A 121,896-nucleotide genomic window follows, 5' to 3' on the forward strand; every position below is an offset into this window, starting at 1 on the left:
TAGTTTGGATATTATTATATCTTCTGATACATGGCGAGGCTTGATTTGATTTGTTGTAAAATTGATAACAGAATCAGAATTAAAATACCGTATTACAGTATGATAGCACCAGAACCATTACCATAAGAGGAAAATAAATGTTGTTGTTTAAATGCTAAAATAACAGTTTTATTTTTTCACACTTCCTTTTCAATAAAAATAAACTAATTACAGTGAATTCGCAGCTGCATAAACAGATGGATGCTGATCAGTTTGCAACTGATGGGACTGCATGTTGCTCTCGAACAGATAAACAATAATTGCTAAATAGATTCGATAGAACTCTTTCAACGAACACATCTGGAATAGATTTTTAATTGAAGATTTGGAGACAGAAAGATCCTCTGACATATGAAAATCTGATATATTTTGAATTAGGAAAAATTCAATTGCTTTCAAACCATTTTAATGGAAGAAGCCATTACAATACTTAATAGTTTGTCCACCGACCCTCATATTGAATATCTAGCCAGAGCACTTTCATTTAGCATGTTGCATATTTATTCATGGGAGATAAGCAGTACTTAAAGAAGAGATTTGCCCATTATGATCATTCAAAAGGATTCTTAACCTATTTTAATCTTTACATCCACATCAATGCTGCATATTAATACAGATTTTATTCCTTTGGGAAATATAGTCGTATCAGTCATAAATCAGTTTTTTGAGGGACAGCCCAGATGTGAACGTTAAGGGCAGGATGTTCCTCTCAGCCGCAGTAACTGGTGGCCACTGATGGTAAACCCCCTGTCACCTGCTTGATCTACTGCCAATAGCCAGAAGCTAAAATAATGCATTGATTTTTCAGCCCGTGTCTTTGCATTTGGAACAGCAGAAACACAGGCCCATCAGCAATGACAAGGAAATGGTAGAGTCCAAGCTGGGGATAAGTAAAGGACAGGAATAGTAAGGAGCAAAATATATCTGACTTCCATCCCCTTGCTGTCACCTATGCATTTTGAACACATAACAACGACAACTTGCATTTATATAGCGCCATTAACATAGTAAAATGTCCCAAGGTGCTTCACAGGAGCGATTACCAGGCAAAATTTAACACCGAGCCACATAAGGAGATATTAGGACAGGTGACCAAAAGCTTGGTCAAAGAGGTAGGCTTTAAGGAGTGACTTAACGGAGGAGAGGTAGCGAGGTGGAGATGTTTAGGGAGGGGTTTTCAGAGCTTACGGCCTAGGCAGCTGGAGTTCTATCCAAGGAGAGGAGTGTTTTCTTGATTAAATTGACAGTGCAGCATAAAGGCCACACTGGCATTAAAAACAGTTACAAGTTGTGACTGTGCACCCCTTCTTTTCTCTGTGGCTGCAGCAAGTTGCCGTACCAGGTAAAATTCCCTCAAAAATGAAGTGATGTAGGAGGAAGGTATTTTTTGGTTGCTGTGTGTTAGCAACATCACAAACACAGTGAAGAGATTTCCTCTGCTCACTGTTTCTACTGAAATCGTAAATGCAATCTTTTTCACAAGAAGTAATAAGCTTAGGAAATCTCCCCATTATGTTTCCCGTGTCACTAACACAAATTAATGGATACATTGTAATATTCAGTGACACCTCCAGGGTTTCAATTTTACCATCTTGGAGGTTTTCCTTATGATTTCTCACCTCCCTCATCAGCTTAAATAAATTGGGCAGAGTTCGTGGCCTACTGGTTGGAGCAGATTTGATGGGACAAATGGCCATTTCTCATTGCAAGCTTTCTTTTAAGTGATAGGTAATGAGCAAATCAAGCCAGTTGAACTTGCATGATTAATACATCTGTCAGTGACTTTAGTGGCATGTTGTAATTCGAGCACAGTCTGAATAGCAAAGTACCAGATGCATTTATTAGTTACTTGGAAACGAATAATTACAAATCTGTTTGAACATATGAGAATAGAAGTTACTGCTGGTGATATCGGTGGATAAATACTTAGCGTGTTCATATTACATTTATCTGTCCACCGTTTTGATGAGGATGTTAACCTGTTTATTTTAAAATAGCGTCCAGTAAAACAGTGGACATGAAAGATTTGCATTTTTGTAGCGTCCTTCATGACCGCAGGACAGCCAATGAAGTACTTTTGAAGTATAATCACTGTTGTAATGTAGGAAAGGTGGCAGCCAATTTACTCACAGTAAGCTCTCACAAACAGCAATGTGATAATGACCAGATAATCTGTTTTAGTGATAAATATTGGCCAGGACACTGGGGAGAACTCCCCTGCTCTTCTTTGAAATAGTGCTATGGAATCTTTTATGTCCACCTGAGAGGGCAGACGGGCCCTCGGTTTAATGTCTCATCAGAAAGACATCACCTCCGACAGTGCAGCACTCCCATAGTACTTCACTGGAGTGTCAGCCTAGATTTTGTGCTCTGGTCTCTGGAGTGAGACTTGAACCCACAATCTTCTGTCTCAGAAACAAGTGTGCTACCAACTGAGCCACGGCTGAAACAAGTTAAACATTTGATTGTTAATATTTCTAAAATCATTTGTAGGTTATAATTGCTAAGTCATGAGGACTAATTAATACAATTAAGGTCATATGTAGGAAGTGTTTGCTCACCTCCCCAACAATGGCCGACTGGTCCCCTCCCCAACGATCTCTGGCTGCTCACCTTCCCGCCACCCCCTCCATCCCGCGATCACCCACCTCCATATAACCCACAAAGACCCCGATCTCTCCCCGACCCACCCCCCCATCCAACCCCCAAAGATCCCGACCTCCCCCATACAAGCACCAAAGACTCTGATCATCTCCCCGGCTGCTTTCCCGCCTGACAGCCTGTCAATCTGGCTGGCTGCCGGGCGCAAAACCTAGAATTAAAATTCTTATCCTTCAATTAAGATGCAATCGCAGATTCCGACCCGCCAACTTCACTTCTGGGTTTCGCGTCCAATAAATTCCTCCCCCCCCCCCCCAACCCCGCTCTCTTCCTGGCTCCAAGTTAATATCCAGGCCTTGATGTCCCAATATCGAGTTAAACTATAGTGAAAGAAAGAAGAATGAAAGAACTTCCATTCATGTAGTGCCTTTCACAACCTCAGGACCTCCCAAGGCGCTTCACCTAGAATGATACCCGGACTTCAAGGGTTAAGTTACGAGGAGAGATTACAGAAATTGGGGTTGTATTCTCTGGAGTTTCAAAGGTTAAGGGGTGATCTGATCGAAGTTTATAAGATATTAAGGGGAACGGATAGGGTGGATAGAGAGAAACTATTTCCGCTGGTTGGGGATTTTAGGAGTAGGGGGCAGTCTAAAAATTAGAGCCAGACCTTTCAGGAGCGAGATTAGAAAACATTTCTACACACAAAGGGTGGTAGAAGTTTGGAACTCTCTTCCGCAAAGGGCAATTGATACTAGCTCAATTGCTAAATTTAAATCTGAGATAGATAGCTTTTTGGCAACCAAAGGTATTAAGGGATATGGGCCAAAGGCAGGTAAATGGAGTTAGAACACAGATCAGCCATGATCTTATCAAATGGCGGAGCAGGCACGAGGGGCTGAATGGCCTACTCCTGTTCCTATGTTCCTATGTTCCACTGCCAATGAAATACTTATCAAAGTGTAGTCACTGTCGTAATGTAGGAAACACGACAGCCAATTTGTGCTCAACCATGTCCCACAAGCAGAAATGAAATAAATGACCAGATCATCTGGTGTTAGTTGAGGGATAAATGTTGGCCAGGACACCGGGAGAACTTCCTTGCTTTTCGAATGGTGCTGTGGGATCTTTTACATCCAGCTGAGAGGGCAAACTTGGTTTAATGTCTCATTCAAAAGATGGCATCTCCGACAATGCAGCACTCCTTCAGTACTGCACTGAAGTGCCAGCCTGGATTATGTGCTCAAGTCTCTGGAGTCGGGCTTGAACACACAACTTTCTGACTCAGAAGTAAGAGGGCTGACACTGAGCCATGACTGACACCTATAGTTAAACTACAGTGTAACCCGGAACTGTAACAGTAGACCACTTATTTCATATAATGGACACTACGATCTCACTCATGTGCCATGTGGGTTCTCTTGTCTTTTCCAAAGATGGACTGAAAAGTCAAGGCCAATTGCAAACAAATAAATGAGTTTATTTTACATAAAATATATGAGTTAACAGTTTTTCACCCAGATACATCTATTTCCTACTGCTCCTCCTATCATAAAAAAGCAAAATACATGACTTTGCCATTTTCTAGACTGAACCCACTAGCTATCCCTAAACTAACTGGCTCCTGACTTTCTCTATTACAGGTCATAGATGTTCATACCTAGAGCTGGAGTCTCTCAATCTCCATAACTGACTAGAGAAAGAGAGAGAGAGAGAAAGAGAGCTCTTCATGTCTCTCATTGTCTCAGACTGCTTTCTCCAGAGAGAAAGAAAGAGAGAGAGAAAGGGGGTGAGAGAGAGAGAGAGAGAGAGAGAGAAAGATTGTCCTCTGACACCTCCCTTGCTCTGTGTGACAAGTAGTGGTTTTCCAAGTTGTCAATAAAGTTACTGCCTTGAATTAAAAACTTGGTGTGGAAGCTCGTGGAAGGAGTATTATCTGTTTAGCCAAGATCCCTGCTGGGGAACATTGAATAAAAGCCATCGAGTATCGAGGTGTGATCTGCTAATGGAAAGTACTCAACAGCTCCCTATTATATCAAAGCTAATGCAACATGCAAATTCAAAAAAAGTTGATTGATGTGTCATTTTGCTTCAGAATAGCTCATTAAAATTCTAAACAGCATGTGTGTCTCTGGGAGTTAACCCTTTGTAAGCTGAATCTGACCTTATACCAGTAACAGAACATGAATTAAAGTAAAATTCCTTTCAACCCATATAGGTAAAAATCCCAGAACATTACCCCAAGCATTTTTTCAGGATATCACCAATCAGTTAAATTGCAGGCAATTCAGCAGCCAATTTATACAACGTCCCATAAACAACAAATGACATGAATTATCAAACAATCTGTTTTGCTGATGTTGGCCAGGACACCAGGCGAACTCCCTGCTCCTCTTTGAATAGTGCTATAGAGTCATTTACATTCACCTGAACAGGCTGATGAGACCTCAGTTTAACATCTCATCTAAAAGGTGGCACATCCAACCGTGCAGCACTCCCACAGTACTGCGATAGAAGTGTCAGCCTCAATTATGTGCTCAAGTCCTGGAGTGAGCTCGAACCAACAACCTTCTGATTCAGAGGCAACAGTGAGTGCTGCCAATGAGCCAAACTGACACAAGGGAAGGAATTTTTGTTGCAGAAAAGAAATTAATACCCTTATACTGTAGAGATGGGAGGGCAGCATCCATTTTTCTCAATTGATGGCATTGTTCAACACTGAGAAAATCATGTTAATAACTCAATTGAGAAAGAGGAAAATATGCCCAGATATATTGTTCTGTCTCCCCACTGTCCATTTCTGTTTTTATTTACCTGCTTGTTTTAGAAATGATGTGGAGATGCCGATGATGGACTGGGGTGTACAAATGTAAGGAATCTTACAACACCAGGTTATAGTCCAACAGTTGGATAAAACTGTTGGACTATAACCTGGTGTTGTAAGATTCCTTACATTTGTTTTAGAAAGGTGCTGACATCAACCACTTTTGATGATGTGCAGCAGATCATAATGCAGGGAGCTTTACTTCTGCAGTTGGGAGTACTCGATGCTGAAATCATGGGGTAAATTTGAGGGCGTATTTTCCACTGTTCATCGCTGTTAGCAAAAAAGTTGGTCATTGTATAATTTGGGTCGGTGGCTGAAATAGAACAATGTTGCTTATAGCAACTTTGTTATTCCTTGCTTTGATGAACATTAAAAAAACTGTTCATGAACTTGTCTGTCATGTTTTATTAAGCTGAGTCTAGTTATTCAATATTATATACCATTGGGTCCTCTGTGTATCCTTAATTTATTCTTTTCTATCCTGTTCTATGTTACTTTTATAAAATGTCTCATTAAATACTTCCACAAGCATGAAGCACATCAGGTGCTTTGAAGGTTTCACACATTTTCTCACCCTGTTGTGGACAGAAACATCAATATGCTGTGATTTTCAAAGGGCTTGCAAATTTAAAGCCTTAAAGTCATAAGGTTAAAAAGGTTAAATTATGCTCACAGAGCTACTAACTAGCTTTTGAATCCAGCACTAATTATAATGTTTGCTTTTGAAGATAGATCAAAGGCTAAGTTGCAGTAACCTATTTGTAATGAACACTCAAATATTCCGCAGTTATATAATTACCAGCCAATTTTGAGCATAAACAAACAGAAATCCATCTAAAGCAATGGTAATGTTACTGAAAATGCTTGAATTTCTTGATGGTCATCAGTGTAAACAAGGATATTTTGAAGTTTGAGGAACTTTGCCTCATTGTAACAAAGGATAATTTTCGTTCTCTATTTTACAAAAAAAATCAAGAAAATGTTACAGGCTCTGTTCCTGTCACTCTAAATAAATTATCCTGATCTCTCTAGCATTTTGAGGCTTTTTCCATTTATTGGATTACCAAGTTGAAGGATGACAATATCTAGCAAGAGTATTAGGAAGATGTAGTAGTTAGATTCCATGCTTTGCCCCTACTAATTATCTCAAACCTGCTCTCTGAGGAGTATCCATTAATACATGACATTCCTCCACCTCCTTCCCCTTCTTTAAGACCTTGTTAAAAACCTCTTTCTTTGGCCAAGCTTTTGGTCACCCCTCCTAATCTTTCCTTCTTTGGCTTCATTTTCCCTTAAACTGTGGGACATTTTTCTATGTTAAAGGTACAGTATAAATACCAGTTGTTGTTTGTGAGACTAAAAAATTAACCTTCCCTACCATTTTCTTACCTTTGCAACTACCAACCAATCCCCTTGTGTCTTTCTTAATGATTTCAACTTGATTAGTGATAAATTTTGGCATTTTAAATTCTGACAACCACTCATTCCTGAATTACAACATTCAAATCTTTTACAATAATAGTACAACAAGGATAAGATGTTTGAAGATTTAGCATATTTTTAAGAAAGTAAGTCAGCGATATTTTTGGGTATGAATATAACCATACGCTGAGGGTTTTTACTGCACTATATTTATTGATGAACATATATTTACAAAATTATTTATTGAAAGGAAGAAAACCTGTACACTTTAATTCATAAGTCTGAAAAGAATAAGCAGTTAAGCGCATGGGAGAAATATTTTATGTATTATATCAACGAAGGAACAAGGCCTACAGAACCTCTTCACCTATTTATTTCTCATAGAGTTATATCTGTCCAGATTCCTTATCAAATCATTTTCAATTCAGCAAACCACAATGTAGTACCCTTTATACAGATTAGCCTTCTGCCTAGGGAAATCATTCCACAGTTAACCATTGCTTTAATTAAAATGTTCAGCCATTTTGATCAGCAAATAAAGTTCTGCTCTCTGAGGTGTTTTTTTGTTTACATAGTAAAAACATTAGCTGCTGTTACAAGAAAATGGAAGTTCTATCAATCACCATCTCACATTGTGTACACTTATGCCTTATTTTCAAATTAATTCTGAACTTACAGGTAAGAAGTGACCCAAAAATTGTATGCAGATCCAAAGAATGCTGGTAGCCATCTTAAGTTGTGTTTTTGCTGGAAAATATTTATGATAACTGGTTCAACCGTATCATTGTGATGGTCATTAGGAGAACCAAGAGCCAATAGCAGCCATCATGGATTGTATCTCATCAAAACCACTTTTTAGAAAAATGTGACTTTGATGTTAGGAAGTCTAATGTAAAATCTGGTGGTGAATAACTGAGTTCCAATTTATTGCAAGCAGAAGAAAATCAAGGTGCCACCATCTTGATTTAGAAGAATATGCCAAGAGCAGACAAGATGTTCATTTTTTTTCTGGTAGAAAGCCATATTTAAAATGTACTCATGATTGTACAAGAGGTTTTAAAACTCTTAAAATTAAAATAGAATCTTAAAATATTGGTCAAAGTTCCACCCATTCATAGTCAGTCCATGCCATTAAAATTCAGCAATATTCAACTGGATAGTTGCAAATTTATTGAAGCCACAAGCAAATGTAGCATGACAGGCCATTAGGGGCTGCTTTTATCAGTTACTCCCCATCTGCATATTCTGTGGAAAGGAGAGCAAATGCCTTAAGGGCTTTTCAAAATGTTTACACACTTACCCAGAATACTGACTCAAGGCAGTAGTAGGTTTTGCATATCCCAATTTATTAGAAATGAAATGTGTAGGTGTTGAGTCAAGCTTATCCTTGTCTCAGTACAGATATAACAGGAATTCAGGTCCAAGTCAATGATGTAGCCATTAGAAAGAACACTGTTCAACAGCAATAGTATCATCAGTGTTTTATTTGTTAAATATACCAGGCGGCATTTTAGATATTCAATTTCTACTCTGCAGAGTTGAGAGTGGGCCTTGATCAACACCACTCTACACCACTTTCACTTTACAACCTTCCGGACTCAACCTTGATTTCAATAACTTCAGATCATAACCACTGCTCCCATTTTTTCGGACAGCAGGTCCTGGGAATGGTTCTACTGTTGCCATTTACGGCTCCTCTAGACCCATCTTTTGTTTCTTCACTTGTCCCATTACCACCCCCCTCCCCCCCTTTACCTTGCACCATCATCCCTTTTGTCATTTAATCACTCCTGCCCCCCCCCCCAACCCTATCACAGACCTTCCTTTTTGTTCTTTCCTCCCCTCCCCTCCCCTTCCACCCCCCACCCCCCTCACCTTTGCCTGGCTCTGTACTTGCTTAAAAACTGTTAAATCTTTAAGTTCTTCCAGTTCTGACGAAAGGTCATCGACCGGAGAAACATTTTGAAAATTGATCTTCATTAACGTTAAAAGAAACCTCGTTAACTCTGTTTCTTTCTCCACAAATGCTGCTGGAATGGCTGAATATTTCCAGCATTTTCTGTTTTTATTTCAGATTTCCAGCATCTGCAGTATTTTGCTTTTGACCACTATACTTATGATGCTTCTGCTGCCTATTGCTCTGCCCAAACAGCATATGTTCCTCAGCTTCTCTATAAATAGCATGCACTTTATGCTTTAAATTAAGCGTATGGCTGCATTCTAAAAGCTGATGATACAGAGCAGCAGACTTCAAAAACAGTTCTTTCAGTGCCAATGTCAGTGGAGAATAGGGAGAGGCAAAGATCGGAATCAAGCACAATCAGGACTTTGATTGAGACCTTGGCAGAATCAATAATCCAAATATAAAACTATGGGATCAACAGTTACAAACTTCAGTAAGAAATCTTGAGATCACTTCAGGAAACTTCAATACAGCATTTTTAGGCTCTGTCTTTAATTTGCTTTTTTACTCTCTTAACATGGAATTTTAATCAATTCACACGTTTCACGTATGACATTAATATGATTGGGCACACATTGAAATAGTTCTGCCAAATCAACTTGGGGAAAGTGAATACAGTTTTTACATTCCATCTTCCCAACACTAAAAAAAGATTAAAGATAAATGATTGCTGATCATAAGATGGGTTCAAATGAAGAAGGGTGCCTCAGTCCATTTGATTTTATCATTCAAGAATACCAACCCTAATGTTTGTCCATTACAGCAATTAATATTTTTTGGAAGCAATGAAAAGCATTTTCTGCTGCATTAAGAAGTGTATCTTTATAGGGTGACTTAACCTAATTTCTGTATCAAAGAACGACTATTAAGCAAAAGATAAAGAGATGTAAAAAAAAGATAACATACAGACAGATAAATAGTCAGGAAACAACAGAGAAAGATTCAATAAGAAGATAGAAGAACAGAGGGAAGTAAAGAAGGTAGGAGATAGGACAATGACAGAGTATAATTTGCTGAGGTAAACTGATCATACAAAAACCGTGTGACAGGTTTACAAGGTAACTTAATCTTTATAGTCCTGGTTTATCTGAGATAATGGGGTCAATTTTAGGATGGCCGAGCGGGTGCGTTCGTGGCGGGGGTGGGGTTGCTAAAATCAGGGAATCACGGAGTGGGTCCGGAGCCCGGCTCCAACCTGCCCACTTCCGGGTTCCCCAATGACGCGCTTAAATGCGGGCGCAGCCCCCGCATGCGGGACTCCCACCGGCAATTAAAGCCGGCGGGATCCACTTAAATCAATTAATTTGATAGTTCAGGTCATTTGCAGACCTGATTGACATGATATTTTAGGTGGGGTGGGATTTTCATCTCAACAGAGTGTGTTTCCCATGCTGGGGGAAACACTCCCAGTTGAAACAGATGTGTTGCAGCCATCAGCCAGTGGGAGCTGCAAAGGTCCATTTGATAGGTAGGGGGGAGGAGGCCACTCTGTCACTTTGGACAAAGTTTGGCCTGCACCCCCTCCTCCTAACAGTAAAATTCACCAACTTGGATCCTCAGCCCTGGTGTGCAGACACATTTACCTACCTTGCGGACCCCCTCAAACGTACATCTTCCAGATGGGGCCGCCATAGCTGCTGTCATGACCTCATTGGAGGACGAACAGCATCACCAGCCTCAGCGGCCACGCCGTGCACCTCAGACATGTGGAGCTCCACAGAACAGTGCTGTGACACATCCACCTGCACGGCAGGAGGGAGGGTAACCGCAGAGAGAGATGCGTTGCAGAAGGCACTACCCTCGCCACAGAGTCTACAGACCGAGGCTCAGTTTCCTGGACCTCTCTGAGGAGCAGTGCACACAGAGGCTCAGAGTCACTCGACATGTAGTCGTGGACATCTGCAGCCTCCTTGATGCCGAGCTGCTCCCGGCTGGCCTGAGCACCACCTTCTTATCTGTCGCTGTCAAAGTCACCACTGCCCTAAACTTCTTCTCCTTTGGATCCTTCTAGGGTGCCACCAGGGACATCGCCGGCGTCTCTCGGTCGTCTGCACAAAAGAGCCCTGCAAATACACCTACACCCACTCTGCAGTGAATCAATGGGTGGCATCAGGTGTGGGTCTTCATGATGATCCTCAGGAAAGGGAATTATTGCACAAACCAGACAAGATTTGCAAAGTGGCAGTAGTGGTGATAACAAATTTTAATGTGCTTTGTAAAACAAACAAAAGTAAATCAAAAACATGACATTCTGTCATACAACCTTGTGCACCCCTTTGTGCTCACAAAACCTTAGCCTTATGTTTATGGGAACCCTTACGTGGTGCTACCCCTGTGGCTTCAGCAGAGGTAGTGTCAGGTTGCTCTTGTCCATGCCCTGACCGATGAGATGCTTTGCGCGGACGCCCTCTGGGTTTCGGTGCCCATGAGGGCCCCTCCAAAGACTGCTCTACCTGCACCTGTGCAGGGGCAGACTCGACCACCTGGAGAGGAGGCAGCATTGTGGGTACTGGTTGAGAGGGGGGCAACGGGTGACACGTGGGAGCGTTTGAGTTGCGTCCCCACTTCCACGTCCCCTATTGCCATCATTCCTCTCCTGGGCCAGTCCCACATCACTCCTTGCACCCTGCTGGACGACAGTTTGGAGGACTTACGTGAAGCCTTGGAAGGCCAGTTGTAACATATCTGTCAGCCTGTTTAAGGCGGCAGAATGTTGCTCACCCTGAATCCGAACGGCCGTTGTCAGGACCTGAATGGACTCATTGTTGAGCCGTGCTTGAAGCTCGATGGAGGCTAGCCTTCCCTCCAATCACAGACATTCCTGCACTTACCTCAGAGATGCCTTCACGTCCCTGTGACAGTATTCCACTCATGCAGGAGTTGGACTCTTCCATCCTCTGCGCGATTGTGGAGAGTGCGCGTGGCAACTGTTCCAGTACCTCGGCAATGTGCAGATGCCCCTCGATGACTCTCCTTTTCATGGCTGGTCCCCAGGGTTCAGCATCTGGGTCCAGCTGAGCAGAGCCTGGAGAAGAGTGCTCCCACCAACACGGACTCTCCACGGCTGCCCCTGCCAACAGGGTCTGCTCGTGCTCACATGTGTGTGGTGACTCACCATGTGCAACCCCAACTAACTGAGGACAGGGAGCCACCGAGGTGTGTGTATCTGTGCTGGTGGATGGCTGGCTCAGATGTGACGACGCCCCCTCAGAGCAGGCAGGTCCTCTGAGGAATCACCCTCCGCAGTCACGGCGCTCGCAGATGGCCCTGGCAAGAGAACAGAAAGCAATATTAAGCAGGTGGACGGATTTTGAGGTGCTGCAGATGCCAAGTGATGTTAAGATCATTCGCTATCACGAGTGCTGAGTGTTAGATTTCTGTCACCAGCCGCTTGTACGCTCCCAGTCTCGGCGTCCGCCAGGCACTGCAGTGTATGGCTTAATTCTAGTGCCTGCTGCTCTGCGTCCAGGTGAGGACCACCTGGTGTGGCGGGCCCCCTCCGGTCCTTGCCCTCTCCCAGGCATTCTGGCATCTCTTCTCCTATCAAGGCAAAACACAGAGAGGTGTGATTGAGTGATGGTTGCATAGTCACCTGCTGCGTGCATTGGTGTGGGTGGGGATGACTGTGAGGGAGATGCATGGGAGGGTGCGTGTGAGACATAGCCATGAGATTGTATGAGGATTGGGTTGCGTGGTGGTGTTTGAATGGGAACTGGGGCGGTGAGTACGTGCAGGCAAGGTGAGGATGATGGTTGAGTGGATGTGAGGAGTGATGTAAGAGCATTATGGTGGCAGTGCAGAAGGAGTTATGTGGTGGTGGAGGTGATGTGGAAGACAGAGTGTGGGAGAATGCGTAAGTATACTCACTTTGGCTGACCTGGTTAGGTCATTAAGTGCTTCCTGCACTGGACCCAGGTTCAGGCGACATTGCTGCTGATGACCTCCTCTGCCGCCTCGAGTCAGGCCTTCTTGGTGGCAGAGGCAGGCCACTTCCTCCCGTCCGATGGGAAAAACGTTTCCCTCCTCCTCCTGACCCCATCGAGCAGCACCTGGAGTGAGGAGTCTGAGAACCTTGGAGCAGCCTTGTCTCCGGCCTGCTCCATGCTGACAATATGGTTCTTTGCTGCAAGAGGAGCATTGGAGGACTGCCCCTTTAAATAGGGCTCCTCCTGCTGACAGCCTGTGATGCGGGTGCACAGTGCTTAAGTACCTTCAATTAGGCTGCGATCGCATGCGGAGCACACCGATTTCACAGGGCACGTTACCCACGCGCCCAGTCGACCCCCCCTGGCAACCCTCCTAATATCGGGCCCATAGAAAATAGGAGCAGGAGTAGGCCATTCAACCATTCAATATGATCATGGCTGATCCCCTATCTCAATACCATATTCCCACTCTTTCCTCATACCCCCTGATGCCTTTTGTGTCTAGAAATCTATCTAGTTCCTTGTTAAATATATTCAGTGACTTGGCCTCCACAGCCTTCTGTGGTAGAGAATTCCACAGGTTCACTACGCTCTGAGTGAAGAAATTTCTCCTCATCTCAGTCCTAAATGTCCTACCCCGTATCCTGAGACTGTGACCCCTCGTTCTGGAAATGGTTGTTTCAACATTTTGTACCACAGTCTGACACAATGCAGGTTTGTGCTGTTCATTCCCCACACAATGTATTCCTAGTCTTGGCCATATCATCAGGAGGAAACCTGGTGCTTCTCTACAGCGAGGGTAGATATATTAAGGTCATTTGCTCATTGAATGCCGGATGGTTCACACCATGCTCACATTTAAGAGTGGAAGAAACTATAAAACTCACTTTACAAATGGGGCTTATTCATTTTCAAGTTCAAGAGATCTATACTATTAAATATAGTATGTGGAAGTGTTACTATGGTCACTGCTAGGCTGAACTTTCCTCTTTTGTTCCTCCTCGCCTATAAATATTCTGCATGTTCCTTCTTTTCCTGCAACTGCGCAGTGCGCTCATCCAAATGTCTTTTAACTAATTTTTTCGAAGACTTCCTTACCTCCCTTCGTCTTGTCTTCCTCCTGCACTCTATGGGTGTGAAAAATTCACCTCACCCCCCCACTTCATAATTTACCCCATTTTCTCTCTTACTCTGTTCGCCAGGATGGTGTTTTGTACTGTGATCTTTCTCGATAATAAAACAAAAAATCTGGAAACAATTTTTTTTACTTAATGCCATTTTCACAAAAGGTTATCTAATCGCAGTACACATGGAATTTCTTTTTGGAGCTGATATTAAAAAAAGAGGAGGTTAGAAGTGGATGCTGCATGAATTCTCACATATCTCACGGAGCTTCTCTGATCTCCGATCTCCTTGGCTTTCCTTTCTGTTGTACTGTATAAGATTAAAGATTGAAGCTGGCTGCAATTGAAAGCACAAAGCAGCCACACATTACCACAATGTAATAGATCACTAGATTTTTGGACACTAAGGGTATCAAGGGACATGGGGATAGGGCAGGAAAGCGGAGTTGAGGTAGAAGATCAGCCATGATCTTATTGAATAGCGGAGTGAGCTCGAGGGGCCCTATGACCTACTCCTGCTCCTATTTCTTATGTCCTTAAAGTTTTAATCTAACTTTCTAATGTGCTTACAATTTCTTGCATTAAAGACTAATGAAAAGTGAATCTTTATCTGCTGCCGTTCATTATGTTGCTTAAGTTAATTGAGAGAAACAGTGGAGAGTCAAGCAAAGAGCTTTCAGAAATTTAGCTTTTAATCAATTAATTGCGGCTGTAAGTTAGTAATCATGCTTACTGCAGATAATGTATTTTAATTTCTTTATACACTTAAGCAGTGGCGCAGTCCAGCAGCAGTGGTTTCTTTACATGCCCTCCTCCCCCCAACCTCCTGCCCCCCAACCCCGGCCCCCCGCCCAAATAGTTCTCATGAGAGCCCACAAAATAATTAAATAAGGCTGATGCTGGCAATTTCTCTTGGGTCAATGGCACAACGGTCAAAAAGGCACGAAGCCCACCCTGCCAAATCAACACCACCGATTTTAAAAATTTTAACCCCCGCCCCTCTCCCGCCGTCCTGGGGGGTTAAAATTCCCCTCTTAGAGTTGTCAGGGAAAGAAAACCTTCATCCAATCAGTCTTAACGTAACTTCAACCTCATCCATACTCTTCAACCCCTCCTACCACCACCAAATAAATCTTCAAGATGAAACTATGGGCACGAATTTATCCCGGAGCCGGGAAGGGGGCTGGGGGGTGGAATTCCAGACAGGAAACCTGGAAGTACGGGTTTCCCGGACGTCTGTACGATTTTGACGTAAGGACGTCGGTTTTTTTTGTTGGTTTCCCGCCCGACAGGCCGGCCTGATTGACAGGCTGATCTCAGTCAGCCGGGAGAACAGCCAGGATGAGGACTGGTTTTCAGGTTAGATGTGGGGGAGGTTGGGGGTCACAGTGGGGGGGGGGGGGTCAGTCATCGGGGGGGCTTTCAGTCATCAGGGGGCTCAGTCATGGGGGGTCAGTCATCGGAGGGCTCAAACATGGGGGAGGGCAAGCAGCGGGGGGGTCAGTCATCAGGGGAGTCAGCCATCAGTGGGGGGTCAATCATCAGGGAGGTTGGTCATCAGAGCCGTCAGTCATGGGCGGTTGGGACCGGGGGGTCATCACGGGGTCGGAGATCATGGGGGGGTCGGAGATTGTGGGGGGGGTCAGAGATCATGGTGGGGAGTCAGAGATCGTGGTGGGGGGATGTCAGAGATCATGGGGTGGGGGGGCGGTCACTGAAGGTAGGCTTGTTGGGCCTGGAGAAAGCACTCCTGCTCCTCCGGGCCCACAAGCTGTGCTATAAAGGCACTTACCTGCAGTTTCGGGCCTTCTTGCCTGCTCTCACATGGCGTGAAGAAGGCCCAGGAATCCTGGCCCCCGGGGGCTAAAATAAAAAAAAGCTTTGAAAATGGAGGCCTGCAGCCCGACCCGCCTCCTGAGAGCGGGTTGGTTGCCCACCCCTCGTCCCGCCCCCATGAAAACCGGAAATGGGCGGGTTGGGGTGGGTTTTAGATTTTTGCAATTGTTACTGCTCCCCCGCCCCCAGACCACCCATTTTTCCAGGCTAAAATCATGGCCTATGTGTCTAACAGGCTAACCTCCAGCACCCAATAGCATATATTTACATAGAATTTACATATTTGCACTACAGACAAAAATTGTGTTGATCAAGCTTTGTTTAAACCAATGTTATGCAACTAATGTTTCATTAATGTACTGTTTCTGAATGTGTGCTCTTCCAGCTGCAGTGTAATCCCCAAGAACTCCGTGCCCAGTCAAATTATTTACAGAGTGCTCACCTCTTGTAATATTCATTAAACACATTATAATAACAAACATTGGCACCTTTGATTAGAAGTTTTGCTTTGAAGTTTCAATCAGTTGTGTTTATTTTCAGTGACTAAGCAACTTGGGTGATGCTACGGCACAGCTCATTGGAACGCCAACATGTGGAATACGACTTTGTGACCATACACGGGTTCATGCCTGTGGCTGCTGTTTTGCAGAGATGCTGATCTCCACTGCGCTGCTGTTGGGTGTGGAATCCAAGTGGTTTCTGCTTGGGGGGGGGGTGGGGAATAACAAGCTGGGTGGGGCAAGCGGTGAGTCATCTCTGGGCTGCTGTCCCATATCGCCCTGTGTTTGGCTGATAGGTAACATTGGTGTGGACTGATGACAATTTTCGTTTCTAGCCTTTTGGCTGAATTTGGCTTTTTTCCAGAAGAGACTGCAAAAGCAGGAAGGAGTAAATGCTTTCAAAGGGCACGCATGCACAGACAGACATGCACACAGACGCACATGCATGCAAATGACACACACACTCCTATACACACACACAGTTGAAACCTTTCTCTCAACTTCTCAAAAACTTGAATTAAAGGATAATCTGTGAGTGAATGGAAGTTCAGTTGCTCAGAGTGCATCACCCTGCCTAGCCAGTGTCTACGGGGTCCGCAATACCACTCTTGAGATTGAGAACACCATGATTTTTTTTAATACATTCATGGGATGTGGGCATCCACTGGCAAGGCCAGCATTTATTGCCCATCCCTAATTGCCCTTGAGAAGGAGGTGGTGAGCTGCCTTCTTGAACCACTGCAGTCCGTGTGGTGAAGGTTCTCCCACAGTCCTCACCAATCTAGTTGTCGCAGATGCATCTGTCCATGACAGTATTGGTAGGAGTGACCACCACACAGTCCTTGTGGAGACAAAGTCCCGTCTTCACACTGAGGACACCATCCAAAGTGTTGTGTGGCACTACCAAAGTGCTGAATGGGATAGATTCAGAACAGAACTAGCAGCTCAAAACTGGGCATCCATGAGGCACTGTGGGCCATCAGCAGCAGCAGAATTGTATTCCAAAACAATCTGTAACCTCATGACCCGGCATATTCCTCACTCTAACATTACCAACAAGCCAGGGGATCAACCCTGGTTCAATGAGGAGTGTAAAAGAGCATGCCAGGAGCAGCACCAGGCGTACCTAAAAATGAGATGCCAACCTGGTGAAGCTACAACACAGGACTACATGCATGCTAAACAGTGGAAGCAACATTCCAAAGACAGAGCTTAGCGATTCCAGAACCAACGGATCAGATCAAAGCTCTGCAGTCCTGCCACATCCAGTCATGAATGGTGGCAGACAATTAAACAACTAAAGGGAGGAGAAGGCTCCGTAAACATCCTCATCCTCAATGATGGCAGAGTCCAGCACGTGAGTGCAAAAGACAAGGCTGAAGCGTTTGCAACAATCTGCAGCTAGAAGTGCCGAGTAGAGGATCCATCTCAGCCTCCTCCTGATATCCCCACCATCACAGAAGCCAGTATTAAGCCAATTCGATTCACTCCACGTGATATCAAGAAACGGCTGAGTGCACTGGATACAGCAAAGGCTATGGGCCCCGACAACATCCTGGCTGTAGTGCTGAAGACTTGTGCTCCAGAACTAGCTGCGCCTCTAGCCAAGCTGATCCAGTACAGCTACAACACTGGCATCCACCTGGACAATGTGGAAAATTGCCCAGGTATGTCCTGTCCACAAAAAACAGGACAAATTCAATCCGGCCAATTACAGCCCCATCAGTCCACTCTCAATCATCAGCAAAGTGATGGAAGACGTCGTCGACAGTGCTATCAAGCGGCACTTACTCACCAATAACCTGCTCACCGATGCTCAGTTTGGGTTCCGCCAGGACTACTCGGCTCCAGACCTCATTACAGTCTTGGTCCAAACATAGACAAGAGCTGAGATGAGTCACTCGCCGCAGAATGCCTAGTCTCTGACCTGCTCTTGTAGACACAGTATTTTTGTGGCTGGTCCAGTTAAGTTTCTGGTCAATGGTGACCCCCAGGATGTTGATGGTGGGGGATTCAGCAATGGTAATGCCATTGAATGTCAAGCAGAGCTGGTTAGACTCTCTTTTGTTGAAGATGGTCATGCCTGGCACTTGTCTGGCATGAATGTTACTTGCCACTTATCAGCCCAAGCCTGGATGTTGTCCAGGTCTTGCTGCATGTGGACACGGGCTGCTTCATTATCTGAGGGGTTGCGAATGGAACTGAACACTGTGCAATCATCAGCGAACATCCCCACATCTGACCTTATGATGGAGGGAAGATCATTGATGAAGCAGCTGTGGATGGTTGGGCCGAGGACACTACCCCGAGGAACTCCTGCAGTGATGTGCTGGGGCTGAGATGATTGGCTCCCAACAACCACTAACATCTTCCTTTGTGCTAGGTATGACTCTAGCCACTGGAGAGTTTTCCCCCTGATTCCCATTGACTTCAATTTTACTAGGGCTCCTTGGTGCCACACTCGGTCAAATAATTTGTTAAAAATGGACATGATAGCAACAATGGTCCAGTAAGAGCCAGTAACATTACAATATCAAATTCACACAAGTGACATCCTTCATAGCAACTGTTCAGCAAGTGGAAGTAAACTGATCGTGGCATATAGGAAAGGATACAGTTCAAAATAGTTTAATTCTAAAACTGTATTTATTCTTAAATTTCTATTTTCTTAAGCCCTGCATAGAAGTTCATAATCTGATCTTTTTCCCCTAAATTAGAGATTGACTAACTCAGCAGCGATCAGAGGAATCAAACCCGGGTCTATCCCAATGTCTATGGTAATTTTACCTACTGAGCCATTGGGAGGACCCTCCATAGAAACCAAAAGAGCCATTTTGGCCTCACAGCAAAAGTCAGCATGAATGAAATCAGTGATAAGATCAGCGCTCAAGACTCCTGTGCTGATTGCAACATGTCCAGAGTTAAATTATCATCAATCAGACAGTAAGGTTGGTGAAATGCACCACACAAGAATGAGTGACAAAAGCACAAAGCTGATCAGATCTTTAATTAGTTAGAAAAATCTGCCACGGACAATAAGTTCTTCCATTCGGGGCAACGGACTCCAGCAAATGGGAAAACTGCAAAAACTCTACAGTTAACACATTTCTTCATTGTGAATAATTAATTTCCACAAAATGCTTTTCATATTTTATGGAGATGAAAACACCTTGTGTTCTTTGTTAATGGAACTGTTTGCTCATTGAAGATTAGAAGCTCCCTGATGGCTTGGTGGGTCAATATACCAGTGGGTGGGGAGGCCCCAGGTCCCAGGCTTTCACCCTGTTCTTTGACCTCCACTAAGGCACTAAAATTGGCCTCAGTCCTCCCTTATCTAGGAAAGGATAAAAAAAAACAGCCAGGGTCACTGTTCCTGATCACTATCCAGTGATCCCTGTAGGGAAATGTATGTATGTGTGTGTGTGGATATCGGATGAAGGGAGGATCAGACTTGATTGTGATCACCCCCTTCCCCATAGTCAAATGGTTTGCCAACTCTCACTGCCTATGCTCTCAGGTGAAGAATGGTCATTTGGATAGGTTACTGGAGGCTCACGGAACTTAACCATAGGCCAGCGTGCCAGTGGCTTAAGAAGGGAGGGGAGTGATGAGGATGTTCAAGGCATAAAGGCTCCTAACATGAGTCACACCTTGAATACTCAGACTGGAATCAAATCACAAGGCAATAAAGTGTTCATGGAGCTCCTTGACAAATGAACGAAGACGGTTGTGCACTCTCCCTCTTAATGTTCCCCCTTCAAACTGGCACCTTAAGTTCATTTACACTCTTAATGAACACTACTCTGTTCCTCCAATGTCTCTAAACAAAGTAAAACAAATAAAAAGAAAAATAGGACAGGTCCCTTATAACAAATAACATGCGCACAGTGCAGTTTACTAAACCAGTTTGATAGCTGTTTATCTAATTTATATACGGTACAAACAGAAAATATCATAAAGATGCTGAATTTAACTCTGGATGTATCTAGTTCCCTCCAATATCCCACAGGTCTAATGCATCCATTATATCTGCCCCTCCCCTATTTTAGTTATCAAGTCCTCACCCTCTTTAGGCCCCTTATGCTTTTTCCCCCATTGGGTGGGGGGAGAGGAGAAAAATTAATTACTACCGGTGTAATTCATTTTTCTGTTCTCATTTTTTCATTCCATTGTCCTTTGTTGGTCTCCAAGACACAAATATATTATGTGAAATAAATCAATCTGTATTGGAATATAACAAAAATTTAAATTATGTACAGAGATACATAATGTTCTCATATGGCAAGCCACTGGTTCTAATTAGATGATCGGTAAAACCATTTATCAAAAGTCTGTATGAGAAATTACACTTAGATTTAAAAAAAAGACTGATCAAGTTTCAGAATCTTCTCAAGGCATTCTATGTAATGTAGTGTGAAGTGCAGGTGAACACAGCAGTCATTTTGCACACAGCAAGATCATGAAGAAGCAGTAATCTGTTTTTGGTGGTGTTGGATGAGAGAAGAAAGTTGACACCGGGAACACCTAGCTCTTCTTCGAATAGTTCGATAGGATATATAATGTCTACCTGGGGGAGGCAGACATGGTTTAATGACACTGAGGAGCACCACACCTTCGACATGGCAGCACTCCCTCAGTACTGCACTGCAGTGTTAGCCTAGATCATGTGCTGATGTCCTGGATTGTGTCTGAGAGGTGAGAATGCTACCAACAGAGCCCAATTAATTAATAAGAAATTCAGAAATGTATACACAAATCCATTGTGGATGGAAAATCTTGGCAGTACGCTCACGATTTTCTGATGTGCACCGGCGGTGGGCTAGTATAGCTGCCAACCACTTGCTTTTCGAGCGAGCGGTCAGCTTATTTGTCTCTAGTCACGTAGCCCACCCGCGTTTCCCTCCTGCCAGGCCTTCAGTGAACCTTAGGAACCGAGCCTACGCAGGATGCACACGGCTCCGGCGCTGTTCCGATCTCGCTGGCAAATCTGTGTGGTTTCTGGGACGGTTCTGGGGCATAGTGAATTGTGGGCATTGTTGTCGCCATAATCGGGTGGGATTGATGAAAGCAGCATCGATGGAATGAAACCAGGAGCAGTGGTCTCCTATTCTGCCCCACGTCACCTGCCTCTGACATCTGCTCCTTGGACCAGTATCCCTTGGACTTCTGAGGCTTCAGGATCCTGCAGGTAATCTTTGCTGGTTAGTCAATTTTTGACCCCACAGTGCCAATAGTATTTACGCTGCCCACCTTTTGTCTGTGCCATTTCTAGACTTGCCAGTGGGAAACCAACTGTTTGTTTCTAATAGTGCTCTTAGCACTATATCTGCTGAGTAAAAAAAACTTCACAGGTATATCATAAATGGCTATGAACACTTTAAAAAGTGAACAGCAGGCTTCCCAGCTGCAAAGAGCAGCCAGTGAGCCTTGGGGGTACTGTGGCAAGAGGCCATGAAGGGAGAAGGTTGAGGGGGGGTGGGGGGGGAGAGAAAGGGGAAAAGGGGAAGGGAGGTGAGTGGTAACAGTGAGGGGAAAGGATGAGAATGGGAGAAAGAGTGAAGGGAGACAAAGACCAAGAGAGTGAAATTCAAACTCTAAGTGAGATGGGGTGCGTGAGAAGCATAGGCACATCAGGACAGAGAAATACAGACACAGAGGAAGAAGGACACAAAGTGGCAAAGAGAAATATAGAGGAACTTTCAGCCACAATGATAGACACAGAATTATAGATACCCACAGAGATAGCAAGAAACAAGAAACTGCTGTATGACTGCCCTTGACATCAAGGCTGCATTTGACCGAGTGTGGCACCAAGGAACCCTTGTAAAACTGAGGTCAGTGGGGATCAGGGGGAAACTCTCCAGTGGCTGGAGTTATACATGACACAAAGGAAGATGGTTGTGATTGTTGGAGGCCAATCACCTCAGCCCCAGGACAGTGCCGCTGAAGTTCCTCAGAGCAGTGCCCTAGGCCCAACTATCTTCAGCTGCTTCATCAATGATCTTCCCTCCATCATAAGGTCAGAAGTTGGACTGTTCGCTGATGATTGCACAATTGCAATCCATTTGCAATTCCTCAGATAATGAAGCAGTCCATGCCTGCATGCAGCAAGACCTGGACATCATCCAGGCTTGGGCTGATAAGTGGCAAGTAACACTCACACCACACAAGTGCCAGGCAATGACTGTCTCCAACAAAAGGGAGTCCAATCACTTCCCCTTGACATTCAACGGCATTACCATCGCCGAATGCCCCACCCCATCAACATCCTGGGGGTCACCACTGACCAGAAACTCAACTGGATCAGCCACATAAATGCCGTGGCTACTAGAGCAGGTCAGAGGCTGGGTATTTTGCGGCAAGTGGTTCACCTCCTGACTCCCCAAAACCTCTCCACCACCAACAAGGCTCAAATTAGGAGTGAGATGGAATACTTTCCACTTGCCTCATTGGGTGTAGCTGCAACAACACTCAAGAAGCTCAATGCCATCCAGGACAAAGCAGTCTACTTGATCGGCACCTCATCCATTTGCCTAAACGTCCATCCCCTCCACCACCGACGCACTGTGGCTGCAGTTGGACAGATGTGACACAAATAAGCGAAATCCTATTAGGAATATATAGGGTGGGCGCCTTGACTTAATCCTTTGGAAGGATCATTTAGGATTTTGTGTCTGCACAGCAAATGGTCCGGTATCAGATTTTTAAATTTAACAGATATATGGGTTACATTTTGTAATCTGCTATTATGTACATTAGATTTCCCAGAGATGTTGGTTATAAATCAGATGCTGCATCTTCATAGGAACTGAATAGTACCTTTTTGATCATTTTGCTATTTTTTGATCAGCCGTGCATCTGACACGCAGAAACCCATCACTCTGCAATACCATTTCCAAACCAATCTACTGAGAAATCTGCATAGCTCCTGTTACTCGATATGAAACATACACTCTCTCCCCAAGAGACATATCTTATTTATTTAAGCCCAGAGAACTTAGCAAGGGCCAAGCTTAGGGATTTCTAAGTATGCACAAGAGTACTGTTGGAGTTTAATCAGGTAAAACTGTATAGTCTAACAGTATTGAATGCTGATAAGCTTCAACCTAAACATACTTGTGATGTCTTTTCACATTGTCACAGCTTTCATCATACAAATCATCTATATATGGATGATCCTTTGTTCTGACAAAATAAACTGCAGGATTTGATGAGGAGTATGCTAATATCACACAGCAAAATTTCACCCCAACTTTTGATTTGTTCGAGGGATCTACGATGTAGATTTATTTCTTCTGGGGACCTCCTGAATTCTTTTCATCTTGCTGAGCAAGATTTGCAAATTAACTCTCTTAATTCCATAGAATTAGTCTACTGACCTGGGTACTCTTGGGTTCCAGGGACAGCTGACTAGTGTACTGGTTGGCAGAGCTTCTTGTGGATTTCGACATGTAAAAACACATCAAAGATAACATCTTCCTAGTCTGGGCTTTAAATTGGCTGAGAAAAGAACTTTTCAAGTTAGTTTTTCTGTAATTATTCCTTGAATGCAAAATATTCTCACAACAATTACTTGCTCTCTCAATCAGATTACTATAGCATGCTCTGATTAGCATCAGATAGCTTACCTTGTTTTATAAACTGCATGTTTTGTTTTTAAAAATAGCAAAATTTACTCTATTATTTTCAATGGAATATTACATTTGTGATAGCTGCAGGATTACCAGTTACACACGCCAACAGTCTTAACTACGGTAAAATGTGACATTGGACTACATTTGATTTAAGCTCAGACATCACCTTTACATCCGCAGGGCAACCACAAGATACGGTTCAGTTTATTTGTTTTAATGTTCCGTGTTCTAATTTACTAGCGATAGGGACAGGAATCGCAGTTTACTGCTCTAAAACAGTTTAATCTTGTGGAGTAACTTGGATTGTGAGATCTTTTCTTTGCAATTTTACCGCTGCCCAATTGCTCAGATTCCACACAGATTGAATCATGCTCTTGTTTCCCTTCATACAACAACACTGAGCTAAACCCAGCCCATGACGAATATCCAGGGATGTTGGTTGCCAAGCATAGCAGTATCAATGATGTCATAAGCAATGACACTCCTATAGCTGAGTATTGTGACATCATATAGGTAACCTAGCAACAAAGCCTGACATTTTACCCACTTCGGAACATAGGAACAGGAGTAGGCCATTCAGCCCTTCGCCCCTGTTCCACCATGGCTGATCTGTATCTTATCACAGCAAGAGGAGGAACTCTGACCTTATAATCCATGGTGCTATAAGGTGCAGTGCTGCTCCTCATGTACATATAACCATTACACAGCCCATCAATTTATAGATCGATTGTGAACAGTTATATTTATCTTCAACCTTTTGGAGACCTGTGCCATTTCTTCAACAAGGAATTGCAAGGTCAATCTTCAGTCAGCACGGCTCTTCCTGTGACAGTCAAAGTAGGACATGTCTCAGTTGCTGCACAACCTTGCACTGTGGCTGAGGTGAGATACAGTGAAGCTCATGGCCAGACCAACTTTCTGATCAAGCAGGTCGGTTACATACTCAAACAATACTTCAGATGCTTGGACTCCTGTAGCAGCTCCCCCTCACCCACACTCCTATAGTGGCACTGAACAGTGGCCAAAATAGTTGCTACCTAACATTGCCATTGACAGAAACATCACCAACAATGAATGTTATTCAGGGATGCTGGTTGTTCGGCATAACAATATCAGTGATGTCATAAAGCAATGACACTCCTATGACAGTGTGACTGAGCATTGTTACATCACTTAAGTCACCTAGTAGCATTAATAAGATCCATCACATGATCAAACTTGGATAAACACCCTTTCTTTTCTCTTCCACTGTCTTCCTTTGTCTCCCAAGCCACACACCAACCGTCATGAGGGCAGGTGAGCGAGCTGCTCGCGGTGGACCACCAATGATGAGCAGGCACTAATACAACTGGAAGTCAAGAAAGAGCCAAGTCATCTACCCAACTGGTTCAGTAATGTCCTTCAGGGAAGGGAATCTGCCACTCCTACCTGAATCCAAATCCACATATGTGGTTGACTCTTAATGCCCTCGGGGCAACAAGAGATGGGTAATAATACTGCCTTACCAGTGTTACCAACATCCCAGGAGCAAAAATAACCCACTAAAATATCAAACAACAAAGCAACTGACTTTCCTGTCAGGCTGGGAATTGCTCAGTGCTGTTGCAGGAAGGGAAACATGAGCACAATTCAATCAGCGTGGAGCTGGGACAGATTTTCCTGTTCTTGCTCCTGGGTGTATTGGTGCAGTGCAGAGAGAAAATTGGATGGGGAGAATTGTATGCCCATTAAGAAGCCCACCCAACTTTCCATCCATCGAAAATGGATGAAAATCGGGCAGGTATCATTACCATTTCCCTTATGCACTGCTTTCAGGAGATCTAATACACACAGATGCAACAAATTAATATTATGGGGCAGATAATCTAACACCTTATTCCAAAGGAATGATCCATGATCCATGCTTCTGTACAAAAAATGCATGTTGTCCGACAAGTTGGGCTGAATGGCCTGTTTCTAAATTCTATGTAATTAGGGCCTTTGAGGTTTTTTTTATGTAACCTACTGAACTTACAAACACATTGGAATGTAGCAATTTCATTCGAGCAGCAGTGTCATACCTCCTATCAGGCAATAGTTATATAAAAATATTTGCTCACAGGACATTAATAGTAGAGACAATTTTTGGTGGAGAAGCACAAAGAAGATTTTTTTTTCTAGAATGAGATGACAGTGATCCTCTGCCTCTCCCCAGCAACACAGACTCCACATATATTGAGTCAAGCTCCTATTTCCTTTCCTGTCACAGTATTGAGTGAAACAGTATTCAGGAATGTTGGTTGCTAGGCACAGAATCAGTACTGTCAGAAAGCAGTGACATTTCCTATGACACTGTGGCTGAATACTGTGACTTCATAAAGGATCTGGACAGAGTAGATAGAGAGAAACTGTTCCCATTGGCAGAGGGGTCAAGAACCAGAGCACATAGATTTAAGGTGATGGGCAAAAGAACCAAAGGCGACATGAGGGAAAACATTTTTACACAGCGAGTGGTTGTGATCTGGAATGCACTGCCTGAGGGGGTGGTGGAGACAAATTCAATCGTGATGTTCAAACGGGAATTGGATAAGTACTTGAAGGGAAAAAATTTGCAGGGCTATAGGGATAGGGCGGGGGAGTGGGACTAGCTGGATTGATCTTGCAGAGAGCTGGCACGGACTCGACAGCCCGAAAGGCCTCTTTCCGTGCTGTAACCATTCTATGATTCTATGATTCTATTCTATGTAACCTAGCAACATTGGGGGAAACAAGTGATTGTTATAGGGGAAGCAAGGGGGAGTGGTAAAAGCTTCCTACTCACACCTGGAACACCTACAATGACCACTGCGTACCAGATTATACAGTTGCCAACTTGGATCCCTCCAGCTCAGTATTCAGGCCAGTACCAATTGTTAACATTCATGCAAGTGAATTGAACTCTTCCAGCTACATCCATAACCTACATCATTAGTGCAGCTCCCAGCATGAGAGGAACATAAAAAAATTGTATTTCATTATCTGCTCCCAGGTTTTTTGATTAGGAGGCCAATTCTGCTTTGCTGGATGCCAGGAGAGCAGTGGGAGAACAGGCTCTCTTGCCATTTCCTACTAGGCTGCAATTCTGTAGTCTGCTGCATTTTGTGTGCTAGGTACTTTGTTGCATCTTGGCATCATTAAGACCCCTGTTTTGATGCAAAAATATTTAGATAAATGCCCACCACAATTTTGCAGGAATTGCCTGGGTTTGCTCTTTTTCCATTCTGAAGCAAGGATACCTGCAGCTAAGTTGCAACGTAGGGGTGGCACGGCCAGTAATTGGCAAGATCACTGCCCTCAACTGTTACGCTGATGGATCATTCCCAACTAGCACTGGAATATCCGCTAATGTGCTGCTCACATGGTAAATATGAGACTTATGTCAGCATGGCTAGCACTTTCATCCCTTTTCCCACTGAACAACATAGCACAGCTCCCCTTTGTTATTACACTTTCCCAAAATACAAGAAATTATGGATGTCCAACCCAATCTGAAGCCCATCCTGGATGTCAGTAAGTGGCCATGTTTGTGCTACAATGGTATGATGTCTGAAACCCTCGAAAAATGCAAGTGTGGCAAGGCTTTCAGCTGTAAGTTGCAGCTTAAATGTGTACCCTGCCTGAAGTACATAAGGCACAACAAGAGACTTGTGAAGTTGTGTGAAGACATGGCATGGGTGAACAGTAAATGTGGAACAGGTTGAGGGGCAACATTTTGTGGCATTAAGTCTTTGGCCATTTACCTGGTACATGATACTGTCGGGTAACCTTGCATTGCCAGGTTCCTTAAAATATGCTGTCTTTTCCTGCATCTGTTCCTGCGTCCAGCAGATATAGTGTTCAGGCAGGATTTAATTTCTTTGCCAGGCAGAGTACAATGCCATCTTGTGAGGTGGGTGCCCTGGAGTGCCAACAAGCAAACCCTCTTTGCATCGACCTCATATCGCCACACACCAAACAGGGTTGGGGGCTGTGCTACACTGCCACTTGCCCACCGCCTCTGTTTTGTGCCTCAACATTGAGCTCCTCCTGTTCACTTGTATTTTCCTGCCACTACTATACGCTCTCCACACAGCCTTTGAAAAATCTGATACATATTTTAAAACTATTTTTAGTCTTTCCTAAAGTTTGGAGACTCACCACCTACTCTCATTCCACGCAGCCTTTAAGTGGGCATATCCCTTTAAATTTTCCCAATAGCCATTAAGAACCATTGAGTCACAATCCATCAGTGTGCCCCCAGTGCCTGAGTCAATGTGTGCGGGGAGCAAATTCTAATAATTAAAATGACTCGAACTTGAACAGGTCAGCTCAGTATGCTAATGGCACAAGGAGCCACTCAAGGAGCAGCAATTCTGCTACTACTGCAGTGAGACCGCAGAATTGGTCCTGTGCGTCAAATATAGCCGAGAAACACTGAACCTTTTACAAAAAACTCAGAGAGCTAATGTGCAAAATGTGCAAAACATGCACGCTGAGAACGAGGTTAAAACGAGACAGGTTTTATATATACATACACCACAATTTTGCACTTCCACCAAAAACTGTACCAGAAACAAGGTACTGCCAGCGCAAGGCTAGCACAATGAATGCACGGCATGCAATTTTCTGAAGCACCAACAGTAATTTGATGTTCTCGATTGGTCCCTCCGTCAGAAGAGACTACACAATGCAGCCACTTTATCTCACACATTTGCCCATAAATCATCCTGACACGACGGGCTTGATTTCCACACCTGAGGCAGACAAAAATGTTATGATTGATAAAGGCTTTCTTCACCCTCCCTCTCCTTCAGCCTCCATTTAACACTGCTGAATTCCCTAAAACTCTAGCAGGCAGCATAAAACATGTAAAGCTGGAAAGTTAACACTTCCAGTGGCTTTTTCAGGGTTTTTTAAAATTGTTGCAAAGCTATTAAGTGACATTTTCATTCTTCCGTGTTTGTTTTTTGGTATGAGGGGGTTAAATATTCTCCTGAAGCTTGAGGGTAAAGCACTGGTGACTGTCACGAATCCACACACAGATCGTCTTTGCATCTATCTGCCTTTGTTTTTTTCGCTCTTCTCTTCTGTCATGAAGGTGCTGACTCAGGGACTGCAACCCTCCAGTAACTTGCCTAACAGAGACATATGGTTGTTCGCAGCTATTTAACTGAGGGGAAATGTCACAGCTGAACCTGATCTTGTCCTCACCTAATGTCCACCTGCGTGTACTTTCCAGCACAAATAACTGGAAGGGCATTAATTGTGGCAAGCTTGGCATATGTTTTCCATTCCCTCAGCCAGAGGGATTGTTGTCAATTGAAGAGCATCAACTACTGCCCGAACTGATCAGCTAACTCAGTACATGCCAGTGAATGAACACAAGTACAACACCATATTGTGCATTTCCCTGGATTACTACCTGAGCCACGCGCAAATTGGCATAGGGACAAACGGATCAGAGAGTTAAATGCATGGCTCAAAGTGTGGTGTGGGAGAGGAGTTTTGAGTCATGGGGCACTAGCACCTGTACTGGGGAAAGAGGGAGCTGTTCCGTTGGGACGAGCTCCACTTAAACCGGGCTGGGGCCAGCGTCCTGGCGAATCGAATAACCAGGGCTGTAGATAGGGCTTTAAACTAAAAAGGGGGGGGGGGGGAGGGGAGGGGGTCAGGTGAGGGGAAATTTAGAAATCTAATGAGAAAAGTTAGAGCAGTGTAGTGATTTGGATAAAGATAAGCAGAGTGTGGCAGGAAAGGACAGAGAGTTTACCAATAATAGTGCATCAGCAAGTAAGGTCAAAGCAGGACAAAATGGTAAAAAGGCAAAACTAAAGGCTGTTTATCTGAATGCACAGAGCATTCGTAACAGGATAGATGAATTAGTTGCACAAATTGACATAAATGGATTTGATCTAATAACAATTACAGAGACATGGTTGCAAAATGACCAAGGTTGGGAACTAAATATTCCAGGGTACATGATGTTTAGAAAAGAGAGGCAGAATGGAAAGGGAGGGGGTGTAGCCCTAATAATAAAGGATGACATAAGGACAGTGCCAACCCGCCTATTTCCGGTTTTCAATGGGCCGGGACAAGGGGTGGGCAACCAATCCGCTCCCAGGAGGCGGGTTGGTGACTGAAACCTTTCAAGGAGGCTGTGGGCCACCATTTTTGCAGGTTTTACAATTTCAGCCCCTGGGGGCCAGGATTCTCGGGCCTTCTCCTTCAAGCCATGTGAAAGGAGGTGACAAGGCTCTAAACTGCTGGTAAGTGCCTTTCTGGCACAGCTTGTGGGCCCGGAGGAGTAGGAGTGCTTCCCCCAGGCCCAACAAGCCTACCTGCAGCGACCCCCCCCCCCCAATGATCTCAGACCCCCACGATGACCTCCGACCCCCCCTAACAATCATGGACCCCTGCGATGACCCCCGGTCCTGATACCACCCCCCTGTGACTGACCCCCGATCCCTCCCCCCATGACTGACTCCCCCGCGCCGTGACCTCCATGCCCACCAATGCCCCCATGCCCCCCGTGCCCCCCATGCCCCCCCCCGTCCATACAATCAAAGACTTACCTGAAGACTTACCTGAACACATCCTCTCCCTGGCTGCTCTCCCGTCTGACCTGTCAATCAGGCCGGTCAGTCGGATGGCAAACCCTCAAAACAAGAAAGGCATCCTTACGTCAAAATCATAAGGACGTCTGGTAAACCCTTACTTCCAGGTTTCCCGTCTGCAATTTGAGCCCCCGCCCCCTTCCCAGCTCACGGTCAAAATCATGCCCAAAGAGTCTGCAAAGGGATATAGACAGGTTAAGTGAGTGGGCAAGAAGGTGGCAGATGGAGTATAATGTGGGGAAATGTGAGGTTATTCACTTTGGTACGAAGAATAGAAAAACAGAATATTTTTTAAATGGTGAGAAACTAATAAATGTTGGTGTTCAAAGAGACTGGGTGTCCTCGAACAAGAAACATAAAAAGTTAGCATGCAGGTACAGCAAGCAATTAGGAAAGCAAATGGCATGTTGGCCTTTATTGCAAGGGGATTGGAGTACCAGAGTAAGGAAGTCTTACTACAATTGTACAGGGCTTTGGTGAGACCTCACCTGGAGTACTGCGTACAGTTTTGGTCTCTTTATCTAAGGAAGGATATACTTGCCTTAGAGGCGGTGCAATGAAGGTTCACTAGATTAATTCCTGGGATGAGAGGGTTGTAGAATGGGCCTATACTCTCTGGAGTTTAGAAGAATGAGGGGAGATCTCATTGAAACATGTAAGATTCTGAGGGGGCTTGACAGGGTAGATGCTGAGAAGTTGTTTCCCCTGGCTGGGGAGTCTAGAACTAGGGGGCATAGTCGCAGGATAAAGGGTCAGCCATTTAAGACTGAGATGAGGAGGAATTTCTTCACCCAGAGGGTTGTGAATCTTTGGAATTCTCTGCCCCAGAGGGCTGTGGATGCTGTGTCATTGAGTATATTCAATTGTAAACAATTTTACAAAACCAAGTTATAGTCCAGCAATTTTATTTTAAATTCACAAGCTTTCGGAGGCTTCCTCCTTCGTCAGGTGAACGATGTCACATCGTTCACCTGACGAAGGAGGAAGCCTCCGAAAGCTTGTGAATTTAAAATAAAATTGCTGGACTATAACTTGGTGTTGTAAAATTGTTTACAATTGTCAACCCCAGTCCATCACCGGCATCTCCACATCATGAGTATATTCAAGGCTGAGATAGGTAGATTTTCTAGGGGAATCAAGGGATTTTGGGATTGGGCAGGAAAGTGCAGTTGAGGTCAAAGATCAGTCATGATCTGATTGAATGGCGAAGCAGGCTCAAGGGGCTGTATGGTCTACTCCTGCTACTATTTCTTATGTTCTTATTTACCCAGTGACCCAAAGGGGGCCTCTTTACTTAATCTTTTACTCACACGTGGTACATTTTGCAAGTTAATTTACACTTGAGTTGGCTGTGGGCTTGCCGAACAGCTAAGTACTGGTCTTTCATAATTTAAATCTGGTTTTTTCCTCAAGCACCACAATGATCCTTTTTTTTATATATATATTCATTCTCAGGATATGGACATGGCTGGCAAGGCCAGCATTAATTGCCCATCTCAAGTTGTCCTTGAGCAAGTGATGGTGGACCTTCTTCTTGAACCGCTGCAGTCCATGTGGTGAAGGCACTCCTACAGTGCCATTAGGTAGGGAGATCCAGGTATTTGACCCAGCGATGATGAAGGAACGGCGATACACGTCCAAGTCGGGATGGTATGTGACTTGGAGGGGAACATGCAGGTGGTGGTGTTCCCGTGCACCTGCTTCCTTTGTCCTTCTAGGTGGCAGAGGTCTTGAGTTTGGGAGATGCTGCTGAAGAAGCCTTAGCAGCTTGCTGCAGTGCATCCTGTAGATAACACACACTGCAGGCACGGTACGTCAGTGGTGGAGGGAATGGATGTTTAAGGCGGTGGATGGGGTGCCAATCAAGCTGACCGCTTTGTCCTGGATAGTGTCGAGCTTCTGAAGTGTTGTTGCAGCTGCACCCATAAATTTATTCCTGATAATCAATTCTAGTATTGATGTGAAAATAATGAGTCTGTTGTTGTCTGGATCTATTTGTCATCCTTTCTTGAACATGAGCATCACACTATTAGCATATTTCACAAACTGCTCCCAGTTTCCAAGAATAACCACCGTCCAAAGAAAGTCATAGAAAGCATCACCGAAACCTTGGCAAGGAACTAGCACAAACTGCTCTTCATAGGTCCCAAAAAAAATCAATAACAAAGAGCCAACACAAGCTGACATTCAAACTCTGTAAGAAACAAACAGAGCTGCCCACAAACTGCCAGTCAATTGGAGCATATATTTTTTTTAATTAAAGAAGGGTAGGAGGAAGGGAGAAGCCAGAGAAGGAAAAATAAATAAATAGCACAGTCTGTAAAGTGTAGGAAATCAGTATAGGCAAGGGAACTGGAAATACATCCCACCACTACAAAACTCTTAAAAAAAACAAGGAGAAAAACAGAGAAAAACATAACTCCCACTCCCACAAGTCAGGTGATTTAAAAAAATGTTGACCTCAGATGTGTTATCTATAGAAAAAGATTTGTGTCCCTGTCCATTATCTTTTTGTATCGGCCATTTTGAGAGAGCTGACTGGTTGATAAGAAGCATGTGGTACGATCGGTCATGTGGTTAGTGGGCACCCTACACTGTTTGTGACGAAGTGAAGTAGCTGCTACAGGTGTATCCCGACGACACTGAGAACTGAAGTAACTGTTCCTCTCCCCATTCCCTATACTGCGGATTAATAACAATTGCAAACTATTTACAATAGATTCTCCAAATTATGATGGGAAATTACCAATAATTTTACCTTACTGCTGATTTCTCTATAGATAACTGTAGAAAACAAAATGTCACTTCCAGCTGCATCTAAAATATTCCTGGCAGGAGTGCACGCTCCCCCTTTTGACCCGGGTCTGACAGGAGCAGGCGACTCTTGGGAAGACTCAGTGTGGAGGGCCACCTTGCAGAAGGAGATGCAAGGAGCAGGACCACCTCACAGTGGGACTCTTAGGAAATGGGACTGTCTCACAGCAGCAAAAGGGATCTTGTCAACACACACCTCGTTCAACCCAGGTGCTGACTGTCCACGCACAGCAACTGTCTGGGAGTGTCGTTCAATGGCACTGCTTTCATGATCCGTGCTTTAAGTGTCTGCCAACTTTTTGCGTGGCAACATCTGGAGGGGACAGGGACTGATGAATTTCTCCACTCTCTGCTTCCTTTAGACATAAATTAATAGTTGGAGCATCGGCCATGCAATTTTTTTTGTCCCCAAGCAATGCCACAAAAGGTTAATTAGTTTATCAATGTGATTATGGAGACAATGTAGAAACAATTGAATAACCACCAACCCAAGATTTGCACTGGAGAGTCATTTTGAGGTATATAGTAAAAGGCTTAGATTTTAACACACTGGGAATCAAACCCTGGGTGGCTGTGTGAAAGTTAGGAATGCAAACGAATTAATCCTATAGGAGCCCTGGTGAGACCTCAGTCCTGACACTAGCAGGACTAAAATTGCAGTTGTTGATTGGTCACTGGTGACCAACTGGTCAGGTTCAGCTTCATCTAATCAATAAAACTTCGCCTGCACATCCTGACAGTGCTTCGGTCACTTATTTTCAATTATGCTCTGCATAGTTGTATGAATCAATATTATAAGAGCAATGAACCACATCCCAAGGGCCTGCACTTGCCAGCTCTGCCAGTCCCCACATTATTTTGGCACTGCAACATTTCCTGCAAATGATGACAGGAACCACTATTTCAGGTAGACCCAGGCATGCTCATGTCAACACCGCACCCTGCCCCCTTCCCCCTCTAGTGCCACCAGGTTGTCCCATTATAGATTAGCATTTGCCTATATTATCCAGCACCAGGCAGCCCCCTGCTGCCAATGTAGAACAAATAGGCACAACCAAAACAGAAGTAAAGATACACTAAAAATAATAAAGGACCAGACATTAGCAACATTCTTGGATAAATTAATAGGAGTGATGGGGATTTAATGTTAAAAACAACACAAATTTGCAATATATGCTGGAAGGAAGAGAGTTTATCAAAAAAAGATACAGTCAATTTTCATCATAACATTAAAAACGGAGATAAGTTTAATTGTGAAAATTGCAGAAGAATCAGTCTAATCAGGTATGCAAGTGAAATTCTGCTGATTCTCAAAAGGCGTGGCAGGATGCACTTCAGAAAAACCTTAAATATTAACTCACCAACATCCTGAAGACATTTTACCAATAAAGAATTGCATTAGTATAGGCCCTTATCATATCGCTCAGAAATACATCTCAAAGCTCTTCATGTACAATAAATTACTTTTGTTGAAGTGCACTGACTGTTGCTACAGAGGCAAATGCAGCATCCATTTTGCACACAAGATCTCACAAATGGCAATCAGTGGATCTGTATTTAAAGCTATTGGTTGAGGAAGGAATGTCACCCAGGACATTGGGAAAAACAAATTCTTGCAATGTACCATTAGATCTTTAACATCCAACTGAACTAACAAAATAGGATGTGTGATCCAAAATGACTGCACCTCCAACAATGCAATGAAGTGTCGCCAATTATGTGGTCATGTCCTGGATTGGGATTGAGCCTGGAACTTTGTGACTCAGAAGCATGTGCAATATCTACAGGGTCAAGCTGACACGCAAAGTTTAGTGGCAGTCATTGGAGAGCTCACTAATTGCTATATGGGAGCATATAGGGATTTAGACTGTGGTTTTAAGAAACATGATTAGGCTTTTAAAAGCAATATGTGTCACACTATTTAAGTCAATAAATAAAAAGTTCGATTATCAAAAACAGGACCAGGGAGATAAAAACAAAATGCTTTATTCTAATCAACGACAACAACAACTTGCATTTATTTGGCGCCTTTGACGTAGTAAAATGTCCCAAGGCGCTTCATAAGAGCATTATCAAACAAATAACATTTGAGCTTCAATGTAACCTTTGACGGTTATCACTTATATAATTTTCTTACATCATATAAAAGGAAAAAAATTGTAGGGCTATGGGGATAGGGAGGGGCAGTGGGACTATCTGGATTGCTCTTGCATAGAGCCAGCATGAACTCGATGGGTCGAATGGCCTCCTTCCATGCTGTAACCTTTCTATGATTCTATGATTCATAGAGAACCTGTTGCTAATCTTTGAACATTTTCTGCCTGTTCTTTTAATTTGCTTTATGCTGATATCAAATATGCAATAAGACTGGTAAATATTCGTTAATATTAAACATACTTCCGAAGTAAATTTAAGGTGACTGGTTGCAAAAAGCTGATGGAATAGAAACATCTTGTTACCTTCAAAGAAACCATCAGCCACTGCATAAGCTCCAGTTGACATTAAGATATATTAATTATGAATATTGTAGTAAACCCCTGTTGTTTTTTCTTTACTTAATGAATTCTATACAGTCAAAATGACTGCAACTGAAAACATATTGGCCCAGAATTTGCTGGAGTGGGGCTTCTCGCAGCCGGTCCTGTTAGTTAGACTTTCTCCCTCAACCTTCAGCTCAAAAATTTGTTGCACCACAAATTGCTGGAAGTGTGAACAGATAGTGATGCAGTGAGGGCAATGGGACATCTGGGACCTTAGTGAACGACGGGACCAACAGTCTATTTCCTTAACCGATGAGATTTAAGGATATAGAAAGAAACAGGAATGACAGAGAACAAACTAGGGTGAATTAGAGTCAAATTGGATACAGAAAAATAAATAAATAGAGGGCAAGAAAGATTGGATTAAGAAAGAGAGAAAAAAGACAGAAAGGAAAAGTAAGAAAAACATTTTAAAATTTTAAATTTTAAAAATCTCTAAGAACAATTTACTACCTGTAGGAATGAGACTCCACGGTTTCAATTATTCCCTTTCTGGCATTGCTGAACCATAAATCTCATCATTAAAAGGGTCCTAATGCTGTTAAGTACCAGCCCTAACTTTCTGTGGAGAGTTTAATTCGGATTTACTGAGCAAATGCAGCAATTTCTTGAAACTCACAGGGAGGTTGAGGGCGAGCTGCCGTTTTCACAAGGCTAACAGAGTAAATCATCCAGCAATTTTTGGCGATTTGCAACTCATGGGGTATTTCGCCACAAACTGCTGGACGATTTACACATTAACAATGGTGAGCACATTAAACTCGCCATTATTTTGGTAGCAAAATTTGGGCCATTCTTATCTGTGCTGACTTACATCTATTAATTTTGCGCAATAGCCGAGCTATTTCGTTTTCTTGTTATTATGTACTGGATACACCCATCCATTTTGTAAAGTGAAGGACGTTCTCTTCCATTAGATAGTCCCAATAAATATTAGGGCATCAACTGATGATATTAACCTGTTACAGTTTCAGATATTTTATAGAATTGGTTTCTCTCCACAGTTGCACAGCGGCTCTTATAAATAGACTTTATCCACTACAATCGGGAAGCTGGATCTTTTCAGTGATCTGCCTCTAAGGAGTTCTGAGGCCTGAGGAGCAATAGTTACCCAACTCGCAGCAATCTTCTTACTGGATTAAACAGTCTCATGCTGCACCCCACTGTCACTTTGGAATGACGGAAATTAAATTCAGACTGGGTTTTACAGGCTTAAACAATTAATATTTATTTATAATGAAATATTGATTTGAAGCACTATGGTTCAGCAGATACTAGGAGTTGGCCTGTAAATTGCTCCAAGCTGTGAACCAGCAGTGGTCTCCACTCATTAGATTTAAATTCACCCACTAAGTTACCGCATTCTTTTTGGCGGCAACTCCCTTGAACTGCGACTTCAAAAAACATCAGCGTTCTTTCCCGGGCTGTGTGAGTGGTGAAAGGATCGCTGAGGCCCCTCAACCAATCAGCTTGAAGCAAGCCATGCTGTGAGAACCAGGAAGTGCAGTTCATTCACAAACCGCGCAAACTAAAAACCTGGATGTGTCTGATAAAGTATTATAAAAGACTTACCACGCTGTTAAAACCTAAAAAACTCAGCATACCTATTTTGTGGCGAGAGTAGTTTGTTTCCAGCTGGGCAGGAGATCAAGTTGGCACTGGTCCATTGATTGCAGTTGGCGATATCCCTTTAAGGCGAAGCTGTCACATCGCCGGAGAACCAGGAAGACCAAGTTTCAGATTTCTGTGTGGTCGTTGGAACTTGCTCTTCCTTTTCACCCTTAATAATGGTGGGCACTGTTAGGCTCACCAATATTTTAAAAGCAATTTCTGGCCCAATGTTTTTTAAAAGCAAATTCCATCTATTTTTGTCCTCTCATACCATTTTTGGTTTCAGTGTATTGATTTAAATTGGTAATGTAATGTAACGTAACCTCCAGACTTGGAACAGGATGAAGGACTTTGTCTGACCAGATACCTGGGCTCATAAGATATTGCTGAACTGAACAACCTCCCTCTTTTAACCTATTCATTTTTTTGAAGTCAGATTTTCAACCAAATGTAGTGATGTTACATTCAAATATTAAAGTTGACAATATAATATAGAATACGTGATGAATAACACAAGTTACAACATGTGGAACTCAACAGGATTCACATAACCCAATTGGCAGGAAGCTGCTTTTATGCCTGATTTGCATCTAAATCATAATATTCTAAGGTGTAATAGAACATTCACAAAGGACAATCATTTTGTTCATATTGATTACAAGAAACTTCTGCTATTTACATAGATGCAACCATTGGCAATTTAAAACAGCAACTTATCTGCTCATTAGAAATGAAACAAAGCAAAGTTTGAATTTTGTAACAGGTGCCAAAGGCAAATGAAAAATGGAAAGACCAATTTCATTCTCTTTGCTAGTTCTTGAAAACTCACAAAAAGTCTAACTTCAATAATAATTATTTAGGAGCTTAATAAAATTCATGACTGAGGTTCTCATTTTACAAACTTCAAAATGTATTTCTAAATGATTTAATAGGCTACACTCGTTAATGCAGTCCAACTTTGGGACAATACATCAAGATTGCTAGCTTTTAAATTATTTTTATTACTGTATTTTGATTCATGTAATTTAATCTTCAAGTCATACCTCCTCAAGAACAGCTGCTATTCTTTTTTAACTGATTCATTAATGTGTCAGATTTATTACTGCTAGACCACTAGTGGCAATGCCTTAATGCCAGTCAAAGGCCTTCCTCTTCTAGGGTGTGTTCAATCCCTCTTGTTAGTCTTATTTGCATAAATGTTCAAACAATTTACATGAGTAGACTTACTAATTTGAATCAAATCCATTTGACAACAAAATGGAGTTTATACTAATGGAAACTTTTACTCAGTTAGCAATTCTTTCTGCACCATTGAACTACACAGTTGGATAAAAGGAATGGATTGAGTGTCACGTGGATGTTCCCATTAAGGTGATTCTAGTGTACATCATGATTATCTGCAAAAAAAGTGAACAAAGTCAAACCCCACTTCAATGTGTACTAAAATGCACAGAAACCATGATGAATGGTTTGAAGTTAAGGAATCCTTAAGGTTTAATCCTCCCAAAAGAATTAAGGAAAAATGAGTGCCAGAGCTGCTTCCAGCTATCTTTTCTGAAGTTAATGATCCCTTTAAGTAGTGCAGGAAATGGTTGCCTCCTGACCAGTACCACCCACGGGTTGAGGAAGTAGTGGTGGCACCGATGATTCACATGAAAATGGAGTTAAGGTCTTAACTGTGTCATTTGACCCCTATTTACAAATATTAATTAGGTCCCCACCTGTTTCTGGATTAGAACGGACGGACTTCAAGCATTTAAATAGCAGGACTTTTTTTTGGTTGCAAGTTTTGTCCCACTATCACCCCGGTTACAGGCGAAAACAAGATGGCAGCAAGTCAAGAATTTATAGCTCCAATTATCCAATTCATGCTTGCTGGCAGTGGAGCCGTGCAAAATTACTCTGATTGTATAAACACTATTTTATCAATCTGAATTATACAGAGTTTTAAAAGCCTATAAAAACTATCAAAGTATTGTGTAAAAACAATTGTACTACACACTTTTCTAAGTCTTAGTTCATCTTGCATCAAATAAACATGCCAATGATTAAAGATGTTTAAACAGACTGGAATTGATTCAAGCAATTTGAATTAGCCAGTCTGATCTTGGCACTTGATACTTTCCAATCTGTAACACAATGGCCTCACTTTCATGAACAGTGCTGTTGTGCAATGTACAGTCATCACTAATTTTGTCACAAGAATGAGTCTCCTTTACATGAAGAACTAAAAATAAAAGACACAGCAATTCCTGAAGCACGCAGTGAGCGTGGGGAAGGAAATAGCACCTTTTTAAAGAAAAAAACTTATTGCCTCCAAATTTTCAGAGAGTTTAACTAAAAAAAAGTACATGTAAGCAAGAATTTCTGGCCTACAATGCAAAAAGTCCTGATGCTCCAGAATCTTCAAACAGGCTTTCACTTGTTCTATTCTTTCAATGGAGTGAAAGCATGTGTAAGAAGTTGCTGGTTGGGCAATGATGTGTCTACAGGTTAATCAAATATTTGCTTAGGTAACAACTTAACTCCTGGTATTGAACTGCACAACTGGATAAAGGGAATGTGTTAGCACTCCACTGAATAAAACAAAGTAGTACATATTATACTGGCTTTGGTATTTATCTCATTTTTTTTTAACTGATTTTTAAAGCAGTATCTGGACACAAGTTTATTAGCAGCAGAATCACTCTGATAATAAAGTGAATCTATCACCCGCAACCTCCGACATTTCTATATGTTGAAAAAAAAATACAAAAAGCAAAGATATTCAGCTGAGCTAGTGTTGCAGCTGCGACCCTATAATCCCAAGAGCGTTAACCAATTTCCCTCAAAGTGTGCGGTATAACAACAGACAGCAGGAGTACACTGCCAGGTTTGTTATGATACTTGGCCCTAAATGACCACCCATTGCAACAGGGCTGGCCATTTCAAGTTGGACCTAGCATTGTTTCCCACTTAGTTGCAAAACCACCATCGACAGGGCGGAGCTGCCGGCGATCCATACTTACTCCATTTATTTTAATGGAAGTCACAACTTTGAACTGGTCTGGGAGCTGATCTGGAGCTACTTAACTCTAGAAACTTACAAGTTTCCGTAAGTTGGAAACTGCTGCGTACTGAGTATGGTAAGAATACCATACTCTCCTAGTATCTTGCAGAATACTTTCTCAGAAGATTAAGTGGGTGAGGTAAAGACCATGGAAGAGTGGATTGTATATGGCCTGTGGAAGGAACTGGATTAAGATGGAGAGTTAACTGCCCTTTTACTGCTCACTCTTTCATAAATTCTTATATCGCTACAATTTGTTCCCCTTTCCATGTCATAATAGCTCTACAAAGCATTTGTTTACTTGATCATTCTGCAACGACAGCGAAGGCAAAACTACTTTGGATTAGGGAGGGCTGTTAAATGTGTAAAAGTGCCCCTCTCCACTGAATTGGTGGAACTGTCCCACGAGAAAGCACAAGCTCACAGTCTCTTAACTCTTTACTACAAGAAGAATTCTCAAAGTTTCATGCCTTCAGCTACCTGGAAAAGGGAACATCTTCCCTTGCATTTCTTATGCTATGTACTGAGTTTCACATAAAACTCAGCGCATTAGTAAACAAGGATAATAATAATTAAGGCCAGAAAAATATGGGCATAATCACATAATTTGAATCTGAAAATATTTAATGCCCCATAATACTTTGTACTAAAAATGCAAATTGACTTATACAATAAGACAGACTTGCATGACCTCAGAACATCCCAAAGTGCTTTACAACCAATGAAGTACTTTTGAAGTGTAGTCACTGTTGTAATGTAGGAAACGCAGCAGCCAATTTGCACATAGTAAGGTCCCACAAACAGCAATGTGATAATGACCAGATAGTCTATTTTAATGATGTTGGTTGAGGGATAAATATTGGCCAGGACACCGGGGAGAACTCCCCTATTCTTCTATGAATAGTGCTATGGAATCTTCTACATCCACCTGGGACAGGACCTCGGTTTGATGTCTCACCCAAAAGACCTGCAACAGTGCAGCACTCCCTCAGTACTGCACTGGAGTGTCAGTGTGGATTTTGTGCTCAAGTCTCTGGAGTGGGAACTTGAACCCACAACCTTCTGACTCAAAGGCAAGAGTGCTACCAGCTGAGCCACAGCTGACACAATTAGCATAAATGAGTTGCCATGATAATATGTTATGCATTACTTAGCATTAAACAGCTCATCCTCTGACTCTGTGTGAGGAACACAACGGGAGATCCACTGGTGTGTATATAGATTGTGAACCCAGTACGTGTCCATCACACTTCAGATATCACATTTCAGACTTCAAAGTGTCAAACGTGTTAAAAAAATCCAGTCATTTCCTCCTGTTTTTCTTTTTTCTGACCTTGACAACCTAACTTCTCCCCTAGGGCAGGAGCTAGGGATTTACAAAAAGCTTCCAATCAACTGAATTAGCCTCTAGTTAACTTCAGAACCTACTTAGACCAGATCTCCACAAGGAGTACCTGAGCAGTGGTCTTTAAGGGACAGATCAGGTTAAACACAGCTCGATCCTTACAACTACACACCACAACCGTACTCCAGACCCTAGACTACTACTGACCAATGCCACAGATGATCAGTTAATACATCCATATATACACCCACACATGATCTTAAAAGTCCAAAGTGTATCTCATGAGCAAAATGTGTATTGCATGTATTTGGTGATTCACTACATCTGAACTTACTGTGAAGTTAACATATGTAAAATAAAACATCCAAGTTTTGTTGATGTTCGTTGCCAGGAATGACGGAAAGAATGGAAAAAAAGCAGTGAGTCTATTTAATTTCTTAAATTGTATTTAAAGAAACGCAGGGAAAGATTTAACTATCACCTGAACCCACTCTTATATAAAAGAAAATTAACTGACACAGATGGCATGCAACATTGAGTAATAATGTGAAGTCATCCCACCAAAGAAAATCTCACAGGAAATGAACAGCGCTCGAGAATCCAATAAATGTATGATAGCACTTGGTGGGGATTTGTTTGTACTTTACACACTGTAATATGAAGGAACACCTAAGAGCAAACTAATGAAAGGGGGAGGGGACGTGACATCAGATAACAGGTCCATGTAGATGGTGCTGTCCTTTTGGGCAAATAAATGGACATGGAAATAGCGCATTGGTCAGCTTCAGAACAATGGAAAAAGCCCTGGGGAGATGGAATTGCAGGATCCAGCACTTTAGTGGAGCTGCAGCACGAGGATTATTAGGTTATTTTTAAACATGTGCTACAAAAAAAAACATGGTTTAAGCTGGAATGTGGGCTGTTGAGCCTGCTCATGTATATTTTTTCCATTTTCGGGGATGCTTTATATTAATTATACCGATTGCAGTTGGTAAAATCTGTATCCACTTAAATGAGACAATAATTAGAGATTCAGTCTGCAGTTCTGTATGACCAAGGGGGTTTGGAGCTGGTTTTAATTTCACGATTCAGCAATGCTATTGCAAAATGAAATCAGACTGTTAATGAACTTACAAGGGCTTTCAAAACCAGACTGATATGGAAGCTGTGCCCGTGGTTTCAAGATAGAGGAGGCCAGGGAGGTTCTGTACAGTCACTTCTCCTACATTCTGGTTCATATTCTGCTAGAGAAGAGACAAACTTTAAGCATCTTCTACATTCCTCCTTTCACCTTGTGTGAGTAATCTGTTTGCTTTTCCTCCACCTTGAATGTCAATTTTAAAGTGCCCAGCGCTCAGTAATAGTGATGATATATATGTGCAAAACATCAGTTAGGTCACATTTAAAGTACTCTATGCAGTTTTATGTAACCCATTTTAGAAAGGGCATTAAAGCCATTTAGAGTGTACAGTATAGGTTCACCAGGATGATGCCAAGGATGGGAAACTAGTTATAAAGAGAGACTTGAGATACTGGGACGATTTCCTCTGGAGCGGAGAAGGCTAACAGGAGATTTAATAGAATGTTTTTTTTAAGTTATGAAGGATAGAGTGACTAGGGAAAGACTATTTCCTCTGGTTGGGGAGTTAGTGATGGGGGGTCATCAATTTAAAATTGTCATTAAGAGAGTAAGGAGACAGATTACAGAAAGTTGTTTACACAGAGGGTTGTTAGAGCATGGAATGCTTTGCCACAGGGAGTGTTGAGGGTGAGGCCATTTAATCTTTTAAGGGAAAATTGGATAAATATTTGAAGCAGAGAAAGATATAGGGCTATGGAAAGAAAGCAAAGCAGTGGGATTACTCTAGCAAAGACCTAGCACAGTCACAATGGGCTGAATGACCTCCATCTGCACTGTAAACTTGTATGTTTCTATGGTTTTAACTTTTCCTTGAATAGTGCCATGGAATCTTCAACGTTCACCTGAATAAGTAATCAGGGCTTTGGTTTAATGTGTCATCGGAAAGATGGTAAATAAACTGAACAAATCCTTTGGCTCACCCTTTCAGATTGCAGCGCTGTTTCTACACCAAAATCAAAACTGTAGGAAGATCACAATTTGTTTATTCTAATCACATCATGAAGCGGAAAACAGCGTTAGACATTAACAGTTTTCTAATGGAATACTTAATTAACAAATAGGGCAAGATTTTAAAACTTGTTTGATAGAGCCGCTGAATTCTGGATGCTCTATTTATAGCTCCCTAAGTATATCAATCTATAAGAGCAGCCTTTGACTGTATGGGGTCCTGCAGATTCCATGCATCCAATTGCCTTTGTCATGCTTGGGGCTGAATGTATAATTGTGTCCAAATTGTCAAAATCTCACAATTACAGATTTTTCAGCCAACTAGTAATTATTCTATTATTATCCATATAAATCCTTGAACACAAATCGTATTACACGCCATGTATACCAGTTAATTTTAATTCTTGTTAACAGTGTATGATTGGGCGAGATAATGTCATGGATTCTATCAGCGCTACGATACAGCCAAAGCTGTCATCACCCTGTATTCTTTCATTCTTACCTGTCCCCTACCCAGTTTGTTCCCCAATCAGAATCATGTGCTGAAACCCCTAGGATATTAGTTATTGTATTAGGGACTGGGTGTACTCATTTTTCACAAATCTGTTATCACCATTGTCACAAAACTGACAAAAAAAGCAGCAGCGCAGGAGCGAAACGGTGCAACAATTAAAATATTGATTGGTTATTCAACAGTCATTGCTGCAAACTCACTTTCTACTAGTTTTAAAAAGTGCAGGAAACACCAGTGATTCAGACGAGTTCAAACCCAGCTGTGTGTACACCCAAGTACCGAATGTGGTCTCATTTGAAAAGTGGACGTGAATCTTCTGTTGGCACAACACCAAATAGAAAATGGAGGTCTACCAGCTACCCTTGAGTTTCAGTACAGGTCTAGTGCTATATGTTTTGGAATCTCTACCAGACTGAACTCAGTCCCTCAGTGCCTCAAATTTAAAATTCTCATCCTCACGTTTAAATCCCTTCATGGCCACACTCCTCATTCTCTGTAACCCCCTCCAGCCCCAAACTCTCCATTCCTCTGGTGCTGGTGTATATCCACCCCCTCCCCCCTCCCCCCTCCCTTAGCTCCATTATTGGCAGCTTCCCTTCAGCCGCCTAGGCCCTACAGTCTTGAATTCCCTCTTTAAAGCCTTCTGTCTTTCCACTTCCCTCTCCTCCTTTAAGACCATCCTTAAAACCCAAGTTTTTGGTTACCTGTCTTATCTCTTTCTTTCTTATCTCTTTCGCTCTCTCTTTCTTTGTCTATTTTTTGATTACACTTCTGTGTATCTCTTTGAGATGTTTTTCTGCATTGCGGGAGTTATATAAATGCAGGTTGTTGATATTACTTATATAAGGTACATATCCACTAGTGACAAACCATTATAATTCCACAAGCACCAAGAGAGGATTTAATCAAATCACATCACGACTAAAATTAGTTCACCACAGAAGCTGCCTCATAACTGCTTACTTAGTATTTGTCAGTAATTATTCAGAAGGTTGTAGGTTCAAGCCCCACTTCAGGACTTGAGCACATAATCTTGTCTGACATTTTAGTGTAATACTGAGGGAGTGCTGCATTGTTAGAGGTGCCATCTTTCAGATGTGACATATGCTGAATTCAGTTGAGACTGCTTCATTGAATCCAGTTAGAAATCAGGTCATTTTAGAATGTGCCATAGATAGGAATGAGTTGAACCGTGCAATCATAGTGAATAAAATGGATGTGTGCTGGTGACTAGTTGATGAACCATATTTGTACCATGACGTGACCAAAATTGCACCATTTTATTATATTGAAAAATGGCTTGATTCAAGTATTTTTCAGTCCATGTGTACTTTATTGATTAGTCCTGCCATAGTGCTAATAATCTGCAATGGGACCAAATATTCTTCTGTGTGCAGGGGACAGCATTTTCGATCGTCCACCGTTAGTTTATCATCATCGGAGTAGTATGTATCTGCAGGTGGAACTACAGCACTGAAGATAGTTGTATGATTATCTTAAACTATTATGATAGCGGGGCAGAGATGTAATCCCTGGTGGTCTTACACTGAATATGCATCCACTTCCTTTACAGAAAACTAAAGGCTGATATTTCTCTCTTAGCTAATTTTAGTAATAAAAAAGTAGACGTTAGTAAAAATTGTTGTAATGTGGATAAAGTGTATTAATTGACTGCTTGTCCATACTTAGTGCTGGCCTTAACATTCCTGCCCCTCCAAAAATAGATTGACAAACACCAGCAAACAGTGAGTAAAAAAAGCTGAAACATGCTTGTTAAAGTCATTAGTAATGAGCTTGTGCATCATTCCCCAGCTGCACAGTCAAATCAAAAAATGGCTCACTCCAACTCAGAGGTGGAATTAGTGAGAGCAAAGAAAGAAATTAGACTTTTTCTGCCCAGAGCCACTGGAGGGCATATCATTGTGAAGCAGGAAGAGAGGGAGACCAGAAGAGCAGAGGGCGTAGGAAATATATCAGAGGCAGCTCCCTGGTCATAGTGGAGGAACAATGCCTGAGAAGACTCAGGCTAACCAGGGAGATTGTGACTCTTGGATCACCAGTTCAGAAAGTCCTAAATGAATAGTCAACTAGCTGTAGTGTCCGACCAGTGTCAGTGAAGGTCATCATTTATGCCACTAGGACTTTTTAGGCACCCAAGGATCACATTTCCCAATCAGAGATTGTTTACATATTTGGAGCTATTTTCCCCAATTTTTGATGAAGGAGGAAAATTAAACCTTCAATGAAAGGTCTAAATCTGAAGGTCCCACCAATCTACTGATGAACACATGTCTGATTCATGGTGATTGGGCTGCAGTATAAGAACATAAGAACATAAGAAATAGAAGCAGGAGTAGGCCAATCGGCCCCTCGAGCCTGCTCCGCCATTCAATCAGATCATGGCTGATCTGATCCTAATCTCAAATCTAAATTCATGTCCAATTTCCTGCCCGCTCCCCGTAACCCCTAATTCCCTTTACTTCTAGGAAACTGTCGATTTCTGTTTTAAATTTATTTAATGATGTAGCTTCCACAGCTTCCTGGGGCAGCAAATTCCACAGACCTACTACCCTCTGAGTGAAGAAGTTTCTCCTCATCTCAGTTTTGAAAGAGCAGCCTCTTATTCTAAGATTATGCCCCCTAGTTCTAGTTTCACCCATCCTTGGGAACATCCTTACCGCATCCACCCAATCAAGCCCCTTCACAATCTTATATGTTTCAATAAGATCGCCTCTCATTCTTCTGAACTCCAATGAGTAGAGTCCCAATCTACTCAACCTCTCCTCATATGTCTGCCCCCTCATTCCCGGGATTAACCGAGTGAACCTTCTTTGTACTGCCTCGAGAGCAAGTATGTGGCAGATTCCTTGCTGTTGCATTGCTACTTTCATCTCATCCTTTGGTTTTATAAGACTGGAATTTTGAGCTTTCTGAAACCGAAAAAACCTGACTGTTAAGCTCTAGTCTGTACTGTGAAGTGTCTGTACTATGAGGTGTCTGTACTATGAGGTGTCTACTGTGGGATGTTTGTATTATGGGGTGTCTGTACTATGGGCGGTTTGTACCATGGGGTGTCTGTACTGTGGGGTGTCAGTACTGGGGGATGTCTGTACTATGGGGTGTCTGTACAGTGGGATGTTTGTACTGTGGGGTGTCAGTAGTGTGGGATGCTTGTACTATGGGATGTTTGTACTATGGGATGTCTGTACTATGGGGTGTCTGCACTGTGAGGTGTCTGTACTGTGGAAGGTTTGTACTATGGGGTGTCTGTGCAGTGGGGTGTTTGTACCATTGGGTGTCTGTACTGTGGGGTGTCTGCACTGTGAGGTGTCTGTACTGTGGGAGGTTTGTACTATGGGGTGTCTGTACAGTGGGATGTCTGTACTGTGGCATGTCTGTACTGTGGCATGTCTGTACTGTGGCATGTCTGTACTGTGGCATGTCTGTACTGTGGCATGTCTGTACTGTGGGGTGTCAGTAGTGTGGGATACCTGTACTATGGGATGTTTGTACTGTGGGATGTCTGTACTGTGGGGTGTCAGTAGTGTGGGATGCTTGTACTATGGGATGTTTGTACTATGGGGTGTCTGTACTATGAGATGCTTGTACTATGGGATGTCTGTACTGTGGGATGTCTGTACTGTAGGATGTCTGTACTGTGGGGTGGTTGTACTATGGGGAGTTTGATTTCAGAACAACTGTAGGTTCTTAACATACCAAAATTTGCAACTAAAGTTTGATGCTCTTTTTTACTACAGGGGAGGTGCAGTGCTGGTTCCTGTCAGCCACTGCAGAATTACTGGAGTTGGGCCAATTATACTGGCTGCTCACATCAGCACCTGCAAGTTTGTAAGACAGCACTGTAACATGCACAATAGAGACTTATACAATGTTCGAATATAAAAACATTTAGGAAACATTTAGTGATCTTGGCCTTGGGGACAAAGAGGGTTTGACATACGCACATGGAGATCCTCACTAACATTTGGTGAATCATTACATCTCTGCAAAACATACCCTTGTAGGTGGTCTCAATTGAAAGTGTTTGCATGGATGATATTAGGGAGTTTGTACTACACTCTAAGTAGCAGTGTAAAACTGCTCTCAAACGTATGGTATAATAATGGAGTATGAATGGGGCTACCTGCTACAGCTCTACAGAATGGCAGTAAGTGAAGTTGCAGACAGCTTTGTATGTATGGGTAGCATGACTTCTCCCTTTCCTCCCATTCTAGCTATTGAGGATCCACATCGATAACCATTAATACCTAATACTTATTATCTAATTTAACCTATCCTAAGGTGCCCATAATGTTCTGTACATATTCATTTTCACTACTGAACAGCCTTGTGCTACAGTTCCCTCAATGGTTTAGTGGGCAGATATTATCACCTGGTGCAGTACTGAGCTACACAGACCAAGGAGGTGCCAGGTTTAATCCTTGGTCTGTCCTGAGTTGGCTGATCTGAGCTGGAATGGCAGTATGGATACTACAGTTAGTCTCGGCACCCCTTAGCGAAGGTGTGAAGCCATCAGCCAGGTTTCCCAGTCCTAATCACTATCCTGTGAGCCCCTTCTGGAAAAGTGCATGTATGTGTTTGTGGACAGGAATGGGTTTGCCTCTGATGCCCCTCCTCCATGGCGCCCGAGCTGCTGACACCTACTGTGCAGACTCAAACATTAAAAATGGCCACTTCGGTAAGGTGCTGGGCAGTGGTTGATCCCTGTAGAATTATAACCAAGCACAAATCTGTGCTTTCAGGAGAGGGGGGACAAAAATTGGAAGAAAAAAGACCGTATGCTATCTGTTTCAGTTTTATCTGCATCAATTTGCCTCAATAGCACATCAGATATGGTTATAGTAATGCCAAAATGTTTAAGATCATTACACCTAGTGGCAAAGGGACTGAAAAATAACATCCTCAAAGCAGCATGTTAAATCAAGACTCTGTTGTTGGCTCTGCTGCAACTTATACTGTATATTCACAGTGGACTTCATCTGTTTGCCACCATCTTGAATATCACCAAACATGAAACTATCAAGCTCCCTCAATGGCTCAGTTCACGTATGCAGTTCTTGGTGTAGCACTCAGCCATATGGAGCAGTCAGGCCTCAGGTTCAATCCCTGATCTCAATTAGTTGATCTCAACCAGGAAGATGATGGAGATGGGACAGAGAAGGTTGCGAGGAGATTTGATAGAGGTATTCAAAATCATGAAGCGTCTAGACAGAGTAGATAGAGAGAAACTGTTCCCATTGGCAGAAGGGTCAAGAACCAGAGGACATAGATTTAAGGTGATTGGCAAAAGAACCAAAGGTGACATGAGGAAAAGCTTTTTTAAGCAGCGAGTGGTTAGGATCTGGAATGCTCTGCCCAAGGGGGTGGTGGAGGCAGATTCAATCATGGCCTTGAAAGGGAACTGGATAAATACTTGAAAGGAAAAAATTTGCAGGGTTACACGGATAGGGCGGGGGAGTGGGACTAGCTGGATTGCTCTTGAATAGAGCCGGCGCGGAATCGATGGACCGAATGGCCTCCTTCTGTGCTGTAACCTTTCTATGCTGCGGTTGACATCAGCGACTCTGAGTTAAGGCATGGTGGGGGGGAAAGAAAGCAGGCAGGGTTCTCCTAATTAGTATCTAGTGAATCTTCCTGAAAAGCACGTGTAAGCAAACGTCAGGTTAGGAGAGAGTCGAGAGTTGCTATGCCTCCTGCAGTCAAACTGTCCAATGATCCTTACTGCCTGGGCTCATGCATGATGAATAGCCATTTGGGTGAGGTATGCAGGTACCCGCTTCAGGATAGGAGAGGAGAAAACTGGGGGGAGAAAATGATGCCATTACAGTAATTAGTCCCAGGAAACTGCAAAGGGTAACATCTCCTCTCTGGTTTTAAAGTAATACCAGAGGTGGAATTGCATGTTAAATTCTGAGAGGACTGCAGGAAAGGGAACTCTTCAATAACACAACTACATTTCAGGTTAGCAGTTAAAAACATAAATGCATCAAATCTCACGATTTTGCATCAGAAACGTCATAGAACCCCCAGCAGAAAAAAAACAGTACTTGGCCCAACATCAAAATAGTGCAGACAGTACCATCTTCCTTCCAAACTTACAGGAAGCCCTGTGTAGCAGTGAACAGACTCTCTCATGAATGATGGCACAGGCAAGGGAAGTGACTCACACGTACCATTTTTTTCTTCAGAGGAGTTCAGTGGAACAAAGCAGTGTGCCAATTTTTTTTGCGGTTTAGATAAATTGAATAGAAAAAACAGACATTAATAGCTTTATATACCGCTGGCCCGACACATGTCCTTCAACCTAAACAATGCCAGATTCTCACCTCTTTCACAGAACCTTATTACACTGCCCCAGTACAATCGACTGCTGTTTTAAAAAATGAATAGCCATTTTGCAGCAAAGAAGGACAGAATCCCACTAATAGTAATTCCAGTGTTATTTCAAAGGCTTGAAAAGAACTATGACTAAAGCTGCTTGCTTTTAACAGTGAGCACTGAACTAATCCAGGGAACAGCTGGACTCCCGAGTCTATCACTTTATTAATCATTTAGTCAGCTTGAAACCTCAATGCGTTATTCCTTTGTGCACCCTGGCTCAATTATTAGAATGCTTATCGGGTTTTTAAAAAATATATAATTCGTGTAAGAGGAACTTAAGCAGTTCTGCTCTTGACATTAGTTTTCTCCGCATCAAGCAGTCCCTTTAGAGAAAGGTCTTCAGTCGGACGTCACAGCCAATCACCCGGCAGTCCAGTCTCTGTGGTGTGTTAGAAAAAAAGAGAGATGATGAGGCAGAACTGGGAGGCACCAGAGCCCAGAGCTGACTCACTTTAGGATCAGTCTGCTTCTAACTTACAGCAGTGGTTCTGTCTGCTCTGCTGTACAGCAGGCGCTGGACTGAAGAGTTCGCTTCAAGTAGCCAGCTACCAGTTAGTAAGGGGAAGGTTTAGAACAAAAATGGATTTAGAATCTGGGGAGCTGAGTGAAGGAGATCTTTCCCCAGGTAAGAAGTTTTTAAATAAAATTTGAAAAAGGACTTTATATATTTTTTATGAAACTATCATCGTGATACCCAGGGCAGTACCTGTTGCATGGCTTTTAATGAGATCACAAGAAAGGTTCGTTTAATAAGCATTCTGTCTTATTCTGTTCTTTGCTTCATTAAGTAAAATGTATATCACTGATGTTCCTAACGTAACAGAAGAATACTCAGAAAAATGCACCCAGCTCCTTCAGAGGAAGCTTTCAGCATAAAACTCCGCTTCCTGTGCAGTCTATTATTTGTGTTTTTCATTTCTTAACTTGTGATTAGCATTTTACGCTGTCCTGAGCGAGTATCTTTCAGACAAGCCAAACATAGATTTTGCACAAATTCATTGTAAGAGGAATCAGACAATATGTGTTGGAGGACTTTTTTTAATATCTACTTTTAAAATTAATTTCTTAAATTGGAAAAACTCCAATTTCTCCAGGAACTGAAAAAAAACTTATTTCCTTTTCACTGCTATTGAGTTCTCTTAACCAAAGGATAAAAGACAAAACCTGTTTAACATTTGCAATAAACTGTTCTTCTTGTGTCTTTGTGTTACAGGCCAAGTTTGGCCTAATAATGTTTTTTAATTCTTTAAAGGGAATCTCAATTCACAACACAGTTTTAGAATAAAGCATCTGTATTGTCAAGCACGTTGGTCTGCACATTGCTGAACAGCAATAAGGAAGTGATAGCTGTGTCCACTTTCTGGGGGAGGGCAAGTAACCAGGAAATACACACGGCCAATATTCAAGTTGTTTTTTTAGGAAGTAGCAAATGTTGGGACCCGTTCCACTCTGCTTTAATGGCCATCTGAAAATGTGCTGATTCCTTTTGGCAAATATCAGGATTTCCTGCCTTTGTAGTAATGAGTAACAGTGTTCAGCAATTAACACCTGCTGTCCTGGGCAGTTGTGACCCCTAGTTAACAATCTCACTCACTTCTATTTGTTGTCATCTTGTCTCTGATTCATGGTAAAATTGCTAATGTAATGTGCTGTGATTTTTGCAATCACAGTCCACAGTAAAAAAAACTTACCAGATTTATACCAGCTGGAAATCATTGACATCGCACTAGCTGGTGTAAACAGACTGAGGTGAGTCAAGTGTCACTTTCTGGCACACAGAAAATTGCGATGGCAGCCCAACTCAAGCTTGTGATTTTACACTGCTGTCAAGGAAGAGAAAGCTCTGCACACTTGCCTCTCTCTTTTACTTTTTAATTGCCTGCTGGTCGCTCAGGACTCTTGCTGTTTAATGTGGAGACCCATTTGGTAAATGCAATGTAAATTCAGGGGGCCAGTTCCCTCTATTAATTTTAATTAAACCAGTTCCTTGAGACTAATGTCAGATTCGTAGGCCCGCATTATCATTGATCTATGATACTGTCCATTCCCTGAACTTTGAGGCTTGTACACTGTGAAGTGAAGACATACATGCCACAATCAGCTGCACTCCTGCAATGTAAAGTTCCTTAAAAGTGAGCCGACATGCGGATCTGGATGTGTGGCCATGCCTTCAACTGCCTAAGCTCTGGAATTCCGTCCCTAAACCTCTCTGCCTCTCCACCTCTCTCTCTCGTTTAAGTCGCTCCTTAAAACCTACCTCTTGTCACCTGTCCTAATATCTCTTTATGTGGTTCGATGTCAAATTTTTGTGTGATAACGCTCCTGTGAAGTGCCTTGGGACGTTTTTATTCTATTTAAAGGTGTTATATAAATGCAAGCTGTTGTTGACGACATGAATTGGTGCAAATGCTACAAGAGCAATTTCAGCTTAGATAATTGACGTCACCTTGGTGTAAGTGGGCTGCACTTTCTTCTATCCTGTTTATATTGGCCCGGATTTTGTGCTGAGCGGCGAACGAACGTCGCCCGCCGCTCGTTAGATTTAAACTTACCCACAAACTATCCATGGGCTTTTGGGTGCCAACTTACTGAAAAAAGTGCAGCATCCCCTCCTGGGCATCTGTGAGCAGTGTAAGCAGGGCAAGGAACTGTCTGTCCCCATAACCAATTAGATTGAAGCATCCTTAACAAGCCGCACAGAGTGAGAACCAGGAAGCGCATTTTTGAAATGTCCAACAACTATTAAAATCTGAAGGAAGGAGACTCCACATTTTAAAAGTTAATTTTCAGTGCCAAAGAGGTTGTTTGGCAGTCATTAAGACATACCACACCATTAAAAATTAGCTTAGACCTAAAAAACGAATTGTACCTTTTTCTGGAGAGATTTGTTAGCTGGGCAGGAGAGCAACTTTGCACCAAAGGTGAATCAGCCAGCGAGCTGTCCTTCCTGCACATCTTTTGGAGGAGCAGAGCATCTCCGAGAGCAACTTCGGGGTTTCCGCACTTGACTGCGCACGTGCGCTCGCCAGAAGTTGCTCTTCCATTTGCCCTGAAATAATGGTAAGTCCTGTTAGCCTCGCCTTTATTTTAAGGGCAAATTCTGAACCATTATATTAAAGCTCTGGGAGGCAGCATTGTAATATAAAGAGGTGGTGTCCATTCCTTATGAGATGTAAAACAGCACCTCGTGAAGTGGTTTCTTTCCCTGCCTCAAGAAGGGAAGGTGCCACAAGTAGAAAGGGTAAACCACCACATCACTGGATGCCACCATTTCATGCCAGCTGCTGCGGCTCCTTCCCCTCCTCGGTACAAAAAAAAGACTTGCATTTATATAGAGCTTTTCAAGACCTCAGGACGCCGCAAAGCACTTTACAGCCAATGAGGTACCTTTGACGTGTAGTCACTGTTGTAATGTAGGAAACACGACAGCCAATTTGCGCACAGCATGATCTCACAATCAGCAATGTGATAATGACCAGATCATCTGCTTTAATGATGTTGGTTGAGGAATAAATATTAGCCAAGTCACTGGGGAGAACTCCCCTGCTCTTCTTCAAATAGTGCCATGGGATCTTTTACATCCACCTGAGAGGGCAGACAGGGCCTCAGTTTAACGTCTCATCCAAAAGACGGCACTTCTAACTCCCTCAGTACTGCAATGAAGTGTCAGCCTGGATTTTGTGTGCAAGTCCCTGGAGAGGTGGCTTGAACCCACAATCTTGTGACACAGAGGCGAGAGTGTTACCACTGAGCCACAGCTGACAGCTGATACAAACCAGCAATTTGGACAGCACAACTTCAGAACAACCACAAGTGCAAAATATTTGCATTTCTTCCGATGTATAAATGGGATGAATTCAGAAATACTTGCCCCTCTACCACTGGAAATTGTTCTACAATATGAATAGGCAGTTGGATACATTTTCCTCCAGTTGCTAATCTGACTGGAAAAAAAGTTGGTGCGAGTATAAAGAACGTAAGAACATAAGAAATAGGAGCAGGAGTAGGCCATCCGGCCCCTCGAGCCTGCTGTGCCGTTCAACAAGATCATGGCTGATCATGCGTCATACCTCATCACCATTTTCCTGCATCATCCCCATATTCCCTAAAACAGGGAAATGCAATGATTAGAAAATATGAATCAATGGGAACAATCAGACCACAATACAGACGAGCACTGCAGGCTCCAATGTGTTTTACTGCATCACATCACAAGTAATTTATTGCTGAGATCCCAGCACTGTCCTGTGGTACTTTAGATTTGTGGAATTGTTTGAACAAAAAATAAATTCCAGCAATGATGCATGGTGCCTGTAAACCGCGTGCTTTATCTCTTAGAGTCTCCTGGGGATTTAATTGGTCATAAATAAACTGCCCTGTTTCAGTGGAAACATCTGGAGCCATTGTTCGTAGCTGAATTGGGTTTAAGTAAGCTTAGTGCAGCGTAAATATTTTGTACATTATTAACTCTGACTGCATAAAAAAGTGTTGGAGAACATTTTTGGGGGGAGATCCGTTCATCATTTTCATTATGGCAAGAACACAAGCAAGTGAAGCAATGATCAAGATCACAAGTTAAATACAGATGAGCAAGTTCGTGCAGCCCATCCATCCAGAAGGACTCTGTACGTTCCCCATTGCAGTATCTAATTTTTTCTTAAATGACTCCGAGGTTTTCAATATGATTTATGTCATTGCAATGTGTGTGTGCCATCTTTGCTATGTTGGTAGCATCCTTGCCCCCTAGGCTATGGCATTGAGTCCCACATCAAGACTTGAGTTCAGAATCTAGACTGACATTCCAGGGAATGTTAAATTGTCAGCGGTGCAGTCCTTTTGGTGTACGTTAAACTCAGGTCCTGTTCAGGTGGAGAATTAAAGCTGCTTTTGTATTTCACCCAAGCAACTCAAGGGTAGATTTGCCATTGAAAATGGTCTTCCTTTCTGCAAGTTTGGCAAGTTTACTTTGGCGTTGCTGTCAGCCGTGTGCGACTCATCTGCTACTGGCACAAGAATGCCCTTAGGTGCAATATATAAGCAGCTAAAGATCCCAATTCAAAGAAGCTCTTTGAGATGTTTCAATATTGGTCCAGAACAGCCAGCTTGTTCTCTTACTGAGCTGCTCTGTGTCCATCGAGATGCACCAATGTAGGTGCCTCAGTGATGGAGGAGTGCAATATTGGCTCCATCTAAAAGCTGTACTTCAACATAACCCAGAAACAATGCATTTCACAACATTATGACATATAGTCAAATTGCACTATCTACTTACAGGCATGAAATCTGACCCACAACCCCTCTTAAGCTATTAAATATAAGTGTATCCAGTTGAAAGTACCACACTCACTGGGTACCACTGATTACTCCAAGTCAGTGCCACCGTGCATGCACAGGTATATACTTATGATGTTTGTGCAGCGGGATTCTGAGTTTCACCACTGTCATATTGGGATGTACACTATGATATAGGAGAATATAATAGAAAGAATAAAGCCAATGTGACAATATCCCACCCAGGCACAAATGAGATACAACTATTTTTTTTATTACCTGATGAATTTCCATGTTGATCCAGGGAAGAGGCAAAATGTTCTGCTAAGTGTTAGGATTGCATCAGGATCAAGTGCTCCCTTATCAAGTACATTATAGTTAGGTCTCCTACTTTGCCCCACCAATGTGCCTTACCATGAATCTCAGAAGAGTACTCCACTCCCTACTGCACTAATGAGTTTTTCCATTTCCAATAATAGTCATCTTTATGGTCTGTCTGAGCAAAGTTGCCAATTTGAAGCTGAATTATTAAGTGTTCTTGTGGACCAATGCCTACTAGGAACTGGGTTGATATTTTCCAAGCTCGTTCAATAAAAGAACCGTACAGGTGTCAAAGAGAAGAGAGTTTCATCTCTTCAATTTGCTTGAATATAATGTAATAGACATGAAAGGACAGTGTGCAAGTCTACTATGCCACCCAGTTATCCCAGGATGCATTATTTAAGTAGTGCATAATAGCATAAGTATGTTCTGTCTAGATATAGTAACATAGCCACAGTGTGCAGGCGGGAGTAGACCATTGGTCTATCTACCCAACCCATCCTACATCACACAAGATTACCTTGATGTATTTCTAAATCTAATCTTATTTGCTGACAGGAATTTGCTGATTCCTTTAATATAGTTTCTTGTTCCAACGTCCCGTTGCTGATAGTCTGTTTCACACATCTATCAGCCTTTAACTGTTGTCCTTAATTTGAAATGCTGATCATTTCTTATTAGTCCAGCATCTCTATATTCCTTGCTTGCTTCTGACATGTTTGAAGTTGCTGTTCTACTTTATAGTTGAAGGTGTTCTTGTGTTCTTTTTTTAGTAACTCATCAATTTGTTCATATTTCACAGTCTATCTTTATAGGTCTCCCCGTCCTGTTCCTTTCCTGAGCATTTAAAAACTGCCCTACTTATCCTATTTACTGGGATATAGGTACCACCTTGGTTTACTTGAAGACTGTCCCATTTGTACAGTTCTCCCTTGTCCCAGCAGTAATCACAATGTTCCAGGAAGGTGAATCCGATATTCATACACCATTTCTCAAGCTATGCCTTTCTATCTCTCCACAATATTTCAGCATTTGGCGTGGGGGGGTAATGCTGAGATTTCTATTTTGGAAATCCTCATCTTTCACCTGAAACTGCCCTTGCAGAACCTCCACCTCGTTCCTTCCTACATTGTTGCTTTACTTATGAACCTTGACGTCTAGCTACTCTCCCTCCCTTTGCAGAATGTTGCAAGGAAGCTATCTGTCCCCTTAACTAAAGAGTTCCTTATAACTATTTTTGCTATTTTCACTCTGTTCCTTCTAGATAACCACTTGCTGCCTGGTGTCTGATTTCCCTCTCATGTAATCCCACTTTTTGTCCACCTCCAGCACTGATGATCTATTGGACAGGTCCACATTTTGTGTAAATGGTGCATTTCACCAGATTCTACCCTATTCATGCAATGGATTATTGATGAAAGTATTTTAAGCAATTAGTTTAAAATTCTAAAACCGTTGGTTAAAATGAACTTACCTCGTAAAAAGACGAGTTGCTAACTCATATGTAGAGTTACTTCAGGTGAGTCTATTTCTCTGCAGTCAAGTTAAGTTGGTGCTTATGGTGTGTAGAAATTCTGGAGTCTACCATGAAGTGTAGGCCTTAAGCCTGGGGATTAATTCTTGCTGGCAATTAGTTGTAGCATAATGTGAGGTTTTTGTGTCATATATGTATTTTTGAACTAAAGAAGGGAAAAGGAAGCTATAGAAAACAAAATTTAAACAGGAAATAATTATTATACACAACTTGGTATGGTAAGGAGACATGCAGCCCATGGAGATCCCTGATCTATGCTGATTAAGTTGATCTCTGGATCAGAAAAGGGAAACAATCAATCTGGGCTCCTGCTCCCAAGCACTATCCAGTGACTCCTGTTGGAAAATATACTTTTGGGCATTGAGTGAGGACAGTATTTGGCTCAGCTGTGACATTATCCACAGCCAAACAGTCTGCTGTCACTCATTGAATAGGGTCATGTATGAAGAATCACTACTTAGGGCAAGGTATTCCTCTCTCACACCCTGAAGCACATTGTCACCCCCAGTAAAGTGCCCACCTCTCCTACAATTCCCTGCTTGAATCCCTTCAATCTTGTTTCCACCCTGCCCACAGCATCAAGACCGCCTTGGTCAAAGTTACTAATGAATTGCATGTTATCCCTCTGTTTTTCCTCACTCTCTCCACAGCATTTAGCATGGTCGACCATTCTATTCTCCTCTACTCTCTCCCCTCAGCAGTCTACCTCCACGGCAATGCCCTCATTTGATTCCATTCCCACCTGTCCTAAACTTAGCACATCTCTAGCAATAAACTCTACTTCCGTCTCCAGATGGTAACCTCTGGGGTACCCCAAAATTCCATCCTTTGCCCCATCTTTTTCCTCATTTATATGGTGTCCCTCAATATCATTATCTATAGGCATGGAGTCAGCTTCCACACGTATGATGCTGACACCCAGCTCTACCTCTCTGCCACCAACCTCAACACCATGACTATCACTGCTGTCAGATTGATTGATATCAAGTCATGGATGAGCAAAACTTTCTCCAACCAAACACCAAAAGTACTGATGCCATCCTGTTTAGCACGCACCAAAAACATTATACCTTTGTCCCCTATTCTATCCCCCTCCCGAGATGCTCACTCAGATTAAACCGGATGATGTACAAACATAGTTTTCTGCTCGATGATGAGTTAAGCCTCAAACCCCATATCCTACCCATAATCATCAATCACTTTCTTCCACCTCTGCAACATTGCCCACCTTGAACTTTACTTCACCTCCACCAGCACAGAAACTCTACTACACGCTTTTGTTACCTTCACACTTAACTTCTCCAATGCCCTGTTTACTGGTCTCCCAAGCTTCACCCCATCTCGTCCAAAACTCTGCTGTTTGCATCATTTCAACACTAAACCCTCCGCTTGTCATTCTCCCTGGCCTCACTGATCGTTAGCTTCCTGTGTCCTTATGCATTGAATTGAAAACTTTTGTCCTCATCTACAAGTTCCTCAAATGGTCTTGTCCATGACTCTGCAACCTTCTCCAGCCCTACATCTCAGCTCATGCCCTTCAATCCATTGATGCTGACCTCCTATGCATTTCTCCCTCCCTCTATCCACCATCAGTGATTGCCTTAAGCTTTGTCAGTCCTAATTTCTTCTGTAAACCCCTCTGCTTTAAACCTCTCTAAAAGCATCTTCAAAATCTATTTCTTCAACTATTAATTCAGTATATTACTACTCTGTCTGTTTCTCCAGCATGAAACACGTTGGGACATTTGTTACACTGGAAGTGCTATATACATGCAAAAGATTTAGTGTGGAAATGAAATACAAAATGTTGGGACAAATTAAATACACAATGTTGGGACAAATGAAATACATAATGTTGGGACATTGGTGAATGGCACAAGTACATCAGTCATCCACAGTCCTAGTAATTCCCATTATTTCTGGGTTATTTGGGAGTTATTAGGCTTCATTTCACTTAGTGATATACTTTTGTTGTCATCACTCAGCTCCATTCCCATTTTGGAATTTTATAAAGGGATTAAACTACTGTAGACTCTTCTGGGTTCTGAATTTAGATCATTCCAAAGCTATCCAAACACTCGGAAGGTTTGGTTAAAGCACAAGCTTCAGGCTTCGAACTGGGCAATAATTAATCAAAGCAATTTGGCTAAAATACAGAAGAAAGAATTAGTCAAACCTAATTCTCTGGCCAAGTGCCACCTTCATGAACTCCAGCTGATTGGAGTTCGGCCGACTGATATAGAACTTTGACTAAAAAGGAAAAGGAAAATTCTAGCCAAAAGGCAATATAGCAGATTGTTGGATATTTCTGCCTTTGTTTGATATTAAAAAGTTTTGTTTAAACTATTTATATAAACTATGATGACTTCATGGCGGGGGATTGGCTTTGAGGAATTATTGAGCCTTAGTGTATAAAATGACCAGTGGAGATAAAGGAATGAAATTCATCTATTAAAACAAGAGGATGTCTATTTTTGTCCAAAACTACAAGAAGAAGTTACTTTTATATCGTGCCTTTAAAGTGATAAATCTTCCCAAGGTATTTCACGGTTGGGAATCAGGCCCAAGCTGTAGTAGGAGAGGTGCAAGGCTCTGTTGAAAAGGTTTATGGAGAGAGTTCTAGAGTGTAGAAGGAAGGTGGCTGAATTCTTTGCCACCATTTGTAAAGTGTGGAAAAGTGGGCAGAGAGCAAACAGTAGACCAGAGCTGAAAGGGCAGAGGGTGCAAGCAGAAATTTAAGGTTGGAGGAGGTCGCTAAGGTAGGAAGAAGTGAGGTTGTGTTTGGGATTTGTAGATGAGGATTACAAAGTTGATATACTGAGGGACAGTGAATCAATGAAGATTGGCAGGACTTGGGTGCTAGGTGAGCGGGACTTTGTACAGGATAGGGTATTAGAGTTTATGATCAGTTTTTGGAGGCTGGTTGGGAGATCACTGATTCTGGAGGTGACAAAGCATGGATACGAATTTCAACACCAATGGGGGTGAGGTATGGTCTTAGACAGGCAACATTTGAGAGGTAGAAGTAGGCAGTCTTGGTGATGGACTGGATGTGGGGTTTGAAGCTCAACTCAGAGTCGAGCAGGACACTTGGGTTGAGCATTATTTAACAACTTCTTTACAAAATCGTATCGTCAGAAATCACATGTTTCAAAGCAGTTCATTCATTTCATTGGCAGGTCATTAATTACAGGGAGAAACAGGCATTTTCTTCTTTTTCATTAAAAGAGAGATTTTAGATTCAATTGTGCTTGTTACTTCAACCTCCAGATTCAGTAAGTTCTTGAGAACATTCCCCTCCCTGCCCCATGATGTCAATAGCACTCACAAAAATATGTTTTTTTTTAAATGACAGAAACAAACAAAAGTGATGTTAAAGTTCATGGTAATTATTTCAAAGGGTTTGATTCATAGAATTATACAGCATAGAAGGAAGCCACTCGGCCCTTCATGCCTCTGCCGGCTCTTTCAAACAGCTATCCAATTAGTCCCATTCCCCTGCCCTTTCCCCAGAGCCCTGCAAGTTTTTCCCCTTCAAGTATTTATCCAATTCCCTTTTGAAAGTCATTATTGAATCTGCTCCCACTACCTTTTCAGGCATTCCAGATCATAACAATTCGCTGCATAAAAAATTCTCCTCATCTCCCCTCTGGTTCTTTTGCCAATTACCTTAAATCTGTGTCCTCTGGTTATCAACCCTTCTGCCATTGGAAAAAGTTTCTCTTTCCTTACTCTATCAAAACCCTTCATGATTTTGAACATCTCTATTAAATCTCCCCTTAACCTTCTTGCCTTGAGGAGAACAACACTAGCTTCTCGAGTCTCTCCACATAATTGAAGTTCCACATTCCTGGTACCATTCTAGTAAATCTCCTCTGACCCTCTTTAAGGCATTGAAATCTTTCCTAAAGTGTAATGCCCAGAATTGGACACAATACTCCAGCTGAGGCCTAACCAGTGATTTGTAAAGGCTTAACATAACTTCCTTGCTTTTGTACTCTGTACCTCAGTTGATAAAGGGGAAGGATCCCATATGCTTTTTTAACAGCCTTCTTAACTTATCCTGTCACCATCAAAGATTTGTTTACATAAACCCCCAGATTGTGTCAGGAAGGGACAGAGCGTACAAACAAAAGACAACAAATAGGATCCGGGTAAGAAAAAATGGTAATAAGACAAATAGGCCATAGTATAAAAAAATATTAAGATGTCTAAAAATGTTAAAAAGGCAAATCTAAAGGTACTGTATCTGAATGCACGAAGCATTCGTAATAAGGTAGACGAATTAACAGTGCAAATAGATGTAAACGGATATGATATAATTGCAATTGCAGAGTCCTGGCTGCAGGGTGACTAAGGCTGGGAGCTAAATATCCAAGGCCATTCGATATTTAGGAAGGACAGGCAAAAAGGAAAAGGAGGTGGGGTGGTGTTGTTAGTAAAGGATGAAATCAGAGCAATAGTGAGAAAGGATATTGGGTCAGAAAATCAAGATGTAGAATCAGTCTGGGTGGAGTTAAGAAGCACCAAGGGGCAGAAAACACTGGTGGGAGTTGTCTATAGGCCTCCAAACAGTAGTGGTAATGTAGGGGATGGGATCAAACAGGAAATTAGAGATGCATGTAACAAGGATACTACAGTAATCATGGGTGACTTTAATCTGCATATAGACTGGCCAAACCAAATTAGCAATAATACTGTGGAGGATGAATTCCTAGAGTGTGTACGAGATGGTTTTTTAGACCAGTACGTTGCGGAGCCAACCAGGGAACAGGCTATCCTAGATTGGGTATTGTGCAATGAGAAGGGGTTAATTAATAATCTTGTTGTGTGGGGTCCTTTAGGAAAGAGTGACCATAACATGATAGAATTCTTCATTAAGATGGAAAGTGAAGTAGTCCAATCCGAAACTAGGGTCCTAAATCTAAACAAAGGAAACTACGAAGGTATAAGGAGTGAGTTGGCTATGATAGATTGGGAAACTTCATTAAAAGGCATGATGGTGGATAGGCAATGGCTAGCATTTAAGGAACGAATGCATGAATTGCAACAGTTATACATTCCTTTCTGGCGCAAAAACACAAAAGGAAATGCGGCCCAACCATGGCTAATGTAAGAAATTAAGGATAGTATCAGATCCAAAGAGGAGTCATATAAAGTTGCCAGAAAAAGTAGAAAGCCTAAGGATTGGGAGCGGTTTAGAATTCCGCAAAAAAGGACCAAGAGATTGATTGAGGGGAAAAATAGAGTATGAGAGTAAACTTGCAAGGAACATAAAAGTGGACTGTAAAAGCTTCTACAAGTATGTAAGAAGAAAAAGATTAGTGAAGACAAATGTAGGTCCCTTATAGTCAGAAACGGGAGAATTTATAATGGGGAACAAGAAAATGGCAGAGCAATTAAACAAATACTTTGGTTCTGTCTTCACGGAAGAGGACACAAATAACTTCCCAGAAATGCTAGGGAACCAAGGGACTAGTCAGAAGGAGGAATTCAAGGAAATTAGTATTAGTAAAAAAATAGTGCTGGAGAAATTAATGGGACTGAAAGCCGATAAATCCCCATGGCCTGATAATCTGCATCCCAGAATACTAAAAGAGGTAGCCATGGAAATAGTGGATGCATTAGTTGTCATCTTCCAAAATTCTATTGATTATGGAACAGTTCCTGCAGATTGGAGGGTGGCAAATGTAACCCCACTATTTAAAAAAGGAGGGAGAAAAAACAGGGAACTACAGACCGGTTAGCCTAATATCAGTAGTAGGGGAAATGCTAGAGTCTATTATAAAGGATGTGATAACAGAACACTTAGAAAATATCAATGGGATTAGACAAAGTCAACATGGATTTATGAAAGGGAAATCACGTTTGACAAACCTACTGGAGTTTCTTGAGGATGTAGCTGATAGAATAGATAAGGGAGAACCAGTGGATGTGGTTTATTTGGATTTTCAGAAGGCCTTTGATAATGTCCCACATAAGAGGTTAGTATGCAAAATTAAAGCACATGGGATTGGTGGTAATATACTGGTATGGATTGAAAATTGGTTAACAGACAGGAAACCGAGAGTAGGAATAAGTGGGTCTTTCTCGGGTGGCAGGCAGTGACTAGTGGGGTAGTGCAGGGATCAGTACTTGGGCCCCAGCTATTCACAATATATATCAATGATTTGGATGAGGGAACCAAATGTAATATTTCCAAATTTGCGGACGACACAAAACTAGGTGGGATCATGAGTTGTGAGGAGGATGCAAAGAGGCTTCAAGGCGATTTAGACAAGTTGAGTGAGTGGACAAATACATGGCAGATGCAGTATAATGTGGATAAATGTGAAGTTATCCACTTCGGAAGGAAAAAGAAAGGCAGAGTATTATTTAAATGGTGATAGATTGGGGAATATTGATGTACAAAGGGACCTGGGTGTCCTTGTACACCAGTCACTGAAAGCAAATATGCAGGTGCAGTGAGCAGTTAGGAAGGCAAATGGTATGTTGGCCTTCATTGCAAGAGGATTTGAGTATAGGAGCAAGATTGTCTTACTGCAGTTATACAGGGCCTTGGTGAGACCACACCTGGAGTATTGTGTCTTGCTATAGAGGGAGTGCAACGAAGGTTCACCAGACTGATCCCTGGGATGGCAGGACTGTCATATAAGGAGAGATTGGGTCGACTCGGCCTGTATTCACTCGAGTTTAGAAGAATGAGACTGTGACCCCTCGTTCTGGACCCCCCAGCCAGGGGAAACTTCCTCCCTGCATCCAGCCTGTCTAGCCCTGCCAGAATTTTATATGTTTCAATATGATCATGGCTGATACTCTATCTCAATACCATATTCCCGCTCTCTCCCCATACCCCTTGATGCCTTTTGAGTCTAGAAATCTATCCGGCTCGAAGGGCCGAATGGCCTATTCTGGCTCTTATTTTCCATGTTTCTATGTCTCTCTGTTATTGCACCTCCTTTAAAATTGTACCATTTAGTTTATGTTGCCTCTCCTCATTCTTCCTACAAAATGCATCACTTCGCACTTCTCTGCATTAAATTGGATCTGCCATATGTCTTCCCATTTCACCAGTCTGTCTATGTCCTCCTGAAGTCAGTTACTATCCTTCTCACAGTTGACTACATTTGATTAGTGTACTGTTGATGATACTGATCCTTAAAAAAATAGTAATGCTGCACCATTTGTGTCATCACAAAGCATTTTTAGATTTAGAGCAATACAAAATAGTCCAAACCAGGAATTGGTATTGGATATGAGACCACCTTGACGAGGTAATTTCACATGAGACCACCCCAAGGAGGAAATCTCATATCACTTGGGCTTCACACCAATTGCATTATATTTTGGTGCAAAATTAACTTTGTAAACTTTAAAATAAAAGTCACTGAACCAGCCTTAAAGCTTCTAATGGACAACCACTATAATTAAAAATGCTAAAAATAATTATAGTGAATTTCATCTCCATGTTTTCTGTCTCATGAGACTGGAAGTTTAGGACAACTGAGCAAATTCTGGATTTTCAAATATCTTTCTTCACTAGAATGGATTTAATTTTTCAGTGGTGGGGGGGGGGGAAGTGGGAATGTCCTCACCATGAACTATTATACTATTAGCTTTCCACTTAAATGCAATTCCAAAATATCTAATCAGTGTTAAAGCTACTTTGAACTTTAAGATGAAATGATTGTTTTAATGGTCTAACTAGGGAAAGTGAGATTGGAGATTAAAGATTTTCAATGTCGCTTCCAAGATTTATGCCATTAGCTTGCAACATGGCAATCATCAACTTGGCTTTACTCTGCTCACAGATTTTAGCAACAAGGTCCCATAATTAATAATTAATTAATGTGGCAGCTGCTAGCAATTTAGAGACCAATATGTTTAATTAGTACATGCAGTCCAACACATTACTGAGGCATGCTGAAAATAAAATCAACAGATGAAGATCTCTTCATCATTTAATGATGTACTTCTGTGGCTAGCACCAAATCCTTGCCTAATACAGCTAGAGTATCCTATAGTGCTAATGTGGTATTTTACATTAGTGGCAGATAATGGGCACCCTATTGAAGACTTTGCTAAACTTCAAGTAGTCTTCAAAAGGCCTTGAGCACTATTTTCATCAGCCATGTAGGGAGACAGGATATGGTAAATCCATATTATCCTGACATCCAGATTGTCAGGGAAATCTAACAGGGTTTGAGAGCACAGTTCATGAAATTAATGTCATTTTTTGCTTTCTGGGATCCCAAAGATCTTCATTGTTTGTCATAATTGTTTGATGCTCAAATTTTCCTGTTACATTAAAATTTCAACGTGGCTTTCCAATTCTGCTGTTGTGAAGTTCTCTAGAGTTGACATCTCCTCTTCTGTTTGATTTAAGATTCTTGACATTGGAGTTCACTGAGGTTCCAACTGATGTGATGGGCACAGCCAAATTCAAATGCCACCTTTAGCTAAATATTGACACCATTCCTGTGGCATATCAAAATAACTGTTCCATTGCTAAATATCTACCACATTCAGCTGGAGTGATTGGGAGCCTACAGTCTTTAGGAGTTTAAGGTGGGGGGGGTGAGATTTCTGTAAAAGCAGTGTTGCTATTGGTTTATTCTGTAGTCCCTCCACCCAAAACCCACAATGTTTATTGGTTCAATTGTCAAGCTATTATTTCAGGAAATGTTTAAAACATTTTAAAAACTCACAAATCAAAGGTGCATGGCGCTCTTGCAACAGATGTCTATTATCACAGTGACATAATTGGAAGGTTTGAGTACGTTCCTTTAAAGGAGACATTTGCTAAGGCTGAAATTAATTAATTCTGAAACATCTTATAATGCTTACCTAACAGGAACAATTGAATAGTAGAAACATTTTGCTTGCCATCAGTTTGTTCCCATTAAAGAAACTTGTGCTATTACTACCCTTTTTAGTACAACAAATTTTACACATGCGTTATAGAAACCAATAAAATTCATTCACACTGTAAATCTCCTGATGGTATTTGGGTATTGTACCACCCGGTATAGTACAGAGCCATACAGATAAGGAAGGTCCCAGGCTTGATATCTGGCCTGTGCTATGTTAGCTGATCTCAGATAGGGCAGCAGTTGTGGTGCTACAAATGAGTTCAGCAGCCCTGGTCTAGGGGAGGGAAAGAAATTAGCCATGGCTTTGGATCAGCGATGATGCCTCAAGATTGAATAATCTACCAACATTCAGGACAGAGTTTTCTGCTTCTGCCCCCACCAGCCTGTGATTTCCACCCATTCACATTTAATAGGTGTGTAAAAATCACAGGCTGGCAAGTGCAAAATGAAAAATCCCAGCCTCCATGTCTAAGCTCACACATGAAGAATGGTCACTTAGACAGTATATCAAACTTCTGTCATTTGTAGAATCATACAACAGCAAGAGTTGGTGCCTTGAGGTGGATAAATTCTTTTAATCTTTAAATTTGCCAGTACAATAATAGAAGCTGTGAGCATACAGATGAAGGAGTGAGAGGATAAATCAAGTTACCAACAGCTAAATACATTTAGAGAAACAACAGGACTATTCAAAAGTGCAACCATTGGCTGTAAAAGCAAAAGTAATTTTTGGTTGGGTTTATTGAAGTTTTCAGCTTGGACCAAAGACTAGCATGACCCACTAAATAGCTGGAGGCTATGTAAGTTTCCTTGTATTCAAAGTTCCATTATCAGACTCTATTCCACATGAATCTTCACATGTCATAAACAATATCTTCAGGCCAAAGTCCAGCCAGGACTGATTCATTTTCAAAACATGCAACTGAAAGACAAGTAAAAGTACCTTTTATTCATTGTGAGGTTATTTTCCAGGTACATGAATACTGAGAGTTGTGTTCTTGGCTGATAACATTGTGCTTGTCATGGTAAAAAATAATTGCTCATTAGCAAAGAGCTACATAATAATACAATAGAAAATGATAACTCCCCATTCTAACATTTGCCCTTTTACCAAGTAATGCACGCGCCAGCCCGGGTGTTCTGTTTTTCACTTCGTTACACTGCTAATTCAATTAATCCCAGTTTTAGAAGTGATTCATCTGCTTCCATCCTGCAGTTCTCCTCCTCTAATTCCTTGGCTTCTCGAAGATGAGATTTCAAAACATAGGGCATTGGTTTTTAAATTTTATATGCCAGGAGGAGGTTTATGCAGGGTTTTTTATACAGAAGTCTGTTTTTTCCATGTCTTCTATTTTGCAAAATCAGTTTTATACCAGTGCAGCAACCATAAAGGTACATCTCAAACTGATTAAATGTTCAAACCATTGCACAGCAGAGTCAACAATCATCTCTTTGTTCATGTTTGAGCTGCTGTGCCTGTAGTGCTTAGTTGTAAAACTGGTAAAAGTAAGAACTAATTTAGGGTGTTTCTCACGTGGAAACAGCTGGACTGTGTAATGCAAATAATTCCATTTAGTTTGTAATTGGAAGTAAATACCTAATTCTAACACATTCGAGAAATTACTTAAATGTGGGAAGGTGCAAAATCATTGGGCCAGAATTTACTGTCAAAATAACAGTCAGGCTAACAGCGCTCACCGTTATTTATGCGCAAATTGGACAGCAACTTCAGCCGAGGGCAGTTACACGTGAAAATCCGGAAGTTGCTGTCAGAGATGCGCCGCTCGGCCGTCAGCTTCACGAAAACGGCATCGCAGTGTCTGACTCACCACTGAAATGCATTAAACTCGTGAAGTTCCTGTTCTTGAGCGGTAGATGTGAAGGGAAATTAGGGATGGGCAATAAATGCTGGCCTTGCCAGCGATGCCCACATCCCATGAACGAATAAAAAAAAACTCGCCACAGAAAGTTAGGACTTGTCCTTTTCAGTTTAAGTACCTTTTTGAATGGCATGATAAGTCGTAATTACTACCAAACAACGTCTCTGGCACTGAAAATTAACTTTTACAAGTCTGGAGTCTCATTCCTTCAGCTTTTAATTGTTGTTGGAGATTTTTTTTTAAATTTAAATACATTTTTTGTTTACTTTTTCTTTCTGTCTCTTCTATCTCTCTCTCAATCCAATCTTTCTTTCCCTCTCTTTATTTTGCTCTCTGTACCCGATTTGACATTGAATTGACTATTGTAACTTACACTTCCTGGTTTAGACTCTGCACAGTTCATTAACAATTCTTCAATCTGATTGGTTAAGGAGATACACGGTTACTTGCCCTGTTCACACAGGTCCCAGATGCCCTGTAGAAGGCGCTACGCTGCGCCATTTGGATCTCTAACTTTCAGCGCAAAACCTCACGGAAAGTATACGGCCAAATGCAAGGCTAACGAATGCCGTTCGTTTGCCGGCTACAGTAAGTTTTGGCCCAGTGAGTCACAGGATCACACAATTTCCTGAGACAAGGCAACAAACGGAGACTAGAAGCAAAATACAAGGAAAACATCTGCCCTGAAGAAAATGTTAAGGTTGTCTAGGTCGCTGATGAAGTTCTGGTTGAATATCTAATGAAGTACAGGCTGACTCTTATAAATTCAATACGACATGGTGATTTATATCATGCCAAGGAGATTTAGGAGGATTGTATCATGTATTTTTACACATCTATAGAGATTAAATTTAACATTCAGTGCTGCGTCTATCTATGTATCTTGTCCGTAATGACCAAATTCAATTAAAACCAGCTTCATAATGTGTGTCGGTTGGCGCTGGATATTTTAGACCCTTCCCCAACCTAGCCTGAAATGGTTTAACTAAAAGACAGAATGACAATGCATGATGGGCTGAAGTCTTTAACCCTATACACAAATGCTGAAAAAAACAATCAGGAGTAGATATAAACACGTGTTAAAATGACAAATCCTCTTTACAGAAGTTCTTATTTATAATATATTAAAAATCTTACATCTGTATGCACTTCCTGTCTATAGAACTTTAACTCCTGTTGTCACATTTTTGTGTCAACTTTCTTTTTGAGAAATTCTTATGTCTATATTTACAATGGGAACTGTCTATGTAAAGTTGTCACACAGTAATTACACCCTCCCACCAGTGGCGGTGCTGTAGCACCTCAGTTTTGCAGGTAATGCAGATAAAGTCCTCTCCTCCAACCAACTGTACTTCTCCATTTCCCTAGTTATCATAAATTTAGTAATTTATCTATAAATGATGATATAAAATCAAAGTATTATATTGTAAAAATAAGAGTAGAACATATCAATTTAGAATGGGGACTGAATTACATCTGTACTCCCCGGACCAATTATCTCCCGTGCTCTAACCCGAGTTCACTTGAAAGCTACACTGCAGGAGATCAATTAGTAATCTATCAAATCGGAAATAGGGAAGATCATCATAATCTGAATTTTCACTGTCCTTTACTTTGGGACTTGTACTGTTTGGACAGCCTGTGTGTGCAGAAAATTCCAGATTTTATATAGAGCCATTTTAAGTGAAATCCTGGATTTGGACCAAAGGTAGCTTAAGTTTGGTTTGGGCAGTTTCTTCACCAAAAGACCAATTCTCTAATTTTGATTCAAGGTGACTATGTGGACATCACAGTTTTAATTTGCCAACAATACTGTGGGTAAATGATTGTTGTCCGTGCTGGAGCCACAGTATTAAAGAAAGGTGCTATATAAACAAAGCAAAGTTGTGATTTTGTTAAGTGTGTATACATGTGGGTGTGTGTGTGTGTGGGGGGGTCTGATCTCTGGCATCAAATCTATATTTCCTGGGTAAGGGGATGAGTGGCATTCACATTCTGTAGTGGCTGAGAAAGGAGAAAGTTGATCTTTTAACACCCTAGTGGCAAAACATCTGCTAATTTATCTAGGGATGTTTACATTTGATCATTGATAGTGTAAAGGCAAGTATACATCTGCTTTCCACCATGTAATATTGGAGGGAATGCCCCAATGTTTCCTCATGCCCCAGAAATACTTGTGCTTCAGCCCGCAGGATCAGAACTTTGCCGCCTTAATTTTCCAGATTTAAGAACCTCGAAAATCAAAGCAAACTTAAACTCTATCTAAAAATCTCTTCCAACCTGATTTATATAGTGAGTCTTTAAAGTACTAGTCTCAACGAATGCCTTGCTGGCCATGATACGTTCCTGTTCAGTAAGATATAAATTAAACTACAAGCTGTATTTGGTGAGAATTGTTTTCACATATTTCCCCAGTTAATTGATTGCTGAAGAATCTTCTAAAGTTAGTCCAACATGATTCATTAAAGGTTCTATTTATATAATCTCTACAGTGAAATAAACATTCAAAGCAGGATTAAGCGAAATAACAGCAGAATTTGCTAAAAGGTCCCTTGAATCAATCACTACACACTGCTATTGTGAAGTCACTCACTGAAATTCCTATAGAGGAATGGCTTTAAATTGATTTCTACTTTATGACAGAGAAGAAGCTATAGGGTAAATTCACACTCGAAAGAAGCACCGATCAGAGTTAGGCTACAATGCTCCAGGCCACATTCCCTTCAAAGATGGCTCGTTGCTGGGAGCGCAGGATCAGTGAATTAAGTCGTATAAATATGGAATCGCATATCATTACTGCTTTTCTGCCACTTTGATTTCCTGATGTTATCTCGCACTCAAACAGTAGTCACCTGTATGACCCACCCAGCAATAGAAAACATCAGCATTTTCAGTGCAAATGTTAAACTGAAACATACAAACAACATACCGGAGGTAATATGAGGCTGACAAATTGATCTATGTATATTATAAAAGTACTAGTTAACAGAGAGGTACAGGAAAATTCACCATTCATTATCTCCATCGGTCAGTCAATTTTTTGTGATGAAGTGAATATTCAAGACCTTTTTTCCAACAGTAATTTATTAATTGATCTTTCCCTTGTGTCCCCTTGGCTCAGTGGTAGCTCTCTTGCCTCTGAATCAGAAAGTTGTGTGTTTGAGCCTCACTCCAGAACTTGAGCACATAATCTAGACTGACACTTCAGTTAGTACTGAGGTATTGTTGGAGGAAATGTCCTTTTGATAAGATGTCTAGTTGCGTGGACATAAAAGATCCCATGGCACTATGGTAATGACTTCAACAGAAATGAAAGTCGGGAGAGATGTATAATGGGCGGCTGAAACAACATTGCCCGTGTTACACTGTCACCCAAAGTCAGTTACCCTCCGAGAGCTGTAGTTACACTGCCTGCTTACGATACTGGGTAATGGGAGCAGGTGGAGCTCTGAATGCATATACGCAAACACCTCTGACTCCAGTTGGTGACTGAGAAGAGCTGCTGAGTCAGTCCACTTCAATCCACAGAAATTGTAAAGCTGCCTCCTGTACCATCAGAATATTTTTAAAACATTGTACTACCTGTACAAAGCAAAAATGAAAACCATTTCTAGGAGATTGCCTCACTTACTCTAGTATCATCCTGCACTGACAGCCTTGATTGTGCTTTTAGCGTCAGTACCAGAATGATGGGTAACTGGAAAAATGGCTCCCCATTCTGATTTTCCTCCCCACCCACTGTAATTATGCAAGGAAAGATCTGCCCTAAGATCTTTATTTCCAGTGCATCCATCTTAAATTGTGATAAATATATATTCACTAACAAACTCTTGCAAAAGTCAGTGTACTGAGTATGTATTTTCTGCAATGTAACTCTTTTAATTGGACTGAGTAAAATCATTGCTGGACAAAGATCAACTTAAGTAACGCATCAAAAAGGCCTTTAATTAAAATGGGCACTGCCTTTATAACGATGAACACAAATTAATGGATGCTACATTTGCAAATAGCTTTAATCATGTGTAGTTGTTCTATTGATGTGCAATTTCTTTAAAAAATGCAGTAGGGATGTATAAAAATCTCAATGGATCAGCAAAATTTGGGCTTAGACACTGTTCAAAGGCTCAGTCATAGTTACTATTCCACCTCTAGTGCACTGCTTTGCACTAGCTTGAATCTCTCTGTAAGGTTAAAGATAAATGTTTTCTCTTTCTGTTGGCTTTTCATCACAGATGGGTAATCTTCTTCCAAGATCAACTTACTCCACAATGGGAATGTACCCATCACCTAGCACAGAGAATGAGCAACACAGCTCAGTATTGTTAGCACTGAGACATCCAAAATTGATGGTCGTGGATTGATATTCTAGTACTGCCTGACACTCGAGTCTGCCTGCAACACTTCATATTAATTTTGTCAGTTCTTGATCTGGCCAACACATAACTAGCTCATAACAGCAGAGCAAACAGTGATGGCAAAGTTTTTATTTTCTTAATTATGGAAACAGATGAACTAAGAATTTAAAGCAGGAAACATAGAACCATAGAAATTCACAGCACAAGGCACCGTTCAGACCATTCTATTCATGCCAATGCTTTGCTCGACCAATTCAAAACTAATCCCACTGCCCTGGTTTCTACTCAAAGACCCTAATATTCCTCTGCTTCAAATATTTGTCCAATTTATCCTTAAAAGATACAATGGTCTCTGCCATTCTTTGTGGCAAAACATTCCATGCTCCAACAGCCTGCTGTGCGAAGAAATTTCTCCTAACTTCACTCTCATGGCGTCAGTTTTAACTTATGATCCCTTGTCACTGACTCTTCAACCAGAGGAAATAATCTTTCCCTTCTCACTCCATCAAACCCTTCATAATTTTAAAAACATCTATTAAATGAGAAAGGAAGAAGCTAAAAATTTAAGCATAAAAATATATTGTATTGAATGCAGTGAAACTGGAACAAAATAGTCGTTGATATTCTCCCTTACATTAAGCTGTTAGAAAATGAACTATACCAGCTCAGCCAATTCACCACATGCAAGTGGTTTATCTTTCCAATTCAAAAAACAATTTGATAGGAATGCAGTACTGCCTGTACTGCACAACTACCTTCAATTAGTTAATATATGATCAATTTTAATACTAACATTAATGTTCCTGTTTGGGATATAATCTACTGATTTATTTATCTATAACATAGTAAAAGTCTTGTGTACAGTGTACAGTTCCTGTAGGTATCACACTTACTGCCTGTTACACTTTCTCTGTCAATCTATGTTGATTGTCTTAAGGTAAAACTGGGAAACCAGAACTGAATAGATAGAATGTACAAATCAAAATTAAAGAAAGCTGTTTTTCTAAAATAGGCTATCATCCAACTTACCTTGAGAAACCTCATAGAAAATCCACTATAATATATTAAAAATCTTGCATATAGTGTGCAATTCCCATAAGCATCACACTTAGTTCCGATGATGCTTTAACTATCACATTTCAACTGTCACAATACTGACAGCACACTTTAGCATATCCTCTAATTCACCATGTGCAACACCATGATAGATCTGCCAGTATCTTTATAAAAAGTTTGAGACTGTCACATTTAAGATGTCACACTTCAAAATGTCAAAAGTTTTTTTTTATTCGTTCATGGGATGTGGGCGTCGCTGGCGAGGCCAGCATTTATTGCCCATCCCTAATTGCCCTTGAGAAGGTGGTGGTGAGCCGTCTTCTTGAACCGCTGCAATCCGTGTGGTGAAGGTTCTCCCACAGTGCCGTTAGGTAGGAAGTTCCAGGATTTTGACCCAGCGACGATGACGGAACGCCGATATATTTCCAAGTCAGGATGGTGTGTGACTTCGAGGGGAACGTGCAGGTGGTATTGTTCCCATGTGCCTGCTGCCCTTGTCCTTCTAGGTGGTAGAGGTCGTGGGTTTGGGACGTGCTGTCGAAGAAGCCTTGGCGAGTTGCTGCAGTGCATCCTGTGGATGGTACACACTGCAGCCACTGTGCGCCGGTGGTGGATGGGATGCCAATCAAACGGGCTGCTTTGTTCTGGATGGTGTCGAGTTTCTTGAGTGTTGTTGGAGCTGCACTCATCCAGGCAAGTGGAGAGTAGTCCATCACACTCCTGACTTGTGCCTTGTAGATGGTGGAAAGGCTTTGGGGAGTCAGGTGGTGAGTCACTCACCACAGAATACCCAGCCTCTGACCTGCTCTTGTAGCCGTAGTATTTATGTGACTGGTCCAGTTAAGTTTCTGGTCAATGGTGACCCCCAGGATGTTGATGGTGGGGGATTCGGCGATGGTAATGCCGTTGAATGTCAAGGGGAGGTGGTTAGATTCTTTCGTGTTGGAGATGGTCATTGCCTGTCACTTGTCTGGCACGAATGTTACTTGCCACTTATCAGCCCAAGCTGGATGTTGTCCAGGTCTTACTGCATGCGGGCACGGACTGCTTCACTTTCTGAGGGGTTGCGAATGGGACTGAACATGTGCAATCATCAGCGAACATCCCCATTTCTGACCTTCTAGGAACATAGGAACAGGAGTAGGCCATTCAGCCCCTCGTGCCTGCTCTGCCATTTGATAAGATCATGGCTGATCTGTGATCTAGCTCCATATACCTGCCTTTGGCCCATATCCCTTAATACCTTTGGTTGCCAAAAAGCCATCTATCTCAGATTTAAAATTAGCAATTGAGCTAGTATCAATTGCCGTTTGCGGAAGAGATTTCCAAACTTCTACCACCCTGTGTGTAGAAATGTTTTCTAATATCACTCCTGAAAGGTCTGGCTCTAATTTTTAGACTGTGCCCCCTACTCCTAAAATCCCCAACCAGCAGAAATAGTTTCTCTCTATCCACCCTATCTGTTCCCCTTAATATCTTATAAACTTCAATCAGATCACCCCTTAACCTTCGAAACTCTAGAGAACACAACCCCAATTTGTGTAATCTCTCCTCGTAACTTAACCCTTGAAGTCCGGGTATCATTCTAGTAAACCTACGCTGCACTCCCTCCAAGGCCAATATGTCCTTCCGAAGGTGCGGTGCCCAGAACTGCTCACAGTACTCCAGGTGTGGTCTAACCAGGGTTTTGTATAGCTGCAGCATAACTTCTGCCCCCTTGTACTCTAGTCTTCTAGATATAAAGGCCAACATTCCATTAGCCTTATTGATTATTTTCTGCACCTGTTCATGACACGTCAATGATCTATGTACCTGAACCCCGATGTCCCTTTGGACATCCACTGTTTTTAACTTTTTACCATTTAGAAAGTACCCTTTTCAATCCTTTTTTGATCCAAAGTGGATGACCTCACATTTGTCTACATTGAATTCCATTTGCCACAGTTTTGCCCATTCACCTAATCTATCAATATCACTTTGTAATTTTATGTTTTCATCTACACTGCTTACAATGCCACCAATCTTTGTGTCATTGGCAAACTTAGATATGAGACTTTCTATGCCTTCATCTAAGTCGTTAATAAATATTGTGAATAATTGAGGCTCCAAAACAGATCCCTGCGGGACTCCACTAGTCACATCCTGCCAATGTGAATACTTACCCATTATCCCTACTCTCTGTCGCCTTTCGCTCAGCCAATTTCCTAACCAAGACCGTACTTTTCCCTCTATTCCATGGGCTTCTATCTTAGCTAACAGTCTCTTATATGGGGGCCTTATCAAATGCCTTCTGGAAGTCCATATAAATAACATCCATTGACATTCCCCTGTCCACTACTTTAGTCACCTCTTCAAAAAAATTCAATCAGGTTTGTCAGGCATGACCTACCTTTCACAAATCCATGCTGGCTCTCTCTGATTAACTGAAAATTCTTGAGGTGTTCAGTCACCCTATCTTTAATTATAGACTCCAGCATTTTCCCCACAACAGATGTTAGGCTAACTGGTCTATAATTCCCCGGTTTCCCTCTCTCTCCTTTCTTAAAAAGCAGAGTGACATGTGCAATTTTCCAATCTCAAGGGACAGTTCCTGAATCTAGAGAACTTTGAAAGATTATAGTTAGGGCATCTGCAATGTGCTCACCTACTTCCTTATGATGGAGGGAAGGTCATTGATCAAGCAGCTGTAGATGGTTGGGCCTAGGACACTGCCCTGAGGAACTCCTGCAGCAATGTCCTGGGGCCTGAGATAATTGGCCTCCAACAACCACTACCATCTTCCTTTGTGCTAGGTATGACTCCAGCCACTGAAGAGTTTTCCCCTGGTTCCCATTGACTTCAATTTTACTAGGGCTCCTTGGTACCACACTCGGTCAAATGCTGCCTTAATGTCAAGGGCAGTTACTCTCACCTCACCTCTGGAATTCAACTCTTTTGTCCATGTTTGGACCAAGGCTGTAATGAGGTCTGGAGCCGAGTGGTCCAGGCGGACCCCAAACTGAGCATCGGTGAGCAGGTTATTGGTGAGTAAGTGCCGCTTGATAGCACTGTCGACGACATCTTCCATCACTTTGCTGATGATTGAGAGTAGACTGATGGGGCGGTAATTGGCTGGATTGGATTTATCCTGCTTTTCATGAACAGGACATACCTGGGCAATTTTCCACATTGTCGGGTAGATGCCAGTGTTGTAGCTGTACTGGAACAGTTTGGCTAGAGGCGCGGCTAGTTCTGGAGCACAAGTCTTCAGCGCTACAGCCGGGATGTTGTCAGGGCCCATAGGCTTTGTTGTATCCAGTGCAGTCAGCCACTTCTTGATATCATGTGGAGTGAATCGAATTGGCTGAAGACTGGCTTCTGTGATGGTGGGGATATTGGGAGGAGGCCGAGATGGATCATCTACTCAGCACTTCTGGCTGAAGATGATTGTTAAAGAATGAGTCATTCTTCTGACCGGGAGCCAGGAATTTACAAGAACTCGCCAATCTACAAACCTCACTCATTAATAATAATTAACCTCTAATTGACCTTAGGATCTTGGTATTTACAGCAATTAGATTTTTTTGCCTAAAGGGCAGGCCAGTTTAAACACCTTAACAGCAGAATAATACAGTATGCATTAATATCCCTGTTGTTATAAATAAAAGTCTATCATCCAACTTACCTTAAGCACCATCATAAGGGATCCACAGGTCACACCTATAATTATTTTTTTCCAATTATATCTCCCAGTTCGAAAGATACTTTAAACTCTGGTGTGTTTAAACTTTGGTGTGAGTTTAAACAGTCAATGTCAGTAGGCTATGTTACCATTAGGGGCATCATAAAAATCCAATTCTGTCCCAACCATCTTCCACACAAGCACTTTCCACCACGAAAAGTAATCAGGAGCTGGTATAATGGCTGATTCTTTTCCTCTCCTTCCTTGTCCAGAAAAAAACTGAGGCTAATTATGCCCCACTACTGCCCTGGTTGAGATCATCATAGCTAACTCAAGCTCGAACTTGGAATTATTTCTGGTCTATATATATGTACTATTGCAAGCAAAGGTTTTGTTGTAATTTATCTCACCGTACTCTCTCAGCTGGTGGTAGTGCAGGCTGGGCCATGGATCTCTTTGTGGTCAGCATCATTACTAATCCATAATTAGCTGAGAGGAGATATGCTTTGCTTAAGTTGGGTAAACTTTCTTCCTCCCCTTCTCCCCCCATAAGAAACACTTATTTGCCATTGTAAATCATTCCATATAGTTGCTAAACAAAGGTAATTAAGGGATGATTTGTTGCTGTGTCACAAATATATTTGAGCCAATCAGTTGCGATGTGACATACACTTTCCATGTGTGACACTTTTAAGTGACTCTAGAACAGACACAATCAACACAAGATTTTTAATATTTGAATAAATATGTGTTCCTCTATATCCAAATTTCTTCTATTTTGCAATTAATGACAACATCAAGAATTGTCAGACATTGGCATAGATTCTTCGGAAATCACAGCCTTCTAACTCTGAGGTGAAAGTGCTGCCAACTGAGTCAAATGACATAGAAATATAACTGGCCATGTTTGGTACTCCTACAAGTCGTCTTGACGTCTTAAAATTATATTTTCACAATTTCATCTTCAGTCTTTGATGAGCTGTGGTAGTGTCAGGAGTTGCACTGCACAAGGATTGAACAATGTACAGGTATAAATTGGGTCTCGATGAATGACAACATGAGCGTTAATGCCAGTTCTGCCATTTCCCCATAAAAGTTAACATTGGTTGTCATAAATAAAATGAGCATGTTTCGTGTGTTGTGTTTTTAATATGGCAGAAGATGGTTGGAAAATGTACTGTTGCTAGTACCGAAACTGCTTAATCAGAAACATCTATTGCAGTTACATAGATGCTGCTGAGTACATATACACATTCTCACAGCCAAAAGGGCAGTATGCTTTTTTAAGAGTTTATAATTAAAGCCAGGAAAAATATTCTTTATTAAAAGCAGGTGTCTAATAACTGGTTTGAACGCCACCGTTACACAGAATAAAGTGTCTCGTTTAGCTAAGAAAGAAAAGGACTAGCATATTATATGTTGAAAATGAAAAGATCAGTGAACTTTTCTGGAACATTGCTTCAATTATTTTGTAATAATTGTCGACTATTTGGAAAGTCAACCATAAAATTTGAAAGTAAATGCAGTTTAGGCGTGAGAAAAGGTCTTTTGCCCAGTTGGGTTGCTCTCTGAAAATGTAGGTCTCTGGGTTAAATGTTGCAGCTAGTTGTTTCCAGCCTAGCCTTCATGTGTATTGTGGATCTACTGTTTCTACTTCTCAGACAGGATATGTGGTGTCCACCCGTATTCCTGGACCAAATTCCAGCCTACCCCTATTCCCCTCAAGTTTTTTCATAAGAAATCTGTTGAGTTTTTTTAAATGTATTAACTAATTTTCTAAAAGGGTCAGCCTTGGCTCAAAGGTAGCACTCTCACCTCTGAGTCAAAAGGTTGTGGGTTCAAACCCCACTACTGAGACTTGAGCACGTAATATAGGCTGACACTTCAGCGCACTACTGAAGGAGTGCTACACTGTTGGAGGTGCCGTCTTTCGGATGAGACATTAAACCAAGGCTCCATCTCCCCTCTCCGGTGAACGTAAAAGATCTCATGACACTAGAAAAGCAAGGGAGTTATTCCAGTGGTCTGGCCAATATTTATCCTCAGCCAATATCACTGAAAAACAGATTATCTTGCCATTTATCTCACTGCTGTCTGTGGAACTTTGGCTGCCACATTTCCCTACATTACAACAGTTACTTCATTGGCTGTGAAGTATGATATAAATGCAAGTTATTTCTTTCTCATTTTCAAAGGATAATAAAGACTATGTATTCAAGAACAAGTTTTTTTTTTAAAAAAGCAGGGAAGTAGATACAATAATATCTGCTATGGGTTGAAGATAACATCAGGATTTGTCTGACCAACACTAATAATGAGGCTATATAATAACATCACAAGCAGCCTCATTCAAGATTCTTTTCATTTCCATCACTCCAGCTATTTCAAATCAAGTTTCTAATTCCTCCAGATTGAGGTATCGCTTGGCTGGAGAATCATACTAATTTTCCTGAGACTTTCCTCCTGGATCCTGCCCTTTCCTTCTAAATCCAAGGTATGGGCCATGAATTAGTTGCCACCTAGATCAATAACAAATATATCCCAACCATTTCCCTGCCCAACTCACAGTTAGGCTGGATGGTGAATCTGAATGGGTATTTGCTTGTCTCACATCAGCCACTTTGCTTCAATAGATACCCAATTGCTTTTTGTTTAGCCCCACAGAACAGCTGGTGTACAAAGTGCTGCTTTGTGATTCTGTGACTAGTGTAGAATTTACATTCTTTCCATGCAGTCACCTACTTCTGGGGATAGTGTAGGTACTTTACGATTGAGGACTGGCCTTTAAACTGACTGGCTCATGTGTAGGGACTTGCTGGATTCTGTCAAGCTCTGACAGCTGATCAAGCTACATCGCCATGGAGTCATGAACAATGCTGAAGAGATAGTCTTAAACCCAGTAGGGCTGAGGAAAGGTGATTTGGCCTATCGAAGGTCATTCTTCTAGAATGCTAACAGCTTCCTTAACCTTTCCTCAAAACTTAAATTATAGTTTGAATCATCTTTGGTTCCATGTCTCTGCACTCTGTCAAGGATAATAATATTCTGAGTCAAAAGGTCATGTGTTCAAACCCTACTCCAAGACTTGAGCACATAGTCTAAATGGATACTTCAGTGCAGTATGTGAAAGAATGCAGCATTATTAGCGATGCCATTTTTCGGATGAGATGTTAAACTATCTGCCTGCACAAGCTGATGTAAATACCTCATGACATTATTCAAAGAAGAGCAAGGAGTTTTTCCAGTGTTTTGGCCAACATTCATCCTTCAAACCAGAACCACCAAAAACACAGATTACCTGGTCATTCACCCCATTTGTTGTTTGTCGGATCTTGCTATGCACAAAGTAGCTGCCATGTTTGCCTACATTACAACAGTAATTGTACGTCAAAAATAATTCCTTGGATGTGAAGTACTTTGTAATGTGTGGAGGACGTGATAAAGTGCTATATGAATGCAAGTTCTTTCTTTTTTTACCTATGATTGCGTGGCCAGAACATCAGTGTTCTCCAAATAGGGTCGATAGGAATTGTGGAAACACAAAGATTTTTTTTAAAAACAGTATTTGAGGAGCTTTTCCAATCATAGAGAATTATTCACTTTATAACCATCATCTCCTTTCTACTGCCACACCTTATTTTTTGTTAGCTTAATGTTCAATTTGCCTTGAATTGTATCAATGCGATGTTTTCTATGAGGTACTTGTTTGAGTCTTTATTGGAAGTCCAAATAAATTGTATTTGCATCTCTATATCCTTTTGCCTTTAGGTAAGTTCCACTTTAAATTCTTGTAGCAGCTCTGGTCAGTCAGTTTTTGAAGCCAATCCTACAAGGTTTTACTGAGCGGGTAGGCCGCTGGGGAGGGGGGGGGGGGGGGCGAACTTCCATTCCACCCAGTTAAAATAGCATTGGGGTCCCAATGACATCATGGGACCCTGATTTGTATATAATTATTAGGCACCCACCTTTTTCCAGTGGGTGTCTTTCTCGCACATTTCAGCGCTTCAGTAAAAATGGTAGTCGGTGGAATCCTGGTGGGAACGGAGCAGTAAGTCGATTTTCGTGATTGTAACCACTCACCCACCCCATTCCCGCTGGGTGGATAGGGTTAAAATTGGGGCCACTATTTTTACCATGGTGAAGAAAGATTGAGTGCAATATTCATCTCCTATTGAGAGAACCTGAATATTAGCACTGAATACTGTTAGCGGAGAAGTCTGCAGGTTCAAATTAATGTGAAATTATACATCTTTTCTAATAAACAAATGTAGCATTTGGTTTTTAAAAGTTGTTGTTGCCGGTAATGGTTATATGCAAAGTGCACCATTGACTACAAGTAATGATTACAATTGGCATAAATCCAACTTGTTCCCATATTGTCGTAATCTGAAATCACCAAGAAAACTCTTCTGTATCTCTGTAAAGTTCTACTTCCAGCTATCAACCAATAAACTTGGAAAGAAAATGGAAAGGAGCTCTTCAATACTCTGTATTTGGTGTAACCACTGCTGTTCAGAGTCATGAGCATCGATTTCTCTATTGATTGAGTACATCACTAGGCTTTTTGCTTTGTATGTGTTCCTATTGCAGCTACAGTAGGAATCCCTTAACAGTCATATCCTTGTGGTCTTTTTCTCCAATTGTTCCTATTAAGCAAAATCTATTAACCTTTAGCCCACTGAAAAATCTGAATATCCATTTGAATGCACCTAGTTATGAATCCATCCCAGATTGACAGAATGAAAGTCTTCAGCTTGGTTCAGCAGTAGCATTGTCACCTCTAAGACATGGGTCATGGGTTCAAGCCCCACTGCAGGGACTTTAGCACATAATCTAGGTTGATGTTTCAGTGTAGTTCTGAGGGAGTGGTGCGTTGTTGAAGGTGCCGTCTTTTGGATGAGATGTTAAACCGAGGCCTCATCTGCCTGTTCAGGTGGATGTAAAAGATGTCATGGCACTATTTGTGCAGAGTAATTTTCCCAGTGTCCTGGCCAATATTTATCCCTCAACCAAAATGGACTAACTGTCATTTATCTCATTACTATTGGTGGGACTTTGTAGTGTGCAAATTTGGTTTCAGTGTTTACCTACATAAAACAGTGGACTGCACTTCAAAACATAATGAATTGACAGTGAAGCATTTTTGGATGTGACGTGAAAGGCATCATATAAATTTAAGTTCTTTCTCTCCCAACCAGACGTAAAGTTTAAATGAGTTGGGGGCAATCTCAGCTCAGTTCCCAGACAGCATGGGTCCAAAGCACAAATCTGCCTCTAAACAAGTACAAACTGACAATTTCATTCAGAAATGGCATGACGATATGCATTGAATAAAAAACAAAACTCACACTGGTGCGGTTACAGTGGGTTCAAGGTAGAGACAGCCTTACTTTGCTTCTGACCTGTGCTTTGCCTGACCAGTGAGTTATGTGAATTCTAAATATGAAAAGTGTTGATTAGTGAAAAATTCACCAAAAAAAAAACAGAAATGCTGCTGAGAACTGTAAGTCAATGCTGCTAAAATCTGAGACTTGGCATTGTCCCCATGGCAACTAAACATTAAATCCATGCCGCAGACCCCAGACTACCCATGAGCAATGTCACATGAGGTCCATTAATTTACAAAATGACTTGCCAGCACAGCATGAGAGGGAACATCGCTCAATTCACAACATTGTCAAAAATGAACTTTAAACTGGTACTGCAGCTTTTAGTTTTTTTTGTTTGTGAGGAAATGCTTGTACAGATGTCAAAGGACTGAAAATTATTCGAATCGCTGTTCCAGTCACGCAGAATAGAGTCTCAAGTCACCTACGTCAAAGCAATCACTTACTGATAAAAATGTAGGTGGATTGTCTGAAAGATTTTAAGCTCAGTTTGCAAAGATGAGTGTATCAAGCATCTATTTTAGAAACAAATTACTTTCAGATCAGTGTATTACTTATTTCCTCCACAAGAATGTAGGCATAAGTGGAGTGAAACAAGCTACCTCTTCAGTTTGGTAAATTAACTCTCGTTCCACTAAATCACATCTGCCTGATGAAATTAATTCCTCCCAGTTTAATGTCAAAATAGAAGTTGGAGACAAAAAGAAACTAAATAGTAGCCTAGATGAAAGGCTATGGTAGGTACACAAAGAATGTCTTTTTTCTTATGGTCTGCAATGGCTCACTGGGCTTAGGCACTGTGTGAAGTGGCACTGAGCTATACACAACAGGAAATGCCCCAGTTTTGACTCCCACTGTGCGCTGCGATAGCTGATTTCAGTTGAATGATTTTAGAATGAGTGCTAGAATTGGTTTCATCCAACCGTGGACTAGGGAGTGGGGAAAAAACTCAATTGGGGTTTCCACTCCCGACCTATCCAGCAATCCCCTGCTCAAAGTATGTGGATGTTCAGTAAAGACAGTTTCAGGCTTGGCTAAAATGTTCCACCCCCACCCCATAGTGAATTGACATGGCCACAAGAGGCTGGTGGGCCGACGACATCCCAGCTCTTAGGAGAAAATGAAGTGATTTTACTTTTAGATTTCTCACCACAAGAAGAGAGATTTCCTCTTTGCCATTTGTAGCAAAATGATAAATATGTTTTTAATACGGTGATATAATCCTGGAAATTATTGTTGTTGATGTTAGCAAACTGATATTTCTTCGTCTACTATTTTACAGAGGTATTAATCCATTTAGAATAAACAGGTCAATGCCTGCGCTAAAATGGTGGACAGAGGAATGTCACGTGCACAGATTAAGCGATCGTCCGCTAACATCGCCAACAGTCATTTCCAGGCTGTATTCTTTTTAGGGGTATTTTATTAAAACCCACGATCGAAATGGTGGGTGGGTGCATACAATTTTGCTGTGGGTAATTTCACATGACACAATTTTCCTAGTGACTATGTCAACAAATCGGCCAATTAAAAAATCTGCATTCCTTAGTCCGTAGTGTGACCTCCCACGATTAGCAGCCTAGCAAGGAAGGAAATCAGAGTCTCCATGTTGGTCCGGAACTCAGGGTTCAAAAATCCACAGCCTTACTGCCACACTCCCACCATAACTCTGGTGGAATTACACAGGATGGGCCGCAAATTAGGCCAGAACCTGGATGCACCTAGCGTTATATCAGGAATCCTTGCGACCTTGTAAGGGATGAAGCCCACACACTGGCCGCAAACAAGGCCAGCAACATAGGAGGGCGCGAGAACCAGAGGCGGAGACTCCCAATGCCAGGAGATCCCCAGCATCTCAAAGACCAGGCAGAGCATCAGTGCTGGTACATCAAGCCTGGGTCACAGCCTTGACCACTGAAGATTGAAGACCTGGTGACCAGCGCCACAGTTTGTGGCCTCCTTCGGTGGCCGGCTTTGCGCCCAAGATGCAACCCTAGCAGGTTCCCACCATTGGTAGGGTAATGAGGGAAACTTCCCAGACCCCAGAAAGTCAGCTAAGGGCAATGGTAGAGGCATCCTGAGGGCTCATCTCAGCACTTACACTGTGAAGTACTCCTGCATGGATTTTCCACTCCCTGATGTTTTACCAAAATGTCATAAAATATTCTGCTCAGAATTTTATTTCTCCATAAAATGAGGGAGTAATTTTTTTTAAAAGCAACCCCCCCGCCCTCAGACTTTACACCCCATTTAACATTATTTCAGTGTGGGGAAGGGGTTCCTTATGGATGTATTATACGCTGTAAATTTTAAATTGTTGGTATAATCCTAACATTTTTTTCTAAAATTAGACAATATTTAAAAAGACCTCTTGTCTTTCTCAGAATGCATTATACAAAAGTCTAGTGATATTAAGAAAGTTCACTTTTTTTTAATAAAGGAGGGTTTGTTTGGGTAGACTTAAGTATGAGCTTTCTTGTAAGAATTCCCAAAATGTATTTTTTTCATGGATCACTACAGGTTCAGTTGAACGTATATGGAAGCCACAGAGCTGGTCAAGCAGCATGCTGCTCGTGAAATCTGAAACAGTTTAAACACTGCTCTCCAGTATGTGACTTCAGTCCATGAGCTCTGCCGATAGTAACTTAGAATTCTGTGCACAGTATAAACTGCTGCATCTTCTGTTTGTAATACCCTGACTGCACAATGTGCACTGCTGCAAACAAGCAATGCAATCCTACAGAACACGTGGAATGCCAACCAATAGTTATTGTGCTGCTGTTCTCTGTAACTTTTGCACAGAGTGTCGCCAGAGCAAGTAGAGAGGACGAACCCAAATCAAAACATTAGTGTTTTCACAAACATCAACTTTTGTAAAATGGTTTCATTGTACAGTCTTGTGATTTAACTTTATGATTCTATTCTCTGACATCTGTGCTGATATTTAGCAATCCTCCCTGTTCATTAATCTGATGCCAGATTGACCTGGAGTTCAACACTCGCTTTTTTTTGGAAAATTCCCTCCTCCAAATTTGTATGATTCTGCGTGAGTTTCAATGACTGGTCTTTAACAAAACCTTAGAAAGCAAAAGCTGTTTTTTTTCTCCCAATGACTCCCATTTAAGATGGGAGCCTTATTTACAGTAGTGATACATCAGACTCTTTTTAAACATCTGGCTCCTCTGTTTATGCAATTTTGTAAAAATTTACATATAGATATACCAACGCACTCCTCCCACAAAAACCGTGCAATCAAAATGTATTATGGCTTCAAGTATTTTTTTTTAAACTTACCTTTTTGGTGGCAGCCTCCAGTGATCCCTTTAAGGACCATTGGTTAGGCCACATATCGACCAAGTAATCCTGAGCGAAGCAGGCCCAACACCTGCTCTGCTCAGGGCAAACTAATTTCCGGGATGGGCCCTAAAACAGGCGTTAGGCCCCTCAATGGCATCTTCAAGGGGCCTAACACCTGTTTTAGGTTGAGGCCAGGGACGCCTCTACACTGCTCGAATCAATATGGCATAGGGCATGTTTTCGATGCTGTTTGTACACGGGAGGTTAACCTCCTAAATTGCACCTCTATGCCCCATTTTCTGGACAGAAAACAAGCACAAGGTCCAATTTTCCCCTCTATGATTCTATAATGAATTGCAAAAAAAGGTAGATCCAGAACACTATTTCAAACTAAAATGTGGCAATAGAACAACAGACTCAAACTAGTAAAAGCTAAATTTAAGATCAAAGTTCTTTACACATCCTGACCAACAAATGGAATTGACTTCAAGTAGACAAATTACTTTCGTTGTCTGCAAACTTCAACACAACAGAGCAACAAACTCCAGAGCTGCTGATTAAAGGAAAAGGGGACTGGAAGACGATCTTGACAATGCAAAAAAAATGAGGCATGAGTCGCACTACAACATTTTCTCCTGTTGATAAAATAATAAAGTTCTGCCCAGGAGCCTCAACACAAATGTCCATGAGTGAGTGCACAGTCAACAGTGCAAGACTGAAGCTTGTTAACCCAATCTACGAACATCTGGATCAAATTAGTCAACTTTCTTTTTCCATCGTTACAATATAATGACGCTTTTCACACAAAAGTTCTGTCCTAAATTGAGGGGTTTAGGGACCAATTATTTCCTAGCCACATGTATTTCGTTATTATTTGGCACAGTGAAGTAAATGGAAGTTTTTGAGAACACAAAATTGCAACTTTCATAAGAAACATTGACTTTGACTAATAAATAATGAACCTTTTTTTAATATATTTAGGTAATATAACTTCTTCTGGCCTAGTAGCTCTGAAAGAACTTGTCAGATCATACCTTGAATGTCTCCTTTGTGTTTTGATGCAATTCAAGCCCTGGAGGTGATTCAAAGAAATCATGAGACTGATCCTTAGCATCAGAGTTATGAGGAAAGCCTGGAGAAAATTGAACTTTTCAGCCTTGAAATGAACTGACTGAGAGTTGTTCAGATAGGAGTGTATAAGATAGCAAACTGTATGGGAAACGTAAATCCAGAACATTACTTCAAATTAAAATGTGACAGTGGGGCAACAGGATCAAACTAGTAAAGAGAAATTTAGAACTGATGTGAAGATGTTCTTCATACAGAGTGAGCCACGTGTGGAATGGACTTCTGGGCAATGGAGGTCAAAACCTTTGAATCATATAAGAAGCAGTTGGATGCTGTGATAGAGGGGCAATAGATGGATGAGCCATGGCCAAAAAGGCCATCCTTGTCTGAATTTAACCTGTGAGTGAGTCATACAGAGAAATACTATGAAAATAGAGAAGGATTTCCACGTGTCCTAGGTACTTGATTTCACCACGTTTGTGTCTAACAAAGGCACACTGTCCTGCAGGAACTCTGTCATCTGCATTTAGTTGTTACAGGGCTCAGGGGCTCGGAATACCAGACCCACATTTGTTGAAATGTCCACCGTCAGAAAGTAAATTAGACTGGTCGAAAGCATTTTCAATTCTAATTGACAATAAAATTCTAAATGCGCCATAAGATCTAGGGCAAAAAACATACAGGGGAAACCAAAAGCTTGTATTCTCTTTGTAGAGGGAGTAGAAAATGCATTTTTTTTCTACATTACATTCCATGGGCTTGTGGTCTGTGCGATTGGGCCCATGGTATATAGAGACCACCAGAAATGAAGGACATAGCGTTTTAAATAAACACTAGACCATCATAAGATGAAGAAGGCCATTCGGCCCATCCTTGCTCATCCAGAAAGAAAGAAACTATAGTCACACCTGGCACAAAGGAAGATGGTAGTGGTTGTTGGAAGCCAATCATCTCAGCCCCAGGACACTTCTGCAGGAATTCCTCAGGGCAGTGTCCTAGGCCCAACCATCTTCAGCTGCTTCATCAATGACCTTCCCTCCATCATAAGGTCAGAAGTGGGGATGTTCGCTGATGATTGCACAGTGTTCAGTTCCATTCGCAACCCCTCAGATAATGAAGCAGTCCATGCCCGCATGCAACAAGATCTGGATAGCATCCAAGCGTGTGGCCCGAATATTACTTGCAACTTAAGTGCCAGGCAATGACCATCTCCAACAAGAGAGAGTCTAACCACCTCCCCTTGACATTCAACAGCATTACCATCGCCAAATCCCCCACCATCAACATCCTGGGGGTCACCATTGACCAGAAACTTAACTGGACCAGTCACATAAATACTGTGGCTATAAGAGCAGGTCAGAAGCTAGGTATTCTGCAGCGAGTGACTCACCTCCTGACTCCCCAAAGCCTTTCCTCCATCTACAAGGCACAAGTCAGAAGTGTGATGGAATACTCTCCACTTGCCTGGATGAGTGCAGCTCCAACAATGCTCAAGAAGCTCGACACTATCCAAGACAAAGCTTGATTGACACCCCATTCACCACCTTAAACATTCACTCCCTCCACCATCGGCTGCAGTGTGTACCATCAACAAGATGCACTGGAGCAACTCGCCAAGGCTTCTTCGACAGCACCTCCCAAACCTGCGACCTCTACCACCTAGAAGGACAAGGGCAGCTGACGCATGGGAACAACACCACCTGCACATTCCCCTCAAAGTCACACACCATCCTGACTTGGAAATATATCGCCGTTCCTTCATCGTCGCTGGGTCAAAATCCTGGAACTCTCTACCTAACGGCACTGTGGGAGAACTTTTACCACATGGACTGCAGCGGTTCAAGAAGGCAGCTCACCTCCACTTTCTCAAGGGCAATTAGTGATGGGCAATAAATGCTGGCCTTGCCAGCGACACCCACATCCCATGAATGAATTTTTTTAAATCATGGCATCCAGCTGTTTCTTAAACGATTCCAGGGGTTTTCACCTCTACCATCCTACCCAGAAATCCATTCCATGCGTCCGACTGTCATTTCGAAATTTGCCCCTCACTTTTGTTGACTTCCTCTTTATATTTTAATTTGAAGCAGCGTTCTGGATTTATCTTTTCCATACCATTTACCTCTTTCCTACATTACAACAGTGACTACACTTCAAAGTACTTCATTAGCTGTAAAGCACTTTGGGACATCCTGAGGCTGTGAAATATGCACAAGAAAGTCTTTCTTTCAGTCATTTCCTTTCAAGGCTGAAAATCCCGAGTTTTTGCAGTCTTTATAACGTAGGACACCAATGATCTTAGTCACTTACAGGGAACAAACAATGTTGTCACATTACATTTTCAAATCCCACTTTCTGTTAGCCATTGAATGAGTGGTGCTGATGTTTGACACAGAAATATTTACAGCCTAGCCTACATCCCCCTTAAAGATGAAGTAAGCCAGACAATGACTCCAGCAGAGAAACTAAAGTCTGGGGGCAAGCAGAAAATCACGGATAAGAATAAAGTAGTTTAAAAAACTAAATTTTATGATCAGTGTCCCAGTGCCAGATCAAACAATCTATCAAGTAACAATTGCAGCCCTTAATGTATCATAAAGCACTGGTCACCAACATAATTACCAATTATTGTAAATCAGTTGACTCCTTTATTCAGTGGTTTCCTAATTTTATTCTGCTGTGTATTTTTAGGGATTTCTGTACAAAATGCTGTCCAACATTCTAAATGTAGATGTTTAAATATATTGATCTCTTAATAACAAGTCTCTGTGTAATACATTTTCTTACTCAACTGAACTAGTACTGTGTAAGGATACAGTAGGCTACTGAATAATACTAAGTTGGAGTCACAAAGTGACAAAAAAAGAGCTGTTTAAATGCTTCCCCAACCAAAAAGTACCCTCCTGTATGTAAAGCAAGTCTCACCATTAAAGATGAATGGATTGCATATTAACTACAAATTCTGATGTGAAAACTTCTTTGATTTTCATTTTTTTTTACTTGAAATAGGTATTTTATTTAATTCGGAATACACTGTAGATCCCAATCGATAACATTTTTATATTAGTATCATCTTAAAACAGTCTCATGACAATCACATTTCTCTTTTTCTCCCTTTATCTTCTATTAAGTCAGCGCCGAGGAGTTAAAAAATCTGGGCGAGTAAATATATTCCTTCAATTGAATGTTCCCCATTAACTGGCACATATTGGGCCAGAAATTGCTCCCGAAATAACAGAGAAGCTCAACAGCACTCTCCGTTTTAAATGACGAATTGAAGGAGCAAGTTCCCGCGTTTGCACACGCGCACTAAAACGCGGAAATCGTGAACTTGCTCCTATTAGTTCGTTGGCGATTTGACAGATGCGAATTAAAGGGCCATCGCACGCTGAAATCATTGAAATCACTGAAAAATCGCAAACTTGCTCATCCGTCCAGCTGGAAAGTAACTAATTCCGCCACCAAAAGGCACGCTTAAAAATACCAGGTCTAAACTAAGTTTTAAAAGTGCGGTTAGTCTTGTTGACTACAAAACAACTAAAAATTAAATTTTAAAAATGTGGCAGCTCCTTATCTTAATAGTTTTTGGTCATTAAAAAAAAATTTAAAATTAAAAAAATTTTTTTTTTTACTTTTCCATTCTGTCTCTTTAATTTAATTAAATTATTTGTTTGGCTTTTTATTAAAATTTTTATTTAAAATGACTTCCAGAATATTAACTTAAAATGAACAAAGTCTGCTTGTGGGCAGGACTTCTCTTCCTGACAGATTTTGTGGGCGTGTCTTCTATTCTCACAGACTGTACCATGTGCGTCAACTTACCCTGCTCAGAGGCTGGGTCGATAGCGCACAATTCTATAAAGGTTCAAAATCATGCAAGTCGACGCCACAGAGCCCGCAGTGAGTACGTTCGTAAATTTAATTCGCAGGAGCTGCAGCGATCGTTGCCACGTCTCTCTGCGCAAGCTCTGGCCCATTATACCATCAATTCTAGCGGGTGGCTCATTAACTGGCATATACAGTGCCATCGATTCTACACCATGCTCACTGCACACTCCCTATTTACTTCTTGTACCCTTTTCACTCGTTTTTGACAAGAAACATTTAAACTCTTGTGTCAGAAGAATTAGGATAGGCTAAATGGCCTTCCTCAGCTGCAAGTATCTTGCGATTTTGTAAAATTGGCTGCGAGCTCGTGGCCCCAGTATTATTTCAGAATCATGGATTGGTTGCTGGGACGGGAGGGGGAGAGGAAAGGAGAGCCTCAATAAAGAGTCTTTAGTGCAGGACACCAACAAGCTTGAAGAGAGTTGATGAGAAGGCAAAGTAAAATAGTGGATAGATAGTACCAAACTTGGATATGAAAAGCATGCAGATTGTAAGAGGGTAGCTAAGACTGAGGGAGGTAAAGGGTTCCACAGTTTTGAGGCCCAGGGAAAGAATGAATTGGAGTAGAGGATGGTGAAATGACTTTTGATTTCAACACAGTGAGGATGCAGGAAGAAGAGCATGTTGGACATTTGGACCAAGATAGGAATGTTCACAGAAGCACTGGCCATAGTATTATTGATGAGAGAGAACAAAAGAGAGAGAAAAAAAATTATAATGAAGGGCGAGTGACCCCAGGTTGCTCGTATACATCTCCTTGTGACTAGTTACAGAGCTGGGTTGGCAGAAGCCTGGTACAGGTTACCTGTATATATTGTCAGCAAAGGTTGGCTGTAGTGTGAGTGAAAGTGGAAAGAAAAGGATTAGATAACATGGTAACCCTTGGGTAGTTTTCCAATTTATATCCAATTTGACATACTTTACAAGACGAAAATAGACATTCTTCACAATTAAACAAATGAAAGCTTTAAAATGACAACATAAATTGATCTATCTTACTGAAGGCCCCTATTATATGGAGCCAGTGACTCAAGTCAAAGTCATTCACAAGCAAGGCATTTTGGTCTTTGGAGAGTCAGGAATGTTTTTGCTTTGTACCGAACTTTGTTTTTTCCCTTATTTTCTATTACGTTCCAGTAAAGCCCAATGCTGTTTACACCTTGCGTGTACAAGTACACGTTTCCCAGCAGGGGTCGCTAGGTAGGGACCAGGAGGGAGAACCCTGGCTGATTTTTCACCTCCTTAGCCCAGAGGCACAACAATGTATAAAGGGTTGGGGGAGCGGGGGGGGAGACAGGAGGGGAGGGGAGAAGGACAGCATGGGCAATACCAGGGTTTGAAGTGAGGGAATAGAGGGACATACCCATACAAAACAAAAATTGGGACAATGGGGGAAAATCATCCTCTTCATCCTCCAATGGTTGCGCTTATGTTCAAGGTAAGGGCACTGAGGCTAATCATACCTTTTATGGGATCAACTACTCAGCACAAACTGGAGATGAACTTGGAAATCTTCTGGAAGGACTCAGCACCTTACATGGCAGTGCACTTACCTGCTGAGCCAGTGTAAAAGCTCTGTGGTTTTCTATTTGTAATGACGACTTTAAAAATACTTCCTTAAATTTAGTTGAAAATGTTTCTGTGATAAAAGCAGATTTAAAAATAGCTTTGGTGCCTACTAATCTGTCCACAGGCACCAAGGAAGAAGCCAGTCACACTGTGTGGAGCAGCGGAGTGCTGTCAATTAACTCAGGGATCAAGTGAGAATGTTTATGGCAGCAATCGGGAAAGAAATGGTGACTTTCGGGGAGTTGTGGAGTCCTGAGGTGCGAAATAATTTGAGGTGTGAGGTCATGTCCTGGGGATTGGAATTCACTGAGGCACGGAGAGCCTTGGAGGTGGATGAGGGGCCGTGGAGGAGGAGGAGGAGGAGGAGTCAGGACCCCCGAGGGTAGGTAGCTAGCACAGCATTGTAAAAAGAGCTAGGTGGAGAGGAAGGATTATTTTTCTGTAATCTGATAACGCTTCCCTTTGTAGTATAGAGCTTTGGCGCTCTAATCTGAAGATCAATGGAACAAAGTGACGATCTTGAGGATCACTTGTAATATATAGTAATAATATTAGGGCCAGGATTCCTCAAACTCCACTCCACTGCCCAAAGTGTGTGATGGGGGTGGGACTTCTGCCACAGCATTGACCCCCTTCCCAAATTCCAGGAAGGGGGTTATTTATATTAAGGGGGAGGGTATTTATGGGCACCCATCCCACAGGGGTACGGGACTATCAGAGTGTCACCCTGCTACTCCATCTGGGACAGGCGGCATTTCAGCTAAAGAGTTGATTTTTTTTAAAAGGCAGCGATTTCTTTGTTGCCAGTTTCCTAATATCAGGAAACTGGCTTAAAACCGCGCCCCCCACAGCCCCATGTCTGCCTTTGGACAGTAAGTACACCTGCTCCATGTAGGCATAATACAATCTGGCCACAAGAAAAGCAGAACTGGCCGGATTTCCGGCGATGTTGTCATCCCACTAGTCCCGCCTCTTGTGATGACGTCAGAATGGGAGTGGGTGGGCACAAGAATTGCTCACCACACTGCACACCCCACACTGAGCGTGCCCCACACTGCGGGTAAAAAGGAGTGAAGACCTGGTGGAGCCAGATCCCACCCCAAATTCCAACCCCCAACCCCAAGAGCATCACACCTCAGATTTATAGTGACCTAATTTGAAGTGAAGTGATTGTTATGTAGGTAAACACAGCAGCCATTTTGTACCCAGTAAGTTCCCATAATCTGCTTTTTCAGGATTAAGGAATGTTGACTAGGATACCAGGAGAAATCCCTTCCATTCTTCAAATAGTACCACAGGATTTTTTTTACCATCCGCGAGAACCAGTAGGCAGGCCTCAAATTTAACATTTCACCCAAAGAAACAGCACTCCCCTAGAGCATCAGTTTAAGATTACATGCTTAGGTCCTGGAGTGGGGCTTGAACCCATAACCTTCTAAATCACAGGCACGTGTGCTACTAACTGAGCTAAATCACATTCCAAACAACTGTGGCAAAAAGTGTTCTTCTGATACTACAATAATAAACAGAAAATGTTCTTGCATAGTTCTAGCCATGCAATTAATGTGACCTACTTTAATACTCTTAGTGGATTTTTATACATGTGTAAGAAGCGTAATTCTGCTCTTTATTTTAAGTCTATATATTGGGCAATGAAATGACAGCCTGCTGTAGGCCATTTATAGATTAAATCACAGGCTTGCAGGCCATTGTGGCCTGAAATAATGCTGCAGCACTCGTGATCTGTCTGGTTAGTGACAGCACCAGAAGTGCCCCGATTCATTAAAAAATAAATCTGATTTCTCAAGGCACTGCTTTAGCCAAACGTAAATTGTTCCTAATCTTTGAGCAGTAACAGCTGCGGTCTTTCCTATCCAGCTGTCGTGAATTTAGCTTTTAGTTTGATCCTCGTCACAAAGTGTAGCAGCAGGTTCTAAATATATTGCCGAAACATTGCTCCTTTTCCTAGCCTCAGTAATGCAAGTTATTATTTTATTTTTAATCGTGGAATTTCCTACTCTAGGTCTCCCGCAGAAGCTGCATGCCGCTGTGCCAGCTCCGTAAACTCAGGGGGCAGGGTAGGGCATCAGACTCCACAACCATCACCCATATACCAAGAGCGTACAACCTGGCCTTTGAAACCCAGGCAACTCGGTTGTATTTGAGTTTATGTTTCATACTCACTGATGGGTCTGGACTGCTTTAATGCAGCTGCCTCAATGGGGGAATAAATCCTCAATCAAAAGTATAAGATCTTTTAGTATCAGCAGTTTGAGATACGTGCAACTTAAAGGGAACATGGATTTAAACTTTATGGAGTAGAGTTTCTGCTAGATTGCGCTGACTTTTTCAGCGCAATTCGTCCGGTTCAACACAAAAGATCGAGGAAATTTCGATGTACACTGGGCGTAAATTATGTTCAGCGTAACTCGAGTTTCCACGATCTTTTGCGCTGCTTCAAAAAATCATTGTGCTGAAGCCAGCCCCACCCACAAAACTGGCCACGCCCCCCCCAGATCGAAATGACGAGAAGGGTGAGTTTCCGTCGATTGCACCTGCCTGCAGCCATTCGAGGAGGGTCTTCAAATTAAGCTCATGTTCTTGGTTGCAAAGGCACTAGTAAGCCTAGTAAATATTAATTTACTAAGAAACTGACTAGTGTACTCTAATGAAAGTAGTAAACGGTTCAGTATAGCTTTTTTTAAGTCATTTTCAGTGATTTAAAATCAGGTTACTCACAGATGGACTAGACACTATTTTTAAAAATGCTTATTGTTTGTGATAAACCCATTTTCAGCTGCATTTATAAAATTGCACCAGGTTACCACTCTTAAATACATCAATGAAGCATTTTTATTGCAAAAAATAATAAACAATTACGCTCTGTTAAGCTGCCAGATTGCGCTGATTCAAATAGGATTTTATGTTTGTGATTGTATTAATGCATTTGAGTGGAAACTCGGAACGAAACGCAGCCAGCACAATTTTCAGGCGCAATTTGCACCCACTTGCCGATTGTGGCCAAAGTGGAAGCTCTACCCCTGTACGTTTAAGCAAGGAAGTTGTACTAAACCTTTATAAATCGTTGGTTATCATTGTGTTCAATTTTGGGAACCACATTTTAGGAAGGATGTCAAGGCCTTGGAATGATGGGAAAGTGGGTTTGGTTGTGGCTGTCTTATTCCTCTCATTCACATTTAAAGGTCTTGGTGACTCTTCTATACCCATGACTTGCTGCCAGCTCTTTCCAATAGCTCCGTTCCTGTTGCCCTTATTTCTACATTTGTCCTGTGGCTTATTCATTTCTTATTTAAATCACCCCTGATCCTCGGTCTTTCTCTCTCAACCGCTCTTGCTGTCAGTATTATACTTTCTCAAATAGAATGTAGTTCAAATACTCCATAATAGGGGGATTTCAAAGGCACTGCCAACTATGGATGGAACAGCCACTAATTGTAGACCTGGTGCTGGTGTGAGAGTCAATTAATTAACATTGTTATAAGACTTGTAACAAATAGATCTGCCAGTATCACCCAAAGTGACAGCATTTGAAAAAATATTATGATTAAAAATTAACAAGATGGGCACAGTGGGAATTCTTCTCTGGCCTAAAAGCATCAGCAGTAGAGTTGTGCAATGTTGTTCATGCAAAGCTAAGGACTAGATTCTGACAAGTTTCTTTTTTTTTGAGGAGTTGAAATATCCATAACTTGAGCCCATAATCTAAACCGACACTTGAGTGCAGTACTGGAAAATCATCTCATTGCTATTTGTGGGACCCGCTGCTGTGGACAACTTGTGTTTTACCCACATAGTAACTGTAAATGGCCGATGTAATTCAGTCTATGTGAAGTGCTTTGGGACTTTTCTAAGAGGTATGGTAAGGCACTATAGAAATGCAAGATTCTTTCTTTCATCAAGTGGATTGTGCTAAATTGTATGACGTGATATATTTGGACTCGCAGAAACACTTTGACAAAGTTGCTCACTAAAGATGCTGAATAATTTCAAAGTAGTGGGAATTCAAGATAAAACCGGGAAATGGTTAAGAAACTGGGAGGAAAAAAACGTAAATACTTATTAGAGGAATAGTGTTGGAGTGAGGGGGGATGGGTGGGGAGTACAGAACAGAATATCTCAGGGAATGGAGTTCCAGAGAAGTGGAGGCAAAAACCTCAGTGTGTCTTTTTTTACATTTTAAACCTCATATGCCCTTATCTTTTTATATAGATAATATTATTGATATTAATCGATCATTGTTATTTACTATCAAAAGGTATTCTTTGATTATGAATTCATCCCTTGTCCATCCCCACACTAAACTGGGTATGAAGACCTGTCCGGAGCAGTGAGCAAAAGAACCAGATGGGAGTTGAGGAGAATTTTTTTTACGCAGTGAGATGTTATGATCTGGAATGCACTGTCTGAAAGGGTGGTGGAAGCAGATTCAATAGTAATTTTCAAAAGGGAACTGGATATATAATTGAAAAAGAAAAAAGTTGTAGGGCTATGGGGAAAGAGTGGGGGAGTGGGACTAATTTGATAGATCTTTCCAAGAGCCAGCAAAGGCACAGTGGGCCGAGTGGCCTCCATCTGTGCTGTATGATTCTATGTTGGTCTCAAGGCTTCATAGACACAGACAAAAGCTTCGACACCCCTGAGTTATAGCACGCCTCAATTCAGTGACAGGAAATGTACTTGCAGCAGAAGTGAGGCACATGTCAGCCTCCCCACCCCTATCTCTGCTATTGTGCAGTGCTCCATCTAGTGTTAAAATTAGTAACTCACCAGCCCTCAAGCAAAGTTACAATGAACAAAAACTGTCACTTTCCATCTGAGAGCTGAAAATGTACATTCCTGCCAGTGTACTGCTGCTCTGTGTCTGTCTGTTTCTTCACCGACTGGTTGTACTTTATTTACATATATGAATGGAACATTATTCAGAAGTTTAACAACTCCTGTTAATTATCCAGTTAATTCTAGAAATATCACTTCAGACATTTAAGATCCTTGTTATTTTAATCTGAATGATGCATGTATAAAATCACCTGATGTTACAAGATGATGCAGAAGGTTTATTTAACTCAGTAAGAACTATTATACCAACCTTACATCAAAATAAAATGGCCCTGTATATGTTGCTAGTTTCATCAGATTGTATCTTAAATTTACAAACATTCATTTTTGCAGATAATGTGACTGAAAATACAGTAATTAAGTTTCTACAATGGCAGAGTGCATAAATGCACCATTCAGCACGTCATTAATCCATAGACACCAGGAAGGTGGTTGGTTCAGTTCTCAATTTGTGCTGAGTTAGTTAAGCCAGTATGGTGTCAGTACTCTGGGGGGAGGAGGGGAATCAGCCAGGATTCTGGCACCTGGTCACCGCTCTATCGATTTCAGCAGAGAAGATGGGGCTCGGGTGTGATGCCAATTACAGTCAATTAGCCTGCCAACATTCACATACAAAGGATGACCACCTGGGTGAGATTCTAGAGGGCTGCTGACATCCTGGAACTGTATCTCAGGATGAGTCAGCACCATCAGGAGAGAAAAAAATTGAAGAGAAAAACATGATACGCCCCAATGGTTCCTAAAATGGGGGAAGCTTTTCACTGTTCGTTCTTCAAAGTGAAACCATAAACGGGTTCCTTATGTTTTTACAATTTCACTAAAGCAAACAGCAGAGATCTTTCTCAAGTGTGTCAAAACTACAGGAATCACCAAAGCCATCAGGATGAATTGTGTTATAACTTGACTTCAAAATGTACTGAATCCCTTTCACGAGCTCTGTGATCTGGCTTTGGGTTAGCTACACACTGCAAAACAAATACATACTTCTTGAAATGCTTGGCAACAACTTGGGACCTGAGTTCACAGTTGAATCGTGGAGGCTGTGCAGTTATAAATCCTCATCCTGGAGTGACACCTTCAAGAAACCTAGACTGGCTTGATAGTTATAGGTATCTAGTATAAAATAGATTAAGCAAACTTGACTTATCTTGTAAACTGAAAAATGAATCGTTTCATTTAAGGGATAAGTCCATTATACCAATAATAATGAAAAAAGCTACAAGTCATTTCGTATTACTATTAGTTATTGTTCCCCTCCAGCTCCATGCAATCACTAGAATCTTGAAATGATGGGAAAGTGGGTTTGGTTGTGGCTGTCTTATTCCTCTCATTCACATTTAAAGATCTTGGTGACTCTTCTATACCCATGACTTGCTGCCAGCTCTTTCCAATAGCTCCGTTCCTGTTGCCCTTATTTCTACATTTGTCCTGTGGCTTATTCATTTCTTATTTAAATCACCCCTGATCCTCGGTCTTTCCAATCTGACCTCTCTCTCAACCGCTCTTGCTGTCAGTATTATACTTCTCAAATGGAATGTAGTTCATATACTCCATAATAGGAGGATTTCAAAGGCACTGCCAAGTATGGATGGAAGAGCCACTATTTGTAGACCTGATGCTGGTGTGAGAGTCAATTAATTAACATTATTATAAGACTTGTAACAAATAGATCTGCCAGAATCACCCAAAGTGACAGCATTTGAAAAAATATTATGATTAAAAATTAACAAGATGGGCACAGTGGGAATTCCTCTCTGGCCTAAAAGCATCAGCAGTAGAGTTGTGCAATGTTGTTCATGCAAAGCTAAGGACTAGATTCTGACAAGTTTCTTTTTTTTGAGGAGTTGAAATATCCATAACTTGAGCCCATAATCTAAACCGACACTTGAGTGCAGTACTGGAAAATCATCTCATTGCTATTTGTGGGACCCGCTGCTGTGGACAACTTGTTGTGTTTTACCCACATAATAACTGTAAATGGCCGATGTAATTCAGTCTATGTGAAGTGTTTTGGGACTTTTCTGGTAAGGCACTATAGAAATGCAAGATTCTTTCTTCCATCAAGTGGATTGTGCTAAATTGTATGACGTGATATATTTGGACTCGCAGAAACACTTTGACAAAGTTGCTCACTAAAGATGCTGAATAATTTCAAAGTAGTGGGAATTCAAGATTAAACCCGGAAATGGTTAAGAAATTGGGAGGAAAAATACAGTAAATACTTATTAGAGGAATAGTGTTGGAGTGAGGGGATGGAGGGTGGGGAGTACAGAGCAGAGTATCTCAGGGAATGGAGTTCCAGAGAACTGGAGGCAAAAACTTCAGTAATTCCAGATCAGTTTGGATGGTATGATGGGGAACTACAGGCTTTTCCTTTTTGCTTGGATGAGCTACGACGGGACGAATAGCCTCCCTCAGCTGCATTCATCTTGTGATCTTGCTGCGAAAGATCTGCTGTTACTTTATCAGAATCAATCCTGTTCATTAATAATGTCCATTGATGCTATAATCTCATTCTGGTACTTTTTTTTTACATTTCAAACCTCACATGCCCATATCTTTTTGTGTCTTCTGCTGTTTGTGTAATGATACAGTGTGTGGGCCAGGAATGCTGCACTGGGACCGGCACTCATCAGGTGCTGGCCACGTCAGCCCCCAGACGAGCTGACCTCCCGTCACAATGTGAGGCCAGCTCATTTAAAGATTATTTGGCCATTTCCAGTGTGTAGTGCATGACGCGCCAGGAGCATGTGGGATCTGCTGACTGCCCGATCATTGCTACCGTTTTATTCCGCTTGCAGCAGGATTTAAGTCCCCTTGCACCATTTAGCCAGTGACGGTCAAAAAACAAAACATGGGGGCAATAAATAAGAGCGACCCTATATCCAGAAGATGGCCACCTTGGATCAAAATTTATCTTCTGCCCCACCAGATTCCCCTGAAGCACTCTTTCCAAGTTCCCCATTCACATTATGGAACAAATCCTTAATTGAACTATTTCCTGGAGCATTAATATGCAGTTTGTATGGATTCCCGGAAAGTCACTTGCTGGCCAGCCACATTGTGGGTGCTGCGTATCTTGGGCATGTTGCTGGTATTACATCATGTCCAACATCATGTTACCAGCCTTACGGAATTCCCTCACTTCAGTCAATGCAATTATTTCATATCAGTTTTCATGTGCAATTTATACAAACATCCATGACAATCAATATCGAGCAATGTATAAATTCTGCAGTCGATTTAAGGCAGACCACCCAGCCAAGATGGTGCTTGCTAGATGCTGAACTGCTGCATTTTTGGTTGTTTTAAACTTTAATAAATGATTTTTCATTCAATCTTGAATTACAAAGAAGGATAAAACAAGTTCAAAATAGGAACATTATGATTAGGACTCCAGATTAGATTGTCTCTGTAGGTCCCAGGCAAATCATCCTGGATTTATTCCCATTAAATTTATTAGCTATAAACTGCCTTTCAAAAATTAGTGTTGGTTAATAATTATTGTCTTTGTACTTGTTAAGTGTATTTGAATTGGTTCCTTCATATTAGACGCCAATGCTTTGCTGACAATGGATGGTAAATGAAGAGGCGTATAATTCCCATGTCCATGCTTCGGATCTTGTTAAACAAATTGCAAGAGTAGTTTTTTTTCATATTTTCTGGTATTGCTCCCGTCTTTATTAAACCTGCAAAAAATTCAGCTACAGCTTCCTAAACTTATATGTTCAGTTCCTCAAGGACTGTTGGATGCATTCCAACTGTTCCTAATGTCTTATGAATATTTAAATTCTCCAATCTTTTTAACAACATGTCATTACTAATCTCCGCTTTCTCCATGAACTCTGAGGCACCTGCTGCTCCTTCAACTACCTGAAACAGCGAACCAGCATTTTCTTTCTTTCTTCCAATTTTCTCATCTCTCCAGATGACACCTACTCTTAAGAGGAGCGTGGCTGCTAGTGCTTTTGTATCACACCCAAGTCGCCACTTTTCATGTCAGCCTAGACAGTCAGGTGGCTTTTTCCCACAGCTAGCTTTCCAGCAGCGGGAACAGTGCACAGCGGGCTATGTGCCCAGCTGTGCTCCTGATGGCCGAAACTTCCTTGATTGGCATATTTAGAGATTCACTAAGAGCTCCCAGCTGAAATCCGACTACCACTGGGAACTTGATCATTGGTTGAGGGGGCAGGGGGGGGGGGGGGATGGAATTCTGGCACTCCGCCAGCAGCTATTTCAAAAGAAAATGTCACGTATATGGCCAAATGTGGCAAAGGAAATCTGGATAGCAAAAAGAAGTGGCTACCAACAAAAAATGGAGTCTCCGGGCAAGTGATGAAGCAGCATAGCGCCTGAACTCCTCAACTGATTCTTGGTGAAGTGGAGATGTTGCTGCAGGAGCAATGCCTAGAGGCTTGCTCTGTTTGCCATTCTAGGGCACCCTTCCCAGAGAAGAGTAATGCAGCATTTCTGGCAGAAAGTGGCAGAAGGGTCAAAGCTACATGCAGTTCCTGCAGGAGCTGGGAACAGATGTGGAAGAAGATGTCAGAGCTTAAGGAAGCCTGCATCGGGGGGAGGGGGGGGGCGGAGAGCTGGGGGAGTTGATTATCATTGCTCCAGGCTTCAGGCGCCTGCAGCTATGGAACATGGCTGGTTGTCTTTGGGGCAGTTGCAAAGGTGAATGAAATTTTTTAATTGGCACTCTGGCTGAGTCCAAATGATTGTCCTGTGATCAATTTGACTTGGTTTGTGAACCATTTAAAATTTAATCTGCCTTTCCCCCTATAACACTGAAACACACTGCATTCCTCACATCCAGGTTCATTATCACATCAATGATGGAAAATACATCATTTGACGCTTTCCTATCATTGACTATAACTTGAATACGCCTGTCCATATTTGGGTGCGTAATGGGTGAGAAATCCCAGAAGTGATGGTAAGTCGCAGGGAACCAGTGGAAGACAGCAAGCCAGCATCTCACTTATGTCTTGCATCTAGAAAATAAATGGGATGGGATGGGATTGACACACATCATGCACTTTCATCAAGTGGAAGCTCTAGTTCAGAAACCTTAAACTCGCATACAACAAATAGGGAAAAAAATTGGTTGCACTACATTTCAACTTTGCCCAGATGTTTCTTAATGATGGTCCAGAATAAGAGAGCAGCACAGGAAAGGATGGACATCCATGGTTGCTAAAATATGTTAAGCTGCCTTTGATATATCGGAAAAGGCTGAACAGGCTGGGGCTTTTTTCTCAAGAGAAGAGAAGGTTGACTTGATAGAGGCTTTTAAGATTATGGAAGGGTTTGATAGGGTAGATGTGGAGAAGATGTTTCCACTTGCGGGGGAGGCCAGAACTAGGGGCCATAATTATAAGATAGTCAATAATAGGGAATTCAGGAGAAACATCTTTACCCAGAGAGAGATTAGAATGTGGAACTTGCTACCATAAGGAGTAGTTGAGGCAAGTAGCATAAATGCATTTAAGGGGAAGCTAGATAAATACATAAGGGAGAAAGGAATAAAAGGATATGCTGATAGGGTGAGATGAGGTAGGGAGGAAGAAGCTCCTGTGGAGCATAAACACCGGCACAGACCTGTTGGGCTGAATGGAATGTTTCTGTGCTGTATATTCAATGTAATTCAATGTAATATTCAATAGAGGACAATGTTGATGACAGAGACTTGGCCATTTGATTGTGTAAATATGGACAGGGTGGTTAGTTGAAGACGTGACTTAAACAACTAGCTGAAGGTCACTTGGATGAGCAGGTGATGTATTAGTCTTCCTGGCTGCACCTGTGTCTCTACAGCATCTTCCTCTTGATCAAAGTCTGTATCCTGCTCTCATCTTGGTTTTGGGCCATCTTCCTAATGCATCTCCTTGGTTAAGGCATCTTTGTATATGAAGGTTGTGGTGTATTCAGCTGACGATAAGATCATGCAGACACTGTCAGCACTGCACTGTAATATCCAGGCATCTGAAGTACTGTTTCAGGATACCAATGGGGTGATCTATCCAGGCATCTGAAGTACTGTTTCAGGATACCAATGGGGTGTTCTATAATGATCTTGCTGGCTGCATGGAACTTTTATCTGCCCTCTGCTTCTGTCCATGGCTGCCACAATAGTGTCATTCAGAAGGGCTGAAAAGCGTAACTTTGGTCTCCATGAAGCTCCCCTTCCAATCTGCCTTCACCTTCAACGGAGTCTGACATAGATAATTGGTACTAACTGAAAGCATTGTGACAGCTGCCTGAGAAGCAGACATTACCTTGCATGGCATAGTATTTCTAACCACTGACCAGCTGTATATTGCTCTTATGTTTGCATGGGCCTGGTATTGTGTCTGGTGGCTACATGGATGCCATCAGTGAGGAATTTTGGGGAATCAAACAGTTCAATGAAATATTTACCATTATGCCTTTGATAGTCAATAGGAAAGGAGCGATATGTGCTGGAACTGCTGAACAATAAATCAGCCTCTCTTTTGATACATCTGTGGACAGCAAATTGGCCTAGATTGTAAACCAACCCTATGTTAGACTGGAAGGAGATGGAGGTAAAGCAGTTGATGACACCAATGATCTTGATTAGCACTGGCAGTACCAACTGTATGTGCAGGCATCCGTGTAGCAGATTGGACAGCTCTGCAACTGCCTCCATGCCGACCCAGAGTTTACGGAAGCAGTTGATCCCAGTTGTTGCCAAATGTACCAGTTCTTGATAGTAAGGCCGGTGGCATAATGACAGATAAGGGTAGGCTGGCACTGGTGTCAGCTGATCTACCTGGTATATCTCCTTTCACCTTGCACCACCAAATACTGCAACTGGGGTGCGTTAAATGAATCCAATGACCAATTTTAAGCTAATTTGCCAAAAATCACTGGACTCTCTAGCCTACAGTATGGTGTGCTGTTGCTCCCTGAGCTGGGGTGTTCAAGAAGCAACTTTACAGATCGTCTCTTCTTTAAGGATCTTCCTGTTCTGCTGAATTCTCACAAATCCTTTTTTTACAGTTGGCTTCTTGGTGTTTTTGGATACAATGATACAGCTGCTCTTCTAGCAACATAAACATTTCCTGCATCTTCTGTGAACCCTCTGTCCTAAGAGCTTATTTCTGTATACAGCTTGTGAATTAACGACGGTCGAGACTTTTGCCAAAAGACTGGGTAATCCTTTGTTTTACATAAAGGACCCGAAGTGCACGCGAGTACAAAGGAACCCTCACAACATTCAAGAAGCATTTGGATGAGCACTTGAAATGCCATAGCATACAAGGCTACGGACCAAATACTGGAATATGGGATTAGATTAGACAGGGCTTGATGGCCGGCGCGGACACGATGGGCCAAAGGGCCTCTATCCATGCTGTATAACTCTATGACTCTAAAACGCTGGCATTAAGATGAACAGAAATTTGCATGAAGGAAGGTTCAAGTGGAGACCAGGTGACATTGAAAAGCATAAGTTTCCTGGTCACCACATGCGCTATTTGAGTTGGCGGGAACATTGCTGCTGGTCAGAAATTCTACCCCATCAAGTATTTGCAGGCTATCGACAGCAACTGTGCTCAGTTCTGGTCTCCAGATTACAAAAAGGAATAAGAGGCACTGGTGAGAGTGCAAAAAAGATTTACAGTGATGATACCAAAGCTGAGAGCTTATAACTATCAGGAAAGACTGTACAGGTTGGGTCTCTTTTTTTCTAGAAATGAGAAGGCTGAGGGGTGACCTGATAGAGATCTTTAAAATTATGAAGGGGTTTGAAAGGGTAAACATAGATAAAATGTTTCCACTTGTGGGAGAGTGTAAAACTAGAGGCCATAGATATAAGATAGTCACTAATAAATCCAATAAGGGATTCAGGAGAAACTTCTTTACTCAGAGAGTGCATAGAATGTGGAACTTGCTACCACATGGAGTAGTTGAATAGCCTACATGCATTTAAGGGGAAGCTAGATAAACACATGAGAGAGAAAGGAATAGAAGGATATGTTGATAGAGTTAGATGAAGTAATGTGGAGCTTAGACTTGTTGGGCCGAATGGCCTGTTCATGTGCTGTAAATACTATATAATTCTATGTAATACTATGTAAAGTGTATTATAGACGAACCTGTTTCTTAAACACTGACAGCCACCACCAATTGTGCATGTACAGTTGTTTGAAAGACACAACTTTGCTTTTGGGCTGCTGGACCCTACCCTGATGGCTGGGAATGTTCCATACAGATAGTGAGCAGGAATCATCATCCCTGGGCCATACACATAAGCTCACCACTTGGTGCATCTCTGGCCAGAAAAGCAGTCCGATGCACCTGTAGACACTGTTCACATTATTGTTCTGGTGCTGTTGTCACCAGCGGTCACTGGGAAAAATTCTGTCTTTGGATGAGTTTTAAGGCACTTTTGCTTTGCTTTTTTTTTGTATTCCTGTCAAGAGTAAACGGGTGGCCCATTCTTGCCCTTTTAAATGCAGTGGGTGCCAGTTTCCATCAGCCTATTGTGCTCTGATAGAAAATATGGACAGCCGGTTGTTAGTCCAAATGTGCAAAGCCAGTTCCACATGTTTAGCTTTCTGAAACAAGGAGGCCTTTATACAATAGCAGATTTGTAGGTCCACACGTCTACAACGCCAGAGGCTCCCTGTAAGTCACGTTGTTAAAGTTGGAAGTGCATCTGATGGCTGGATAATCGTGCGTCTGCTGTCAACAACACTCCTTTAATGTAAGAGTGTCTTCATTGGCTTTGGAGGGAGTGGCCTGGCTTCCTTTACCTTGCAGCGCTGCCAGCATCACAGTACGGTAAATGCAACGTCAGATACTCCCCTTTCTGTTTTCTCTCTAAGTATTTGATTAGTTCTTCTCCCCCTCTCTATATCCTTTTTTATATTATATTCTGCTTTTCTAAATATCAATGTCATTCTTCGTTATATATAAGTAAGTCACAATATGATGCAGGTTCTGATGAAGGGGCACACCCCAAATATTAAGTGACTTTCTCTTACAGATGTTGATCAATCTGTTGAGTATTTCCATCATTCATGATTTTTTTTCTTTTTGTCTTATCTTTATTAATAATGTTACACATCACAGTACATTAGCATCATGAGATTCCTTCTAGTAATTTAATAACAATGTATTGTATCAAAAGATAAATAAACCATGAGTACTACTTCAAGCTAAACTGTGAAGGTAGGACAAGGGGATCACAGGTTCAAACTGGCCAATTTAGTACTGATATCACGAAAGAGTGATCAACACATGGAATGGACTTCCAAGCAGGATAGCCAATGGAAATAGTGTGGGAGCACTCAAGGAACAGTTGGAAGTTGTGAGGGGGGGGGTCGGGGAACAATTGTTTTTTCAGATGAATGAGCTAAGCTGGGCTTAATATAGGCTTCTTAGTCTGAAAATCTTTTATATGACCATGTGTTTTTTTCCTTTATTTTCACAGTGGTAACTGAATCCTTCAACTCCAAAAGCTTGGCTCTGCAGGCTCAGAAAAAGATCCTCAGCAAAATGGCCACCAAGGCGGTGGCCAATATGCTCATTGACGATACAAGTAGTGACATCCTGGATGAGCTGTACAAAGTGACCAGGGAGTACACAAACGACAAGAAAGAAGCCCACAAAGTCTTGAAGGATTTGATCAAGATTGCTTTAAAAATTGGGATTCTCTACAGAAATAACCAGTTTAACCAGGACGAAGTGGAGATTGTGGATAAGTTCAAGAAGAAATTAAACCAGGCAGCCATGACAGCTGTCAGTTTCTATGAGGTTGAGTTTACGTTTGACAGAAATGTTCTGGCGGAACTGTTGAACGAATGTAAGGATTTGCTGCACGGACTGATTGGGCGTCACCTCACCCCCAAATCCCATGGACGCATCGATCACGTTTTCAGACTCTTTGCGGACGTGGAGTTTCTGTCCGATTTGTATCATCCCGACGGAGTTTACAAAGAGTATCTGCAGAAAATCTGCGATGGTGTCAACAAACTGCTGGATGAAGGAATCATCTGAAACTTTTCTGCCCCAAAAAACAGGATAACATTTGACTTCCTGCTGGTCCTCACAGAACATCCATTCCATCATTGAAGGGTTTGATGGTCTATTTCCATTGTTTGTATCTGGTGCCACAGAGAATCCTTTGTCTGAATGTTATACTGTAAGTGTATGCATTTAAAAACAAACCAGCTTGTGACTCAATTTTGTTGCTTTGGAAGAAGAGTAAATTATCTGCTGTGACATTGTATGTTGAAGAGCTTTTTGTAAAATCTTAAATTACATTTTCACTCGCACGTGATGGGAATGTACATTTTAAATACTGCTGCTTTCAGAACCTAAAGTATATTCCAGCACCTTAATCCAAATAATGATATGCTATTAAAATTATAGTTGGAAAATTTATTATAGAAATTCAGAAAATTATGCTAAACAACCCACAAAATATTGCTCTAACAATTCTGACAATGTAAGAATAATTTAGGCCAAAAAATGTCATTAGTTGTTTAACAGAATCGAAGAATCTTACAGCACAGAAAGGACATTCAACCCATTGTGCCTGTACCAGCTCTCTGAAAGAGCTATCCACTTAGTCCCATTTCCCCTGTCCATTCTTAAAATTTTCCTTTTCAAATATTATCCAGTTGCTTTTTAAAGCTATTATGGTTTGCGCTCCCATCAGTTCCTGGTAACAACCCTCCCTTAAAAAACGAATCTCCTAATCTCGCCAAACAATGAACAAGTTGAGAGAGAAACATGCACACTATTTTCTAATACACAAGCAGAGGTTCAAAGCCCAGAGTAACAGCAATACTAGCACTCATCAGAAACGTGAAGTAGTAACTTCATAAGAGTAATCATTCGTCCAGTAACCAGGAGCAACACCATTTTCTGCTTTAACTACTCAATTTTTAAAAATTTGAATAACACAAAAAAATCTCTAGACCCGCCTACCCAGCGAAGTACTGCACTGTCGGAGATGCCATCTTTTGGATGAGACGTTAAATCGAGGCCCAGTCTGCCCTCTCAGATGAATGTAAAAGATCCCATGGCACTGTTCGAAGAAGAGCAGGGGAGGTTCTCCCCGGTGTCCTTGCCAATCCCTCAACCAACACCCAAAAATAGATTATCGGGTCATTATCACATTGTTGTTTGTGAGAGCTTGCTATGTGCAAATTGGCTGCCTTGTTTCCTACATTACAACAGTGATTACACTTCAAAAAGTACTTAATTGGTTGTAAAGCGGTTGCGAAAAGCACGATAGAAATGCAAGTCTTTTATTCTCTTTCAAGGAAAGCCGCTTTTCCACAATAAAAGTGCAGCTGATAGAGGGAGTCTTAGTCTGCCTGAGTCGGGTGGAGCTAACGGAGGAAGCCCTGGTCTGCTTCAGTCGGGTGCAGCTAACAGAGGGAGCCCTGGTCTGTCTGGGGGTGATTTTAAACCCCAAGAATGGGTGGGGTGGGTGCGGGTGGGAGTCGAAAATAGGTTTTTTTGGGTCGCAACCGCAAAATTTTCGGACTTTGCATTCCCAGTGGGAAGCCTGTACTTTTACGCGCTGATGTTAAACCCAGAAATAAAGCCGGGTTGCGGTCGCGACCCAAAAAACAATTATTTTCAACTCCCACCCGCCCACAACCCACCCATTCTTGGGGTTTAAGATCACCCCCTGAGTCAGCTGCACTCCATAGTGGAAACAAGCCTGGCTTCCATTTTCCCACAGCATCTTAGACACACAAAAATGTAGGTCCGGGATTCTGCTATCAGAATAATGAGCAAGGTTTAGTAATTCAAACACAGGCGGCTGGTCTTGTGTGTTTGCTCTCTGTTGGGGCTCTGTGGAAAAGGGAAGCAAATCTAGGGAGACCAGCTCTTCAGTCCAAAGGTAAAAGTCAAAAAGCAGTGCACAGATATCACTCCCCTGAAACTGGATAAAGTTTTGGCACAGAATATAAAACACCTTAAAATAACAACAGTGTGATGTCAGACAAGAAATAAACAACAGGCGTACTCACATAAAATGATCACATTCTGATGACAGCATTACAATTGAAGTAGTAGTTTCAAAAGGGGGGGGTTATTTTATCAAGTAACCAGGAGCAAGATCACTTTCCTGCTTTAATTATTCAAGGTTTTTCTTTTGATAGAAGCCCTTGAAGATTTCGGTGAAATGCCAGCAAGTTTCTGGATAGTTCAAAAATAAAAACAGTATTAACAAGCTGTGAAAGAGTCTCTTTAAATGAGGGCCTATAATCCTGTAAAGTAATATGATCTGCAACTTTATCTAATTTTTCAAGTAATGAAAATGTAAACCCAATTTTAAAGACTATCAGGCTTCACATGTTTAGTCTTTTGTTCTCAGCCCTGTGTTTGGATTATTCTTAAATGCTTTTGCACATACCCAATGAGTCTGTTTCCTAGGTTACTGAAATCTCTGCTGAAACACGTACAGCAAAGGACAACAAGGTGCAGTGGGTCTGTAGGTTTAGTTATTAGGTTCATACATGGGTATCCACATTTATGAGGAAGTATTGAATCTATATAATTATTATATTTTTTTTAAGTCTTGCTTTACAACTAACATAACTAATAATCCATTGAAACACTGAAGTCAATGGTACAGCCTGGGGGCTACTTATAACTCAGCTCCCATCAATGTGACCTTCACCAGATGTGCTGCTCCACGTGTCTGTGGGCCACCAGTTCTACGACATTGCTCGAGTCAGGATTTAAGGCATGAAAATGAAATCTTGGGATGGCGATCATCGCCAAATGTTTCGCAAGTAAGCCGAGTAAAGTACAGCTAGTAAGGTTCAGGGCAAAAAAATGGATCTCAAACTCAACCAGAGATGGGCATGTTAGTTACCTATGTGTACCCACATCCATAACACAGAGCTGGCAACAATGGCCAAATGCTGGTGTGGGATTTTCAGTCACAAGATGCATACGTAAAGCATCCACTCACACCAAGAACATAAACATGGCTATAAGTGGCAAACTGCATCTGTCACAGGGCCGGCCAAGTGACATTAATATATTCTTCTCTAATGAGCCAAGTGATCTGGTAAATCCCAGTTAAGGTACACAGCTTTGATATCAGCGTCAATCCTTATATATGGCTTTTTACAAATGAAACATAATCTTTTTCTGTTAAATGAAACACTTACATAGATTGGTTTACCAGCGACCTCACACACAATTTTGTTCACTGACAATCTAATATAAACTTGAAGCAGGAAAAATGTTTTGTTTTTATTGCAGACAGGGAACAAGACGGTGCAGTGTGTTAGACACTGGCTTTTTGCCTTTAGGTTCCCAGTTCAAATCCACTGCAGGCTGATGCAATGAAAGTCTCCTTTGTCTGTTAACTGTGAGGGTCCTATGTGAAATGAATATGAGCATTCTCAATCCAGCCCCTAGTGGGTACAGACCCACAGCACAGAATGGCTGCAATTGACAATCGTCACTCAGAGACCACAGGGTGGCTGGTGTGGAAAATGGAAGAAATGTCATATTGATGTAGGGGGAAGTGCTGATTCACGGCCTGGTAGAGGAAACTCTACTCTGCATTTTCGTGTGCTGTACTTCAACCAGGAATGCTTGATTCTAAAATTCGGTGATGGAAATAGGAAAGCAAATTTCCCAGCACTAACATCCCTCAATTTGCTATTTGCTTACAATCTGTGATGAAAGCATCACATCACAGCTGCAATATATTTAATTAATTAGCCAATAAACTTCAAATTTCATGACAGATGTGTCCCATTAACTGCAGCAAATCCCATAAAGGTTTATGGAGCCAAGACGCGTAAATGGAATTAGGATACAAATCAGCCATGGTCTCACTGAATGCAGAACAGGCTCGAGGGGCTGAATGGCCCACTCCTGTTCCTATGTTCCTAAATCCAGCTCTTCTCTCCAAAATGAAATCAAGTAAAAGTTACATTTATTAAGAAAGTAAGCCATTTTTTGTTATAAATACATCCATAACTCAAGCCCCAAATCAACCCTGCCTTAAGCTGATCGATGTAATATGCTGTAAGAATTCTTATTACATCCAAATATACCAAACATCTGTAAACTGGCCGCACAATTTAGCAGTGATTCAGTTAGTAATTCGAACAACTTTTAAAAACATGAGACTTATTCATCACTTCTAATACGTGCATTTGCTGGGGACCAATCCTTTTTTCATGTGTGGGAAATGGATTGAATACTTTTAGATTATTTTGTTATTGATGTTTTAGATTTGTTCTTGTCAAGATGAGGAATGACAGTGTTGGGTGATGCAACTTTCTTCTACTGCAGATCTAGTGACAGAATTCAACATTCATAAGACAGGTAAAAGATACAACACTAACAAATCCAACCTCAAAGATCTTGACCAGTATCAATGTGCCTTTTACACCTCATAAATTGCCTATTTATATTAACCGCCACATTAGTGTCCGCTAAACTCAAGGATGTGTGTATGCTGTTGACTCATGCACCGGGAATTGGATTGGGTATTCACTAAACAGATAGTAAACTATCACAAAAAGAGTTTGATCTTGCCTGCCTGAACCCTGTTCAAACCAAGGTTCCAGAGGTGAAGGATTATAATTTTTCCCACTATGTACTTATTTCCTAGTAATCAGCTGTGGATTACCATTTGATAAATTTGCAATGATTGACGTCACGATCTTTAATCTTTCCATCTGCACAATGTCACACACTAGCCACATGGTGTGTGATATCCGCTGCTGGCAGAAAGAAGTGAAAGCATTAGTCACTGTAACTGTTCTTTATCAAAAAGCTGTTTGAGCAACCCAGGCGAAGGGCCCAAGGTGCAGGACAGCATCACAGTTAAAAAGTGTAGGAGAGAAGACAAGGAAGATCAAGAAGTAGTGGTGAGGTGATGTCAAGCTTGGGTTTTAAAAATCTGCAGTGTAGGAGGAAGCCTTTCTCTAGAAAAGAGAAGCCTGAGGGGTGACCTGCTAGAGATCTTTTAAGATAATGAAAGATACGGTATATGTAGAGTAAATGTTTCCACTTGTGGGGAAGTCCAAAACCAGAGGTCATCAATATAAGATAGTCACTAATAAAACCAATAGGGAATTCAGGTGAAACTTCTTTACCCAAAGAGTGGTAAGAATGTGGAATGCACTACGACAAGGGGTAGTTGAGCAAATAGCATTGATGCATTTAAGGGGAAACTAGCTAAGCACACAATGGAGAAAGGAATAGATGGGTATGCTAGGGATAGATGATGGAGGGCGGGAGGAGGCTCGTGTGGAGCTTAAAAGCCGGCATAGACCTGTTGGCTGAATGGCCTGTTTCTGTACTGTAGGCTCAACGTAGGAAAAGACTGAAGGGAAAAAAAGATGGTGACATAGGAAATAATTACAAGGCAATAAACCAACACAGGATTCAGGTAATGGTCATATTGATAAACTCTTCATGGGTTTACTGACATTTAAAGCACCTGGCAAGACTAATGCCTTGTAATCACTCTCTGGTATCCATTATTCCCTATAAGCTGGGTGCATTATTTTCTATTCATCAACTGCAAATCATTTCTGAGCAACTTGGGGTGATGACGCCACAGTCATCAATCCTTCAGTTTGGACACCACCACACACCAGTGACATGGAGGACATCAGTGTTCACATTGATAGACAGTGTTGCAAAAAAGGACCCAGAATTAAAACAAAAGGTAACCAGGAGTGATTTAAAAGCTGTAATCTTAACATGGGGCTCACATGATGATTTGGCTTATAGTTTATATTGAGAAAACCATCTACTAACCACTCCCAGGCATTCACTATTATCTCTATAAAAGGGTTATCATTAGTCATACATGATTGTCTAAAAATTGGAATTTAATATTGACAAAAAGTTCAATAAAAAAACATTCCTTCCAACTTGTTCCCCTCCTCTCCTGAATGAAGGAACTCACGATCTGTTATGGTTTAACAAATGCCGGCAGCTCTCCAATACCTGTCCCAAGTGGTGATTCTTCACACATCAGCTTGGACATTGAACGTCAATGGGCTATTTCATAAGATCATAAGAACATAAGAAATAGGAGCAAAATTAAGCCATATAGCCCCTCGAGCCTGCTCCACCATTCAATAAGATCATGGCTGATTTGCGACCTCAACTCCACTTTCCTGCCCGATCCCCATATCCCTTGATTCCCTTAGAATCCAAAAATCTATCGATCTCAGTTTTGAACATACTCAACGACTGAGCAGCCACAGCCCTGTGGGGTAGAGAATTCCAAAGATTCACCACCCTCTGAGTGAAGAAATTCCTCCTCATCTCAGTCCTAAATCATCCACCCCTTATCCTGAGACTATGCCCGAGTTCTAAACTTTCCAGCCAAGGGAAACAGCCTCTCCGCATCTACCCTGTCAAGCCCTCTAAGAATTTTATATGTTTCAATAAGAGATAGGAGCAGGAGTAGGCCATTCGGCCCCTCGAGCCTGCTCCGCCATTTAATGAGATCATGGCTGATCTGATTTTTACCTCAACTCCACTTTCCTGCCCTTTCCACATATCCTTTGACTCCCTTGCTGATCAAAAATTTGTCTAACTCAGCCTCGAATGTATTCAATGACTCAGCCTCCACAGCTTTTTTGGGTAAAGAATTCCAAAGATTCACGACCCTTTGGGAGAAGGAATTCCTTCTCATTTCTGCCTTAAACGGGCGACCCCTTATTCTGAGACTATGCCCCCTAGTTTTAGATTCCTCCATGAGGGGTAACATCCTCTCAGCATCTACCCTATCGAGTCCCCTCAGAATCCTGTATGTTTCAATAAGATCTCCTCTCATTCTTCTAAACTCCAATGAGTATAGACCCAACCTGTTCAATCTTTCCTCGTAAGACAACCCTTCCATACCCGGAATCAACCTAGTGAACCTTCTCTGAACTGCCTCCAATGCAAGTATATCCTTCCTTAAATAAGGGCACCAGAACTGTACGCAGTACTCCAGGTGTGGTCTCACCAGCACCTGTACAGTTGTAGCATGACTTCCCTGCTTTTATACTCCATCCCCCTAGAAATAAAGGCCAATATTCCGTTTGCCTTCCGGATTACCTGCTGCACCTGTATGTTAACTTTTTGTGTTTCATGTACGAGGACACCCAGATCCCTCTGCACCACAGCATTTTGTAGTATTTCTCCATTCAAATAATATTTTGCTTTTTTATTTCTCCTCCCAAAGTGGATGACTTCACATTTTCCCACATTATATTCCATCTGCCAAATTTTTGCCCATTCGCTTAACCTGTCAATATCCCTTTGCAGACACTTTATGTCCTCATCGCAACTTGCTTTTCCACCTATCTTTGTATCATCAGCAAATCTGGCCACAAGACACTCTGTTCCTTCATCTAAGTCATTGATATATATTGTAAATAGTTGAGGCCCCAGCACTGAGCCCTGCGGCACCCCACTAGTTACAGATTGCCATTTTGAAAATGACCCTTTTATCCCGACTCTTTGTTTTCTGTTAGTTAGCCAATCCTCTAAATTTCCCAGTATATTACCCCCAACACCATGAGCTCTTGTGTAGTAATCTTTTATGTGGCACCTTATCGAATGCCTTTTGGAAATCCAAATATACTGCATCCATTGGTTCCCCTTTATCCACCCTGCCCGTTACTTCCTCAAAGAACTCTAATAAATTTGTCAGACATGATTTGCCCTTCATAAAACCATGTTGACTCTCCTTGATTGTATTATGAGTCTCCAAATGTCCTGCTACTACTTCCTTAATAAGGGATTCTAGCATTTTCCCAATGACAGATGTTAGGCTAACTGGTCTATAGTTACCTGCTTTCTGTCTCACTCCCTTCTTGAATAGGGGTGTTACGTTTGCGGTTTTCCAATCCGCTGGGACCTTTCCAGAATCTAGTGAATTCTGGAAGATTACAACCAATGCATCCACTATCTCTGTAGCCACTTCCTTTAAGACCCTCGGATGCAAGCCATCAGGTTCAGGGGACCGGTCAGCCTTTAGACCCATTAGTTTACCTAGTACTTTTTCTCTGGTGATAGTGATTGTTTTTAGTTCCTCCCTCCCTTTGCCCCTTGATTTTCTACTATTATTGGTATACTATTAGTGTCTTCTACTGTGAAGACAGATACAAAATATCTGTTCAATTCCTCTGCCATTTCCTTGTTTTCCATTATTATTTCCCCAGTCTCATCCTCCAAGGGACCAATGTTTACTTTAGCTAGCCTCTTCCTTTTTGTATACTTGTAGAAGCTTTTACTGTCAGTTTTTATATTTCTTGCTAGTTTACTCTCATAATTTATTTTCTCCCTCTTTATTATTCTTTTAAGTCATCCTTTGCTGGTTTTTAAAGTTTTCCCAATCTTCAGGCTTACTAGTAATCTTTGCCATGTTGTATGCTTTTTCTTTAAACCTGATACCATCCTTGACTTCCTTAGTTAGCCATGGTTGGTTCCCCTTTTGTGGAGTCTTTCCTCCTCACTATTTTTGTTGCGAGTCATAAAATATATTTTTAAAACCCAGTCCACTTTAGCCAATTCCACCCTCATTTCTATATAATTGCCCTTATTTAAGTTTAATACAGTAGTTTCAGACCCAAGATCCTCGCTCTCAAACTGGATGTGAAATTCTATCATGTTATGATCCCAAGGGATCCTTTATTTTGAGATCATTAATTAATCCTGTTTCAATGAGATCACCTCTCATTCTTCTAAACTCCAGAGAATATAGGCCCATTTTTCTCAATCTCTCCTCATAGGATTACCCTGTCATCACTCATTTCATCTTGTCTTCATCCAACATCCATTCATATGAACCCTGCTTCACTACTCACTTTATAATGATCAGAAGCAGGAACTCTGGATAGTTCCCCTCCATAATCCAGAGATTCTAAGTTAAATTGTAGCAGCCCCAACTGACCACCAACTATCCCAGCTGAGAGCAGCTAACTTAGCGCAGATCATGGATCAAGCCTGGGACCAACCAGTTTTGTATGCCTCAATACACAGTGCTGCCTTTCAGAGGTCCAAAGCCTCAATTGTTGAACTATTTCAACATTTTAGTTTTCCATTCGGATGCCTAGCTTAGATGGTGTGCCAAATACTGAAAACATGAAGCTGGTGCCACTTACATTAACTTGAATTTGTTGGGAAGCATCCATCCTTCCAATATGTTTTATATATTTCATTGTCATTTTTTAAAGCCATTCAATGTTGAACCATTTAAACTTTTAAAATTGTTAATTCCCAGCAAGCTGAAAATGGAATGTTTGACCCAAGACAGAAGATTGTGGAACTTTAACAAATAATCTAGGCTGCCATTTCAGTGCCATATTAAGGATACCGGAGCATAAAGGATTAAATTATGAGGTTGCATTAACTTGGCTTGTATTCCCTTGAGTTTAGATGGTCGAGGGGTGATCTAATTGAGGTGTATAAAATGTTAAAGGGATTCGATAGTGTAGATACAAAGAAACTATTTCCTCTGCTCGGGTAATCCAGAACAAGGGGCCACAATCGTAAAATTAGAGCTGGGCTATTTAGGAGTACAATCAGATAGCACGTTTTCATACAAAGGGTAGTGGAAATCTGGAACACTCTCACCTAAAAGACTGTTGGTGCTGGGTCAATTGACATTTTCAAGATTGAGAATGGATAAGGGTATCAAGGAATATGGCAGAACTAAATGGAGTTGAGATACAGCTCAGCCATGGAATAGAACAGGCTCAAGGGGCTAATTGGCCAACTCCTGTTCCTACGCTGCATTGTCAGAATTGCTGTCTTTCAGATGAGTCATTAAACTAAGTCCCCATCTGCCTGTTCAAGTGGATGTAAAAGATCCCACTGTACTACTGAAAGAGGTGCAGAGTAGCTCTCTAAGTGTCCATGCCAACAATTATCTCTCAATCAACACCACCAAAAACAGATTAACTGGTCATTAATTCACTACTGTTTGTGGGACCTTGCTGTGTGCAAATCAGCTGCTGCATTCACCTACATAGCAACAGTGACTACACTTCAAAACAGTTCTTTGGCTGAGGAGCACTTTGGGACATCCTGAGGATGGGAAAGGCACTATATAAATGAAAGTTCTTTCTTTAACACTTAACTCTCATTCACTGTGAATCAGTAGCTTCAGGAAATGCATTTTGTCACCAACCAAAACACTGGCAGCTCTCTCAAATGTTAATGTTGATTTTCTTTTGTGACTACTGGATATTTCTTAATGCTTTTGATATTCATTAATATTCTCAAGTTCAATTTGCTATGTACTCGCTAAATCTATGTACTCGTTAAATTCTTATTTGAGCCGCTTTTTCTCATTAGTTGCTGTTCAATTTCTCTCTTGCAAAGGCTATTCTTAATTGTATAGATAGGCTACAACTTGAATGTAAAATAGTCTAGAAAGATCAAACAATCTGCAGCTGACTTTTGAAACCATATTTCAATCACATTTAGTATATCTGGTTCTAGACTTTGTATGAAATATCAGTCATGTACTGTCAGTTCTCTATATATTTAAAATAAAGTATGTACATACACAATTAAATGTAAAGTGGATTTTAATCAGTTATGTTATCTGAGATTGTAAGTGTTTTGTTAGGTGGTTACACACCTAAAAAGCGTTGGACTTATGACTGAAAGCCAATGTTCAAACCTTGATGGTTTCTCTGGATTTCGTCTGGAGGTTGAGATTTGACATCCTTAGCTGTTATACATGGGAGATATGGAAAACTACCCAAGGATTCCTTTCCTACTCCATTCTGGTGGATAAACTAAGGTGGCATTGATACTTTATTTTACAATAGTTAATGACTACATTAAAATAGTGAACAAAAGAGCTTAATCTAAAAGTATTAACTAAAAACACGCAAAGTAATTTCTACTTCAATAACAGCAGGAGAGTTTAAGAAGTCAGGAAAAAGATTAAAAAGCAGGACCTCAAAGGTAGTAATCTCCAGATTACTTCCAGTGCCACGCACTAGTGAGAATAGAAATAGGAGGATAGAGCAAATGAATGCGTGGCTGCAAAGGTGGTGCAAGGGGGAGGGCTTTAGATTCCTGGGGCATTGGGACCGGTTCTGGGGCAGGTGGGACCTGTACAAGCCGGACAGGTTGCATCTCAACAGGGCCGGGACCAACATCCTTGCGGGAGGTTTACTAGTGCTGTCCGGGAGGGTTTAAACTAGCTTGGCAGGGGCATGGGAACCTGAGTGTGGGTTCAGATGGGATAAAGTCAGAACTTCAAATGGAAGGCAGAAAATTAGTGAGTGAGTCTGGAAGGCAGAGGGAACAAAGGTTAGAAAATAAAGAGGAGTTTGGCAGTCCTTAAATGTATTTACCTCAATCCAAGGAGTATAGGAAATAAGGCGGATGAGCTGAGTGCACAGATAGACACATGGCAGTATGATATCTCAACTATTACAGAAACATGGCTTAAAGAGGTATAGGACTGGCAGCTCAATGTTCCTGGTTACAGGGTTTTCAGACGCGAGAGAGATGGGGAGGGTGGCAATTTTGGTTAAGGAAACAATTACAGTTGAGTAGGGATGATATTTTAGAAAGAGCATCAAATGAGGCCTTATGGGTTGAGCTAAAGAGCAAAAAAGGGGCAGTCATATTGCTGGGAGTGTACTATAGACCCCCAAACAGTCAGAGGGAGATAGAGGAGCAAATATGTATGCAAATTTCTGAGAAGTGCAAGAACAATAGGGCAGTAATAGTAGGGGATTTCAACTACCCTAATATTAACTGGGATACAAATAGTGTGAATGGTATAGAGGGTGCAGAATTCTTAAATTGCATACAGGAGAATTTTTTAGCCAGTATATAGCAAGCCCAACGAGAGGGGGGGGGCAGTTCTGGATTTAGTTCTAGGGAATTAAGAGGGGCAGGTGGAAGAAGTAGCAGTGGGAGAGCACTTTGGTGGTAGTGATCATAATACAGTTAGTTTTAGCATAGTTATGGAAAAGAACAAAGACAGAGCAGGAGTTAAAGTTTTCAATTGGGGAAAAGGCCAATTTTACTAAACTGAGAAGCAATTTAGCAAAAGTAAACTGGAAACAACTTCTTGAAGGTAGATCAGTGTCAGAGCAGTGGGAGACATTCAAAGGGGTGATTCAATTCAAGGGGTTCAGGGTAAACATGTTCCCACAAAGAAAAAGGGAGGGGCTGCCAAATCTACAGCCCCCTGGATGTCAAGAAACATTCAGGGTAAGATAAGGCAGAAAAAGAAAGCCTATGATAGACACCGGGAACTCAATACTACGGAAAGCTTAGAGGAGTATACAAAGTGCAGGGGTGAAGTTAAAAAGGAAATTAGGAAAGCAAAGAGAAGGCACAAAAAAATATTAGCAGGTAAAATCAAAGAAAACCCAAAGATGTTTTATAAATACATTAAGAGCAAGAGGATAACAAAGGAAAGAGTAGGGCCTATTAGAGACTAAAAAGGTAAATGATGGGTGGAGGTGGAAGATGTGGGTATGGTTCTTAATGAATACTTTGCACCTGTCTTCACAAAGGAGAGGGATGATGCAGGGATTGAAGTTAAGGAGGAGGAGTGTGAAATATTGGATGGGATAAACATAGTGAGAGAGGAAGAATTAAGGGGATTAGCATATTTGAAAGTGGATAAATCACCAGGGCCGGATGAAATGTATCCCAGACTGTTAAAAGAAGCTAGGGAGGAAATGGCAGAGGCTTTAACAATCATTTTCCAAACTTCACTGGATACAGGCATAGTGCCAGAGGATTAAAAAGGGAGCGAAGGATAGACAGAGTAATTACAGGCCAGTCAGCCTAACCTCGGTAGTGGGCAAATTACTGGAATCAATTCTGAGGGACAGGATAAACTGTCACTTAGAAAGGCATGGACTAATCAAGGACAGACAGCATGAATTTGTTAAGGGGAGGTCGTGTCTGACTAACTTGATTGAATTTTTTGAGGCGGTGACAAGGAAGATCGATGAGGGTAGTGCAATTAATGTAGTCTACGTGGATTTTAGCATTGACAAGGTCCCACATGGAAGATTGGTCAAAAAAGTAAAGGCCCATGGGATCCAAGGGAATGTGGCAAATTGGATCCAAAATTGGCTCATTGGCAGGAAGCAAAGGGTAATGGTCAGCGGGTGTTTTTGCGACTGGAAGGCTGTTTCCAGTGGGGTGCCGCAGGGCTCAGTACTAGGTCCTTTGCTTTTTGTGGTATACATTAACGATTTGGACTTACCCCCGTAGGGGGCATGATTAAGAAATTTGTGGATGACTCAAAGATAGGCCATGTGGTTGATAGTGAGAAGGAAAGCTGTAGACTGCAGGAAGATATCAATGGACTGGTCAGATGGGCAGAAAAGTGGCAATTGGAGTTCAATCCGGAGAAGTGTGAGGTAATGCATTTGGGGAGAGCAAACAAGGCAAGGGAATACACAATAAATGGGAGGATAGTGAGAGGTGTAGAGGAAGTGACGGACCTTGGAGTGCATGTCCACAGATCCCTGAAGGTAGCAGGACAGGTAGATAAGGTGGTTAAGATGGCATAGGGAATGTTTTCCTTTATTAGCCGAGGCATAGAATATAAAAGCAGGGATATAATGCTGGAACTGTATAAAACACCAGTTAGGCCACAGCTTGAGTACTGCGCGCAGTTCTGGTCACCACATTACAGGAAGGATGTAATTGCAGTGGAGAGGGTGCAGAGGAGATTTACGAGGATGTTGCCAGGACTGGAGAATGTTAGGTATGATGACAGATTGGATAGGCTGGGGTTGTTTTCCTTGGAACAGAAGAGGCTGAGGGGTGATTTGATTGAGGTGTACAAAATTATGAGGGGCCTAGATAGAGTGGATAGGAAGTACCTATTTCCCTTAGCAGAGGGGTCAACAAACAGGGGGCATAGATTTTAAGTGATTGGTAGAAGGATTAGAGCGGAAATTAGGAAAAAAAATTTCACCCAGAGGGTGGTGGGTGTCTGGAACTCACTGCCTGAGAGGGCGGTAGAGGCAGAAACCCTCAACTCATTTGAAAAA

At 41.7% G+C, this 121,896-nt stretch overlaps 1 protein-coding gene across 1 annotated transcript; it reads left to right on the forward strand.

Annotated features, from left to right (window-relative positions):
• Positions 1-51,280: 51,280 nt before the first annotated feature.
• Positions 51,281-108,118, forward strand: tnfaip8l3 (tumor necrosis factor, alpha-induced protein 8-like 3). Its single transcript, XM_067971160.1, has 2 exons — positions 51,281-51,472; positions 107,328-108,118. The coding sequence occupies exons 1-2, from the start codon at positions 51,427-51,429 to the stop codon at positions 107,891-107,893; spliced, it is 612 nt and encodes a 203-aa protein (XP_067827261.1). The 5' UTR covers positions 51,281-51,426; the 3' UTR covers positions 107,894-108,118.
• Positions 108,119-121,896: the final 13,778 nt, after the last annotated feature.

Source organism: Heptranchias perlo, chromosome 34 (assembly GCF_035084215.1).
Source record: "Heptranchias perlo isolate sHepPer1 chromosome 34, sHepPer1.hap1, whole genome shotgun sequence".
Taxonomy (NCBI): Eukaryota; Metazoa; Chordata; class Chondrichthyes; order Hexanchiformes; family Hexanchidae; genus Heptranchias; species Heptranchias perlo.

Excerpts from the sequence above, each read along its gene's own strand:
- tnfaip8l3 (XM_067971160.1), top strand. The coding sequence starts at position 51,427 with ATGGATTTAGAATCTGGGGAGCTGAGTGAAGGAGATCTTTCCCCAG. Across the intron at positions 51,473-107,327 it reads TGAAGGAGATCTTTCCCCAG|TGGTAACTGAATCCTTCAAC; the intron begins GTAAGAAGTTTT and ends TTATTTTCACAG.